This window comes from Rattus norvegicus, chromosome 2 (assembly GCF_036323735.1).
Source record: "Rattus norvegicus strain BN/NHsdMcwi chromosome 2, GRCr8, whole genome shotgun sequence".
NCBI classification, from domain to species: Eukaryota; Metazoa; Chordata; class Mammalia; order Rodentia; family Muridae; genus Rattus; species Rattus norvegicus.
In genome coordinates this window covers 190,909,190-191,053,368 of record NC_086020.1, presented here as the reverse complement: position 1 = coordinate 191,053,368, position 144,179 = coordinate 190,909,190, and the positions used below count along the sequence as shown (strand labels likewise).

Below are 144,179 nucleotides of genomic sequence, written 5' to 3'. Positions count from 1 at the left end.
ATGTCCACTCCGAGCACCGTTTGACAGAGTCCTAGCTTTCAAATTTAAGTCTTTATTTGGAGAATAGAGAGGCTAACCCACATTGGAGGCCGGTTAAGAAATGCCTCTGAAACAGGCTCCTCCTGATATCTTAAAGACTTCCTTCATCCTGTTCTGGGGGCAAACTAGCAAAGCTTCCTCATGGTAACAGGCAGGTAAGTGCTCCTACCAAAGTGAGCCGCTCGTGATGCCTGTGGGCATGGAGGATATAGAACTTCCTGGTGGGAGGACTTTACCAAATGTGTTCTGTGCGTGCCCTTCTGGTGTCCACCTCAGGTGTAGGTCCATTTTGTTCTGTGGTCCTGAGGGTTGAATCTAGGTCGACATGCTACCAAGCACTCTTACTGGGCTGCTTCCCATTTTATTTGTTTGTTTTGGCATTGACAGTTGGGTCCCGGCTTCATGCACACTGGGCAGGCACTACACTGAGCTGTACCCCAGTCTTCACATTCATTTAGTTTGTATGAGTCCTTATTACCCTTGTTTCATATATTTTGAGATAGGATCTCTTTGGCCCAGGCTGATCTCGAACTTGTAGTAACTCTATTGCCTCTGCCATCTCAGTGCTAGGATTAAAGGCACCTGCCACCCTGCGTGGCTCACCAATCAATTTCTTTGTAAATGATGAGTTTGTGCCCCAAATCAATAGGCAGCACCTCACAATGTAGTGAACCGATTGAGGTGCTCTGCTGAGTCCTGCTGATGTCACCAAGCCCTCACAGGACCCTCTACTGCCGGTTTCTTTTCACAGTCACCTGCCTACTTCATGTGAGTCGGCCATGAAGAATCCGAGGCAGTAACCCTTTCTAAATCCTAAGACGACATGTGGGTACTAGTGACAGTGCTGTGGGACGATGCTGGAGGTAGCATACAGAGCACGGGTACAGGTGGCAGCCCCGGCTGAAGAGTTGTCACCAAGGCACATGTTCTCAAACGCCAGGTTTACAAGGGTTTCCTTCATGGAGGCTGAGTTGACTTTTCTCTTGAATGTTGATCAAGTAAGAGCGTGCAATGCCCCATGGCCAGGTGGCATTCTAGGCCCTCTAACTCCGTCCAGGACTCCTTGACATGCCATTGGGAACAGCAGTGGCTGAATGATGCCTTTATGAGATGTGACCCCTTCTCCGTCAATCATGTGGCTTAGGGTTGTTTTGTTGTTGTGGTTTTGTTTAGTTTGACTCAGGGTCTTGCTGTACACCCTGCAGCCCAGGCTGCTGCTGTTTCCTGAGTGCTTGGATTACAGGCACGCTCCTCCAGGAATCTTCCTCTGTGCTTTACCGTGGCTCCTTGTACACCATGTTATTTCCTTGAAGGTTTCTCTTGCTCAGCGACCTGGCTCTCTGCAGGACTCCCACGTGAAGTCAGACTGTCTTACACTAAGGATAATGTGGGGCCCCCAGTACCATGTGGCCTGTTCTCTGAAGTCCTGTTTGGTGCTTAGGAGCTGCGTTTACGGACTGGGATGCTGTACTGCTCTCACACAGCTCCTCGTAGTGGGGTTTCTGGTTTTCAGATAGAACCTGGACAAAAACAACTTGGAGAGAGAGTTTATCTTGGATAACAGCTCCCAGGTCATACTCTATCACTGGGGGAGGTCAGGACAAGAACTGAATCAGAGGCTGTGGAGGAGTGCTGTTTCCTGTCTTGATCTCCATGACTGCTGAACCTGCTTTCTTATACAGCCCAGGACCAGCAGCCCACGTGGCACTGCCTGCATAGATCATTAATCAAGAAAAGTTCCCACAGGCCAGTCTGATGGAGGCCATTTCCCAGATGACCCCAATTCCTGTCAAGTTGACCTTCTAACCAGCACACAGCACCAAGCCCTTGAAAAATAGAGGAAGAAAAAGTGTATGTGCAAGCACAAAGAGATAGAATAGAAACTTGGACTCCTCGGGCATATAATCTATATTAGAATGTTTTCATCAATAAACATGAAATTAGGGCTAATTAGGTACACTGTGCTACAGGAGCCTCTAACTGAGGGATGGAGAGGAAGTGTAAACAGGCTGTTGGAGGGAGGGAACAGGTAACAGCCATGGGCTGTGCCTACTATCTTCAGTGCTCTCTACCCAGCTCCCACAGCTACTTCTTAGTGTAGGTGGATGTCCAAGAAAGGAGGGGTGAGGAGCATTTCTGTTGCTCAGCGCCTGTACATTAAGTGAAATATATATCTCAAGCACCTACTGTGTGCAAGGCCCTACTAAGTACTTCGATTCGAAGGGGAAGCAAAGTCAGCATACGCCTACCTTCCTGAGGCTTAGCACTGAGCATTAAGACACCTGTCACTTGCTGGCGAGAGCTGTGGAGGACCTGTGTAGCTGAAGGGTTCATCACATAAACTGACCTATGAGAGCTTTGGGGAAGTGATGAGGAATGCCTTGTCAATATGTAGGAACTGACAGAACACAGTGGCATGCCTCCTCCTCTGTTCTGCTTCCAATGGCTTTGTCTTATCCAGCCACACCTGACTGCGCCTCCTCTGGAGTAATGGTGAGCAGTGATTGCAGAGGGAGGAGGACGGGTGGGCTGGCCAAGACTGCCAAGGTGTTTATCCTAACACCCCAGAGGACTGAGACTCTAATTGTAGCTTTTTTCCCTCAGCTGTAATACCAGCCACATCACTTACATCATAAAGCTGTGCCTTCAGCTCAAAGTTCTGAAGCACATTTGAAAAACCTCCATTTCTTTCCTCCTTGCTGTAGAGTTTGGGGTTTTTCAGATCACTCTGACTTTCCCATAGATTTTTTTTTTCAGCTGCCAGAGCATCGGGACTAAATCAGGGTAAGACCTCACTATTGTACAAACTAAGGAAGAGCCCAGGCACCCCTACCATCCCCCACAGGGACTTTAAACATTAACAGAGCTGTTACCAGCCAAGGGGTGTGCTTATGATCTTTAGTCCTTCCTCCCTGCTTAAAAACATTAGCTGGAACCTGGATGCCCCACTGAAATCTAAGTTTTCCTCTAGAGACACAGCTTCATCTATAGAAGGCTGTCTGACCAGTTGTTGCAGCCTCTCCAAGGGAGACCTGCGTGCTCTGCTGTACTGACTCAGAGACACCTGGGGAAGGATGATGTAATCTCAGAGACTTCGTGACAGAAGGCTCCCTAGATATCTGAGGTAATTGGAAAATCCAAGCCTGGTCCCTTGGGTGTTTACAGTTTATCCAACAAGTTTGATAGAAGGTGAAGACATTTTCCCAAGTGGTGTTTGGTTAAATGAGACGTACTTGGGTTGGGGAAAATGGAAGTCATGAAAATATACTAAGTAAAGCCAAATAAAATTCTACCAACTTTGATTTTTATTCATTCAACAGACTATTTGACTGGACTATGAGTCAAAACCTGACCTGCATGGGGATAATACAGTTTACTAAATGTCAACTCCCTGCCCTCACGGAGCTCAAAGTCCAGTACAGCAGATATAAGACAGTATGTGGCAGCTGGTGGTGAAGCTGGGGCAGGGGGATGCCTTCTCCTGGGTGTGATACTTCTGTTTTATTCAGCATGGTAGGAAGCTCACTAACAGGACGGTAGTTGACACTAGAGCAGAAAGTTGAAATCAAGGGGTGTGCATCTTGGAGGAGGACATGTCAGATGGAAGGCGTTATTACAAAGGCTCCAAGATGAGGCTGCTGAGCGTGAGGAACAGCGGCAGGGCCACTGCCTGGACAGAACATGGATGAGACCATGTCAGTGACACATGGTAACAGGAAGCCTGTGTGCCGACTTTGTTCTGTAAGATGAGGGGACACTGGAGGGACTCAGCAGAACGACCTGATGTGGAAGCGGGCTGGTTAGCAGACAGACAAAGCCTTCTGGTGGGAAGGCTTGGCTTTTCATCCAGGATGGTAGCCGTGGGTGCAGAGAGCAGGAGTCAGATGTGCTGTGGAAGGCAGGCTGACAGGAGTTACCAGTGGTTTGGATATGGTGTGTGACACTTAAGGAGTTTCCAGAGCTGCCCCACCTGAGGACAGACAAGTGTGAGGGGCACTCCAGAAGCCGTTTGGTGCTGGCAGGCAGGAGCAAGTGAGAACTGGACCCTGGAAGTCACTTGAATTTGAATGAGGTGCTTACTGGACACACACGGGGAGATGAGATGTAAGCCATTGGACATCATCATCATCTAGAGACTGGACCTGGAGGGGACTTGGAAGTCACCATGTGTAGGTGGTATTTAGGTCAGAAGGGGGTCTTGTGAACAGAGGTGAGAAATGGAAGGACTGCTCTTCAACCCCACTGAGAGGACAGAGAGCAGCACAGTGCAAGGCTGAGCAGAGGAGCCTGGGAGGGAACGGTCGAGCAGAACACAGGAGTGACCCTCATCAGACGGAGGATGGCATTGCAGGGGGTCAGAACATGCTCCATTTGCTGCAGAAAACTATCCTGCAGTTTAATAAACTGACCTGTGGTCCTACTCAGTGCTGCTAGAACCCATATCTCCAAGATTCTGCCAGACATGCCTCAGGGAGGTGGGGTGGGGCAAACCCACCCTGGCTGAGAACCAGTGACCTCAAAGCAGCGACAGCAGGCTCAAGAGGCACGGACTCTGACTCTGTGTGTGTGTGTGTGTGTGTGTGTGTGTGTGTGTGTGTGTGTGTGTGTGTGTGTGTGGCGGGGCACAGACAGTGAGGAGCAAACAACCAGCTGGAGGGTGGTGAGCAGTGGTGTCTTCTGGGAACATCAGATTTTGCTTACAGAAAGGAGCTCGAGGGGAATGTTCCCAGAAAAGGAAGAAAGTATTTTAATGTCTAAAGCTAAAAGAAGGAAATGTAACCTGTGGGGACCTGACAGCGGTCATCTAAGTGCTTCACTTCCTTTGTTTTACCCAAGCCACCACTCCAATGAGTCACCACTCCCTAAGAGATCTTATAATGCAAATTTCAGTAATTCACTTTAATGTGTTCTGAGTTTCCTGCCATGTAAGAATCCAGGAATCCCAGAACGCACAAAATGTCTACAGGGAAGACCTTGGCAGGCTGAGGGAGTGCTGTCTTCTTCCTAAAATCCTGTAGCCGCTAGGGGGTGCCCTGCAGCGTCCGCGCTTTCAGTTGTTGCAGGGCAGAGACACAGCAAAGACCATCTATTAAGTCGGAGCTGTGTGGATGGAGGCCTCCGTGATCTGGTGTAAGAACAGATGGCTGCGCTCTCGCCACAGCGTTCCTCCGTATTAACTGTCCACTTGTGTGCCCTACACATGAGCATCACACAGGCGCTCACCTAAGCAGCAAAAACACTATAATCATCATAAACCGTGCACTAGGAAAAACTCTGAAAGTATACCAACGAAAAAATGACGGGACAAAGGGTTTTCCTTCTCCAGGAAAAGTACTTACTCTAGCTCAGGGATAAACCCCAGGTTGTAATATAATGGAAAGGAAGGGTCCACGATCTCCACAGACACCTCGATGCTTCCCTGCCGTGAAGAGTGGTGGGGGGATGGCCTGCACCCCGCCATGGTACAGGTGAGACGCTCACACATAGAAAAGCACTTGAAGTCTGACGTTAGAAAGCACTTTGTCTTTAATTCTGTCAGTCTCTTTGGAACTACTCAAGCTCTGGGTTCTCTGTACATCCGAAGTCATGCTAACTTCAGGTTTACCTGGCCCAACTTGTCCCCAGGAAGCCATCAGAGTGCCACGGTCCTAAGCAGACTCCTCGGTGCGCTCTGCCCAGTTGAGTACGAACACTCTGACTTCTCAATAAACTTCCCACAGCAAGACCAGTGTGGACGCCCCGGGTGGCCTTTGTGTCCATGGCCACAGCCAAGGTACCCACCTGCAGAATACAAGGGGAGGGGCACAAAGGAAAGTAGAGTCCAGCTGTACAAAGCTAAACCTGGCAGCATTCAGACTTAAGCAGTCAAGATCTCCACAAAGGAACTGCCTATTTCAGTCCGCTGTAATCAGAACTCTCTGGACACCAGGCCCGGCCAGGCTCTCAGAACTGTCCAAACTGCAACCTCCAGGTGAACTAGTTTGCACTTCAGCTGTTAAATAAACTGGGTTGGATCTAAACTATATGCAGTGAGTGACATGAAAATAAAAGGGTAGATTAATGGAAAAGGAGACATCCTGAATTGGTTACATGGAGGGGTACTAAAGCTCACTTTGTGGGCCACTAGTAAAGTAAAAACATGATGAAGTAATTTTTTTTATTCTATGTATATGTATTGAGCATTTGGTCTGCGTGTATGTCTATGTACCATGTGTGAGGCTGGTATCAGAAAGGAGCCGTCAAATCCCTTTAACTGGAGTAATCAACAGTTGTGAGCCCCAAGTGGTGGGAACTGAACTTGGGTCTTCTGGAACAGCAGCCAGTGCTCTCATGATTGGATCTCCCCCAGCCCCATGATAGAACGACAACCACAACTACTACAACAGAGGACTCTTTCCGGAGGTCCAAAGGACACTGCTCAGTCATCTACTCCCCTGGTCCCCACGGTTTTTATATGGATCTCTATTTCTCAGTACTCAGAATGGGTATAGACTGAATCTGAGAACCCCAGATTCTGGTCAGAAGGCCCATGGACTGGTGAACCTTGAAGCCTGTCATTTTAATTCAGAACAAGAGACTTGCTGTACAGGGTATCTGTCCTGCCTCTACACGAGAGGCTCGGATTCTATAAGAAAAGCCTCAGTCTGAACCCCCTGACCTAGCGCTGTGAGGCAGTGAAGGGAAGGCCCCTTGCTTGCTGCTGCTTGGGCCAGCGGGCTTGAGGACACCGGCCATGCTTACCTGGCATGGTGCCTCCGCAGGCACAGCGTGCAGTCTTCTGGCCTCCACTGGAACAGAAGGTGCAGCAGTGAAACACGCCTGGATGCGGCCGATGCTTCCTCCTCACGGTCACATTGAACGGTGAGCCCTGAGGGGTTCAGGCCAAAGAATAGCGCCTCAGACATCAACGGGATGTGCTGAGCCATCAGTGCATGATAAGCAGGTTCTAAGTCACAGGGCGGACAAGGACTCGGGGCAGGAGTATACCTGGGTTGGGACTTAGCTCGATAGGGGCAAATAAAGTGAGTTAAACTGGGCTTGGATGTGTGCAGTCCTCCTGCTAAGTGCCAGAGCCGCATTTCACCAGGTCACTGTGCATGTAGCTACTGAACTTCTGGGCACTGAAGACAGTTCATAGGTCAGCTCCATTTTCAGTGACGTGAACTAGCTCAGACGTGGTTCAAACTCTTCATGGATTCTGCCTCCCTTACAGCTTTGCATGAAGTGGGAGTGGAACCCACATTAGTCACTGACTCAGGCCTCTGTGTGACTGACTGCAGTCTCTAGGAGTCCTAGTCTCAATTCTTCAGGAGCTATGGGGTAGTCACTAGGCTGCCACAACCACAAGAAAGGACACGTGTGGTGCTTCTCGGCTAGCACCTTTCCCGCTACCCCTGGACACAAACCCAATCGCCCAGCCTGTTAGTGCAGGGTGTGGAGATACATGGAAGAGAGAAGCCTTAATACATGTGGCTAATGAGTCTAAGTCGTAACTCTATCCACTTTTCTTCAAGGATAACTTCTGTATTTTAATTTCTCTTCCTATGATAAATACAAATGTTTATTAAGTATTGGAATTTTCCTGTCTTCGTGTAAGAAGCACATCGTCTGAGAAAAGCCCGTGTGGAAGCCTGGTGTCTTGGAAGTTCCCAGGGTCAGAGGCTCCCTCCTTTGGAGGGAAGGCAGGAACTGAGCCTTGAAGTGAGCAGCCAGTACAAACCTTTCTTTCTTTCAAGTTCACAGCTCAGGTGTTTTGTCACAGTAAGAGAGGGCTGGCAAACAGACATTTTCTAAAATATAACCCGGATGCAAACATGACTGGTGCATCCTGTGATTCCCACACTTAGGAGGTCAGAACAAGAGGATGGAGAGTTCAAGGCCAGCCTGGCTACACAGTGAACTGAGGTCCAGCCTGTGGATTATTCTGTCCCTACCTCATACAACAACAAAATGAAACAAAACCACCCAATGATAAAGTAACAGGCTCAGATTCCAAGGTTGGCTGGTTACAGATGTACTGTCAGAGCTATCTGAGCAGGCGTTGAAGAAAATGCCAGGGAAGTATACAAGGACATCTGACCCATCCCTGACACGCTGTGATTAGACATCCATATCCTATGGGCTGACGGTTAGGCAGATAAATGACTGGTCACATGATAGGAGGAGTGTAACCCTGACAACGGTGGCCCACGGTGTGGAAAGGTGGAACTGTTAAATGTGTGAGCTTGTCTATTAGCAGACTCAACTGTGGTCAAGCCATCTTCCCCAGATTGAGAATGTGGATAAACTAACCAGGAGGATAAAATGTAAATGCCAGGGGTGAAACAGGCAGCGTTCTTAGGGCCATGAGCACACCAGTAAGAACACAAGTTGCAGGATCTGGGCCGTGTCCACCATGAAGAAGAAAGGACACCTGACTCCAAGCCTTATGCAGCCGGCCCGATAAGACCCGAGAGCTCTGGAGCTGAAGGTGGGTGCCGGGCCTTTCCTCACCTGCACTTGCTGCTCTCTGATGCCAACCCACACAGTGTAGACGCCAGGTTCCTTGGGGGTGTAGGAAACACGGTAGGATCCATCCTTGTTGTCCTGGACCACTGTTCTGATCGGACTGAATACAGAAAGGGTTAAGAAGGTGGTCCTGTGAAGGCCTGGTGCCCCAGGGTAGGGGGATGCCAGGGTGTTGAGGTGGGAGGGGGTGGGTGGGAGGGGGAGCATCCTCATAGAAGCAGGGCGAGGGAGGATGGAAGAGGGGACTGGGAAAGGGGATAACATTTGAAATGTAAATACTAAATATCCAATTAAAAAATAAAATACTAATAAAAAAAGGCCAACCCCTCTCACAAGCCTGCTCTAGCTGCCCCATTTGAGACTGGGGCTCTGCAGCATTCACACTCAGTGCCTCTAATGTGAATCATAAACGTTCCTGAGACTGAAGGCTAACAGCGTCAGTCCACGTTAACATCCTGAGAGCCAGGACACGGTCTACTCCCTGCTCTGTGGGCCCTTGATCCAACTGCAGTATATACACACATATATGCATACCTACATACATACACACACATATATATACATATATAAAAACATGTATGTATGTATGTATGTATGTATGTATGTATGTATGTATGTATATAAACAAACATGATCCTGAAACAATGTATTAGGAAAACAGGCTAGGTTTCAGAAAAAGGGTCTGATTCTGTACTCATTAAAAACACAACAAAACCGTCCACTTCAGAGTTTAGAACAAGGACAATCTGGGGCAGGGGAGACTACACTGAGAGAGGGCTGAAGCCAGCCATAAATCCTACAGAAGGAAACGAGTTTGGTTGATGGCGTGGAATCATTTTCTCCTGGCATCATGGCACCATGAGATGAGAGCCCAGTTCTGTCTCCTGTAACTCAACGACCCTCGTTGTTCCCTCACTGCCTACCGAACATGATACATTGAACACACACACCTGTCCTTCTTATTTTTGGGGACAACTTCCACACGGACGTTGTCTCCTCCCCTGCTCATGCTCTCTCCCGTGGCATCCTTACAGACCAAGGTAAAAGAGGCTGTCTGTTTCTCTCGAGCTCTATGGAGATCTGCAAAAGACAAACACACTGTAAGCACTCACCTCCCAGGAGAAGCCATCTCCCCGAGTCAGACCAAAGAAAGCTGTTCTAAGGACCACCATGTTCCCTTCCTGTTCTCCCCATGTGGTATAGGCACCCACCCTTCCCTCATCCCCTCCCCCAGGCCTGGGCTAAATGGTTCACTAGCAGCTGCTCTGGGATCGCACAGGATTCTGCATCTTAACTCCGGCCCCCAGGAAACTGCAAAAATCAGGATTCTTCTAGGTAGCCAAAGGCACCCTTTAGGCTTGCAAGAGACTGGTATCCCCAAAACTGTCTTCTATAGGCCCTGGGTCCTCCTAGAATAGGTAGAGGATACTAAAGTCTAGCTTGCAACTTCCCTGTTGTGAGAGCCTGTGCAACTCAGAAGCTAATTCCATGGTGCTACAGCTTGTAGGCCAGCATGAAGACAAAGCTGGGTTTCTCATGTCCAGTTTGTGAACTACCAGGTATTATACAGAGGCCCATGGGGGCATTGGGGGGGAATCGTGTTAGGAAACTCCCAAAACTCCATGCCCGATTTAGTGGGTACTTCTGGGAAAAAGTCTCAGAGTGATCCTTGACTCCCAAAGAGTCAGGAGTTCCTCCCTAAAATGAAGGCAGCTCAAAGACAAACTTCCCCATCAGGAGGGATCTGTGAAATATGTCTGAATAACATGCTTCCCCTAAGAACAGAACACTGGTATAAAGAGACCATTTTGAGATGGGCCTGGTGCTGCACACCTTTAAAGCCAGCATTCAGAAGCTAGTTGGTTTCTATAAGTTTGAGGCCAGTCTGTTCCACATAGTTCCAGGTCAGCCAGGGCTACATAATGAGACCTGTTCTCAAAAGCCAAAGCAAATGAAACACCCCCAAACAAACCCTGCCAACCTACCAAATCTTGAACTACCAATGACAGAGTTTGTGTGAATCCAAATGGTAGGGAAGGAAGGCGTGACCGTGTCTTCCTCACTGCTCTGTAACCCTCCACACAGCATCTAAGCACCAGGACGTGTTGGGTATGCCTCTGAGCAGGGAGTCTGCCTTGCTCCAGTCAGTACTGCTATCTCCTGTGGGCATGGCCAGGCTCTATCCCCAAAGCAAAGCCTGATCCTTGAGGTTCTTGAGAGCATCTACTTTTCTGAAGTGCAAAAGGTTCAAGCCTACCCCCAGGATTAGTAACTCTAGCCTGCCCAGAGCATGAGAAAAAAAAGGGCAAGGCAAGGGGCCACTGCCTTTAAAACCAGGATGCCTTGCTGATCAAGCCTCATTTATCTTATCTTTTTGACACATGGTCTTGTATAGTCCAGCCTGCTAGCAAACTTGCTGGGCATCCAAAGATGTCCTCAAACTTCTAAGCCACCTGCCGAGTACTAGAATTAAAAGCGTATGTGGCCATGTGTTTGTGTGGTGCTAGTGATCAGAACCAGGCTTCCTGCAAACTAGGCAAGCACTCTACCCATGGCACTATACCCCCAGACAGCAAAACACAATTCTTTAAATGTCAGGTCCCTAGGCACTGCTCTCTCAATCCCATTGAGAAATGCTTCCCTACCTTCTCCCTGAAGGACACATTGAGCTGGATCAACTTCCTGCGTGTTAATGGCCCCATATACTTCATAGCCTTGGCACCTTGCCTTCTCCTGAGGGGAGAAGCAGATCTTATGGTTCACTCCTGGGCGGGCACTGTATTCAACCTTATTCAGCTTCCTGAGCCGCTCTACGACCACTCCCTTGGTGACCAGGATCTCCAAGTCTGAGCCGCTGGTCAGCAGGTGCTCAGTGAACTCCACTCCAGTCCGCATATCAGCCAGCAGCTGTTCCAGCTGTGCTTTCTGCAGCTGTAAAGAGTTTTCCTTCTGGACCCGTATGTCATCCAGCTGTCGTAGCAGCTTGTCCCGATGCTCCTCGATGGCTCTGATGTAGCCCTCAGAAAACGTTCGGACGTCAGCTGCCACCGCCTCCACGCGCTCTTGGAGGGCGTTGTTCGAACTTTTGATCTGAGCCAGGGCGTCTTCCAGGGCCTCCACGTGGGGCTGGGTGTCTCGAAGCAGCTCCCGCACGGAATCTCCATGCTTGTGGATGACGTTGCTGGTGAAGTCGTAGGGGTGCTCTCGGTGCTCCCCAACTACACAGTCCCGACACACCGGCCGGTCACAGAGCTCACAGAACAGCCTCAGCTCCTCGGCAGGGTGGGAAGGACATAGGATAGGCTTTCCAACCCGACTGTAGCCTTTTAGGTCTTTCAGGTCCACCATGGTGTGATCCGTTGTCTTCTTCTGCCGCCTGGAAGGAAGCAGTCGGGAACAGGAAGACAGGGAATAACTCTAGAGGGAAGACAGTCTGGCAAAGAGGTTCTAGGGGTGAAGTAGATTTGAGTCACATTCCTCAGAACATACACAAAGCTACGGGATCCTCTTTGCTTCGTTTTTCTCCACACGGGGAAGCACATGCCTATCTGTGCTGTTGTTCAGGACACAGCTCATAAATACTCCAATTTGGCATGGGGTACATCTTCAACGCTGCAGTGCTGAGGCTATATTCCGAGAGACTGTCACCCGAGTTAATTTGGTAAGTTTAGACAAGAGTCTCAGCCCACTTCCTAAAGCAGGGTGGAAGGCTAACACCAAGTGATAAACCATGCCAGATGGATCTATGTTGCAGCGAAAGCAGCCAGTTGGCTCTGGCAAACTCATCTCATGTTTAATTAACATTTTAGTAAAGCAATTCCTTTGGCCAGCACATACACTGGCAGGCCCGAATTCCCCTCAAGAGTCATCAGCATTAGTAGAAAGCGAAATCAATGGGTACTAAAAGCTCTCTCCTTCTTTCCTATAGATTTCTAGAAGGCTCCGGGCAATCTCTAAGGAAATGCAGTGACTGCTCGAAGAGTTCCCTGGCAACACCCCCCTCATCTTGAAGTGTGTGTGCCTATTCTGGTACAAGTGTGGCTACAGGGAAAATGGGTCAGCTGTTGAGCTGGCAACAAGACAGTCATAGGGATAATGACACAAGTTAAAAATAGGGAGCAAAGACAACTGCTCTGCTGGGAAGGCCAGAAAACAAAGGGAGGTCAGAACTCAAAGAAAGAAAGAAAGAACTTGTTTAGTTTTGTTTTGAGTTCTGATGCACTAGAGTGGGAAGGAAGAGAAAAGGAGACAAAGACTAACTCATCTAACAAACTATTCCTTGACTGTGATAAAAGACAAAACACCCCTATTCCCAGCCTGCTCTCCGGGTCAGATGTCTGACATAAGGCACAGCCTACTGACAGCTACACCGAGGTGACGCGTGTTTCATAAAAAGAGCCTAGAAGAACGAGGTCTGAATTGAGGATTCAGTTCAGTTACATGCTCACCAGCTGTGGGACTTTGGCGAAACACAAAATTCTGCTGAGCTTCCGCCTCCTCATTTAGTCAATGGGGGTGAAGTAGCACCCACCTTTCGGTATGAATTACGTCAGATCAAGCAGTGCTTTTGTTACTGCAGCTATCGGGTTACCTGTGCTGTCATCCCTTCTAAAGCTTGCGATGTGCTTGCACAGTGTACTGTTCTTTGCATTTTGGTAGTGCGTGAGAACGCCTTCCTTCTGACACCAAAGGGACTTGTGTCTTGCTATCCTTGCACCCCACTCTTGGCCACAGTAAGTGGGGTGTTCCCTCTTTACCTGTGAGCCTGGCAGCAGAAGTGGCAGAGATTGGCCTTGCAGGTCTGACACCTCTTCTCTACTTCTCTGTCGCTACACAGGTCACACACCAGGCCCTGGCCTTCCCCGTGCAGACTCTCCAGCATGACGTCATTCATGGCCAGGTGGTCTACCGTTAAAGCCTTCACTCCACCCAAGGGCAGGTCCACTTGAGCATCACATACTGGACAGAGGATGCCGATCTGTGGCTTCAGGCTGCATGACTTGGGTTCCTGGAATATTGACCCCTCAGAGCTTGTGTCTGAGTCACCCCCTCGGATGTCCACTACTGAGAATGGATCCAGCCTTTCCAGACATGAGGTGCACACCGTGTGCAAGCAAGGCAAGAGCCTGGGGACTTTGAAAAGCCTCAGACATGAAGGACAGTGAGTCTTGCCTGAGCTCCCAGATGCGCTCGCATCTTGGAGTTTGTTTACAAAACCTGGAAGCGGTTTCCTGTTTTCTGACATCTTCCCCACCGATGTGCCCAGTATCAGAACAGGCCCTGGGCAGTGCTATAATGCAGGTTAAGTTCACCCAAAGACAGAGTTCCAAGAACTTGAACACAGACCATGAGGACTCTCGTGTTGCCAAATAAAAGGACAACCAGAAAGAGAACGCCTCTGAGGAACCATTCACAGATCTACTCCGGATTCGTGGTTTGGCCCTTCCTTTCCACTGCATCCCACACCAGTCACGTCCACACCTTCCTGGATCACCCAAGTCCTCCTCGCAAGCGCTTCTAGATCTAGTCCCCAGCTAGTTCTGTCACCATCACCCTGACCCCAGCAATTCTTTTCCTCCAAGGCCACCCTCCCTCCCGCCCCACTGGTCCCGCCCCCACCACGCCACAAGCGCACCCTCCCCTCCAGGCGATGAGGTGTCCTTAGGCTCTCCCAGAGTGTGAGAGTGCAGCCTTCTGTCTGGGTTGCCCAGAAGGCCCTAAAGCTGTCGCCCCGCCTCACACCAATCCCAGCCCAGGTAGGCTCCGAAGAATCCAATCACCGTCCGAAAGGAGAGGGCCTCGTCGCTCTCCTCCTGAGTGACATCACTGTCATCCAATAAGCTCAGCAAGTTCCACATCCTCTCTGGCCACTCGCGCGGCGAAAGAAGAGGGACCAAGGGAGGGTCTCGTGCATGATTGGGAGGAGGAGTCTGGGAGTGAGCGGCATAAAGTGGTAGGCGTGACGAAGGTGAGCTGCCACCAGAGAGGCCTCTGGGTCGTTGAAAAGGCCGCGCTGAGTGCCGCAGGACGGACTCCACCCCAAACTCAGATAGGGTTCTCCCATTGGTGCGTGGTACTGTCAGTTGGCCGAGGTGTAGCCCGAAGCATGCTGGAAATTGTAGGCAGGCTCTCAGCTGCAGAGACCTTAGCAAGTCAGTGGTCACCTGGCCAGTTTCCTTTGAGTCTCTTGAGTATTTTTCTGCCTTGGAATCTCTTACGTATAGCGTGCTACGTACCAGAACCGTCTCAGCTGGTTAACTTCTGCCATTTTCCAGGGAAAGGGCACCCCCGGCTCTGGTTCCGGAAATTTAACTGAAAAGTTTAGAACTGCTGCTCTGCGGAGCTCCACTGAGCTTCCGGGATGCAAGCTGCTTTTAAATCAATCACTCTAGGCGGGAGGGCACATGAGCTAAGGTAGACAATTCTCACCCAGAATTCTAACAGTAACGGAAGTTTGGGGATCCAACAGAGCAAGCATGGCATTTGTATTTACAATCAAGAGGAGCTCTTGACTGGTCACAATGGGGCAGTGGGAGATGTCACTGGGACCAGTCCCTTGAAGGTCCAGCAACGAGTTAAAAAGTTGGGCACACCCGGCACCCCAAGCATTATCATTTCTTTGTCTCCTTGAAGAATTTGCCAAGAGTCTCAGATTCATTCATTTAGAGTCCGCTTCCTACGCACAGGGTCTGAGGCACTGATCGCTGATCCTTAGCTGTCACCTGTTCCCATTCCTCAGATGCTCAAACCTCTGTCTGTCTCACTATTTTCCTTCCTTTACAGCCTTCCATGCTTGATTTCGACCCGTGAACCACTGTTTCAGGGACCTCTTTATTAGAGATTTCATACTATAGGCATAGCAGTCAAAGCCAATGCTTTCATTAAGTATGGACCCTGGGTAGAAAGGGCCCCAAACTGTGGAAAGATGAAATTTAAAAAAAATTATCTAGCTATTTGTAAAATACATTGAAGTAGAGATGCAGCTCATTGATCGAGTGTTTGCTTAGTGTGTGTGAGGCTCTAGGTTCTGTCTCTGGCACATATGTGTGAGTGGGTACACACACACACACACACACACACACACACACACACACACACACACAAAACCCCAAAATAGTCTGATTTGGTCTTTATTGTGAGGGTCTTGAGATCTGGTTTTAACTTTAGCATAAGTAAAATATTTTTCTGCTAGTGGCTCAAAAACCTTTCTTTTATATAAAAATCACGTGACTTCCTAATATAAGATGCCTACAAAGGTCTTAAAAATGAAAATGGTCCTTACCTAGATTTCTCCAGCCTTTTGTCTTCGGCACTGCCCTGACAGAATCCCCTTGCTTTGCTCCCATATGCTGAAGCAAATTACAAAGCCCGTGCGGACTTGGCCCTGCTATATATTGTTGCTCTGAACTTGCCCTCCTTGATGCTTAGCCATGCCTTGCCTTCTTATCTCTTATCCATGCCATATTATATTTCCTGTAGGGTGTATCTAACTTCTCTTGTTGGAGGGATGCTGTGTAATTTATAGGCATTATCTCATTTAATCTTCCAACTGCTTATGATAGAAGAGTCTGGAAGGGGTCTAGAGGTCAACCTGAGCTAGCATCTGGGACAGAAACAACAGTCTTACGATGTCATGTCTAAGATTTTGCTCTAGTCCCCTCTGTCCTTCCCTTTCTCAGCTTTGTACACATCAATCCCTATCTGCCTTCAGTGGAAGGAGAAGACGCAGCTATCTGAAGAACGTCTTCTCCTTTTACTTTAAAGTCTATCATCTTCTCTCCTTTCTCATGCCACTGATTGCTGGGTTTTATCCCAACCTCTTCTGCCTCTCATTTTTCTGAGACTTTTCAATAAGTCTTACACATTCTTTCTATCGAGGACTGTGATCAAATCCCAAAGGAAAACTAACTCTCCCTTGATCCAGTTCCCCTCAACTTAGTTATCGTCAGTGGCTATCACCACTACATTTCTTTTTTTTTCTTCTTTTCTTTTATTGGATATTTTCTTTATTTACATTTCTAATGTTATCCCTTTCCCAGTTTCCCCTCTGGAAACCCTCCCAATCTTATCCCTCCTCCCCCTGCTTCTATGAGGGTGCTCCCACACACACCCACCTACTCCCTCCCAAAGTGTAACCTCATCACCAACAATTTATTCTTTCTCTTTCCCGTGTAGATCATGAGTGACAATGTTGCTGGACTTCTCTCAATAATCAGTCATATTATTATTTGCCATTGCTGTTGACCAGGGCTGGTTTCATATCCCCTTTGTTAGCACCTACTGTATGTCCTCTTACAGGGTTGGGTCCCAGACCTATAATTCCAGTTCCAACTGACCTCTCTCCTGAGTTTTTGTCGTAAATGTCTATTATAATTCTGCTCCAGAATGTTCCCTTCACCTAACCCATCTTAAGTGACTCAGGCTTTGCTCTTCACTAAATTCTGTGCTTTTAGTCTTCCCAATTCATTCTCCCGAGGGGAAGCTCACTCTCCAGCTTGAAATCTTATAGTCCTTCTGGCTTCCTTTCTCGTTTTCCACATCCAGGCAAGCATCAGTTTCTTTCCATCCACTCTGCCAATACCTTACTTACCGAATAGAGTTTTTAAGACCTTATCTCTCTCTCCTCGGGCACTGCAATAGTCTCAGGATTATGGTTGACTTCCTTTTTTAGTTAATTTGATCTTCCAGGTTAATTGTAAAAACCACATTAAACCTTCATTCTACTCATTCTAAAACACTTCCCTTATAAGTGCGTAATCCTGGACTTTAGGTAGTCCCTGAAGCTCGACAAGCACCTTTCTTGCTTTGTCAATTTGTCCACACCGTCGTCCTGTTTTGAGAACTTCTCCTTCGTTCTGTGTCAGGTGAACTTTCTATCACTGGCCCAGAATCTTCCTGTTATCTCTGAATTCCAGCTTGTATTCTAATGGCTTCTTTGTGAGTTTGGAGAGTTAACGCAGTAATACGGTTTGATACCCAGCACCCCTCAAAAGAATCTGAAGGAAATCAGTTCTTTGCCCTACTGTTTATATTGCAGTATTTTCTACCTTAATGTTGTTTTATTATGTTGTGTGCATATTTTTATATGTATAGATTTTTACATGTAATTTTGATATGAAATGTGGATAGATTATGTATATTGTGTATAGAAATAGCATACATATGTGTGTGTTTTCTGTCTATCAAGATAAACCACTGGCAACCAACCCAGTGCCTTCATAGTAGGCATTTGATAAAGACCTGTTAATAGCGAGGTACAAATTGGTTATCTCAAATAATGAGAAAACTAACAAGACCACGCTCAAGAATTCTGTGGATAAGTGACATGGGTTGAGACCACATGGTTAAGATTTATTAACAGTGTTCCTTTGTCAGAACTGGTTCATCTCTTGCTCTATGATTACACATTGCTTCTCCTAATGGGGACTCCAGACAGCAAGTAGTCACAGGGAAGTAAAAAAGCCACAGGGGCAGAAGAATAGGACTTCTGGAAGTACCCAGGTCCGTACAGTGTCTAAGGATTCCAGCTCACTCCTAATGCCCACGACAGGAGCAGTACGAGGGCAGGGAAGCCAGGAAGGAAGATGATCTATCAGGAGGTCAGGAAGGCTGGCTCTGACACTTTCTATCCAGCAGATAGAAAGGTTCTGGCGGACTTACCTTTCACCGCTACATCTGTCCCTATCAGTCACTATCCCTTTCTGCCTTGATTGCTCCTGGTACCTCTAGTCCCAAACCCCACTTCTGTCACATGCCCTCCTTACTTGGATCTTTCCGTGGGCTCACACTCATGCTTCATTTTCACCTTCAGTTCTGAGTTCCTCGGCCTCCTTTTTTCTCTTCTTTTTAGCTAAGGGTCTGGAGAAGACCAGTGTGGCGTGAATGGAGTGTGTGCCACAGCTCCTGTGTCTGACCTCTCAGTCCTAGTTGGTTGTGTTGTGTGGGGAGCATTGGCAACTTTTCACTGGTAGAGACTGGCTGGAGGAAATGGCCCACTGTGGCAGTGGCTTTGAGATTTTCTAGCTGGTCTAATAATGCCACTGTGTTCCTGATTTGCCCAGATGTGATCAAGCTGCCTCCTACCCCTGCCAGTGCTGACAGCCATACCTAACTCACTACGATGGACTGGGTCTCAAACCTCCCCATGTGCTGGCCACCATGAGGGTGCCAGATCCTCTGAAACTGGAGTTATAGGCAGTCGTGAGCTGCCATGTGGGTACTGGGAATTGGGCTTGGGTCCTCTGGAAGAGCAGCAGTCAGTGCTTTTAACCACTGAGCCGTATCTCCAGCCCCCAAAGTTGGTTTTTATTCATGTTTTATCCCAGCAACAGAAAGCCAAACTAGAACACTACGCATCTCAATTTTCTTTCTTTTTCTTTCCTTTTACTATGTAGCCTGGGCTGGCTTGCAACTTGACATGTAGGGTGACCTTGACTTCACAGGAATCTGCCTCCCTCACTGCTGGGATTAACGGTGTGCACACCTGACCACCCTGATGCTGCCTTCCCCCATTACAATGCCCCTTCACTTTTAAAGAAAAAATTATCTTAAAGTTATGTGGGAATGTGCACATGAGTACAGATACCTTACAAGGACAGAGGCATCAGATCCTGTCCAGTCTGAGTTACTAGTGCTTGTAAGCCGCCCAGTAGGTGCTGGGAACTGAACTCAGACCCTCTGGACATGAGTTGTTAATCAAACCACATGAGCTCCCATCTCACTGCTGCATTGCTAACACGGGGCACGGTGCCTGAAACACATCGTGTTCTATAATAAGTAAGTGGTCGAGACTTGTGGTTCATATCTAGACACTCATAATATCAGGGCAAATCATCAGGAAAATGCATTGCTCTCTCAGATAGCTCGTTGTTTCTGATTCCTAACATGTGACTCTTTAGTGCCATCTAGTGGAAGTAGCTTGTATCAAAATAGAAGCACCAATACGCTTGGCTCGTGTTCGCTTAGTTCTTCATAATAAAACAGTTAAAATTGAACTGAGATGGAGAAGGGAAGGATTGATCAGGCTCCAGGACACAGCAAGTTCTAGATGCTTTGGCTTATTTAAAAATTCACTGCCGAGCCAGGGGTAGCGCTCGCCAATAATCCACACTGGGAAGGTGGGCGCTGGTATACCAGGCTCAAGGCAGTTAAAGAAAGGAAGGAAAGAGAGAAGAAACGAAGGCAGGAATAGATTATGAGGTGACGTAATTATGAGAGACAACAGGCATTAAATAGTTCCCTGATCCTTGGTGATAAATGGGCAGCTTTCTTTCAACCTTGAGAAGATGTCAGTGAGACAGTTGGAATGATGTCAGTTTCCAAGCCCTCCACAGAGGAGAAGGCTGGACTTAAATGACACAAGGCAGCAGTTCCACTGTAACTTGTCCACCTGTCCTATAGGAAAAGTCTTCACCGTCTTATTTATGCCATTTTACCCATTGGACTTGACTCCTGTTGACTGACAAGTGTCTGTCATGGCCCCAAATACACTTTCTTGTACACGTGCCCATGTCTTCCTGTGAACTCCTTTACATGGTCCTCACACACGAGCTCACTAGTCCCCTTTCTCGGGAATAAATATCTTGTAAAAGGTATCTGGAAATTATATATTTTTCTTTTAACGACATGGGTAAATGTGTTTTGATTATGTTAGTTGCACACACATTTATCTTCCACGTAAAATATATATAATTGGCTAAAATGAGTATATAAAGAAAACGACAAATGCATTTGGAAGTCGGATTTCATACTGTGTGTGGTGTTAATGCTTGTCATTAAATTGGAGCTTTGGCTGTGGAGTGCTCACACTGATGTGCTGAAGAATTGGTCACAAAGCATGCTGGTCCTAGTCAACACTACCTTTTAGCTTACCGCATTGTTTCCCCTTTCAGGCTTCCTTTAGCACTTGACTTTAATAAACAGGACAACTTCTGAGCTTGGTTTTGAAAGTGCTGGTTTACATTGGACCTTTGGTGTGGTACACTTTTACCCTGGTTAGTTTTTTGGCTTGCTCCTTGCCAGGACGGCAGGTCAATGGGCAAAGAGTGAGAGACATCCCATGCTCATAGGTTGGCAGAACTGATATTGTTAAGATGGCTGCCTTACCAAAAGCAATATAGTTAATGCAACGCTCATAAAAACTCCAATGACATCCTTCACATAGATAGAACATTTAGTCCTAAAATGTATGTGGAAGGACAAGATCCAAACAGGCAAGGCAAGTAACAAAGGCAGCGCTGTACGGCAGCAGATGTGTACCGCGTAGGCACACGCCCACATGGCCACACCCATCTGGCTCTTGACAAAGGTGCCGAAACATTCACTGGAGAAAAAGGGCAGTCAGTGATCTGCAGCAGTGATGCGAAGGAAGTTATCGATCCAAACTAGATCCTTATCTCTCCCCCTGTGTGGAAACCCACTCAAATCCGCCGAGGGCCTTGATGTAAGACCTGAAACTTTGGAACGTCTTCCAGATCTAGGTGTAAGCAATGGCTTTTGGCATAGGACTCTAGTAGTCCAGGAAGAACCAACAAAGATGTATTGGATTAAAAGGCTTCTTTACAGCCAAAGAACAATGGAGTAAAGAGACAGCCCACGGAAGAAGAGGAAAATCTTTGCTGAGTATGTATCTAATGGGAATAACGGCTATCATATATAAAGAACTAAAAAGGGGGACAAAAGACAATGAGTTCATCAATAAATGAGCAGTGGAAAGGAACACACTTTTAAGTGAGGATATCCACGTAAACGTGCACATTCATACATGTTACATGCAAATACACGAACAAATTCAACACCCTTAGCTACCAGAGAACTGCAGACCAACTACACGGAGGTTCTCTCTCACCTCAGTCAGAATGGCGAATCATTAAAAAGACAAGCTGGGCAGTGGCAGTGCACACTATATATCCAGAGAGACGGCAGGTCTCTGTGAGTTCGAGGCCAGCCTCATCTACAGAGTGAGTTCCTGGACTGCAAGGGCTACACAGAGAAACCCTGCCTCAAACAAACAAATAAAACTAAGAACAAACCAAACAAAAGGTGAAAGAAAAGAAAGCAAACAAGAGGAACTCTTGTTCACTGCTAGTGGAAGTGTAAATTAGATTAGTTAAGCCACTGTGGAAATCAGGATGGAGGCTCCTCGAAAATTTGAATACGAAAGTTTCGTATAATCCAACCATAGTACTTCTGGGAATGTATCTCAAAAAGAAAAAAAAAACCCTAACATGAATTAAAAACAAATATTGTATGCTTTCCCTCGTATGTAGAAGATAGAAAAGACATATGAAAGTGCTAGAGATGCGGAGAAGAAATGAGGGAGGAGTGGGAGGCAGGATAAAGAGTTACTAGAAGAGGGGAGTATGATCAAATGATGTATGCATGGGGATGACCCAGAGGAAACCTATGCTCTGCAGTCGGTATAATCCCTCAGGGGCTGGGGCGACAGCCCAATGGTTAGGACCCTTGCTGCTCTTCCAGAGGACCTGGGTTTGGTTCCCAGCACCCACATGGCAGCTCACAACCCTCTGTGACAACAGTTTCAGGGGATCTGTCACTCTCTTGCTTCCAGGTACACATGTAGTGAGCATATATATATGCAGGCAAAACATCAATATAAATACAATTAAAAATTAAATATATATTAATCTGTGCTAAACATAGATAGCTGTTTCTTACTTTCCAATACAACACGACAAGTACGTAGCAGTTACTTAGTATATGTGGTGTTATAAGTAATTTAGAAACCACTAAAACTGCACAGGAGAGTGCATGGATGTGATGTGCAAATACTGTAGACTCTAGGCAAGGGACTTGGGTCATATGTAGCTCTTGGTATTTACAGAAATAGTTCTTCACAATACCAAGGGATGAGTGTGTGTGTGCATGTGTGTGTGTGTGTATGTGTGTTTGTGCGTGTGTGCATGTATATATGCCTGTGTGCATGTGTGAAAGTGTATATGTACATGTATGTATACATATGTAGAGTATACATTTTTATTGGGAAAATGTGTTTGCTAAACAGGCCAATGACTTAGAAGAATATGTATGAGTAACATCATGTATGCCAAGTCTGAAATCTGACAAATAGTTAATTTTTTGTTAAAAATATTCATACACTAGCCAGGCTGTGATGGTGCACACCTTTAATACCAGCACAAGGGAGGCAGAGGCAAGAAGATCTCTGAGTTTGAGGCCAGCCTGGTCTACAGAGTGAGTTCCAGAACAGCCAGGGCCACACAGAGAAAGCCTATCTTGAAAAAAAAAATAAAACAAAATCCATATGTTCTGAAACTTACGGGGCCTGATTTCTAAACTCTCACAGGAAAAGGCATAGTGAGCTTGTGCATTACCAGTCCAGCACAGACTCACTAGAACCGAACCTCTGACGTGCCGGTCTTGCTTAGCATACATCCCCAAGTTTTAGTTTTTCTTCTTTGCTAAAAAATCTTAAAGCAGACCAAAGATATGTCATTTTATTAAGTTATATTAATATTATATTAAGACATCTATTCGTAAAGATTAGACAGGATATATCTTAGATTTTTCATGAAGACCTTTTTACTTAAATGTACCATATATCTCACATTTTGTTAATATTTTTCAATGTCCTTCATTTGAAAGAGGGTCCAGGTGAGGGCTGGGCATCTAATAATGATGTCGTGACTTTAAATATAATGTATGTGCATGCTCCCCACACATAAGTGCATGCCCATACACATACACAAGTGCATGCCCCCCATACGAGTCCGTGCTCCTCACACACAAGTGCTCGTCCTCCCCCACAAGTGCATGTCCACACACACATCAATGCCCTTACACACACACACACACATACACACACACAAGTGCAAGTGCATGCTTATACACACACACACACACACATGTGCATGCCGCACGTGCTGTTCTGTTCACACTGTTCTGCCTTCTCTGCAGGATTTGTGGGGCCGCACAGCTTTTGCTGTTACACTCAAACCCCCTTCTGACTTTTTCTTCCCCTTTCTTTGGCAGAGCTTTTAACAAACTCGTCTTCCCCCCTCATTTCTCTGAGTGGTAAAATCCGAGAATGACTATAAAAGGACAGGCTGTGATTGAATGCAGCGTCTCTTCTAATTCACACGACAGCTGACTTTTGTGAGCACGGGACGCCCACAGCTTAGTAAGAGCATTTACAGCATGAGTAGATTGTGATACATCACAGTGTATAGAGACGTTTAGACATTAGTTCCAGAGGTGCGGGTGAGAAATATAAATAATGTTCCCAGCTGCAAGAACATATAAATCCCCTCACCTACTGAGGCACAGCCTAGTTATGTATTCTAGATTGACAGCAGCTATTTTTCCTTAAGTACCTATTTCCTAAGAAGCATTTAAATCAGCACTCATTTTAATAAAATGTTCATTTATTTGCGCAGTGTGTAGAACCTGGAAGAACTTTCTATCGTTTGTACGGAGGCAAATGTCTCTTATTTTATTCTCTTATTTAGTGAGTAATACATGTAATTTTCCAGAATTTCTGATGCACCAAAGTCCTTCTGTCCTTCAACGTCCTGTGTTGCTCTGTTAAGAAAGTGGTCAGCATGGACTGTGGTATCTCTGAACTGGGAGGAAGGGGGATGCAGAGTGAGATTGCCAAATATTTGTATGAGAGGGGCTGAGAGACAGTGATCTTGGTGGAAAAGCTTAGAGCAGTGGTTCTCAACCTGTGGGTAGAGACCCCTTTGTGGGTACTGAATGTCCCTTTCACATGGGTCGCCTACGACCATTGGAAAACACAGATATTTACATTATGATCCATAACAGAAGCACGTTTGCAGTTATGAAGCAGTAACAAAATAAATTTGATGACTGGGATCACCACAATACGAGGAACTGTATTGAAGGGTCACCGTGTTAGGAAGGCTGAGAGCCATTGGCTTAGAGACTGGCTTGGAAGCTGCATTTCTTGAGCAAACAGCACTTTGCCCTCATTTTGTGCATGGCTTGGAGCAATGCTACCAGAGTTGAAGAGCTAGGGAGAGTGGGGTTAGGGGGGAGACGGGGTCCTTGAAGATCATCTCCACACAGCCACTCCCCGGTTCCCTGCTTTGCTATGTGGGGATATGTGGGAGTCAGTTGCCTCGTGCAGCCAGCTGTTAATCACTTGAAATATGGTTAGTCCAAATTCAGATTTGCTGTATAAATACGTGCTGACTTTCAAAGATTTATAGTGGAAAAAAGGATGCAAAATATATCGTTGATTGTTCGTTGAGATGACACCTTTACGTTTATTCTTCATCATTTTAAAGTATAAACTTGTCTGCCCTGCCTGATCACGTGTTTGGACAAGTGTTGCGGGTGCACCCATGTTCTCACTCTCCATCTTACCATCAGGGGCAACGTCTCTCACTTGAATCCAGAGCTCACCCATTCAGCTAATCGAGACAGCTATGTAGGCGGCCACATCCACCTAACATTTATGTAGGTGCTGGGGATCTAAACTATGGGCCTCACGTTGACACGGCTAGCGGTTCACCCACCGAACCATCTCCCAGTTGTAGCATAAACAAACATTTTAAAAGAACAGTTTTCGCTTCACAGCAAAACTGGGCAGGTAATGTTTCTCCCCCACATAAGAACAAGCCTCCCCCTCCCCCGCCACCGTCAACATCCTGCACCACCGCCATGACTCAGGGTGTGAACTGAAGTCACTGTGTAGTCACTTGAACATCACGGTTTGCGTCAGGGTTCACACTGGCGTCCTTTGCTCTGTAGGGTGTGACAAATACACAGCATGATTCAGAGGCCACAGAGTCCGTCTCCGAAGTCCCCTGTGCTGCATCTCCTCCGTTGGTCCTTTCAGTCTCCTGGCAACCACTGGTGTCCTGAGCTATCGCCACTCCTTTGCCTTTTCCCCAGAGTGTTATGCAGATGGACTCCAGTAGTCAGCAATGCTAGCACTGATCGCACTGATCATCTCCGCTGCCCCTCCAACCCACGGTTCCTTCATGTCGCTTCACAGCTTAGTAATTTCACTGTTTGATGGCTACCTCCTCCTTTTCCTCCTCCTTTTCCTTCTCCCTTTCTCTCCCCAAACCTCTGTTCCTCTTTCCTTCCTTTTCTTTCTCCGTTTCTTTGTTTCTTTCTTTCCATCTGTCTGTCTTTTAAAATTTTTTTGAGAAAGGATTTTACTTTGTAGACCAGGCTGACCTTGAACTCATTATATAGACCAGGCTAGCCTGGAAGAGACTTACCTGCCTCTGACTCTCTCTCAAGTGCTGGAACTAAAGATGTCCACCACCACACCTGGCCCTTTCTTTTCTTTTCTTTTTTTTTCTTATTCAAAAGAATATTTCACTGTGTGGGTGCCTTGCAGTTTATTTATCCTAAAGCAGTAATATTTTAATAAAATTCTAAATAAAGTCAAATTTTAAATCATTTTTATTTGTTCTGCTACACCTTTAAGCTGGCTACTAAAACAGAATCACAATCAATTACAATAAATTCCTTTGGGGCAGCTGTGCCGTAAGCCTTGGCAAATCCATGTAATCAGTAGAGTTAGCTTTAAAACACCCTTCTATCTTAACACCCGCCTGGACTCCGTCCTGGACTCTAAGGGCTTACCTGGCAGGCTCTGTGCCTCCTGACTGACTGGTGTCCTTCTCCATCCTCCAGCTCCCACCTCCCAAGTGACGCAGCTGTTTCCTGGGGAGAGGTGGTCCCTGACTGGTCCCATCTCTTCCTTTGCACTGGGTCCCTGTGGACACAGAAATGTTTAGCAGAGCGCCATTAGAAGAGATGACAGTGTTTGGGATATAAAGATGTGCCTGTTAGAATTTACTTCATGTCATTTATATTGATATGGTTTCTAAAAATGACCTGGAATAGTTCATTCCCTTGTACTCTGGTTCCTGCTTCTTTTGCCTCCAATTTGTTTATCTCAGCTGGAGCAACATTGTTTCCAGAGGAGCAAAAGATGCTCCTTTGCAGATGGCGGGGAAGGGAGGGGCGGGCAGTCTTATTCTCTCAATGTATAAAGCGTATATATCTCTGTACGCAGTGCACATGCAGATACAATGTATCTTGGATACGTTTCCTGAGGTGAGGTAAGTGTTCCTCAGCGGTTTGATCACGACATGCTGATAAGTCCTGCTACCTGTGCTTCAGACAGACATTCCTACAGTGTGCACAGAACAGCCGCACTCTGTAATTTAGACCAGCTAATACCCAAAGTTTCCCTAGGAGAGTAAGAAGTATAAAATAGAGAAAATATATTGAAATATTTACAGCGGTATGGCACCCTGTGGCTCCCCTCTCTGCACTGCAGTTGGCCTTTTTTTTTTTTTTTTTTTTTTTTTTTGGTTCTTTTTTTCGGAGCTGGGGACCGAACCCAGGGCCTTGCGCTTCCTAGGTAAGCGCTCTACCACTGAGCTAAATCCCCAGCCCCTGCAGTTGGCCTTTGAGTCCCTGTTGGAGACACCCTAGGGAAGACCCAGCAGCTAGTTCATTATAGATCCCACCAAACAATGTTGCCACTTCCCCGAGTCCTTTGTATTCTCCTCTCTGTCTCTCTGTCTCTCTGTGTCTACTGAGGTACCTTGGTGAAGGGCACATAGGTTTTTATCACTCCACTTTCCCAATGTTTTATTTGTTTACTTTGAAACAGGGTTACACTGTGTAAATATAGGCTGGCTTCAGACTCACCATCCTACCTCAGCTTCCTGAGTGCTGGGTGTGCACTGTAGAGAGCGGCGCGGCGAAACAAAGATGGCGCCGACATCCAGCCTTGTCTGGATATAAACGACTTACTGCGCATGTGCAGGCTTGTCCCCTTGCTAGGGCTCCCCCTAGTGGTGAACAGCGGTACTGCACATGTGCGGTTTATGCACCAGGTGTTAGTTGACCGTTAATATGCTAATGAGGTGATTCATTCTCCGCCAATCCCTGGAGGACAAGTAGTGGGGTGATCCAAGCCCCACCAATCCCTGAGAGATAATTAGCATACTGTTGTCTATATAAGCCGAGCGATTTTGCTGCTCGGGGTCCCTGTTCAAGAGAGCTGTAACACTAAGAGAGCTGTAACACTAAGAAGAGCTGTAACACAGTAAAGGCTTGCTCGCAGAAGAATCCTGTTGCCGCGCGTCGTTCTTGCTGGCGGGACATTGGGCGCGCGACAAGTGGTGCCGAAACCCAGGAACCAACATCGCCGGTGCCTAGGGGACCCTTCAGTGTGCTGAAGAGGATTCAGAACTGCGAGAAGGTAAATTAAAAGGCAAGCTCCGAGAGGCATGCCCCTTTTTGGATTTAGTCTTGCCATGGAGGGATTGTTGCTCGTTTTTATAGTGACTGTTGTCTTCTTACTAGTTGTGTTAAAATGTGAGGACATAGTCAAGGCAGGACAGAACATTCAAGAGAGCATGTCAGAAACGGAGCAGAGTGAGAAATTAGGAGCATGCAAAAAGAAAAAGGTTACTAAAACAAAAGTGAAAGAGATACAAAAGGCGGAAGAAATGCCGCTGGAGGAAAAAATAGGCGTACCCCGGAGGATGAAGTACAAGTCATCCGGAGAGGATACTTTGTATCCATTAAAAGAATTAGAAGCCTTAGAACTGGCTGGCAGTGACTCTGAGCAAGAGTTGTCAGAGTCGGAGGAGGAGGAATTAGAGGAAGAGGCAGCCATATATGAGGAAGAAAGATATGGGCCTAGGTGGAGAGCCACTGTGAAGAAACCTAAAGTTATGGATCCTTTGTGGGCAAGGCTGGTAATTTTGTTTCTTTTTTTCTTTGTGTGGGATAGAGAAGCCACAGACAGCAAGCTTAAGCCCGGACCAAAACCTCTTTGGCAAATGGTCCCTGCCTGCTTAGAGGATAAACGATGTGAGGAAGCTGTTAGGACAGGTCAGAGGGTCCTTGCAGAGCAACAAGAAAGTATGTCAGAGGGAGAAAAGGTCTCGAAAGAAAAAAAGAAAAGAAAAGGAGATAAAAGGAACAGAGAGAAGGCAAAGATAAAAAATGGGGTCAGTGCAGCTTTTGTTGTGGCTCAAGTTGAGGTTATTGCTAGGTATGTGATTAGGCTCTGGAAACCTCACAGAGTCATACTGATCAGATTTGATAGAGGTAGACCGCCTGAAAATTTATTCAGGAGAATCAAACAAAAAGATAAATTTGAGTGTGCCTACTTGGATTCCTGGTCTCAAGGAGATTTAGCAAGTGACAAGGTGCTTCTCTTAAAAAAGCAGTTTCAATCAGCCCTTGGAGCCTTGCACCTGTAGCTAAGATATGTGTAGCCACTTCAATTTTGTTTTCTGACTGGTTTTAAATGTATAAATATTCTCTACATGCCTTAGTTATGGACTATTGGCTTTTAAGTTATTGGATATGGTTTAAAAAAATGTAACATTGATAACAGAAAGTTGACATAAAACTGGTAAAATTTAAAATATGCTCATGTTTCTGTTGATACCTGTTCCGGTATTATACACGCTACTCTGATGACTGGTGAAAAGGCTTGTAATGCCATTAGCCATTGCTTAGAGGCATGGGCAGCCTGGGGAAAGCCTGATAGTCTCAAGACAGACAATGGGCCTGTCTACACTGCAAAGTTCTTTCAGGCATTTTGCCAGACAATGCAGGTCGGTCATACTACAGGCTTACCATACAATCCCCAAGGACAAGGAATTGTGGAAAGGGTACATCGTACCTTAAAAGAGCTTATAAAAAAAAAAACAAAACAAAAAGAGGGAATTGCCAGCAGCCGAACACCAAAAGAACAACTTTCTTTAGCTCTATTTACTCTAAATTTCTTAATTTTGGATGCGCATGGCCGCTCTGCTGCGGATCGCCATGCTGCTACTACACCTATAACTAATGCAGAAGTAAAGTGGAAGGATGTCTTAACTGATGAATGGCATGGCCCAGATCCTGTGATTTCGAGATCTAGGGGAGCGATTTGTGTTTTTCCGCAGAATCAAGAAAATCCAATTTGGGTACCTGAGCGTTTGACATGAAAATTGCCTTCTGCTCTTCCTGAAGATGAGACTATGAACCCTACTATTATTACTGGGAATGGTAATACAGGTTAATTCGCTCACCCTGTGGGCTATTGCCAGATCCTGGCCAGTACCCATGCCAGTTCATAGCAATTCTGTTTTGAGAATAAGACTGGCAAGCATAATCTCTGGCCTTGGTTTCAATGGGTGCTGTCCAATGAGCAAGGGTCATATACATCCCTGACCCCCTTTGCTAGGTTGATGGGAGAGAACTTCGTGCTGTATAATGTTTCAGCTACCAGAAAAAGGTGATACCAAGTTGATCGATATTCAATATAATAACCTCTTGGTAAATAATACTGCCACTAGTACTTCAGTATGTGCTATATCACCTTTTTTCTGATAAGCACTAATGTAAGCAGTGGTGCTTTAAATTGTAATAGCTCTGATGTAGTCTGCTATTTAGCTGAATGCTGGGATGGCACTAATGACACCGCAGTGATGGTTAAGATTCCCTCCTTTTGTGCCAATCCCAGTGGAGGCAAACCCAGATAGCTTTCCTATTCTTAATTTGCTGAGAGCCAAAAGAGATTTTGGAATTACGGCAGCCATAATTTCAGCCATTGTGCTGTCTGCTGCCACAGCTACCACAGCTGAAATCGCTATGACCAATCAAATACAGACGGCTGAGACTGTCAATCAGATTGTAGAAAGAACTGCAGTGGTGCTAGAGATACAAGAAGAATTTAATACCCATTTGGCATCTGGCCTTCTATTAGCCAATCAAAGGATAGATTTAGTTCAAGAACAAATTGAAGCACTGTATCATATGACACAGCTGTCTTGTGTTTCCTCCCTTAGAGGTTTATGCATTATTCCTTTGTGAGCTAACTTTTCTCAGAATTTTCAACAGAGCAAAGAAATCTCGAATTATCTGAAAGGAAACTGGTCCATGAAAGCAGAGCAACTATCAAGACAATTGCTGATGCAGATTGCTGTCCTCAACAGCACTAGGCTGGACCCCATCACAGTTGAAGACTTTACCTCATGGATTACCAATGCTTTCTCCCTTTTCAAGGAGTGGGCGGGCATGTTTGTCCCGGGGAGCTATTGTCCTCCTGGGATGCGGAGTAGGTCTCTGGCTTATTGGCTGTTTAAAAAGAGAACATGCCAGACACAAAATGGTTGTTTACCAGGCTATGACCACCATTAAAAAGGGTGCTTCTCCCAACATATGGCTGGCCTCTTTGAAAGATCAAGAGTTCGCCCTAGATCATTTTTGTCACAGTCATGTGGAGTCATTGTATCCAGGGACGGGCAACTTTCCTCGAACTCGGACCAACCTAAGACACGGGGCCCGGTGGCGATAGGGTAACTCTATGACGGGTAAGGCCAAGTTTGGATGAGAACGACCTAAGACAGGAGCAATGACAAAATTGACGTGACACCCAGATCTAGACCAGTCATTTTATTAAACAAAAAAGGGGGAGATGTAGAGAGCGGCGCGGCGAAACAAAGATGGCGCCGACATCCAGCCTTGTCTGGATATAAACGACTTACTGCGCATGTGCAGGCTTGTCCCCTTGCTAGGGCTCCCCCTAGTGGTGAACAGCGGTACTGCACATGTGCGGTTTATGCACCAGGTGTTAGTTGACCGTTAATATGCTAATGAGGTGATTCATTCTCCGCCAATCCCTGGAGGACAAGTAGTGGGGTGATCCAAGCCCCACCAATCCCTGAGAGATAATTAGCATACTGTTGTCTATATAAGCCGAGCGATTTTGCTGCTCGGGGTCCCTGTTCAAGAGAGCTGTAACACTAAGAGAGCTGTAACACTAAGAAGAGCTGTAACACAGTAAAGGCTTGCTCGCAGAAGAATCCTGTTGCCGCGCGTCGTTCTTGCTGGCGGGACATTGGGCGCGCGACAGTGCACCACCACCCTACCCACCCTCAGGTAGCTTCTGAAAGAGAGCTGAGGTAGCGTGGTGTCACATGCGTGCCACCTCTGCACGGGTCTATTCTGGTGCCCTGTGGGACACAACTTGTCCCATGCCTAGCGCCATGCTTATTTATGTGGACCCCCTCGCCTGGCCCCTGTCTATAGTTCACACAGCCTTTGCCTGGATATTTCCCAGAAGCCTCTTAGTCCCCTTTCCTCCAAGAAGTCTTCCGTGACCACCCAACCCTACTCAGGTAGATTAAGCTCCCAAATACATTTGAATGCCTGTAATTATCTTCACATGTCATCATACTTACTAAGTTTCTCTATCTTTGCTGTACCATGGCTGTTTTAAAGGCAAAAGTTATAGGGTTTTTTTCTTTCTTTCTTTTTTTAATCTCTGGCTTAGCAGCTTACTACAGGGCTTCATAACAATATTTATTTTAAAATCTTTTCTCGTGAAATGCGCAGTTGTTTCATATGATTCCATTCCAAAGGACAAAAGGAAAAAAAACCCAATGTTTTGTTTGCTTTGTAAAGCTTTACTGCTGATAACAGTATTTTAGATTAGACTTTTATAAAATATTAAATGCAGCTTCCAGTTCTCCACTATTATCCTTGTGAAAGTCTCTGTGAAATGTCCCTGACAAGGCCTTGAAAACCTGGGTGTTTCAGCTCTAGCAAGGCTCTGCTCAGGCCTCTGTAGTACAGCCACTCTGCAGGACCTGCGAGGGAGGCAGCAGTCATGGGGATGGGTGGGGACCAGGGCACAGTGTGGAGGCTGCAAGGACAGGACATTAGGGACTAGGGAGGGCAATGAAAGAGACACATACATGAAACCAATGAAGACATATAACTATGGAGGTACAGCTATCTCTACAGCTGTCTATCCATCATCTATCCATCATCTATCTCCCTATCATCTATCTATCTATCTGTCTATCTATCTATCTATCTATCTATCTATCTATCTATCTATCTATCTATCTGTCTATCATCTATCAATCTATCAACTATCATCTACCTACCTATCTTTCTATCTGTCTATCATCTATCTTTTGTCAACGAGGGTGCAGAGGGTATCTGGAAGAGAATGGGGGACAAGAGACACAAAGAAGGATGCCAAGATAAGAGTTTGATCAAGGAGACAATTTTATTTTTTTCCCAAGGCTGAATTTATACCATAACAGGGGTAACAGAGGGAGGTGGGAAGTGTGAAACATTTACACAGTATTTGTGTGGTCAGCTGATGTCAACAGGATGTCAGAAAGGTCACAGGTTTGTCATATCTGTTAGTCAGCAGGATGTTGGTTTTTCAGAAAGGTTACAGGTCATCACATTGGGCATCTTGACGTCAGATGTATTTCTCAGCAAGGTCACAGCTTTATCATATCATTATTCATCCTGACCACCGGATTTGTATTAGTCTTCTGCGGCTGGCTGGAGATTTTCCATGAACCCAGTCATACTTAACTCTAACAATAATATTAACATCAATAATGGAGGGTTTCAAGGGCTTTGCTCCCAACAATCTATCATATGCATCCATACTTATGTATATATGTATATTCATAGGCACTGAAAGGTAGGTGTTATTAATCTCACACATTAGGTTTCCACCCTTGTAACAATAGATCCAAGATAATCAAGAAAGGATGACTCTTTTGATTCTCTGTTTAGAAGTTTTGGTGTGTGGTCCCTGGCCTGTTGGTGGTGCTCGTGCTGGACTGTGTCTTTTTACCTGGTGACAATTGGGAGGCAGGGTGAGGAACAGGGAGCAGTTAAAGAGCCAGCATCCATAGAGCCTCCAGCCACCATTTCTGCTATGCCTCAGCCCACAGAGGTTCCATTGCCTTACAGCTGGCCACCAGGCCCATGTGGGCCTTGGGGGGGGGGGGGAGTTTACAATCCAAGTCACAACAGCCTGTTGTCAAAACAATGTAAAGACAAACCAGAACGCATTGCTCGAGTACGAGTCAGTTTGTTGTGTTCTCTAGAGGTGTAGACACGTCGTTCTATCAAGGGCCAACAAGCATTTTTCTACAGCTCCTTCCCAGACACCACACCCTGTATAAAATGGCACCCCGTATAAAATGGCAGCCCATATAAAATGACATAGGTAGAACTCAACTCGGACTGCAGTTTCATTTTCCATCAGCAGGATTCCAGACTGATCATTCCTCAGATGAAATGAGTGGGATGAGGTTGTCAGAGACTTAAGTCTACTATACTTTAGGTATAAACTATACACATATATAGTATAATATACATACATATGTGTGTGTGTGTGTGTGTGTGTGTGTGTGTGTGTAAGAAAGGGGCTCTGATTGACACTGTGTAAACCAGGAGTGTGAATGGATGAGGAGCAGAGCACACACAAAGTAGCTATAGTTTCTTTACATATTAATTAGGAAAGTTGGAAGCTCACCTGTCTTGACTCCTAATAGATTTCTTGCCATCCCTGACCCCTGCCAGTAGAGTTCTCTTTCCTGGTTGCAGTCAAAAAGATCTCTCTTCTACTGTTTTTCTGTTGCTGTGATAAAACACTCTGACCAAGAGCAGCTTAGGGACAGAGAGGGTTTAAAAAGGCTTGTACTGTCAGGTCATAATCCAGGGAAGTCAGGACAGGAGTTCAAGCAAAGACCAGGGAGGAATGATGCATTTTGGCTCGTGTTCAGCCTGCCTTTGTAGACAGTTCAGGCCCGGTTATTATTCAGTTGCTGCTATAGTACAATGTTTGTGTCTTTGTAGAATTTATTTATGTGTCTAATGTTGGTATTCCTTTGTTCCTTGGTCACAAGACACCACAATGGCCGTGTACAAGCTAACTTTCCTAAGAAAGGGAGATCTTGATACCTCAGACCCTGAGTAGGGCAGATAACACCATCCAGTTTAACTTTGTTGTATCTTTTCCTTGAGGGGTGTACCATAGGCAGCTCCCAATCTTATATATGAAGAGGCACTTCATAGGAATGGTGGCTCCCACAGTGGACTGAGCCCTCCCATATTAATAATCAATTAAGACAACCTCTCATAGACATGGCCATAGGCCAACCTGAAGAGGGTCACTCTTCTGTTGAGGTTCCTTCTTCCCAAGTGACTTTAGGGTGTATCAAGTCGACAATAGAAACTACCTAGGGCAATCCTCTTCTAGTTTCTCTTCAAGGGCATGCAGAGGTCCTGACGGAATTACTCGATCAAGCTAAGTACTGCACATACTGAGAAAGACTTCTCAGTCTCTGCTTCTTCATTCCTCTATTCTGATCTAAGTCTAGTGAATACTGGAGGCCAGCTCCAGTGATGGCCAAGTCCTGCAGAGGAGATAAGGGGTCTGGGAGGGAGGAGTGAGTCAGGCACAGAGGTCGGGGGAATCTTGCAGCCTGACGGACTGGCGGTCCAGGTGCTTCCTTGTTTATACAGAGCTCAGAAGACAGGAATAGATTCATGTTGTTCCAAGGCATGGATCCTATCACTTTTGTCCCTGGACACAGGTTTTAACTTCCTCTCGGCCGTAAGTTTAGTCATCGTTGATAAACCGTAACAGAACAGTTATCGTTCTCAATCGTTTTCCCTTATCAACCCCTAACCCAACTGTTAAGAATCTAGAGGCATGTTTTGCCAAAGCACGACAGCTCATTCTCAGGCTGGTAGCTCTTGCAGTTTCAAGGGCACGAGACAGAAAGAAAATTTCCTAGTCTGCCTGGGTAGATTGCTGTGTCTGGAGCAGTGTATTATCAACTTTTAATAGTCAGAGTACTAATTGTCATTAGCCTCAGGAAAAATCTTTAGGCCAAAGCGGCTGCAATTATTTTATTATTACTATTACTATTATTATTATTATTTAATCTTTTTTTATAGTCCAAACTTTATACCCCTTCTGGTCTGCCCCCTGACCGTTCCTCATCCCATACACCCCTCCTCCCGTTCCCATCCCACCAGACCTCCCCACTCCCTATGGCTTCAAGTTTCTTGAGGGTTAGGTACATCTTCTCTCACTGAATCCAGAAGGCCGTCCTCTGCTGTATTTGTGTCAGGGCCCTCATCTCAGTTGGTGTATGCTGCCTGGTTGGTGATCCAGTGTCTGCGAGATCCAGGGGGTCCAGGTTAGTTGAGACTGCTGGTTTCCTTATAGGATCGCCCTCCTCTTCAGCTTCTTTCAGCTTTTCCCTAGTTCAACCACAGGGGTCACCAGCTCTGTCCATTGGTTGGGTGTAAATATCTGCATCTGACTCTTTCAGCTGCTTCTTGGGCCTGTCAGAGGGCAGCTGTGCTAGGCTCCTGTCTGCAAGCACACCACATCATCAGTAATAGTGTCAGGCCTTGGGGCCTCCCCTTGAGATGGATCCCACTTGGGCCTGTCACTGGACCTCCTTTCCCTCAGGTTCTTCTCCATTTTTTCCCTGCAGTTCTTTTAGACAGGAACAATTCTGGGTAGAGTTTTTGACTGTGGGATGGCAACCCCATCCCTCCACTTGATGCCCTGTCTTTCTACTGGTGGTGGACTCTACAAGTTCCCTCTCCCTATTGTAGGGCATTTCACCCTCAGGCCAAAGCTGCTTCAATTCTTATTGAATTGCTGCATTGCCACAATGCAATGTTTATATCTTTGTATAATTATTTATATGTCTAATGCTGGTATCCCTTTGTTCCTTGGCCCTGTACTTGCTAACTTTTCTAAGAAAGGGAGGTCTTGATACCTCAGCCCCTGTGTAGGGCAGAGGTAACTGCATCCAGTCTAATTTTGTTGCTGTTTTTGTTGCTACCTTCTCCTCGAGGGGCATACCATGTGTGGCTCCCAGTCTTATATGCCACATAAATGCCTGAGCACACAGTAGCACGAGGCTTTAATCAGATCTGCTGCCAGCTGCTCTAGCCTACAGAATCTTGTTTACCTTTCTAAGTTTACTTTGTTCTGATTATCCCGTCCCTGTGTAAGTACAGGAGCAGATGGTCAAGACATCTTAGAACATCTTGGAGTCAGAGTCTCATAAGGAGATCTCTGGCGTCTTCATTTAAGTCACAACTTCAGGGAATAAGGAGACTTTCAAGTAGGGCCAGAGAAGGATATCACTCTAAAAGCTGGAGGAGTAAAATGTTCAGGAGTTTTTCTTAGAAGCAGTACTCCTGGAAAAAGGTACACAAAAAATTAGTACACACACACACACACACACACACACACACACACACACACACGACAAACTTTTTCCTCCAAATTTATGTGCTGAATTCTTAGCTCCAAGTATACCTCAGTATGTGACCGTGTTGGCTTAGAGCCTTTAAACGGCTTCAGTAGTTCTCCACCTGTGGGTGGTGACCCCTTGTGGGCGGTGCATATCAGATACCCTGTATATCAGATATTTACATTATGACTTAAAATTACAGTTTATGAAGTAACTATTATGAATGACAACTATGAAGTAATGATGCAAAATTACAGTAAGGAAGTAGCAACAAAATAATTTTATGGTTGAGGGCCATCACAACGTGAGGAACTGTCTTAGCATTAGAAAGGTTAAGAACCATTGGGTTAAATGGTGTCATGTATGTAGGTCCTAATCCAGAGTGTCTGTCATTCTTATAAAAAGAGTGAGAGCCAGGTAGGGCAGCACAAGCCTACAATTTCCACGCTGGGGAGGCTGGAGCAGTAGAGTCTTGAGTTCAAAGCCAACCTGGGCTACATTGTGAGATATAGTCTTAAAGGGGGGTGGATAGAGAGTGGTACACCTAGCCAGAGAAAAGCCATCTGATGACACCAAGAGAAAGAGAGACCTTCCTGATACCCTCATCTTGAACTAGCCTCTGAAACTGGGGAAAATTCACTTCTGTTGTTTAAGTTCCCTAGCTTATCCTTATTTATTTGGCAAATTCAGCAAAACAATTTAATGAGGCTGTGGAATCTTGATGCAGAACACGCCTATCTGTGCACTTCCTTACCCATTACAGCGAGGGGCATGTGGTAGACCTTAGAGTCAGGAGAGACTTGCAGGTTCACCGAGAACTCTTTTGTGACCTAAGAGCACACAGGGCATGTATCAGGAAGTAGTCTAGCCTCCTTCAGGAAAATGAGGTCTCTTTTCTTTTTCTCAATTAAAAAAAAATTAATGGTCAAGTGATAGGGTCTCCTGTCTTTAATCCCAGCACTCAGAAGACAGAGGCAGGCTTATCTCTATGAATTTGAGGCCAGTCTGGTCTACTGAGTGAGGTCTAGTACAGCCAGTGCTACACCATAAAAGCAGGTCTCAAAAACCAAACAAACTAATGAACAAAAATTAACATATACAGTTTTAACTTTTGTTATGGCTTCTTCCAAACAGAATCTGTTTGGGGCCCTGGAGAAATGGCTCTGGAGTTAAGAGCACAGGCTGTCCTTGCAGAAGACCAGGCTTTTAGTACCCACCACATCAGGCTTACAATTGCCTGTAACTCCAGTTCCAGGAAATCTGACACCCTTTTCTGTCCTCCTCAGACTCTTGCAAGTACTCAGTCACACACATGTAGACACACTTTTAAATAAATAAAAATAATGACCCAACATCTGTTTTTGTTCTCCACATCCTGCACCTACACACCCTCATGCCTACCCCCCATGGCCTCTTCTACTCTAATGTTACCTGTGAGCTTCTGTCCTTCTTATGTTTCTCTACGGTTCTCCTCACGGTCTCTAATTCAGTCTCACAGCTCTTCTCACTCTCACTCACACTCCTTATCTACAGATATACAAACATTAAAGGTTAGCATCCACACATGAGTAAGAACAACAATGTTTGCCTTTGTGAGTCTGGGTCACGCCACTTAATGAGTTTTTAGACCCATCAGTTTTCTAGCACTCTTCATTTGTCTTCGCTGCTGAATAATATTCCACTGTGTGTACACGTCACTTTTCACTGTCCTTCCATCAGCTGGTGAGCATCTCAGCTGGCTCGATTTTCTTACACTGTGAATAGAGCAGCCCTAACCTGATGTGAAAGAATCACCGTGGTAGGATGTGGAGTCCTTTGACAAACCTTTGGCAGACAGCTACAGATCTTGAGAACAAAACTCAGAACTTCCTATGACTTCCCACACTTAATGTCAAATAAGAGAAAATGGGAGCCAGTGTTGATATAACATTCTAAGCTTTATCTGGCCCACTGTACATGCTTGCCCTTGCTCAGAAATAGCTTGTGATGACAGGTGGGGTTGAAGTCTGGCTATCCTATTGACTGTAGGACTGTGGTGTTATTTAAGCTCAGAACTTTTTCTCAGTATAATGGTGGTGGTGGTGATGGTGGTGGAGGTAATAGGACCAAATGGTAAAGACGGAATGGAAGAAATACCTAGTATGTTGTTGATATATAGCAGGTCGCCACTTTCCTTTCTTTCTGTAAAGATGGTTATTGGTGTCTGGTTTCCATGACAACTCCATGTTTATGCAGGCGACTAGCGTCTTGGAGTGTGTCCCATGTTACGCAGTAATTCTGTGGCGCTCAGAAGCACAGTTGGAAGCATGCCACACGTCCTTGCTGAGAATCATCATGATGTCCCCAGCGTCTCTGACGAGTTGAAAGCTTTGTGAGGTTCATCCCTCATTCTTATCTCTCGATCTCAATGAAGAGAAACCGATGTCAGAGAGCGTAGTGCCCTAAGCTACTGAAAACAGCGTTCAGCTGACTTCCCATGTGTATCTGGGGATCAAGGAGTGCCCTTTGGGATTCTGGGTAAGGGGATGATGGAGAAAACATTGGAAATACAGAGTCAGCAGGTAGAGGACAGTGGGTTGGGACAATTTTAGAAGGGAATGTGGGAGAAACTGAGCACAGTTGCTTCTCAGAGAGCCTCCGTTAGCAGGATTTAAGTGGATCCCTGGGAAGGCGTGCTGCCTCTCACCAGAGACGGCTGTTTTTATGCTCCAAGCCTCATACATGTTCAGCCTCACCTATCCAAAGGTCCTTGGGTGCTCCCACTGGAGTCATATCTGGCCATCTGAACTATCTCATTGGTCATAGTAAATACCACAAAGTTCTAGAAATGTCTCTGTCAGCAATAAAGTAGTTTTCTCCCTACTCCAATATGTAGACAGTTACAAAGGAAGTTGGATGACTGCCACTAAAGAAGACCAGAGAGAAAGACCATCATGGTCTTGGCATGCCGTGATTAGATTTAGACTCTATTCACTGAGTAGTGTATTTTTCTTGCTCGGAAGAAACTGTTCGGGATCAAAGTTTCCATGCAATGGTCATGTGTAAAGTTCTGAGTAAAAGACATTGTAACCGCAAATGCCTAGAGCAATGCAATGAGGCAATCAGATTTGAATGAAGAGAACAGATCAAGCTGAAAGTCAAAATCAAGGCTTAAATTGGAGTATTATATTTTTATTTTATCAATTTGTATATGTGTGTTTATAAATGTGTGTATGTATATATGTGTGTGTATGTATGTGTGTATATATATGTGTGTGCATATATACATATATGTGTAATATATGTGTGTATATATGTATATGTGTGTATGTACATATGTGTATATATACATATATATGTATATATGTGTGTATATACATATATGTATATGTGTGTACACGTGTGTGTGTACACACTTGCATGTGTGCTGCACATTGTGTTCATGCAGGCAAAGGCTCAAAGAGGGTGTCAGATCCTTGGAGCTGGACTTACAGGCAGCTGGAATCAAACTCTGGTCCTCTGCAAGAGCAACGAATGCTCTGAACCTCAGGGCCATCTCTCCAGGCCCCCAAAATTACGATTTTGAAATAGACAAAGTAGGAGCTGATGAGATGGCACAGTGGGTAAAAGTACATGCCCCCGAGCCTGATGACTAAGTCTGATCCCTGGAACCCACATAGTAGAAGGGGAAACCTCATTTCTACAAGTTGTCCTCTGACCTCCATGCATACTGTGGTGTGTATGCTTTCCCCACTCCCACTGAATAGATCAATGTAAATAGCTTTTAAAAAAAAAAGAAGAAAGAAACAATCAGGCACTCGAATCATGTGGGACAGTGATGTCTTCTAATAGGCAGGACTCTTGGAGTAATAGCTACAGACCTCCCTTTCCAGGCTGGGACCCATCTGCTGTGTTTCAGTGTCTAAAAGTTAACAACCCAACCCAGGGAGTGCTTGCCTGTCTCTTGTCTCTGCTACAAGCTCTTCAAAGACTGTCTGGGTCCTTGTGCTGATTTAATCATCATAGTCAAGGAACTTTAAGTGCATAAGGATGAAAGGAATAGATGCTATTTTTATGCTAAATTACACAGACGAACTAAAGAAGGAGTAAGATGACAGTGTGTTGCACTGCTCCAAATCATGAGGGAACAGTTTTTGCTGGTCCTTGAGGGTAGATGAAATTTAAAGATGGGAGAAAAAAATAGCCTATTTATTTTTACTGATGACTTCCACATTGAAACTTCTGGGGATGATTCAGCAAAATCAGTCCGGGCACAAAGTAAGATGGCTTGAATTAGCACAGCCAGTGCTTGACGTGTGTGGGGGAAGGGAAGGGCAGGAATTGCAGGTATCATCAGTAAAACCCAAGCAAAGGCTGTACTATGTAATGATGACCTGCACGCATTTCTCACCCCCACTCATGCACAGATTTAAGTCCTTATTCACTTAAAATAAGTCTTGCAACCCGAGAATAGTCGGTAGTTCATGTTAGTCAGCCTTTTGACACTGTAACAAAATACTTGATATAAAAAGAAGGAGGAGGAAGAGAAGAAGGAAGAAGGAAAAGGAGAAGGCGAAGGATTTATTTTGGCTCATAGTTTCAGAGAATTCAGTTTATGGTCACTTAATCCCATTGTTTTAAAATTTAATTAATAATTAATTTGTTTATATGTGTTTGGGTTACCTGTGCATGTTCCAAGGTATGTGTCCGGAGGTCAAAAGGAAACTTGCAAGCTGTTCTTTTACCACATCAGTGCAAGGGATTGAACTCAGAGTCTTGGACTTGCTACAAAGTCCCTTTACCATTGAGCTTGGCTGACCCAAGATCAGTGATTTTTTTAAAAAGTTCATTATTTATTATGGACCTTTTACTACATGGTTATCTATGTACTGCCTGTGTGCTTGGTGCACACAGAGACTAGAAGACGCCATCAGACCCTCTGGGACTGAGTCACCAGTGGTTGTAAGCTGCCATGTGGGTGCTGGGAATTAAATCCAAGTTCTCTGGAAGAGCTGTCCGTGCTTGTAACTGCTGATCCGTCTCTCCAGTCCCAGGCCTTATTGCTTTGAGTTGAAGAAGGGTCTGACATTACAGTTGATCCCACAGCAGAATGTAGGAAGGGCAAGGTGGGAAGGGACTAGGGATAAGGCATACCCTTTGAGGCAAACTCCCAGGGGTCCACTTTCTCCAGCTAGGCCCAGCTCCTAATGTCCCATTGGTGCTAACTCACAATAGATGGATAATGATGTAGTTAGCCTCTCCATGGTCTGACCACATGAATGCCATGAGCTGGGACCACACCTTCCACACTCCAGCCTCTGAGGCCATCTGAGTTCCAACCCATAACACTTAATGCTTCACTTTAAAGGTCGAATAGTTTGTTCCCTTAGATATATTTTAGCTCTAGGGCATTTAGGTTAGAACAGTTACAGGTGTTTGTGGTCCACACCATGTTCTAGTTTGTGTTGTACATATCTGCTGTCTACTGCATTGCTGTGTGTGCACATCGACGAGACAGGAGTGTTTATATGTTCATAGCTTGAGTCACTTTTGGTCACTGATTCTGAAATACAACCAAAGATCCATGTGTTAAATAAAGGCTTAGTCTCCAGCCTTTGGAGCCAGTAGAGGTGGCTTCAGAGGTAGCACCAAGGGAGAGGAATTTAGGCCTTTGGAAGTATGACTTGGAGGGTCACTGCTCATGTCTCCTGCTTTAGTCATTATGATGAGAGTGGCTTTGCTTTACTCCCTGCAATAAACTTGCATCACCACAGAACCAAAGCAGTGGCACCAACCTACCATGTCCCAAGACCCCAAGATCAAACAGCATCCTTCCTCCTCTGTCACATCTCAGCTCTTTTGTTATGTGACAGAAAGCCTACAGTTCTTTTCTGCATAAGCTATATTGGGACCCAATGGGAATGTAAGAAGGGAGCAGGTCTAAGGTTCCTTGGGAATTCTCCCTCTGTAGAATTCCTCAGCTGTAAGAGATTTCTTGCTGGGAGTAGTGATGCCTTTAATCCCAGCTCTCGGGAAGGGGAGGTAGGTGGATGTCTGTGAATTTGAGGCCAACTTGGTCTACAGAGAGTTTCAGAATAGCCAGGGCTACATAGACACTCCTTCTACACACACACACACACACACACACACACACACACACACACACACACACAAACAGAGTTGTCTTTTGTGACACTAGTACATGCAACCAGGTATGTTCCCCTGAATTATCTACCACAAATCGAGAGCCATAAGTGTTTTTCCTGATAGAAACAGGCAAGGCTGGTATAAGCATGAAGTGATTTTCTTGAGTGCCTAGACTTGGACACTCAGCCCCTACAGACCCACTCGTTCCCACTTATGCAGCTAACCCTTGTGGAAGGCCCGTTCTCTGTGGGAGGTGTTCCTCTTTAGAACATTTCCTCTCTTTTTAACCCATCTCTCTGTTGTCACCTTTGGTGACAGACCAGGCAGATAGCAGCTCAGGGGATGTGTATTTAATAATTCTCTTGAATGGTCTCAAGCCTTCTGTAGCAAAATGTAGTACAGAAACGGTGGTCTGAAGTCCAGGGAGGCAGTGCCTGACATATGAGTGTGAGGAGGGAGCTGGTGAAAAGTGTTCTTTGCCGTCCAAGCCTCATCCCTCAAGGCTTCATTTCAAAGAGTATGGCCCTATTTTCTCTTAGAAGATCTGTGTGTGGTGTAACTCATCGGCAGAGCACTTACTTAGCATATGAGAGTCCAAGTTTGATCTCTAGCACCTGAAAACAAACAGAACCCTCAAAGCCCACGAGTCTCTGCGTATTTCAAGGGGGATTTGCTTTTGTTGCCTTAGCTAATGTTTCACCCATGGTCTTGAGATCTAAAATCCAGAGGAAGAGAACTTGAAATGGCACTCAGGCAGCGTTCAAGCCAAACTTGCTGTGTGGCACAGAATGTAGGGAGAGGAATTCAGAGGTACAGTGAGCTGAAGACAATCCCATGGAGAATTCCCCACATGGGTTCACTGAAGCATGTCGCACAATGCAGAGACCTGGGTCTCTGAACAGTAGCCAGAGACATAAGTAGGTGCCCACCATCAGGAAGCAAATGTGCTGTTCACTCACTTTCTGGATCTTTCTTATCCCAATTCAGGATTTCCAGACCTTGATGTGGTTGGCAATTGAAGTTGGATAAATTCTTCACCAGTGGGACATGTTGAATATAATCTCTGAGCTCTTTCCTCTAGACACCAGAGACCCTGTTGTCCCTCTTCCTTTAGTTGTGATAATCAGTCTCTACATTGCCAACAGTCACATGGGGAACAAGAAGGGGGACATCATCCTGGTTTACTCCCAGTGCTATGGGGATAGAAGCTGAGATTACAGCTCTCCGTGCAGGATAGAAAGTGGAAACTTCAAACCTTATGATGACATAAGGCCATGTAGCAGGATGAGGAGAGCACTTTACCCTGGGCCAATTCACAAATCAGCATCATCTGAGAAATAACAGGGCATTTGTTTGCCTAATGGAGAAGTGACTTGAACTATTTGGAAAAAAATCAGCATCACTCAACTATTTTGTTAGCCCTAAAATTATGATCGCCCTCCCTATGTGTTTGGCATTTGTCAGGTGGGAGGAGATGCCCCAGCACTTTTGAAAGCATCCTAATGAAAAGTGAATCACTGGGCCTGTCAGTCAGACGCTGCCACATCCAAGTTGAGAAGTGGCGGCTGATTAGCAGCTTTTCTCGGCGTGCACTCTGGTTTAATGTGCTGAATATAGAAGGAGGATATGGCAGTGGAAGCCATTCAGGAACTTTCAGAGTGACATCATAACAGCCCATCCTCACTCAGGGGCTGGTGGGGAAGGAGAGGTCCCTGAGACATGGGAAAACACCCACCCTGACACACATTTTAACGGCACGATTACTACACTCTAGTCCAGTTGAATTATTTTCTAGGTCCGTCTTGTTCCTATCGAAGGCGTCTGGGGGTTGCTTTTGTTTTTCCTTTTACATCTTGTTCCTGTCTGTTCACTCCAGACTTTCAGACATGAGTTCATTTTCTTCTAGAAATATAAAACTAGGTCATGTCTTGTGGAAAATATTTCTGTAGATTCCTGGGATTCTGAAAGAACACAATAAGACGTCATGATAGGCACTTGGCTGATGCTTACCGAGACCCCAGAGTCTTCCTTCCCTAGCCTTTGTGTGATCATATCTCCTGCTTCGAAATGGGCTTATTTTTCTGTGTTCTGCTGTTCTACCGTGGCCTGTGGCCCACGGTCCATGATCTGTAGTCTGCTCTGGGAAGGTGACGGCTTACATTTTATACTAAAAGAAGAGCCTGCCGTTCCAGTCTCAGGGGAGAAATGGGTTCTCAGAGCAATAGACACGGGCAGGTTTCTGGGGTGAGGTCGGCAGACACCATCTGCCTCTACTCCTAACAGGAGGATGTGACACCTAACGTGCCATGGCCAATAATAGTGTGTGTCTGAAATAACAGCCTCTCCCTTTACTTTAGAAATCTTAGCGAAGAACAAAAACAAAACAACAACAAAAAGCCTGAACCAAAAACCAAACCAAACCAAAAACCTCCTCGAAGAAAGATCTATTTGGTTTAAAGTGATTCTTCTATAGAGAACGTTACTTTCTACAGACAACAAAGTGGCAGCTGAGAGTGTATACTACTGTGTGTGTGCCGTGTGTGAACATTGCCTTTTACACGCATGACACGACTTCTTACAAAGCTGAAGGGTGCTGCTCCAAGGGAATATGAAAAAATGATAAATAAACTATACTCCACAGGCCATATTATCTAGTCACTGCTTATTAAAAAGACTCATTTATAGTGTACACAGGAACCAAGGGAGGAAATAGAGCTCCTCTTTCTACCCATGAAATTCCTAAGGAGCAGTCCCTTGGGGGACAAGGGGTCAGAAACGATGGCAGCTGCAGGTTCTCTTACATAGAATCCACTTCTCACACCACACTGTCTCAGGAGCTTAGAAACCAAGAGAAGGGATGAGGAGAAACAAATGCACAGGCCTTGCCCACCTCTGAATCTTAGCGATATGGGCAAGGAACACATGAGCCTCAGGGTGGGCAAGATGTACCTAACCTCACATCAGGTGAATGCAGGCTTCAGGGGCCCTCGGGGAAGGGGTCTTAGGCTGAAAAGCATTTCCCTTAAAGAAGGATAAAGGAACGCATGGATATAAATTACTGTAGAATAAATTTCCCAAAAGGGGCCAGAAGGGAGAGAGCAATGTCAGAAGAGGTGTGTGTGTGTGTGTGTGTGTGTGTGTGTGTGTGTGTGTGTGTGTGTTAGAACTAGAGTGGATTAAAGAGATCACTTAGTGGTTAAGAGCCCTGGGTGCTCTTCCAGAGGATTCAGGTTTCGTTCCCATTACTCACATGGTGCCTCAAACTGCCTACACCTCCTGTTCCAGAGAATCTGATACTCAGTTCTGGTCTACGTGAACACCAAACACACATGTAGAACATGAACATACATATGGCAAAAACACCCACATATATACGATAATAAAATACAAAATTTTAACTTAGTATTGGCTTGGATATAACATGATACAAATGGATCAGTCTGAGAGAATGCTGTAGGGTCCATGACAACAGCTGACAGAGGACTGGACCTGTGAGCCTCAGGAAGCCTCAGAGCTCATGTGGGAGCTGACCAGAACTTCACAGCTCGGCTCCGTGCAAACTTTACACACAGTAGAATAGTTAGATGGAAATGTCGCATCAGTAGGAAATGTCGGTCAGTAATTGGAGCCAGGGAACACATCTCAGCAGGAGGGTGAGTCACCAGGGCCCAAGGTGCCCCAGACTAGGGTGCCCTGGGGAAAAGGTCGTTTGCACAGGGATTACATGCCTCTCATTGTGAATAACAATGACGTCCAGGGTAATTAGTCAGGGCTAAACCGTTCTTACTCTTTGAAAAAGCAATTTTGAATCCATTAATGACTCAGCAAATAAATAGGCGTTTGAAATTACATAAATAGTCGGATTGTATGGAGTTGGTTTTCGTATCTGCCGATCAGGTCTCTGCTGTTGGTTAGTGCTGGACACTAAAAGCCTTTCGCATCTCTAGGACAGTGTCCCTGACCTTACATCAGTGCATTTTCCTCCTGTGGCTGCTGTTGAAGGCTTTTTGACTGTTTCATAACAATTAGCCTAGTGCAGGAGAAATGGCTGGGCTGCTAAGAACGACCCCAGCTATGACCCACCCAGCATGCTCTCTGTGCTTTACCTCACCTGTTGTACCAGTAACTTTGCATGCTTTTGTGTGGCCAAGGCCCCTCATCTTAGCATCAGGCAACAGGAGAGAGATAGGAGTGCCCAGCCAGCGGCAGAGACAGAAGAAACACACGGAGAAGGCCCAGAGTTCAGCAGCTCCAGCTGACTACGCCTTTTGACCTCTGAATCTGTGAAAAGACAGAAAAGAAGTTCAGAGTCACAGAGAAGCTGATGTCTGCTCCAGTGACTAGGATAGAGCATCTGAAAAATGGAGCAATTTGTTCCCCAAAAGGGCAGGGTTGTTCCTCTGCTCCTTCTGCCCTTCTAGAACTGACTCAGAGACTTCCTGGTCTATGGAGCAAAGTTCATTCTATGGCCATCTCAGTGAGGATGCAGCCAATAGGAAAGCTTCACCATGTTCCTACGGTTACTATGAAAATGAAACTAAGCAACGGGCCCGAAACAGTTCCTTGATTTTGGACTTATGAGTTCCCTAGGCAGTGGTGTTTACAGGCTTGTGCTATCAGATTTCATTGGGCCTCTATAAAATGTACAGAATGATCAATTTCAGCTTCTCCTCTTTTTCCCCAGACAATCCAATTTCATGTCACTATTTCAGCTCTGTCACTCATTAGATGTGTGACTTCAGTAAGTAACTCAATACACATTTGCTCCATTCTTTTTCCTCTACAAAAAAAAAAATAGCTAAGACAAGAATGGTGTCCCTCACAGGGTTCTTATGAGAACTCATGAGTGATGTAGAACAGTGCCTGGCATACAGTCACTCAATATGTGTTAGCTGCAAATAGCAGATATAGTAGACCCACCCAAGCCCAACAGGAAAATGAACACTGAAAGGTTATACACCCAGGGATCCCATCTCATAGAATGAAATATATGGAATAGGGTCGCAGCTTCCCAGGCCTACATGTGATGGGTAATGTGTCAAGCAGTGGGCATTTGAAGAGCAACATCTCTAAAGCACCATCTTCCGCTCTCTTCTGTTGCTTCTGTGTCCCTGTCTTGTTGGTACAGGTACCAGGTTCCTAGGCATCCTGGGTAGTGGGTGACATCCAACCCAGGTTCCTAGGCATCCTGGGTAGTGACATTGAACCCAGGTTCCTAGGCATCCTGGGTAGTGGGTGACATCCAACCCAGGTTCCTAGGCATCCTGGGTAGTGACATTGAACCCAGGTTCCTAGGCATCCTGGGTAGTGACATTGAACCCAGGTTCCTAGGCATCCTGGGTAGTGACATTGAACCCAGGTTCCTAGGCATCCTGGGTAGTGACATTGAACCCAGGTTCCTAGGCATCCTGGGTAGTGACATTGAACCCAGGTTCCTAGGCATCCTGGGTAGTGACATTGAACGCAGGTTCCTAGGCATCCTGGGTAGTGACATTGAACCCAGATTCCTAGGCATCCTGGGTAGTGACATTGAACCTAGGTTCCTAGGCATCCTGGGTAGTGACATTAAACCCATTTTGATTGTTATTTTTCTTAACGTTCATATTTGCTGTATCAAGATCCATAAATTTTTTTTGTTTGCTTGTTTTTATTCAAGCAACTTTTGATTTTTTTCTCTTTCCTTTTTCATATGCTCACCAATCCTCCCTAGGACCACTGCCGCAGGCTCCTGACTCTAAGGCTTCTTAATCTCTCATTGTCTCCATCTTTATAACTTAACTCGAATTCTTCTTCCCTACTCGTCTACTCTAGTCACAATTAACTCTCACTTAGAGGTCCCATATTAACACTAGGATTAATTTTTAAAATGATATTTGTACCATTTAAGTATCTCATGGGCTTTAAAGTACTATCAATATACGAGACACAAAATATATACCTGTTGAGCAAGCATTCAGGATGATTAGTGCTCTGCTGTGTGCTGTAAAAGTTAGGTCCTGGTTCTACCTCCCAGTCCCAATCTTCAAAAAAAATGACGTTGACTCAAAATATATTTACAAATACCTTGGCCATCTAGCTGGACTCTTCTCTGACTAGAATCATAACTTAAGAGAACCCATTTATTTTAATCCACATTCTGCCCCATGGCTGTCTACCTGTTTTCAGATGCCATGCATCCGTCTCCTCACGTCTTCCTGGGTGGATCTCCTGCCTTACTCTATCCCAGAATTCTCTCTCCTCCCTGATGTCCCACCTCCTATTTCCTGTCTAAGCCATAGGCCACCTGATTTATTATTGACAGGTACCACATCCACACAGACATAAGACGTTCTCTCTATAGTGAGCATTTACTATATTTAATCCATGTTGTCCATTTGTTATTTATGTCATCATGGACACTTCAGGCTCTATTTTCTTGACTATTATAAATAGTGTTAAGCATTCAAATATTTATCTAAAGTATACCTAAAAGTATAATTGTCAGATCGTGTAGCTGGTGTATTTTTAGAGCGTGCCATTTTCGGTTGATTGCATCAGTGTCTGTCCTACTAACGGTGCACAAATGGTCCAGTTTCTCTATCTCCTTGCCAACTTTTGCTTTTTTGGGGGCAGGGGTGTTGTGGTTGGTGAGCATTTCAATGGGCCTGGGGTCTGAGGTGACAGTTTCTTGCTGTTTTACTTAGCTTTATACTCATGATTCATGTTGTGAAGCACATTTGGTGGACTCTTTGGTCATTTGAATAAGAATTGCCCTTTCTCACATGCCCATTTTCAAATTCAGTGTTGGACAGATGGATCAGTGGTTACATCTGATTGTCATGCGAGCATGAGGAGAGGACTTCAGATCCCCAGAAGCCTGCGTCAATGTGGTGTGGACAGGACAGCACACCATCACTCCAGCCTCAATGAGTGGAAACTGGAGATCAATCCCCAGAGCAGGCTGGCTGGAGAGACCAGCTCTGGGTTGGATGGAGAGGCCTGCCGCAGTGAGTAAAGGGAGGAGCAATGGAGAATGATTCCCGACGTCCATATGTAGGCATACACATGTATGTGTGTACAAGCACACGAAGGACATGTATGCCATATACCCATCAAAATGAAAAGGCACACATATGGAAAACGGAGAAAGGCAACAAGAATTCAACTATCTATGGCTGGAGATGTGATCCTGTGGTAGACCTGCTTGCCTAGCATGCGCAGGCCCTGGGTCTGACTGTCTAGCCCCCAAAACTGAAACCTTTAAATTTCAGCTATTTAATTTTTTGTTAAGTTATAAGATTTCTGTATATATCTTGAGTATTAACACCTTATTAGATAATTCTGCCATTCCATAGATTAACTTTCATAAATATAATTTTAATAAAAATGTAAGATGTTATAAGTATGATTTATTCAGTTAAACTCAGCCATCCTCTGTCAGGAACTGAAAATGTACAAATGTATAAGATACACACACACACACACACACACACACACACACACACACACACACACACTTGCATTGCTCTAGACTTGATATTGACAGGAACTCTCTTGGCAAACTTCACCCTCTGAGGAGAGGATTCAATAAAACATAAGGGGCCACAGCCCTGGAAGTCCCAGCTGAGTCTGGCTCTTCTTGGAACTGGCTTCCTCCTAGGTTCGCCATGCACTAAAGCACTTCATACAGGTGAACGGGGGCTAAGACAGGCTGCATAGAGGCTACTTCAGTCTAAGCTTTTTGGATTTTCCTCGATAGTGGTCAGTCTTAGTCAACATTGGTGGTCAGCATCTAGTCCCACGATTCTGAGTAAGACCAAGTCATAGGGCAGATCTTTGATCTTCGGATTCAAATTCAGATTCAAAACCTTCTCAAGAGCAAGTTGGGATCTAGTGATGTTGGAAGAACCTAGGATGTAGTGTATCAGTTTAAGTATGTCCCACTTGTCAAATAATCACCACATCTCTACACTACACCAAAGTATTCCCACTGAGTCAGGAAGAAAGAGCCTTTGAATCCTAAAGCTCTCCAAAAACAAAACAAAACAAAACAAAACAAAACAAAAAACAAAAAACAAAACACAAAAAACAAAACCAAACCAAGGAGAGGCATGTGAGATTAAGTCAGTCAATTCCTTTTTGGAGGAAGTTGAGATAGGGTCTCACTGGGTAGCTCTGGCTAACCTGGAACTCACTTTGTAGATCAGGCTAGCCTCAAACTCATGGAGATCCACTTGCCTTCCCAGGTCTGGGATTAATGATGTGCATCACCATGCTAGGCTCAGTCACCATTTTTAGCCAACATTATTTAGCACAACAAATATTGTGCAGTGTTAGGCTTTGATTAAAAAAATCAGTGCCAACTAGAAGTATGATCAAAATCTTAGTACAGTAGTGTGTTAACATTCTGGGCTGGAGAGATGGCTCAGCCGTTAAAGGCTAGGCTCACAACCAAAAATATTAGAGTGTGTTAACATTCTAATACTGTAATCCTTTAATATAATTCCTCATGTTGTAGTGACTCCTGACCATAACATTATTTTGTTGCTACTTTGTCTGCTATGAGTCATATCAAATCTGATATATAGGATATCTGATATATATCCCCTGTGAAATGATTGTTTGATTCCTCCAAAGGGTCGTGACCACAAAGGGTTGAGAACCACTGCCCTAGAGGATCTAGAAGACTAGAAATTCTTATAACCTGTGTGTATTAGATAAACTCAGTTTTAATTGACATATTATTTTCTTTCCATTGGTACATGTGGAAAACACGGAGAGATATGCAGGTGTGTTTAGGAATAGAGAAGTTGACTAGTATCCCCCAGATCTTGGGTTTCATCTCCAGCAGCATGAGAAGCCTCAGAAGACCCACCTGTCACTTTGATGTCCCCTGTGGCTTTGGCAATATCGTTTTCGATCATACAGGAGTATGTGTTGTTGATTGTGACATTGTAGAGCACAGATACGACCTTCATGGTCACATTCTCAGAGTTCAACTCGAAGCTAGTGTTGGAGACTTCTGAGAAGTTGGCTCCTTGGTCAACTTGAGATGCCCAGGCCACTGTGGGCTGGGGGAACCACCGAGGAGCCTCACAGCGTAGACTCTCCGAACTGGCATTATAGTCCACATTAATCTCTGGCATACTGAAGGCTGCAGGGTCAAAGGTCAAAAGAGACAAATGTCAGGGAGAGAGAAATTAAACAAAAAAGCCATGAAGTGCTAGGTATTTTTTTTTTTTTTTGGTTCTTTTTTTTCGGAGCTGGGGACTGAACCCAGGGCCTTGCGCTTCCTAGGTAAGTGCTCTACCACTGAGCTAAATCCCCAGCCCCGGTATTTTTTGTTTGGTTGTTTTGATTTTTTTTTTTTTTTTGAGACAGGGTTTCTCTGTGTAGCTCTGATTGTCCTGGAACCCACTCTGTAGACCATGCTAGCCTCGAACTCACAGATATCTGCTTGCCTCTGCCTCCCAAGTCCTGGGATTAAAGGCGTGCATCACTACCACCCAGCTAAAGTGCTAGGTCTTAAAAACGTGGATCAATCACTTCAATCACTGAAGTGATCCAGCACATTCCCCACAGTAATGTTTTGGACAGAAATAATTTTCTCAGAGCCTCACTATGCATTATAACCCCTGGCCAGTACCACAAACTCCAGGGGCCTGAGTTTCATGTATTAACATTACAATAATCTATCTTCTCCATGTAAAAGGAGCTCAGTGATCATGGGAGGAGGAGGAGGAGGAGGAGGAGGAGGAGGAGGAAGAAGAGGAGGAGGAGGAGGGAGAGGGGGAGAGGAGGGGGAGGAGGAAGAGGAAATGAAGGGGGAGAGGAGAGGGAGGAGGAGGAACAAAAGAAGAAGGAGTCTCTTTCCTTAGGACAACAGGGCCTTGGAAGGATTCCGGATCTCATGTTTGGAGGTAAAGAGGGAAGAGTAAGAGGAAAGAACAAACAACATCCACCTTGCACCACAGAAGATTCATTCACAGGCCTTGGCACTGTGGGGATTCGGAGTAGAGATTTTAGCTCTGATATCCACGCGTAGAATGGTAGGTATTTGTTGTATTCTAAGACATGCTACTTATTAAAGTAAGGCCTGGGAATGAAGATCTCTTCTCTCCTCTATCTAGGCAGAGTGTCACTTGCAAAAGGGTGTTAGGGCTCTGGGCGTGTTATTATGGCAGAAAGGCAGTCCACAATTAATGTTTTAAAATATTGTTGTGGTGATGGTGATGATGATGATGGTGGTGGTGACAGTGATGATGGTGATGACAGAGATGATGGTGATCTTGAAGGTACATGTGCCACAGCATACCTGTGAAGCTTGGAGGGTAGTTTTTGAGAGCTGGTTCTCCCCTTCCACCTTTACGTGATGTGGTCATTTGAATGGGAATGGCCTCCATTGCTCATATGTTTGAATACTTGGTGGAACTGTTTGGGAAGGACTAGAATGTGGGACTTTGTTGGAGGAGATGTGTCACTGGGGGTGAGGTTGAAGTTTCAAATGCTCGCACCATTTCAAGCTCTCTTCTGTCTCCCTTCCTTCCTCTCCCTCCATTCATCCCTCCCACCTCTCTCTCTCTCTCTCTCTCTCTCTCTCTCTCTCTCTCTCTCTCTCTCTCTGCCTCATGCCTGTGAATCAGCTGTAAACTCTCAGCTACTGCTCGAGCTCCATGCCTGCTTGCTTGCTGCCATATTCCCTACCACGATGGTCATAGACTCGCCCTCTGAAACCACATGCTTAGGATACAGACACATGCCACCACATCCTGCTCTTTACCGCACTCCCAGCAAGCCTGTTACACAGCAGCAGAGAGGAGATGCACATGCTTGGAGCTGGGAGGGAACAGGTTCTTAGGAGATGATACAGAAAACGAGTCTTGAACCTGTACCTTGTGCTAGAAGTGTAAGCCAGGTATTAAAATCATTTGGTGCTCCCAATAATCCAATGGCTATCTGTGATTATATCTATGCTACAACTTTAAAATTTTAGAATTATTTTATTGGACTAAATTCTTTAAAGAGGTGTGTTTATTTTTATTTTATGTATTTGAGTTTTCGCCTGCATGTGTGTATGTGCACCGCATGCATGGCATGCTTGTAGAGGCCGGAATCCCCTGGAGCTGGCATTACAAATGGCTGTGAGCTGCTTGTACATGCTGGGCTGGAAGAAGAGCCAGTGCTCTTAATCACTGAGCCATCTTCCCTGGCTCTCGGATGTTACGAATCTTTTAAAAAGTTAACGTACAAAGAGATTTCATTACGTGAACAACTTTAGATTTACATAAAAGTTCCAAAGACAGAGTTCTGCAAGAGAGGATTCCTGTAGACTTTCCGGTCTGTTTCCTCTAATGTGGCATGTTAAATGGTCACTGTATCTCAAAACCGAGAAACCAGCTTTTCTGTTAACTAAACTCCAGACTTTATTTGTATTTTACCCATTGACATTGTTTTTCCTGTTGCTGTTTCAGAATGTGGTCTCCATGTTTTCAGTAATTGTGTCGCCTCGGGGTCTTATGGACTGTGAGATTTTCTCAATCTTTCCATGCTCTTTATGGCTCTCACAGTTTTGAGTACCTGGTTAGGTATCGTGTAGGGTGCCTTTCTACTGGGATTTACATGTTCTCATGGTTAGCGTTGCAGAGGAAGACAGTAGTCGGGAAAAGCTTCCCCATCAACATGACATGCTAGGAGGTGCATGCTCTCCACACACAATTGCTGATGAGGGGAGGGAGTATTTGTTAGGTGTCTTTGAAAGGTGACTTCACTATTCCAACATACCCTGACAAGGCAGAGTAGGAGTGCTAAGTGTCACCTCCACCTCCTGGAGAAGGGAAGAGAGAAGTAAGTTGCTTGGGATTTCTGTCTGAATAGAATTTGTTTCATCCCCCTCCTTGTGAGCATGTGAATGTGTAGTTTAATCCCCGAGCCATACGTTAGTACTGTATTCTCTGTGCCAATGTTTTAACCTTTTCACTGATGCTTGCTTTGTTGGTCTGACCATCTCACGTTTCCCCACTAATCTCCATCTCAAGATGAAGAAGATGTGGCTCAGAGAGTGTTCTGACTCTCCGGCTATGCTGTGTAGAATTACAGATACCCAGGAGGTGTTTGAGGAAGCTGTACAAAGACTAGTTTAGATCAGGGTGGCACAGGCTAGTTTTTGCCATCCTTCAACCTTCTCCACGAGGGCTTCTTGCCCCTTCTCTCATGTGCATTGGGGTGTGTTCTTTCTCTTCCTGGAACCCCTCAACTGTTTTATCTCTACTTCCCTTATTCTTTGTTATGCTTAGTAATTGGTACCCTTGCACAGACCTTTGACTCTGCAAGCACTGTACCAGAAGCACTGTGAAGGAGGGGCAATCACTTTTGTTTATTAACCGTCTTCATATGCTTCCTTGCATCTACCTGAATCCCTCATATATACTTTCAGAAAACATCTATTAGACACAAAGTGTTGACACAAAGGTGTGGGCTTCACTGGGGCCATATTACTGAGTTTCTACGACAGCATTAGTTTGGTTGGTTCTTTTTGTATCTCTTCTAAAATGCTGTCCTTGTCAGGAGTCTCTGGAGGGACTCATTTCAGATGCAGGCTTAGGCCTAATTAGTATAGAAATATTCTGGGACAGATTGTGGGCTTTCCCTATTTAGCAATGGTAGGGCCTACTTTAGAAAGACCACATTCATTAGCTAGGGGTGGTGCTCTGTGCCTTTCATCCCAGTGGTTGGGAGGCAGAGGTAGGCAGGTCTTTGTGAGTTTGACAGCTAACCTGGTCTACATAGTGAGTTGCAGGCCAACTAGGGCTGCAGAGAGAGGATCCTCTATACCCTAGAGGAGGGAGCGATGGAGGGAGGGAGGGAAGGAGAGACAGAGACAGAGACAGAGAGACAGACAGAGATAGAGAGCCACTGAGAGAGAGACAGAGAGAGACCCAGTGAGAGAGAGACAGAGAGACAGACAGAGAGACAGACAGAGAAATATAGAGATCCAGTGAGAGAGAGACAGAGACAGAGACAGACAGAGAGACAGAGAGACAGACAGAGAGAGATCCAGTGAGAGAGAGACAGACAGTGACAGAGACAGACAGAGAGACAGAGAGACATAGAGACAGACAGAGATATCCAGTGAGAGAGAGACAGAGACAGACAGAGACAGAGAGACATAGAGACAGACAGAGATATCCAGTGAGAGAGAGACAGAGATAAACAGAGAGACAGACAGAGATATTCAGTGAGAGAGAGGGATAGAGAGAGAGACAGAGACAGAGACACAAAAAGAGACTGTGTCTTTAAGAATACACCAGGAAATTCAAAGATCGTAAGAGACTATTGCAGGTACCTACGGTATGGTCTTGAGTAACAATAAGACGACCACTAACAGAACTGATAGTTTTGGTCTGATACTGGTCATTTATGAGCACACCATAATATTTTTATCAATAACTCATGCCCTCAGATATTCTCAGATATCTTTGAGCTTCCCCCCACACCCGGATGCAACTCACCTCCAGTCTTATACTCAAGGTTAGCATTCCCTTTGCCTTTTGAGGTGTGGATATAACATGTGTAGGTGCCAGCATCAGTGAGCTGCACATTTTTCAGTCTCAGGGAAGCATTGCCAACCACCACTTGATCTGCAAACACTGCTGTCCGGCCTCGAAACATCTCGTGCTGCTGTGAGAGGTCGTCTTTGCCCTCTTTGAACTCATGGACCAAACCTTTGATGCCTTCCTTCAGCCACTGGATGACGATGCCGTTGAGTTTGATGTCAGGTTCAAACGTGCAGCTCAGGGTCCCGTCCTCTCCAATATTTCCAGCTGAGGTGAAGGTTGTGACCGTGATGAAGTGCTTGCCTGCAATTCAGGAAGGACCCATGCCAGTGAGGCCCTGATACTTGGACAGCCATGTTCTCCGTTAATACATGCTGGACAGAGATGTCCAGGTCAGTTAGACAAGTAGAGAAGGACACAAAAAGACATGACTAGAAAGAGCAGGAAGAAATGTTGGTATCTACAGCAGATCTGTGCACAATGGCTTTGGTGAGAACAATGCACCCAAGCCCTCAGAGGCAGCGAGAGGAAAGCACATCAGAGTTGAGGAACTCTGGAACATGAGGATTCACATTCTGGCTTTGTTCCTTAACAACCAGAAGTAGGTCATGTGACTATTCTAGCTCTCAGGGGAATGGAGGGAACGGTATCTGTCTTGTCTACTTTGAGAGGTTATTGTAAGGAACAAATCAAATGGGTGTAAACTTGATTTGTTGAACGGCATGTACTCAGGTAAGGTATCATAGCGAATCAGAGGTGACACAAAGTGAAACTTCATGTTAACTACTATGACTAGTAGTTCCAAAGAAAGTTCAGTTCTAACATGCAGGAACTTTGTCTTTCTTGGGATGATGAAGAAACTCAGGCATGGAGAAGGGAAGAGCTGTGGCTGAAGTTATAGTATTATCTACACCATATCGAAGAGTGGTACTTAGTGATGTTTTGGTCCAAGATAGAAGCTAACTTCCTCACCCCTTTGATCCTGCCAACTGGAGGAACATTGACTACTGTGGTATCTCCATTCTACTGCCTACCCAGCCCGGGGCCCCTTGTGCCAGTTGTTCTGACTGATGAGACTTTAGGGTAATTCAATTAATTGAATATCTTTAGTGGTTTCCATGACACAGATGTGAAGCTAAGGAAATGGCCGAGGAGTCCAAGAGGATCATAGAACAGTTACAAGGATCGATGGGGAAGAGACCATGAGGAGTCTCATCCTAAGAGTCATGTTGACTGCTGAGGACAGTGGCAGAAGGTGCTCTCCCAACCTCTGCATACTCTTCAGATAGACACCTGATTTAATCATTTAAGATGGTCCACACAGGCCTTTCTGATACCCACAGATGTCACCGAGATGGCTCTTGGACACCTCTCAACAGTGTCAGCTACCTTACTGGTTTTCCTACCGTGCATATCTTCCTCCTTCCAACACATTTAAATGCATTGCTCTTACAGGCAGCTTCCTTAAAAGTACGAGCCAAATACATCTGTCACCCAGGCACTAATTTGCCATGGTTACTCCAGGCTCGGGAATGAGTTGCAGATTTCCCAGCCTGGCCTTCAATGCCAGGCACTGCCTGGCACGCAGTGAATGCCTCTTGTTTCTGCCTGGCAGTTTCCTCTCCCACTGTCCCCCTTCTTTGTCTGTGTGCAATAGTTTGTTGATTTTCTTTCTTCAATTTAAAGATTCACAAACAATTAGTACATGTTCCTTTTCAAATACAGAACCAAACATTCTAGACATAAGGGAGTCCTTGGCACTTCTAGCTCATTAAGGCTCGGGATTGTCTAATTGACTCCAAGACCTTTGTAACAGAGATGAGTGTAGTACATGGGAAATAGACCCGAAGACACTGAGCTAGACAGCTTTGCATTAGAAGAAAAGAACAGAGGGCCAGGGACGGAAGAATAAGTATAGCTTTAAAAACGGAGAGAGGGGAGGAAATGGGCATGCATAGGTGGGGCTGGAAGATGCTTTGGAGGTTTGGCAGTATGGAAGAAAAGGGATTTGGGGAGCAGCTGCCATGTGTGGCCTTTAGTGAGAGAGATTTGGAAAACTAACTAGGAGAGGTGGCAAAGAAGACCATGAGGAGAACGCGGCACCTGTCTCCTGCCAGGCTTTTTCTTGAACTCTGCTTTGACGATGCAGGCTTATTTTCAGTTATCCCTGTTTATTCAAAGGCCCAGGCTGAAATGGGCTTCATGGTCACACTCTACACCTTCACCACCCTGCTTGTCCTTCTCCTATCGGGAGTCCAGCTCGCTGTGCCCGCTTACCCACTGTCTACTCGGACTTGAGCCAGCTGGGATGGCAGTTCTTCTGGGAAACCCTTTCCAGCCTTCCAAGGTAGAATAGGCAGATACACCTGCCCCCATAACTCTTTTTTCTCTTTACCATGGCAACCACCTTCCTCCTCCTTGACGCACGTCTGGACTTCGTACAAGCTTTGCCCAAGGGGAAACTGTTTCAGTACTAACTACAGGTCTGAGAGCGTTTACTGCTCTGTTCTACAGAGAAATAATGTTTTATGAGTTTATGAGTAAATGGGCACAAATCAAAGCATTGCTTATATAATCTATCCTGTGGCCAGAGTAAAAAGCTCATGCCAAGGTCACTGCATTAAAAATTGGGAAAAACATTAGCCTTTAAGACAATAAAAATGCATATGGGTTCTCAATGAAACCGCAGAAAAACTAGGACTCAGTCAGAGCTAGAGAGAAGGTGACTGTACTTTATAAAGTGTCATAGAAGTTAATCTGAAAAATTACTTTTCAGGAAAAAAAAACCTCCACATTATTAGCACAATTACAGAGGAAATGAAATGATAACCACATATCTCAGTTTGGTAATTGTGTTACGGAATTCATCATTTTTATGTATGGGCCTTGAGCCCATAGGTAGGGAATCCACTGACTCATCTCCTAGAGAACTTGGTAATTAAACAAAGGCAGCCCCAGCCTGCCTGGGGACCTGCTGCAGCTTCGGGTCATTTGAGGTCGAGTTCATGATGTGGTATGAATTCACTGATCTATTCCTCACCCATAGGAAATACAGAGGAGACTAAAACCAGTGAGAACCTCAAACATCACCAAGAGGTAGGCTTGCTTTGCATCCAGTCAGAGTCAACAAATGCTTGTTACATGAATTGAACAGAACTTAATGTGCAAAAGCAGAGTTTGTGCTCAGACGTGCAAACACATCCTGGCTCAAAGAACATTACGAAGCCTGTCCTGGTGCAAATCTCCAGGCATTCTGACCACCTGAGGCTCCTAGGTGACTGCTATAAAATGGATGAGAGTCCCTTGGAGATGGGTTAGAAGCTACCGTCTGTTGATAAAGAATTTTTGTGACTGACACAGATTTAATTGGTCTCATTTGCCCCCAAACTCCTCAGAAATTGTAAAACAGGGGAATTTGATGAAAATAAATAAATAGCTCAAGAGGGTGCCCTAGCTTGGTTTTGGTTGCTGTGATAAAACATTGTCCAGAAGTGAGTTGGAGGAGGGAGGGGATAATGGGCTTTGCTTCCACATCACTGTTGAGGGAGGCCAGAGCAAGAGCTCAAGGCAGGAACCTGGAGGCAGGAACTGAAGCAGAGACCATAGATCAGTGGCTCTCAACCTTCTTAATGCTACAACCCTTTAACACAGTTCTTCATGTGGTTGTGACCCCCAACCATAAAATTATTTTCATTGTTATTTCATAACTGTAATTTTTCTAGGGTTATGAATCATAATATATAAACATCTGTGTTTTCCTATGGTCTTGGTGACCTTGTGAAAGGGTCACTTTATCGGCTTAGGGGTTATGATCCACAAGGTGAGAACCACTGCTTCCTGGCTCACTTGTTCTGTTTGCTCAGCCACTTCTTACTCTTTTCTAATTAAAACATGTATGTATTTATTTTTATTGGATGTGAGTGCTTGCCTATGTGTGCTATATTTATGTCTGATGCTCCAGGAGGCCAGAAGAAGGTGTCAGATCTCCTAGAGCTGGAGCTGTGGGTGGTCGTGATATACTACATAGACTCTAGCAGCTAAAGTTGGATTCTCTGCAAGAGCAGCCAGTGCTCTCAATTGTGGAGCCACATCCCTAGCTCCTCAGCTACCTTTGTTACGTAGCCTAGGCCCGCCTGCCCTTGGGTGGTACCACTCACAGTGGGCTGAGCCCTCTTACATCAAATAACAATTAGGGAAATGCCTCACAGATATGGTCTCAGGCCAACTGGACCTGGGCAATTCTTTAGTTGAATTTCTCTCTTGGTAGGTGACTGGGATTGAGTCAAGTTGACAGCTAACACTATGGTAATGGAGCAATTCCTACCACCGCTCTGGTCACATGAAGAAAGGAATAGGAGACATCACGGGTAAGCAAGCCGTGGTTTCGACATAATCACACAGGTGAGAAATGTTCAATTGCTTCTCTCCTGTAGGAGCACGGATATTGGGGCGGGTATAGATACATTTCAATGGTGTAAAACATACCAGAAGCCCTTATCAGAGGGTCCTGTAGCATCGGCTGGAGCGCTGTTGTGAAGAATGCACCATAGCTTATGACTTAGTGCTAGAAACATACATCCTACTTTGGGCTGGGATGATACCTATGGGTAGGTACCATGCTGGCCACAGAGGAAAATGGGTGTGTAGCAGTTGCTTATATGAAGAAACTAGGAAAGATACTAGATCAGGAGAGGGAAAGGGAAGAAGTAGAGATGTGGCAGAGTGTGGGCATCTGGGAAGAGGGTGACTATATTACTCTGGGTTCTAGCTCTGTCACTTTCTGGTTATGTGACACTGGGCAAGACCTTTATTCATGCTTTTATGTGTAAAATGAGGGTGTACCTTCATGGGGTCTCTAACCGGACTAAATGATACAATGCAAGTAAGGGCCTAATGGTGTCTCTGACTTGTCATACCAAACCTTAAACCACAGATATGGAAAACATTAACTATTTAGGACAGCAGGTCAAGGCCTCCGGAGGTAAGAAAGGAATGTCTCACTGAATGCTTTGCTCTTAGTGGCCCATTTTAAGCCACAGAGGTAAGAATGCTCATCAGACGCATTCTGTGCATGAGTATAAAGGAGCTCTGAGGTTAGCGATTTACTTAGTACCCTGTGTCTAGCAAGTACGGGAGTCAGGATCAAACCAGTCTCTTCTGGCACTTACCCTAGCTCCTTCTACCATATTTTGCTGATAACTAAGGGCAGATTGAAATATGACAAGAGTCAACCCATTATAAAGATATCACGACTTTAAGAACAAAAGAAATAGGACTGGATGTAATTCAGTGACAAAGTACTTGCCGGGCATGTGTAAGAACCTAGGCTTGATCCCTAACACCACAGTATATAAATGTAAAATTTTTAAAATAAAACAACCAATGATCATAAATCTAAGAATGTGAAGAGCTATTTTTGCAAATGTCTGTAATGTTTGGAAATATCAAATATTTTCTAACCAATTTGAATAATGTTTCTGATAAGTGCATAGAGGTATATCCAGTGTCCAAAGGTAGAGCATTATTAGATGATATCTCATGGCTGCCTGTCTTGACCACCTATCTTCAAAAGAGGTCTACCTTGGGGTGGTCAGGAAATTGTGCAGTTCCCAAGAGGTGCTAAATGAATATGTTGGTAACAGGAAATGTGTATTAATAGCATTTGTGTTGTCAAATCCTGGCAGCCATTTGTCACGTGAACACGTCAAGAAGTTAAGAAGTAGTTTCTAGGTTCTCACACATTGATCTTGAATATTTTAACAGTAAGAAAACTGATTCTGGAAAGTTCCCTTCCAAAGGGCATGGCGTTCCCTTCCAAAGGGCATGGCGTTGTCTAACTTGAGAGTCATCTGTCTCTGATCCTTTCTCCCACCGTGTGGAACCATTGGAGAGGCCAGTGAGTGACTGATAATGCAAAGCCAGAGGTGCCTACTGCACCCAGAGACCTTCCTGCCACATCTCCTTCCTCCCTAAGACCCTTTAACTGGGGGTTGACAAGAGTCCCTCAACCTCTCTTCAAGCAATTCACTGTAAGTGGAGTTTGTGTTGTATGGGGCTCACATTTACAAAGCTCATCTATTTATTTGCTTGCTTGCTTTTGCAGTGTTGGGTAGACCCCAGACTTTTGTACATTGGGTAAGAGATCCATCCTCGGCCCTTGATTTTGTTTTTTCCCTTTTATTCATTAGTATATATTAATTAGTGATATATGATAATAAGTTTCCTTATTTTCATGCATGTGTGTAATAATTTTGATCATATTCACCGGATTATTACCTTCTGGTCTCTCTGTCATTCCTGTGGACGCCCTTCTCCTAAGACTCCTTTCTACTTCGTCTATTTCTTCTTGTGACCCAATAGGTTTAATTAGGCTTTCTCAGATGAGCAAGTGGGTGGAAGATTATCTACAGGAGCATAGGTGACTCAGCGGTGGCTAGTCACAGAGCAAAGAGTCTCCCCTCCTCCAGCAACTATCAACTACCAATAGCTCCTTGGGAGGCTCATGAGCCTCTCACCCCTATGCAATGTTAACTGCATAGGAGTCCTCATGGAGGGAGAAGAGAAGAGGAGAAGACCTAAGATTTAGAGACAGTACAAGAGGTGAAATAAGGCAAATCAAAAGAAGGTAATTAAAAGGGAAGATGGATGGTCTCCCAGTTAGGATGGTTCAGTTTGTGATTATGAGACTTCATGATGGTGCAAAAATGATACGCATTCAGCAAAAAATATACTCCAAATTTTGACCTTTTATGTGTTCCTGTGCTGGTGATGCATGGTGGGATACATGGTGGGATACTAGTGGTGATGCCAGAACATTGGGCTACATGTTCACAGAGCCAATGGCCACACCCTGCAGGGTGTTGCGTGTCAAGTATGCTGTTTGACAGGTTGGGTATATTAAATGCACTGAACTTGCAATGTTTCCACATACAATTGGGACACTGGGATACGGCACTGCTATAAATCAAGGACCATCTGTATTAGAATGAAATGGACCAGCACGTTCAGAAATATATCAGCACACACATGGAAGGCTGTTTTATAATGATGAATGCATTAGAGGGAGAATATGTTTTCAATTAATGGCACTGGGTCTACTGGATAGCCACATGGAAATATTGAATCTTGACCGGTATGTAGTAAAAGCCACTCTAGATGGTTTGTAAACATACTAGTCAGAGGTAAAGCAACGAAGCTTTTAGAAATTTAGAAGATTTTCATGACCTCAAGGAAGGGAAAAAAGTTTTAAATTGATTAAAGTTCAGCATATGAAGGAAAAGTGGTGAATTTGGCTATGTTAAAATGAAGAAATCTATTAAGGGAGTGAAAAGGCAAGCAAGCCATGGGTCAGGAGAGATCTGGTAATACCCATTGCCATTTTCCAGCTAGGACTACAAGTGAGAAAGAAGAACAAGTGGCTGGTGACTTGGCTCCCTGGTTAAGAGTGCCTAGCGCTCTTTCACAGGTCCTGAGTTTAGCTCCCCAATTACACTGAGCAGCTCACAACCACCTGGAATCCAGTTCTCTGGGGTCTGATGCCCTCTTCTGGCCTCTGTGGGCACTGTACTCAAGTGCACAAACCTATCCTTAGACATATAGCCACATAATTAAAAGTAAAAGTAGAATCTTAAAAAACAAAAAAATAGAAAAATTCAATTTTAAAGTAAGTAGAATATATTTTTGATGATAAGGAAAGTGGGTAAGAATGCTGATGCCTTGTCTTAACACACACACACACACACACACACACACACACATACACACACACACACACACACACACACACACACACACACACACACACACACACACACAGAGCAAGTCTTGTTTAGTTCAGGCCTTGTGGTCCCTATTTAATAGCCAGATATTGGGAGATAGAGTCATGTAGGAAAAAGGCAGCTGAAAATATAAAGGCTAAAAATCATGAAGTTACAGCTTGGTCACAGATCAAGTTAAAATATATATGTTAGCCCTAGTCAGGTGGATTATGGGAAACAGCAAACAACCAGCCTTAGAGAAGACAGCTGCTGGTCTAATTGCATCATAGTTAACAGCAATACATGCTCTAGAGAACTGGCCAATCAGAAGAGGGATGGGAGGGCTTCCTGCGACATGAGCCTTGAAGAGCGGCTATTGTGGCATGTGTTTCCTACATGGTGTGGAAGTCGTGGCCAGTTCTCCCTTTACCTAAGGCTCCTGTCTAGAAGAGGCTAACATCTAAGGAGTTAAATGTGTAAGGCAAAGAGGACCCAGTATGGAGAGCAAGTGTCTGCTCTAAAATATTCTGGGGAGAAGAAATCCTGTCCTTCTCATGCCCCAGTGAGGGAGAAGAGGTTTAACAGAGATGGACACAGTATAGACTGTGTGGGTCAGGACATACCTGAAATACCAAAGCCAATGATGAGTACGATGGCTCCAGCCAGGATGATGATGACGTTAATAATACTGTGGACAGAGACAGAGAAACAGCAAGTCACCTCTCTGTTGTATCTGACACAGTGCTTTCCAGTTGCCCCATATAATATATGCTACCTAAGGCATTCTCAAGCTTTTCTCTCACATAAGTTCTTCCTAGAAATAGGTACCTTAGAAAGAGGTCTCAGAGATGCCACCCCCATCTCACTGGAGACCAAACACAGGTGAAGAAACTTCCTTTTTATCTGACAGTGTCATCTCCCTTCCCTATTTCCAGATCAGAGAAGACCACTCTTGGAGTAGACTGATGGTAATCTTTCCATATTGCCCAATGGCACATGAGGGAGACTTGTGTCCCACTCAGCTTTACCCTTATCAACTCTGCTCACCTTCTTGATCTATTGTTTTCTTTTCCTGATTCTTTCTGGAGATGTTCACCTCCTCCTGGGCATGTCTTTCTGACTTTGTATCTATTCATAGCTGGTCTACCATGCCTGTAAATCCTCAGTGGCTGTCTTCTGGCCTTTATTTTAAAGGAGTGGGCTGGAGATTTATGACTTAGCAGTCATAAATCATAAAGCACAAGCTTAGAACTGCACATCTAGGTGCAAACTCAGACTCCCCCAGCCCTTTAGTTTGTCCCTCCAAACTTACCTACTCTTCATCCTTCCACAGGTTGCCTATAGGAGCCCCACCTTCTACCCTACCTCCATTCTTTGAGGACTCCACCTCTTGGTGCAGACCCAGGTTCCCCTTAGCTCTTTCCCACAGACCCTTTCCTCCTTCCCTTCCAGGCCATCTCCATTCCTTTGTGTCAATTGCTGATCTGCAGAAACACTTCCTACCAAAGAAATCACAACAGTAGGAACTCACCATCCTTCTCGTCCCCTGTTCCCCACCACTCTAGACTTACTCTTAACCTGCCTTCAGGAACTCTCCCCCCAAACCCACTTCCTACAGACTCTGCCTATTGGCAGGGAAGAGCAGGATTTCTTCCCAGGGCCCTGTCTCCTTAGATATTTCCTTCTGCCCCCTTTAACTTTCTTTTTAGCCCATCTCCATTTCTTTGTGTTACCTGCCCCCTGACAGAAGCAGTATTTGAGACCCCTCAGCCACCATACTTTCCTAGGATCTAACCTGGGCAAAAGGAAACAAAGAACAGAACTACCCACTCAAAAAAGACCAGATATCTATGCCGAAAAATACCCCAAACATTATAACTCCAGATGTCTGGATCCTTGTGCACAAACAAACATGAATAGCTAAGACAGCATGCCTCCTCTAAGAGCTAGTAAAGCTACTTCAATTAACCCTGAGAAGTGCAGGTTAGCTGGAGCATAAGACAGGGAATTTGGAGTAGCAATTATGAATATGTTTGAAGACATTGAAGAGGATATGGACCAATTCCCTAATGAAGACTGAGAAAGCACGAACAGTTAAATGAAATATTGAGAACATTTTAAGACTGCAAGGCATGAAAGTAGAAATAGAATGACCAAAGAAAACTCAAGCTAAAATAAAACTGGAAATGAAAATGAAAAACTTAAGAAGTCGAACAAAGCCACAGAGATAAGCTTCTCTGATAGATTATAAGACATGGGAGAGAGAATTTCAGGTCTTGAAGACAAGGTAGAAGAACGGACACCTTAGTCAAAGAAAATGTCAAATCTAAAAAAGTCTAGGCACAAATCATCCAGGAAACCTGGTACATAATGAAAAGACCAAACTAATGAACAATAGAAAAAGAGGAAGGAGAAGCAAAGATTAAATATTTTTGATAAAATTATAAAAGAACCTTTCCCCAATTAATAAAAAAAGAGTTGACTATCAAGGTCCAAGATGCACACAGAATACTAAATGATAAGACCAGAAAAGAAATTCCCCATGAAACAATCAAAACATTGAATGTACAGGACAAAGAAAGGATATTAAAAAGCTGCAAGTGAAAACAAAGCAAAACAAAACAAAACAAATAACATATAAAGGCAGACCCATTAGAATAACACTGGATTTTTCACTGGGAACTCAGAAAGACAGAAAGGTCTAGAGAGAGATGTTCTACAAATTCTGAGAGGCCATAGATTACTATACCCTGCAAAACTGTCAGTTACAACACATGGAGAAAGAAAAACATTTCATGATGGAAACACATTTAAACAGTATCTAACTGTAAGTCCAGTTCTACAGAAGGCATTACATCAGAAAACTTACATCAGAAGAGGCTTACTACCTCCAAGAAAATACAAGGAATAAATACAAGGGAGTGCTAGGGGAGGGGGCACACTACCACAACAAAATAATAGAAATCAATAAACATACCTCATTGATAACTCTCAATATTAGTAAACTGATAACTCATAATATTAGTAAAATGACAAAGATTGAATTAGAAAACAGGATTCACTTTTCTGCTGTATCCAAGAAATATAGTATATCATCAAGGATAGATATCACCTCAGGGTAAAATGATGGGAAAAGCCATTCCAAGCAAATTGTCCCAACAAGCAAGGTGAAGAAGATATTTAATAACTGACAAAAATCGATTTCAAACCAAAAACAATCAGAAGAGATAGGAAAAGATAGGATGTATGAATTAAAGAAAAATCAAGAGGATATTGCAATTCTAAATGTTTATATACCAAACAGAAGGTCACTGTGATGGTTTGAATGACAACCGCTCCCCATAGGAGCATGTATTTGAATATATATGAGGTCATCAGGGAGTAGCACTATTTGAGAAAGAATAGAAGGTGTGGTCTTGATGGAGAAAGTATGTCAGTCGGGGTGGGCTTTGGGGTTTCAAAGTCCAAGCCAGGCCCAGTGTCTTTCTCTTTCTGTTTTCTCTTTTTCATAGCTGCCTTGGTCATGGTGTCTCTTCACAGCAACAGAACAGTGACTAAGAAAGAAGTTGATACCAGGGAACAAGTATTGTTGTGGCAGGCCTGACTGTATTGCTTTCTGGAAGAATATGGACTTTGGGATTTTGGATTAGGAAAGCAGTTGAATGCTTTATGTAGGGTCTTATTGGGCCACACAAGTAAGAGTGTGGAAGACAGTGGAGCTGAGGATGACTTGAATGGTGGAGGCCCTGCTAAAGAGGTTTCAGAGGGGAAGAATAGTAACAGACTATTATGATATTTTGGAGAATAATGTGGCTGCTTTCTGCCCTTTTCCAAAAAAATTTGCCTGAGGCTAAATTGAAGACTTTTGAATTAATGGTGTTTGTAGAAGAAATTTCAAAACAGTCTAGTATTAACTATGTCATGTGGTTATTAGTGGTCACACTTATTCAGATCTATAATTAAAAGGATTAAACTGAGCAAAGAAAAAATACAAAATGTACAGTTTGAGGAAAAAGGGAGCACCAAGAAGTGTAATGAAGCTAAGGCCAGTGCTCAAGGAGATGAAAAGCTCATTAGCTGTTAAATGGAATAAAGGGAGTGCTGAGCTCTGGGCAAGACCCCTCCCAGATAAGCTTCCAATCTGTGAGAAGGAATTAAGGAAAAGCTTAAGCAGCGATGTTCATAAGGAAACACTATTGCAGCCAACCTCACACACTGACCTCACACAGTTAGAGTGCGTGCATGACTTCAGTACCCCACTTCTGTGTGATGCCACAGTTTTTATGTTTGTTATATTATCCCCATTTCATCTCTAATTTTTGTTCATTTGGATCTTCTCTCTGTGTGCTTTGGTTGATTTGGCTAAGAGTTTCTCACTCTTTTTGGTTTTCTCAAAGAATTGACTCTTAGTTTCTGTGATTCTTTGTATTGTTTTTTGTTGTTGGGTTTTTTTTTGTTGTTTTTTTTTGTTTTTTTTTGTTTTTGTTTTTGTTTTTGCTTGTTTCAGCCCTGGGTTTGATTCTTTCTTGCTCTCTAGCCTTTTGGGGTGTTGGGGTGTTATTTATTTTCTGTTGTTCTAGAGCCTTCAAGTATGTCACTACATTATTAGATGAACCTAGCAGACATCTGCAGAAAACTTCACACAAACGCTCGTGGATTTACTTCTTTCTCAGCAGCTCATGGACCTTTCTCCAAAATTGACCACACACTAGGATACAAAGCCAGTCTCAAGAGACATAAGAAAATTGAAATCACTCCCTGCATCCTATCTGACCACCATGGACTAAAGTTGGATATCAACAACAGAAACAGTAGAAAATATAAAAACTCTGACAACTGAACAACTTGCTAATGAATATAAAATGTGTCCATGTAGAAACGAAGGAAGTTAAAATCTTTTTAGGACTGAATGAACATGTAACCACCCAAACCCACGGGACACAATGGAAGGAAACACACAGCAAAACATGGGACACAGTGGAAGGAAGTACACAGCAAAAAGAACACAGAGAATCAAAGAAACTAAGAGTTAGTTGGTTGAAAAACCAAGAAGATTGAGGGACTCTTAGCCAAATTAACCAAAAGACACAGAGAGAAGATCCAAATGAATCAAAATTAGAGATGAAAAGGGGACAATACGACAAACATACAAGAACTGAACAGGTTCAAGGCAGATGATTTCCAGCACTGAGTGGAGAAAGTGGACATGCCAATCCCCCCTCCCCAACACTCCCACTCCCATCCATCCCACTCCCCCACTCCACCCCCCACCTCCCGGCACTAAGACGCCATCTGCAATTGCTATCTGACCTCAAGGAAAGATCAGTTTTCTCGAATGGAGTCTCACTGGGTGTACAAACCACACAGAAGGGCAGGTCCCATGCCCTGCAGTAGGTGAACTCAGTATTTCTGTGGACTTTCTGGTGTTCATTTTGCTTTGTTTTGGCAGTTTTTGTTATTAGTCTTTTGGTTGTTCTCATTTTTGGTTTTGTGGGGTTTTGTTTGTTTTAAGAGAGGGAGAAAGGAACATAAAGTTGCTTTAAGAGAGGGAAGATCTAGGGAGAATTGGAGGAGGAGAAAACAGGATCAAAATATATTTATGAAAAAATGTTTTCCAGTTGAAGAAACACATGTTTAGTATGTTCACTAGAGAAGATTCTACCGAAACACTACAATTAAAATATATATATTTACTAAACAAAGTTTAAAGTCTTAATCAACCAACAAATAGAACAATAAAATTATCCACAATTCCATCATCCAGACACAAACACTGTTGGATTTTGACATGAATCCTGACAGCTGTTAATTAACAGATTAACATATGACACTTGAGAAAGAAAATGCTAGATAAGAGAGTGTTGTTTATACTCACTGTCTGCTTGGATTGTGACAGACATGTTGTCCCACACAGCACTCACAGCTTATATCATCTCCCCATCCAATAACTTCACGTGTGTCACTTTATGAGTGGCATGGACATTATGCATCTCTCCTAACGTCACTTAGCAAGTGGCACAGCCACGGTTAGACTCTGTCTCTCAGATCTATACTCAGTTACTTCGTCTAGTGCTCCTCAGAGTGGAGGCTGGTGGCAGTGTGTGTGTGGGAAAAGCAGTGGTTGTCCACCTGTGGGTTGAGACGCCTTTTGGGTTGGGGTCCACTTACCCTTTCTTGGGGGTTCCCTAAGACCATTAGAAAGCACAGGTATTTGCATTATAATTCACAACAGTCTCAATATTACAGTTACGAGTGTAGGATGTCATACAGCTGAGGATGGGTACAGGATAGAACAAAGCCTGTCATTGGATGAGAAGGAAGGATGGGCGGGAGAAAAGTTTAAGGGAGGAGGAAGAGACTGAAATGGAAAGGATGGGAGACTGGCAGAGAAGCAGCCGAGAGAACATGGAGGCTGACGTTAAGATTCCACTCTGTGTGTTTACAGGTTGTTATGAATGTTCTTAAGGGATGGATGTGTATAGGGCTTTGTATGTTTAGGTGGGCAATTATATCTTATCAATTGGATCAAAGGTTATTGGGCTGTGTGTTCTTTCTTGTGGAGAATTGGGTTGGGAGAGTGTGTGGTGGCAGTCACTGGGCCGACACAGAGTTGGGATGTGTGCTTCTGGTTAGATATCTAGCAGATAGATATCTTGGGGCACTACAGTGCCAGACCTAGCAGGGTAAAAGAAAACCATTGTTTTTTTTACAATTTTACAACAATGAAGTAGCAACATAAATAATTTTATGGTTGGGGGGGGTCACCACGACAGGAAGAACTGTATTAAAAGGCCATAGCATTGGGAAGGTTGAGAACTACTGGCTTAGGCTAACCCATGCTTCAGGAGGACATTGGGTTTGACTCAGGCAGAACAGAAGGCCCAGGTCAAGAGGTGCATTGGCAAAGCCATTTCTGAGAAGCTCGCCCTCTCCTGCCTGTCCTGTCATGGACAGCACCAGGAGTGGGCGTTCAGCCCCTGGTGACTCACATCCTCCTCACACCTACTCTGCAGTTATTCAATGGGCAAGACAAAAGAGAGCACAGGGAAGTAAAGAATGGTGCTATAGACTGAGACGGGATGCACACAGCATGTTCTCTGTACTGAATGAGCTCACTGTACCGGCCTCCTTTCGGCTCAGGATGGGCCCATCACAGAGAGCTGACTTGTGAGGAAACACTTGAGTCAACAGTTGCCTTGGAGTGCAAGCCCTGCTGAGGTTCAGCCATGGGGCAGTAAGAGGTACTCTTAAAAAACAGGGCATCGGCTAACCATAAGACCTCAGTGACCACTTCCCCTCTCTGAACCTTACTCGCCAGGCCTGAGAATAGAGCTCATCAAACTGAAAGCAAGAAGGACCTTGTGGCTCACCCTGACTGCAGCCACTTGCATTCGTGAAGGCATTTCACTTTCTTTGACTCTCTGATAACCTCCTGAGACTCATTTCTTTATAAAACGGGACAGGAGCAATCCCTGCTTTATTTACTAGAAACATGTCATAGTTTGCATATATTGACCCATCCCCAAGTCCATAGGCTCCTACCACAGAATGCGAATCTCTTACAAGTGGGGCCATTGCAGATATAAGGAATTCAAATGAGATAAAACTGGAGTGGGTGTCTTTGGTGGAGTGGGAGAAATTGAGCTGGCAGCATTGTGTGTGCCTGTTATCCCAACTAGGTCAGAGGCGAAGCAAGGAGGGCCTCTTTTTGTTCAGGGACTCAAAACCAGTGTAGGCAACATGGTGAGACAGTTTCAAAGACTAAATTAAGTTAAAAGTAAAAAAAAAATTGCACACACACACACACACACACACACACACACACACAGAGAGAGAGAGAGAGAGAGAGAGAGAGAGAGAGAGAGAGAGAGAGAACTCCAGGTGAAGGTGAAGGCAGATAGGAATTCTAGGCTGGCAGTCTCCAAGGCCCAGGGCAGACGGGGGAATACATCCCCTCTCCTCGCTCTCAGAAGTAGCTAGCCTAGCGGTCTGGACTGAGATAGCACACTCACTGTTGTATAAACCATCCATGTTATGTTACTTGCCTACGTCTTGCCTAACAAACTAACAAAAGCATTGTTCTGGGACCGAACAGCTGACAGTTCATAATATCCAAAGGACTCTCCATACATTACTTCTTGCCGTAAATAGTTTCTATTTGTACCTATTTGCTGTAAGTCCGTTCTTTTAGATTGTGTTATTATTTTATTCTTTATTAGTATTAAGTTATATGTGTGCACACATACAGATGTGTATGTATATGTATATGTGAGTACACCCAGTGCTTGAGTTGGTGAGAAGAGTGTTTTAGAACCTCCTAGAATTGGAGCTATAGGCAGCTGTGGGCGTTGGGAGCTAAACTTGGGCCTTCCGCAAGAGCAGTACACACACTTACCTTCTGAGCTCTCTCTCCAGTCCTATTGTTTCATGTTTAAGATTTTAGTTTTTCCATTCTGAAAAGTTTAGGAGCAGCTGGGCAGCAGCCAGTGAGTTGAGTCCTGCACACTCACTCACAGTTAGCTCTTACTGTTAGCTTCACACCGCCTGGAGTCATCTGAGAAAGGCGCCTCAACTGAGGAACTCAGATCAGACTGGCCTGTAGGCTTGTTTGTGAGGGATTGCATTGGTTAATGGACGTAGGAGGGCCCTCTGTGGGCAGTATCATTCCCCAGGCTATACAAGTAAGCTAGCTAAACATGAACCCAAGTGAATCCGATAGCAAGCCGCATTTTCCCATGGTTTCTACTTCAGGTTCTTGCTTGAGTTTTGACCCTGCCATCCCTCAATGATGGACTGTAACCAGGAAGGTGAAACAAACCCTTTTCTCCCCTAAGTTGCTGTCGATCGGTGGGTTTTATCCCAGCAACAGAATGAGACTGAAATACTCAACGAGAGCAGGGAGTAGAGGTGGGGGCTGGAGGGTGGTGGGTGGTGATGGAGGTTGTATATTTCAGTTAAAGGAGCTGAGCCCATCCCTATCACCCCAGGCCTACACGTGTCCCGGAACATCATCACCACTGGACCTTGCCATCTGTCTGTTAGAAAGTGCTCTGTCTGTCAGCAAGTACTCTAAGGAGCCACCTGCAGTTTTGCTTTTGTTTTCTTTTTCTAAACTTGTAGTCTTTTGGGAAGTGGGTCAGCCTCCTGAGGCTTGGAGAGAGAAGCTGGAACTGTCAGCCCAGCCAAGCTAAATCTCTTGCTTATTAATTAAAAAAATACGTTTCTCCTTAGCCCATTGTACTGGCTTGTTTTGTGTGTCAAATTGATACAAACTAGAGTCATCAGAAAGAAAAAAGCCTCAGCTGAGGAAATGCCTCCATGAGATCCAGCTGTAAGGTATTTCCTCAATTAGCAATCAATGCAGGAGAGCCCAGCCCATTGTGGGTGGGGGCAACCTTGGGCTGGCGGTCCTGGGTTCCATAGGGAAGCAAGCTGAGCAAGCCAGGGGAAGCAAGCCAGTAACTAACATCCCTCCATGTCCTCTACATCAGCTCCTAATTCCAGATTCCTGCCCTGCTTCATTCAGTCCCTGTCTTGACTTCCTTCAGTGATGAGCTGCGATGTGAAAGCGTACGCAGAATAAACCTTTTCTTTCCCAACTTGCTTCTTGGTCCCTGTGCTTTCATCGCAGCATTAGAAACCCTAAGGCAGCCACCCGTTTTGTAACGAATAAAGTCTGCTGCCTTAGAATCCTTTAATCTCTCCAGTCGCTCGCCAGGTAAATCTGTGTATCCTATAATACACATTGATGCACGTAAGCTTTTTCAAAGCGCTGCACACACTCACCCCATTCACTCCGCTTAGTTAAACCAGTGACGAGAGCAGAAGACTGGAGTCTCACAAGTGTGCTACTGGTGGAGAAAGGTGTTGGGTCCAAAGAGAACCCCTCACTCCCCTCAAAAGGCACTGATGTCCCCAAATGACTCTCTGGGTTCAGCTTTGGCTGAACATAGGAGGATTGCTGGCAGAGCATTTCTGGGAAATCTGTGAAATGGGTTTCTATCTGTCAGAGAGAGCCACTTTTCTTATCTCCCTTTGCCTCTGGTGAATGGGCATCTGGTTCTCCACTGGTGTATACCAGTATGCCTGTATACTGTAAATATAGCTGCCATGCATATCAAAGCCCTGCTAGTCTCCAGTCTCCACATTATTCTAATTCAGTAGGATTTTATTAGTGGTCTTACCTAACTGTTTTGGGGACCCTTTCTGGGCAGAGTGTTCTTAGTTTGTGGAATAAGAAGCAAGTGGCCCTGGCTTAGCACCGTGGGGGTGGGGGTGGGGGTGGGGTGGGGTGGGGAGGACAAAAACGTTCTCTGTGAGATGTTCTACCCTTGTTTTCTACTTTTTACTTTGCCAGAATAGTTTCCAGGAACAACCCTGGGAAATGTTAATGTAAGTCTCTATGTTCTAGAGGCTGGACAGATGGCTCAGTGGTTAAGAGCAGTCAGAGATCCTCATTCTGTTTCCAGCACCCACGTGGCTCGCCACCATCCAGAATTCCAGTTCCCCAGGATCCAAGTTCCTCTTCTGGCTTCGGAGGACACAGCATGCACGTGGTGCACAGCCATATGTGCAGGCAAAACACTCACACACATTAAATAAAAATAAAAAATAAAACCTACAGTATTGTCTTCTAACCCACGTGTGAGAATTAACAGTACATTTTTGTTAGAGACTCTTTCAAAAGGGGCCCAAAATGAAAATCAATATTTTTGGGTTTGTTGCTAATTTATTACATTTTTTCCCTTGTGGTGTCTCAAATTAGCACTGGCTGTCCTTGGAACTTGCTGTGTAGACCGGGCTAGCCTGGAACTCACAGAGATTCGCCTGCCTCCTGACTGCTGGGGTCAAAGGTGTGTGCTGACACCACCTAACTCAATTTATTAAGTATTTATTACATATATTCACTATGTGAAAGTTGTAGTGTTAGGAAAGATGCATAAAAGACAGAACTGAGGTAAACAGAGTTCCTGTCTTCATGGAGAGGTCATGGTTAAAGTAAATGTAGACAAAGGCCAAAGGGAAAAAAGCCTAAAGTCTCACTTTAACAACTAGGGCAGGTTATTCGGCCTGACCTTGATGGTTTCTGGTGTCTTATACAGAGCCTGGAGCCTGACTCCTGATGACCCGGAGCCTCCTCAGGTGGCCAGTCTCATGAAACAGTGCACACTATGAAACTTAGCACCTAACAAAATACTGAGAAGCCAGCCTGGCTAGCGACCTGGCATGAATGTCACAGAAGATTAAGGCCAAATAGTGTCCCCACCTCCCAGCCTGGAGTCCCCTCTCCCTGGGAGCTTGCCTCCTGTCCCCTTGCAGTGTATTTCAATACATTCTCCCTCTGACTTTTCATGTGCTGGGTAAATTCTTTACCTCCTTCTTACGCCCTTTGCCTGACACCGAATTCTAACACACACACACACACACACACACACACACACACACACACGACACACCCTTGTACGCACAGGCGTACAGGAAGACACATCATTTTAATAAGATGCCAAATGTGATGAAGGCCTTGGTTAAAAGAAAAAAACATTAAATTTCCACAGGAACTTCATGGAGGTAGGAACTATTTAAGCCAGGGAAAACACGGACAATCAAAAGGACTTTATAAGCACATTTCCAGAAACTGAAGAGAAAGATTTCGCTCAGAAATATATTCACCCATGTTACTACACAGAGTCTGTCCGAGGTAGAAACGAGAAGATGCCATTTTGACCTCACGGGTGGGGTTAGGACCTTGTCTCCTCACTTTGGTGCCTGGCTGGGAGGTGCTTTCAGAAGTGCAGAACTGAAGCCTTCCCGGGGAAGGGCCAGCTTTGGGTCATCTGCCCTGCCCTGGGACCCATGTTTGGCTGCTTTATGCGTCTTTGATCCTGTGGTTGCTGCCTTCCATAGGACTTAAAAGAAATTGGGCATTTGTTCAAATATCTTGCATGAGTTCCTGAAAAAATTTCACATTCTGCAATAAAGGTAATGAGGCTTACGGAGGAAAAGTAGGGCAAAGGACAGACCACTCAGAACCCAGGCAACTTTGTAATTGGTCCATCATCAGAAACAGTAACCCAAGTCTGAGTCAGTGAGCTGGAAGCCAAAATAGGCAGCCCATTAGGACCAGCCGGTGCTTCCAACGGTATTAAATATGCACAGAATAATAGAGCAGGTAGCCTGGCTTTCAGCACGGTGAGCTGGTGGAAGTTTTGAGAAGCAAAGTACACAAGAAGAAGTGAGCCATCCACATGTGAGGCTGCGGTCGTCAGCAGGGTGCACGTCTCCAGGGAGGAGGTTTCAATCGCAGGCATTCATTCAAAATTAAAGAGAAAATGAAATGGAAAGCCACACAGAGCCTTGCCCACTGAGGTTGTTATTTTTCTATTTCAGCTTTTCTTGCATTGGGAATAAGTCTGAGTGAAGCAGCAAGGCTTCCACACAATACTGTCACCAGCTCCCTGCTTTCTAATTACAAAAGGACTTATTCGTGTTCCAGGAAACATTTTACAGCAGACCATATTGCTGCAAATATTAAGATATAAACTAGGAGAGAGACCCCTATCTCTGAAGGATAAAAGTTTCATTACATCAGAGCTCTCGTTCTTAAAATTAGTTTCTAAATTAGCACAAAAATAAATGGGTTTCATTATATCATGGCCATACTATTCTAGTTAATCTCCACTGTCAACTCGATGAGATCTAGAATTGCCCGGGAGGTGGCCTCTGGGCATGCTAGTGAAGGATTATCATGATTAGGATAACTGGAGTGGGAAGGCCTGCCCACAGTGGGTGGCTCCATTCCCTAGGCTGGAATCCTAGCGTGAATTAAAAAGGAGAAAGTGAGCTGAGGAGCAGTGCACATTCATCACCCTGTGCTTCCTGATGCTGAAAGTGATACACGGAGCTGATTCCGTTTTAGTCACTTTTCCTTCCCCGTGTGATGTGCAGCCTTGAACCGTGAGCTAAAACAAGCCTGTTCTCTTTCAAGTTGTCTTTGCCAGGGTATTTTATCATAGCAACAGGAAAAGAAGCTAAGCCATATACACCATTGTTTTTGTCCTCTTCCCTTATCACTCCCTTCCCTAGTCCTTTGCCTCTCTTTGACCAGTGCGTTCTCTCCCTGCCTGCCTTTCTGCTTTCCTGTCACATATATTCTATTATGCCCTCCCCAAACCTTTATACGTCCCTCCCCACAAAGGACCTCTTTCTAGTTTTCCCTCCATCCATACCTATACATATATACACACCCACGTAAAGTGTAACATCTAGAGAAGCATGACGTAATTGTCTCTCCGATTCTGGGATGCCGTGCTTAACATAGTCACTCCCATCCACTTCCCTTCAAATGTCACGATTTCACGTTCCTTTACGGCTGAACAAAATTCATTGCGTATGTAAACCGTATTTCCTTCAAACGCCTGTTGATAGACATCTAAGCTGGGTCCAGGCCTTAGCTGCTGTGAACAGTTTTAACACACGGGATGTGTGTGCGTCTCCACAGTAGATCTGAAAGTCATTTGGGTGTATCCCCAGTAGTGGTACAGCTGGGCCATATGCAGTTCTGTTTCTAGTCTTTTTGCTTAGCCTCCATGCTGGTTCCCATGGTGACTGCATTAGTTTATGCTGCCACCAGCAGTGAAGAGGGGACCCCCTGTGCCCTCATCCCCACCTTTGCTGTCAAAAGGCCTTAGCTCTTTGTTGTGTTCTGTATTCAATGTTCTGTGCACAGGTTGATGCTCAACCCTACTAATAATCCTATTGTTGCAAGCAGCGCTCCCACCACCCTTTCTTTTTCTGTGGGGAAGCTGAGTCTTGAGTTAAGTAACAGATCGCAAATTCACAGCTGTGGCTATGTTGGGTTTTAGGCCTGGCGATTCTGGCTTATAACCCCGTGCCCTTGGCTCTTTGCTGTGAGATTAGAAAACGACCCATATGGAAGGTGGCCATAGCTGGGCAGACTCCCTTGCTGCCACCTCTGCACACCTCCATTAGCTGCTGCATCTGGTATTGAGACCTTGACTTGTTCTTTGTTTTATTCCAGTATGAATGGTCCCTGTTTCCTTCCCAAGCCCACAGACACTGCATTCCTCACAGGCTTAACTCCACTTGCATAACTGAAAGTGTTTCGAACCCTGAAGGCTATGTTAGGTTAGCAAATGTAACCCATCTGAACAACTCTCCTTTAAGACAATATATGAAGGAGACTGAGTAGATCAAGTTGATGACATTACGTAGATTTTTCTCATTAGCAGGAAGAAGGAATAGCAATTGTCCTTCCATAACCATGACTTGGGAAGCTCTGCACTGAACTACCTGAGCGTCAGCACACTCAGGAACATGTCTGCACTGAAAAGCAGAATATAGCATCTGCTTAAAGGGCAGTCACATTGTATTAGGCAGTACACATAGTCTAGAAATTTGTCTCAAGTGTCTGAAAGGATGGCTATGCAATACACAAACCCTGTGCCATTTTCTGTGAGGAACCTGACCTCTGCAGTTTCCTGTATTTGTATAGGGAGCAGCTATTCTAAAACCAATCCTTCTAGAATTCCAAAGGACAATGTTTTAAAAACACCATGCAGAACAAAGCATTGAGTTTCAATGGGGTGGGGATGGGGGGAGTCAGCCATATTCTAGGTGTTGATGCAGACCAGTTTGAAGCTTCTGAGTCCTGGTGGCAGTCTATCTAAGCTTCCTCCCCGGCACTGAAGAATCCACGGTGTACAGTGTTTGCTGATCTCTATTTTTCCCCATTGTAAGGCTTCCTAATGGTGAAGACAGGATCAAGCTTTGAATCAGGAAACTGAAAATAGGACTGAGAACAGCAAGTGAAAGGTCATGAACTTGGAAGAGGAGGCGCTGTAACACGGGGCTTGGGGAGTCTTCCTGGAAGATGAAAGACATCCCATGTAGCCTGTCCACGTTGCTTTAATGGTGGTGGCTGGCCAGGCTTTGTGTTTAGGAAGGTGATTTTAGGAAACAGCATGCATGAGACTTGACTGCTGCTCGTTTATGGGCTCTCTGTTCTTTCTATCTTCCCTCAAGAATCAGCACAGTATGGCGTGGTGCTCCGACGCACAGGTACCATGATTACATCGTGACTTGTCTCCCAACATCACAAATCCAGGGAGGGAGACGTGGCCAGAAAATGGATTTCACTTTGCATGCCAACAAATTGAATGATGGGTAGTGGTGGCCCAGAATATTGTGCTGGAAAGGACTTCAGTAGCCTCAGGGCGCCTTGGGGAGGGTGCCAGCCATGATAAAATGTGAGCATGCAGGCCCTATGGGTGTCGGCTGTGGGTCAGCAACAAGATTAAACAGTGCTTTAACTAGCTGTAACTAAAAACTGCCAGAATCTTAGGCTAGTTTAAAATAAATGTAGCAGTGCTCGCTGACACTCTCTGCACATTTTTGGCACACACTTAAGAACTCTGATTGGCACATGTAGTTAGAGTAGGGTTTCCCAACCTTAGCTCTATGATTTACTTGGGCTGGGTAAGGTTTTGTTGCTGGGGAAGGGAACGGGGGGGGGGGGGCGGGGAGGCTACCATCCTGGGCATTGTGGGGGTGTTTGTAGCCAGCTTCCCTGGTGTCACTCTTTTAGTCCCTAACCTTTATCCTCCCGGCAGCCAGAAATCTCTCACCTACACGGTCCCATTAGAAGACATGTTTTTTGAGGAAGGAAGAGAACTGAATTAATTTAAAGGAAAGTAAATGCAAGCTGTGATCATTTTAGTCTTTGAAAGATGCCATGTGGGCTCACTCTCCCAGACCCTGGAAGAAATAAAGCCCTTGGGGGACAGTTCTGGGGGACAGATTAAGACTCACACGGAGAGCTCCTTGGCAGTGGCCTGCGATGCCAGCCCCTCATCACTTGCAAAGGTAGTTTTGAAATATCAGAAAAAAAGGCAGAAACATTTGAATGTCCATTTATATCGTTCTGTGATTCTGTGATCTGACAGTCCCCGGAATTTGTTCTGACCTTGTCTTTGTCACAGTCCTGTATTCTGTTCACGCCTCACACTCCTGTTCCTATTACAACAGTGACAACTGATACCCCATTCAGGCCCCACAATTGTGTGAGCAGGAAGCAGGCAGAAGCCTGATGTGCAATAAGTCCCTGAGGTGACTGTATTTTAATTTGCCTAAATTTTAAAGGTAGAATTTTTTAAATAATTGAGCAAATTTGAACTGCAATGCTTTTAGATATTTTTAATACTGTCAGTTTGTGATTAATAGCAAGGTACATATGAAGAAAGTCAGTAACAGAAGATGACCTTGTCAGACATCAATAGGAGGAGAGGCCCTTGGTCCTGGGAAAGTTCAATGCCCCAGTGTAGTGGAATGCTGGGGTGGCATGAGTGGGTGGGTGGGTAAATGAGCACCCTCATTGAAGCAGGGGAAGGGAGGATGGGATGGGGGCTTCCAGAGGGGAAACCTGGAAAGGAGATAACATTTGAAATGTAAATAAATAAAATATTCAATAAAAAAGAAAGCGAGTAACTATTGGAAATAAATTCCTTAGAACTCAAGGCACCAAAGATTTGTTTATAAAATAATTAAGAAATGAATGAGAGATTGTTTAGATTTCAAATGTTGGTCATTAAAAGTCAACACAAAAAGAAAAAAAAAATAAGTCCCTGAGGACTCTTCTTTGGGAAATCAGTGCAAGATCAGACCTTGGTTGAAGGCACCATCATCTTTAGCTTTAGCTGTTGTATGTAAGTCAAGTGTTTACTTGCCAGACATGTGCCCTGCACAGTTATAACCACTGGAAGGACACACAGTTATACACAGATTGAGAACAACATTCACCTTTTTTGGCAGGTGTCTTTTGTCTGGGACGGTGAAAGGAATGCTGAAAGGGGAGTAGCAGATGGAAAATTCCAGAATTGTAATAAGCAGATACTTATCCCTAGACAATATTTGAGTTGGCAGGGAACCTGTCCTTTTCATTGGTAGGCCAGTTCTATTTGCAGCAGCCCCTTGATTGCCGAGAAGCACACATGTCATTGTCCTGGTAGTTTCTACCACACAACCAGAGACAGACAAAAGGCAGTGCAAGTCCTAGTCCTTCCTGTATTTCCTGTTCTCAATGCAGGGGGAGGTGGGGGGGGGGAATTCCAGAAGATTCCTTCAGCAGTATAACTGACTCCATTGTGCTTAAAAACAAACAGTTCAAATATTTTGTGATCCTCCTTTGAAGAAGGACCTGTACTGTTAGGAAGGCCCGCTAGCCCATAAGCGATGTATGCCGTCAGAACCAAACAGCTCCTAACTGTAGGTTCTCCAAACGGGGAGAGGTGCTCACACTACACCCCCAACCAGTGACCCTTCTGACTGAGAGGTCATCACAGTCCCTCCACAGGTCACTTGGCCCTCCTCATCTTATTTATTCCTTTGGCTCAGCCATGAATGTGGGCAGGAGCATGGCTTGGCTGGCTTATCATGGCTGGAACTGAAGAAACGGAGAGGTTGCTGCTATGCCTCTCCTCTGTCAAGTCTGCAAGAGAGCTAGCTTTCTTCCTAACTGAGGTTCCCAGGAGCCCGAGACGTAGTGTTGAACCACACCATCACCCTACATCCAACACCTCCTCCACAGGGTTATCAAGAACAGCCAAATAAACAGCTTAAGCCTACTAGTGTTTAAATATGAGCTGTTATCGCCAAACTGTAAAATTACTGTTTATTTTTTTATCTCTTCCACTATCTCCAAGTTCAAACCAAGGCTAGAGTTTAAGTTCATCTTAAAATGTTCAAGCTATTTCCCTCACCTTTCTCTCCTGGAACCAGACATCTCACCAAACTGGTTTGTTCTATGTCTCCTTTTGTTCTTTCTCTGCTTAGAATAGCCTCCATGAACCTCCATGTGGATTTTCAAAAGCCATCCAAAGTTTATCTCAGCCTCAAGCGCCTGCTGGGGTAGCCAGCCCCTAGCTGCCCTCCATTCTCATTCCTTCATGAATTCAGGTTGGGGAGGGGGTTGACCTCAGAAACCTAGACCTGTGAGAGAGCAGACAGACAGGGAGGCACTAGGGCTCCTCTATGTGCACAAGGGTGGAGACAGGAGATGGGAAGGAGAGGGCTGGCTCTTCTAAAGAGAGCGTAGCTCCATTTAGCCCACCTCATGGAGGTTAAGTCCCTGTGGTCCGGGTCTCAGGCTGATGTACGGCCAGTGATCTGTAATTGTATAATTGAGGTTACCTTTGCAACACCCTAAAGACACAGTGGCTCTTTTGACTTCCCATTCCTCTTGCCTCCTGGGAACCCAGGCCTGTCACTGCAAAAGACACAGAAGCACTTGGGCAGGTCGCCTCTCAGAGAACCTTGCCCCAGGAGTCAGTTCATTGTTTGCTCATTTATAAAGCTGGGAACAAAGCTCAACTGTGTCCCCTGGAGCTTTTCTCTGCCATGTCACACATCCCCAAAACCCTCACCCCCAGTCTTAGTGGTCTGGTCTTCTAAGCTGTGAAACAAAGCACAGTAGTGTCAGGTTTTGTCCGTGATGAGGCTTCTGCAGTTCTGTCAGGCATACCAGAATGTCTGCCATGATGACACTTACGTGCTGGAACCCAACAGGAAGTGAAGATTTAAGATTTATTTATTTTTGTGGGCATTGATGTTTTTACCCTCATGAATATTTGTGTATGGGTGCCAGATCCCCTGGAACTGGAGTTACAGATAGTTATAAGTTGCCATGTGGATGCTGGGAATTGAACCTGGGTCCTAAGGAATAGTAGCTGGTGCTCTTAACCACTGAGCCATCTGTTCAGCCCAAGCAGGGGATATATTATTCAGTCTTCCAAAAGGAGTCTTCTTAGTGCTCACCCTTAGTTGCTGGGACCTATATTCCCATATTTGAGAGTTGGGCACGGTCCTGCAGATATGGCCTTATGAAGCTTGTAAGAATCCAGGTGTAAAATCACACTGCCAGACCCATCCTGTGAAGGCCTGGCCTTCTGGAGCCACAGCCACCATAGGCAGACCAGCCCCCAGGAGTACCCTGTGTCCTTGGATTGCCCCCTTTGTACTCTGGGAGTTCCCTAATGACTCTTGCTTGATCATACCAAGAACTGTCCTGAGACCCAAGGATCAACAGCTAACCTTAAGTTGATCTCTTTGGTGGGTCTGGCCATCTGGGAGAAACACATAGAAATATCCCTGAGCTTCTGGCATAGGATCTTGTCTCTCCCTCTTCCCCAGGGCCAGGTTAACCCAGAGTTCGCCTCATGACCTTAGATTTCCTCATTTTGCCATTTTCTGTTTGTCCAGGCTAACTCCTGGGATTTAGCTTTCTCCTACAAATCCCTCCTGGTAGGAACTCCAAGCCTGACATTGTATGGCAGGAGGCCCTATATCTACCTATCATATTCCCACAGATAGCCCCAAATTACACTTCTAAATTTTGGGGCAACCTTGGTCTGCTACAGCCAACGTCTGGGCATAGACCCAGGCATAGGGCTATAGGACTATCATGAAATTTAAGCTTCTATTTTTGTTTAAAATGTCTGCACATCCAAATAACTTGACTTTATCTTTAAAAAGGATTTGACTTAAATATAAAAGTATTGATTAGACCATAGAAAATAGAGTATGATACCAGTCCTAAATGTTTAAAAAGTTCACACATGTAAATTCGAAAGTTTACATGGATTTGGCCTTCCCCTCTCTATGCTCCAGCCATATGAATTACTTTGCGCCCCTCAATATACACAGCTGTTTCTTGCCGCTGTGCCCATGTTCATGCTGCTATTCAGGTTCTCAGAGCACAGCATTTAATAATTTAAGTGAGATTTTATAATGCTTGTTAAATAAAGGTTCTGCCTTGCAGACGGTTTCCTTCAGAGTGTCTAACACATGGTTTCCTAAGCACATTGGATTAATAAATATTCATACTGTGCTACTATGGGAAACGAAACCATTCTGAATTTTTGGAGCCATTTATGGTAGAAATTATCACTCATCTTTCTCTATAAAGGAATGCAGTAGTTTTTAAGATTGTGAAGTGAAATCTTGCCGATGCTTTGAATTATAACAAAATGTTCTGGAACGTTGGAGTAAGAGAAGATCAGTTGGTTCTGATCAAGAATGCAGCCCGGAGAAGGAGCTGGTAATAGTGACAGGTGATTACGTGTTAAAACCGAATCTTCTTGAACATTTTCTTCCAGAAATGAGGCACAAACTAAAGTTCTCCCTCTAGAGAAAGGGAACTTTGGAAGAGATGTAAGCTAAGTTTACAACATTAAGGAAAACTAAATATTCTTTTAAAAAAATCAACCATCTAACTAAAAACGTATTCAAAATCCTGAATTGATAAAAACAAACTAGGGGCTGGACAAATGGTTCAGAGGTTATCAGCACTGTCTGCCCGTCCAGAGGACCTGGGTTCAAGTCCAGAACCCACCTGGCAGCTCACAACTGTCTATAACTCCAGTTCCGAGGGACCTTGATACCCTCACACAGGCATGCAGGCAAAAACAGCAATGCACATTAAATAAATACATGAAAAACCAAACTAAACCACACATACATAAATTTGAGTACTGGGTTTGCTGGAAAGAGAAAAGGACGGGGCTAAGAGTAAGCAAAACCACGAATTCAGACCAACAGGAGGGTGTCAACTGCTGCAGCTGTCCCTGTGGCCCTGCATGTTGGAAACATCAGAGTCAAACATGACGGTCAAAGAAGTCCAGGAACCAGACTGGAGACGCACACAAGGGAGAACCCTTCACCAAATGCAACCACTTCATTTGAGACACGTGTCTATGGAGCCAGAGTCGCAAAGACTCCTAAACCAGCAGTTAGCGCTAAAGGGCCCGGCTGCCAATGCTCCAGTGCATGCCAGCAGCAAAAGCAAACGTTCTCTGAAGAAACCCACCTTTTAGCCCAGACCTTTGAAGAATTTCAGCTGATAAAATTCTCACAAGTAGACGACCATAATAACGTGAGTCAGAAAACACAGGAAAACACTATCGTGCGTAGGAACGGATAGAAACAAGGGCTGGATTTTAAATCAAGACTTTGGATCCAGAAATCACTAGATGGAAAATATAAAATAAGCCTATGCAACACGTTAAAAGAACAAACCAAACAAGTAAAAAACTAACACCAACTGACCAGATACATTAGGGGGAAAAATCTTAACGGAGATTTAACAAACAAGTCGAAACCCAAAGCACAAGCAAACAACAACAACAACAACAACAACAAAACAAGTAATAAGCTTTGTGATGGTGGCGCACACCTTTAATCCCAGCACTCAGGAGGCAGAGGCAGGAGGATCTCTGAGTTCGAGGCCAGCTGGGTCTACAGAGTGAGTTCGAGGACAGCCAGGTCTACACAGAGAAACCTTGTCACGAAACAAACAAACAAAAACAGAACCAAAACCAAAACAGAAAACGCAAAATAAAATGAAACAAGTAATCAAACTTAAACTCAGCAGTCAGGCTAAGAAGCAGGACAGACACATCAAGAAAAGAGGATTAGCTAAGCAAGAGAAATTTCACACAATATGATACAAAGAACCCAAGAGAGCAAAATTAGGAAGAGATGCTAAGATGCATAACGATCAAAATCGGAATTTCTAAGTAATGTCCTGTGCAGGGCAGAAGGCAGAAGGAGAGGATTCGGCAAGATCGATCTCTTTCCGCATTTATGGGAGATCGCAAGTCTTCTGGTACACGAAGCTCAGTTACTCTCCAGTGGCGGGCGGGGCGTGGGAGGGGCTAGCAAGAGACTTTCACAGTGAAAATTGAAAAAAAAGAGGAAGACCTAAAGTTTATGCACAGTAAGAGAACTGACAGGAAGGAACTGACTGAAGGAAGCCGGGAAGCTGATCGAGTGCCCTCAAAGCACCGAGAGAAAGGGGTGTGCGGCATGACGTGAGCCTGTGACGTGCCGCGCGTATTCTGGACACTATTACGTTACAGAAAGAGTGTAGTACCCATCAGCAAGGCTTTGTGTCCATCAGAGAGACTCCGACAAGCAGCCATACGAGGTTAAAAGTACCATTCATACCCCTACCCAAGGTAGAAACGGCCTCAGTGGCCACCCCGAGTCTTCCTCAGACATAATGAGTGGGTGGGAGGGGCACGTTGCAGGTGAAGCGTCGCTGTCTGGGGACCCCAGCTAGCAACACTTGGAGGAATTCACTGAGGGAAGCTCTCTCAGTAAAATGTAAGCAGAAGCCATCTGAGTGTGCTCCCCTAGCCTCAAAAAATCAGGGCAATGTCCTCAAGCGACACAAACAAGGGACTGGACGCAAAAGGAAAAAGGAAATGAACTTATTTAGAAAATTGAGATCATGAAAACTAGAAGCTAAAAGAAATTAACTACATACATAATAGACGCATATTAATATCTATACTTACATAATAGATATACATGCATATATAATATACCTATCACATAAATATATACATATTGCTATATAATACATACATGTGCACATATTCATCTATTCTATGAAATTACACACACACATATAATTTGTTTTTAGTTTGATTTTTAAAAATTGTTTTATTTACATTCCAAATGTTGTCCCACTTCCTGGTCCTCCTCCAAGAGTTCTTCACCTCGTCCCCCTATTCATTTGCCTCCAAAAAAGTACCCCCCCACCCATCCACCCACTCTCCTCACCCAGCCACCCCTAGTTTGAACTTCTTTAGACTTTGGATTGCCTAATTGACATTGGTGGCCACCATTATCATATTTTAAAAATAACCGTTTATTTTTACCATTACCACCCTTTAACGGTTCAGGCATTGCGTCTGAGTTTAAGAGAGCAAGGGGAATCTGAGGTCCACAAGGAGCTGTCTTGGCTTGGCATCTTTCCCCTGATAGATTACATTACTGTGCATGTCGCAGACACAGTCAGAATGTTAGTTCCCTTTATGTGCTAGTTAGTTTTGTGTCAACTTGAGACATCTGAAAGGAGGGAAACTCAGTTGAGAAAATGCCCCCGTAAGATCCAGCAATAGGGCATTTTCTTAATTAGTGGTTGATGGGGGAGGGCTCAGCCTACTGTAGATGGTAGCACTGTTGGGTGGGTTGTCCAGGGTTCTATAGGAAAGCAGGCTGAGCAAGCCATGGGGAGCAAGCCAGCAAGCAGTGCCCCTCCATGGCCTCTGCATCAGCACCTAATTTCAAGTTCCCGCCTTGTTTGAGCTCCTGTTCTGACTTTGGTGATGTGGAAGTGTAAGCTGAATAAACCCTTTCCTCCCCAGGTTGTTTGGTCATGGTGTTTCCTCTCAGCCATAGTAACCCCGACTAAGACACTGTATGTCTGACAAGAGACAAGAACCAGGGCTGTAGATGTGAAGAGCGCATGCTTCAAGGCATAGGCAGAGAGGGGAAGCCTAGTGGAGGAAAGGCTTACCCAGAGACACCTAGAAGCAGATTCTACCAGGCCTGAGAACTGGCTAGGCCTGAAAACATGGCTTCTGCAGACTTCCTAGTTTAGAAAGCTATGAGCTTTGCCTCTCACCAACCCAGACATAGAATAGCAATGAATTAGCTCCACAGGTTTACATTCACAGTGCTTCTTAGTCTTGTGCACTCGTTAGGCATGTCTTATTTGAAACATGGACAAAAAGATCCTCTCATCTTTTAATAAAATACATCACTTCTGGCATACACTGGGCCTGAGGCACTCAGGAAAGCTCAGTGCCTGTAGCAGACAGACCAGGGCTTCAGAAGAGAAGAGATTGGGGTGACTGGACTGCTGATCCTTTTTCTAGCCAGGCAACCCTCCAAGTAGCTCATGAAAGTCAGTCACAGCCTTCTGGCAGCGTTTTCTCAGACTTCTATCAAAATTGAAATCTAGTTGGGTTAGGAATGTTCCTACCAGGGCTCAAAGTGTCGTTCCTTCTGGGGAATTCACTGCTCTGGACAGAGGTCCTCGGTTCAAGGTACTAATTTTCCCCAAAAATATAGAGAAGAGTAGGACTTTGAGGCATAAGCCATCAAGAAAAGGCATAGCCTGGACTCATTCCTGGCTTGATTTCTGGGCTGTGCTGTTGTCTTGAAGGGACAAAAGGCTGAAGCAGCCTATGTGAGAATAAGTTGTAAAATGTGAAATGCATAGCTGCACAGCCTGAACCCTCAGTGTGGAGGTGGACAGACAGTGGAACAGCTCCAGGACCCAGGGACTCAGCAGCAATGCCAACTGACACCTTAACTTCAGGTCACTGCTCCCTGCTCCCTTCTCCTCCAGTTCATTGTTATTGGGAAGCAAACTTGCTCTCAAGCTCTCTCAGTATCTCCTTCTATGAGCTGCATTTTATGTGGGATTGGAGGCTAAGGATAGGAAATGGATTCCTTATTCTAAATCATGCACAGGGAGTGGAGATTGGCTAGAAAACAGTGTGGGAAATGAAGGGAGAGACATCATGCTTAGGGCCTTCCTTCATTACAGATGTCCCCTATATGTTCACCAAGTCGAGAGCAGCATAGTGGGGCATGTCTGAGCTATCCAGACCCCAGATGAGCCCTGATTTAGGATTCCTTAGGGCAGACTCAGGGATGTTTACTGTTTTACTGCTAGGATTTCTAGATGACTTCCCAAACTCTTAAAAAGGAGCTTTGGGAGTGAAGAGATGGCTCAGTGGTTAAAGTGTGTGCTGCTCTTCCAGACAACCCAAGTTTGGTTCCCATCATTCTATGCTGGGCAGCTCACAGCCTCCTGTAATTCCAGTATGTGAGGGGTGTGTGTGTGTGTGTGTGTGTGTGTGTGTGTGTGTGTGTATGTGTGTGTATGTGTATGTGTGTATGTGTATATGTGTGTATGTGTGTATGTATGTGTGTATGTGTGTATGTGTATATGTGTGTATGTATGTGTGTATGTGTATATGTGTGTATGTATGTGTGTATGTGTGTATGTGTATATGTGTGTATGTATGTGTGTATGTGTTTGTGTGTATGTGTGTGTATATGTGTGTGTATGTGTGTGTATATGTGTGTATGTGTGTATGTGTATATGTGTGTATGTATGTGTGTATGTGTATATGTGTGTATGTATGTGTGTGTATGTATGTGTGTGTATGTGTGTGTATGTGTGTGTATGTGTGTGTATGTGTGTGTATGTGTATGTGTGTGTGTGTGTGTATGTGTGTGGTGTGGGACTTCGTGCATGTGGTATGCTGATGCTCTCTTCTGGACTCCCTTCTGGGGGAAGCCAATGGTAGCATCTCTGGGTCCTTACTGTGCCCAGTACAGTTCTCCAGTTGGACATCATCACATTGTGAGAAAGTGATGTGTTTCTACATCTCAGTCTCCTCTAATCTCAGGATTTTTTTTTAGGAGCAAGAACTGTATCTTTTTACTTTTGTGCAGTAAGGTGTTAAATTTAAATTTTTCAATTGGAGTTCCAATTTACAATAGATGCTGCGTGGTGTGGAAGAGGCTCTGCCTCATTACATAGAGCTTAAAAGGGAGTCTTTGCCACATCACTCAAAGGATATAAAAAGGGCTTATGGTCGGAAGAGAAGATTAGTGAACATATTTCTTTGGAGAATCTTTTTTCCCCCTGTGCTGTGAGAACATTCTTCTTTCTTTCCTCAACATACAGATATGTGCTTTAAGAGCTTGTTAAGCCCTTCCTCATGAGGCGAGCTGGGGGGAAACATGAATCAGAACCTAAATCATACTTGATAAAGTTAATGTGGTCTAGAACAAGTAAGAGAGGAGAGAGTAGGAGACAGAGAGAGACAGAGACAGACAGAGAAACAGAGAGAGACGTGGGGGTGCGGGAAGCAGGTGTCCGGAATAGAGATCTCTGCCTGGGAAGTCAATGCTGTCTTACACAACAAGGCATGTGGGTTTCCCAGCAGGCTGGACATCCCAGAAGGGTACAGCCAGCTCACCAATAGGGCACCTGGGAAAGGGGGCTGGTGCAATGACTCATGCTGAAGTGAATGATCAGGGACTCAGGGACGGGGAAGTGAAGAAGACAAATTTTCATAAGTGGTCTGACTCACCCAGACATCTGAAAATGCTGAACCGAGCTGTCATTAGCTAAACTCAATGACACACACCACCATTTCAGGTAATGTTGCCTTAAATAAATAAATAAATAAATATATAAATTCATAAATTTATAAATATACAAATATTTTATAGGAAGGAAGAAAGGAAGAAAGAAAGAAAACAAACAAATGAATGAAAGAAAGAACCTTGGATAGGATTGATTTGAACAGCTTAAATATACATCCACATTTAAGGTCCAGTTTTATGCTGGAATGTAGCTTAAAGTCAGATGCTTGCCTGGCATGTGTGTAAGCCCCATTTAAATGCTGTCCTTTATAAGAGTTGCCTTGGTCCTGGTATCTCTTCACAGCAATGAAAACCCTAAGACAACAGCAAACCTTCCTTTAAAAAATTCCACTTTCTCAACCTCTAGCTCTGTAAGATTTTTTTCCATGAAGCAGCCCTCTGCCCAACTCTCTGAATACTCTTTCTCTTCTCTTTCCTTCTTTGAAACCCCTGCTGTCTGTTTTCTGTCTTGTCCCTCACAGTCCATTCAGACATCTCTGTGTGGCTTTCTCCTTTGGACTCATCGCTGTGAGTTTGGAGCATGGGGAGACAGCAGAAAGAAATGGCTGTAGGTATCTGGTTTCTATTGTCTCCTCAGACTTGGCTGAGATCAGCATCAGGTGTCAGGGGAGCTGATGACCCTGAGGCCCTGCAAGTCTTTTGCCACCTTGCAGCATTTTTTATTCTTTGGATGACAATAAAGAAACTAGAAGAAATAGATGTCCTTGGTTTCATTCCCAGTTGAAGTATTTACCATGGCATTTTTTCTCATTAGCCTCTGATACTCAGGTGAGTGAGGAAAACCTTGTTAAGAGTGGAGTGGTGAATTAGAGAGAGAGGAGGCTGAGGAATCACCATCAGTAAAGTGGTGAAATGGGACGGTCCCTCATGTTCTCCAAAATGCTAATTGTGTAGCCATTGTGGACAATAGAGCCCCTACAGGAGTTTTGGCTTATGTGGGAGAATGCAAGGCTGTAACTATCAGGATTAGGGTTGGTAGTGATAGAATCTGGAAACACTCTCCGCATACATGCAAAATGAACTTGAAGCATTTACATCTTAATGCAAGACCTAAAAACCTGAAACAACTTGAAGGTAATATAGAGGAAAAAACCCAGATGTTTTAGTGATGGTTGTTAACAACATATGATGCTAAAACAAAAAACAAAAAACAACAAAAAAAAATGAGACTACCTCAAGCTAAATAGTTTCTATATCACCAAGGAAATAATCAATAAAATAAAAGGAAAACACAGCATATTAAGGAAGGAAGAAGTATTTGCTAATTATGTATCTGATAAGTGTTAATGTCCAAAACACATAAGGAATGCATACAAGCCAATAGCACCCTCAAATAATCTACTTTTGATAGTATGAAACGGAGTCTAACATCACTAATCCCATCCCCCACCTTTTGAGACAAGATGTGGTAGTTTGAATATGCTTGGCTCAGGGAGTGGCACTATAAGGAGGTTTGACCTTGTTGGAGGAAGTGTGTCACTGTAGGGGTGGGCTTTGAGACCCTCCTCTGCCTGGGAGACAGTCTGTCCTAGCGCAATCAGATCAAGATACAGAACTCTCAGCTCCTTCTCCAGCACCATGTCTGCCCAGACACTGTGATGCTTATGATAATGGACTGAACCTCTGACCTGTAAGCCAGTCCCAATTAAATGTTGTAGAGTTGCCTTGGTCATGGTGTCTCTTCACAGCAATGGAAACCCTAGCTAAGCTAGAAGTCCTAACTATCTTGTAGCATATGCTGGCCTTGATCTCAAAATCCTCTTGCCTCAGCCTCCTGAATGCTGAAATTATAGGTATGAGGCACCATACTTGGCAGAAATACAGCTATCTCAATGACATAGTTCTTCCACTTCTTAGGAAAGCCCTTATCAGACAGGCAAGTGGCAAGAAGCACTAATAGGAATGAAGGAAAAGGGACCTCTATCCGTTGATGATGAGGATGAGTTTGCTGCTCCACCATTGTGGGAAACTACATGGAAAGTCCCCCAAATTTTCCATTGCAGATACCCTCTAATCCAGCAACCACACACCTGAGCATGAATCCAAAGGAAATGACAGTTCCTCGAGGAGGTGCCTGTATACCCACACTGGCTGGTTGAGATGCTGTTTCAAAGAGCTCCCACCCAGAAACACCCCGAGTGCTCGTCAGCAGTTAAATGCAGGAAGACCCTTGAGACAAATACACCACAGGGTATTATTCAGTCTTAAGAAGAAGGAAACCCTACCCTTTGTGACAACATGAATTAACCTGGAGGACATTATCCTAGGTGAAATAATGTGGACACAAGACAAATAGTATGAGCTCACATGTGAAGTCTTAGAAGTAGAGAGGTGTTGGAGGCCACCAGGGGCTGGTGGTGGGTGAATGGGAAGATACTGGTTTTAGGGTATCAGCTTTTACATACGAGGCAAACAAGCTATAGGGACCTAGTGTGCAATTATGGTTAACGATATTAGAGCCTCAAAAGCTGATGAGAGAGTACATTGTGTTTGTACTGCATACATAGCACACACATATATACATGCACACACACAAACACTTACACACATACACACACATTCACATGTCTACATAGACACACACATGTGCAAAAATGCTAACTGGAGTGAAAGATGTGCTCATTAACTCAACAGGATGTCATTCCACAGTGTAGATCAAATGGTCACGTATGTGGTAAATACAGGCTCTGTATGTATCATTTACACTTCAACAGAACTACACCGTGGTGGGGAGAAGAGAGAAGGCAGTCAAGCAGCAAGCAGGAAAATCTCTAATACTGTAAAATGTGGGAACAGCAGACGTAACATGTGTTTCACTTTTTAAAATGCTGGCCTCCCTCTCCTACATACCTCCCCCTTAAGTTACTTGAGGTTTGACACCTCAGACTAGATAACAGGTGTCACCTCTTAAGCTCAAGCTTCCCTGGGACTCTTAAAACAGATGGCTGGGCCAGCAGTTTGCGCTCAGTAGAAATTTTACAAGAGCCCATACCCGAGCAAATGTGTGCTATAAATTACAAGCACAGTATTTTTCCTCACTTAAGTGAGCACATGTGTTCTCCCTAACTCAGAGTGCTGTTACTGGCTGTCCCAGACTGTGATTAGACATCAACCCTTGTCCTGAGGCCCAGGTATGCAGCACCAGGTGCCTGGAATGGCAGATAAGCTGAGCACTTCCCGGTGTGACACCTTTGGGGAGCCCATGTTCTTCCAAAGTGTATTTTCCTTGAGGGTAGAAAACCGTGAAGCTAGTGGATAGACAGGCCACATATATTAAATGTTGGTCTCATGCTTTCTGCCTTAGACAATCAATGTCTGCTATCAGACAAAGGGTTTAGTAAGTGGGGCCTGAGGTGCAGCTCAGGAGAAGGACACTTGGCTTGCTTAGCTAGGTGTGGGCATAAGGAAGAAGAGTAAGCGACATTTATTGATATCAGGTAATAATGTGTTTGTTAAAGCTGTGAAAGTGGAATGTTTCGTTGATCTCTTCACTCATAAATACAAGGAAGCATAGTGTGTTTTGTTTGTTTTGCTTTTGGTTAAAGTTTTAGGTCGTATCTTGCGTTTTAGGGGAATTTTCCCAGAGGAAGCTGCACAATCTTGCCAACTTTAACTAGCAGAGCATCCTTTCTCCTACTGACTACACTCTGCCAACGCTGGAGCGCTTCCCTCCTCAAGAGCTTTACAGAAAGGCAGCGGAATGAGGCATCATCTGGGGTTTGGACTCCACGGGGTTGCTGGCAAGTTACTTGTTACCTACCTCATGAACTTGACTGAGGTGATTGCCTCCTGAGAGGCTGACTTCCCCAGCGTCCTGAACAATCTTGCTGACAATAAAACCACACTGTGATTTCTAAATAAGAAAAGAACACAGGTTTTGGAGGCAAATCGACCTGGGTTCTGCTGCATTTCCCTTGTGTGTGCTGTATTAAGCAGCAGTGATCATGGCTAATATGAAACTGCTGATTGCTGGGAGAAAATGGGCAGGAAAGAAACTGTGAGCCCAACGGAGGCCTGCCATGGCTTCTAACTGCTTCCCTTTGCTCATTAGCAAATTATTCTAAAAGTGATTTGATTTCATGTCGTCTAATCGCTCTTCCAAGGGTCCTCCTTCCCTCTCCCCTGTCACTTTAATAAGCCTTAACTCACACAGGTGAAAAAATGAGAAGGGTAGAACCTGCAGTTCCTTGTTGAGAGCATCAGACATGGCTTGGGGTGACCTCTCTGACTGATCACATACGACTTGGGGTGACCTCTCTGACTGATCACACCTGACTGGGGCTGATCTCTCTGACTGACGTTCCTGGTACACACGCACTGACTTCTTCCTCCCCCCATCCTTACGACACTTCACTCTTTTCCCTCTGTCCGGATCTTTTTCCCATGTCTCCTTGCTTGGCTAATCCACACTCAAAATTAAACTGCCTCCTCTAAAAAAAAAGTCTCTCTAACCACACTGTTCCACCATCACAAGCAAGAAGACCAAGGCACTCTGAGACCAGCCTGAGGCGGTGACTGGCACAGTGTACAGTAACTGTGTGCTTGTTTATCTGTCTCCTTTTCCTAGTCTGTTCCTAATTATTGAGGCTTCACAGTTCATTCAGGATCACCTCCTTAGAAAGTGTGGTGCTAGGTACAATAATATATGTTCAATTTAAATAAAATAAATAAATGAATAAACAAACAAATATAATATATGTAAAACTCCTAGAAGCTGCTCAACAAACATTGGTTAAATCAATAATGCATGTGGTACTCCAGGACAAAGGCTGGCTAGCACACAGAAGGATCTCCATATTAGAAGCCGTGATTGTGAGATGACAGGATAGTGAGTCCACCTCATCAAAACGCCACCTCCAGAGGTGACAAGATTCTGCAAGATTCAGAATGTCAGGCTGCATCTTTGATATGACTCTGAAAACTGAATCCTTTGCTGTTCAAACTTCTACTTTTAAAGTTCAAGGTAGAGGAATCTTGGTGCCTTTTCTGTGTTCTTTTTTTCCCAAAGAACAACATATAGACCCAGTCATGAAAGAGTGCTACGTGCAGCCGTCAACATCATTACCAAGGCCATCTTTTGTACTTCCCACATCCTGCGCTCACTGTCCTATATGCCTCCAAGTATGACATCTCTCTCAGATAGCACACAAGCCATCAGCTCCCACAAAGCCGTCAGAACAGAGGCCTGGGTCAGTGCTCTGCACTCTGTAGGGCTCTCACAAGGACACACAGTGAGGACACTTACTGTCTTTTTGACAGATGAAAACATGAAACCTGGAGACACAGACTACCACAGGATTACAGTTTACACTTGGAAGGAGATGTCCGAAGAGAAGGAGCAGTGTCATGACTCCCTCTCCCACGAATGTCGTGGCCCCCTCCCCTTGCCCTCAGAGCACTGCACGCATATGGTTAAGATAATTTGACTTCAATATTTACAGGGAAAAAAGAGACCTGGGGGTCTGAAATCTAACATGGCAGGGTCAAGATGCACCACACTGCTTGCTTTTGAAGGGAGCCTAAGTCAAAAGCTTTATTTCCACCTCATGAGAAATCAAAGGTTTCTTTGTGAATTTTTTAAATCATAGGCACACCCTCTCTGGGTAGTGCCTTCTGCTGTGAGAACACAAAATTTCCAGGGCCCTATTTCATATCATTTAACCTCACCAAGCTATAGTCAATTACTATCATTAAATTAATTACGTGTTCTCATAGGAGAAATACCTTTCATCTTCTACTTCCCCGGAGCACCGCTATTATTCCTAGAGGTGTCTGACAAACACTGTCAAATGCTGAGTCACTGTTGCATGCCTCACACTGATGCCCACTGGGAAGGACTAGAACCAGACATCGACATTAAAAGCTCTCTTGGGGGAAAGAATTCCAGAGAATGGGGTAGCAAAAGGAAGGAGAATGGGGAGAGTGGGAAGGAAGGGACTGTCTTCAGCAGTACTGATTTGGTTTTGGCCAACTGTGGTCACCATGCCCATGTCTTGGACATTTTGCTATAGTGACTGTCAAACAAACAAACAAAAAACACACTCAAGTTCTGGCTACGTGAGTGTTCAGTGTTCAGTGTCCACCCAAACGTCAGTAGCCAGTGCTGGTGTATTTAGGGCTTCCTGCATCTAGATTAATTCAACTTGGGGTTTCAGGCAGATCAGATAAACACCCATACACTGAGGTGATAGCCACTTCCCGAAAAAGAAGAACTAATTAGCAATTATAACAATGAGAGGGCAGTCAGAATAATACCCATGTTTAGCTAGTAAATTATTTGAGGTGAGCCTTTGATGCCACCCAAGGAGCCTCCTTCTGGTTTTAATGAGGAAAGAAAGCCACAGGTTAGGCATATGCAAACACAGGGCTAACAAAACAGGGCTAACAAAAAAGACTTGCTAGAGAAGGGGAAGTCGGAAAAAAGAGTGATGGCTTTGGGTATGAAATGTGTGGGATTCCTGGGTAGGAAACTCCAGTCTTCATGGACTCCTGGGCACTCGCTCAGCCATGTTGTTTGAATGTCAGGCCAGGCTCCTGATGCTGTCATGGGATGATTTACTCAATAATGTGATTTCTATTTTGTTACTTATATGATTTATATATATGTATATGTATATATATGTATGTGTACATATATATGTATATATATTCTACTTATTTTTTAAGTAGAATTTTTTAAATAGTATTTTACTTATTTTTAAGTTGCAGACTGTCTGGCTGCTCCTTTTTCTTTTCTAGAAACCAAGCCACACCCTTCTATAGCTGTCTCCAGAGAGTTGATAAGCAACGGGTCATGTGATCCTGCAGTTCTCGAGGAACTGGGTCCTACCCTCCTCCCCCTTGGCTGCTACATGCAAAGCCTGCCTACCTCCATACTTCTCAGACCCAAGATGGACTGGAGTTAGAACTAGAATTTTGTTGTTCTTATTTTTGAGACAGAGCCTTTCTATGTAGTCCTGGTTATCTTGGAGTTCACTATATAAATCAGGATGGCCTGGAACTCATGGAGATCTTCTTGCTTCTGCCTCCCAAGTGCTGAGATTTAAGGTTTGTATCACCAAGTCCATCAGTAGCCAGACTTTTAATAATCCCTTCTTGATTTCTCATATGTAGACTGGGTCACACGGTATAAGCTCAGCCTTGAAAACCTAGCAAGCAAACCTCTTGATTCTCTGGAAATGAAGGGTCCGATTCTCCCTCCCAGGGAGTGGCTCAAAGCTCTCATTCTTCTAATCCTTGAGAAATGAGGAGAAACTGAGGGGCATTGAAAGCGCTTTCCCTTCAGAACTCCATCGGGCTACCCAGGATGCCTACCTCAGCTAAAGAAGCTCTTCCTGGGACCTGAAGAACTGTTCTCCCTCCCAGTGTGGGCCAGGATGCTGAAACTGCCAATAAAACTCATATGGAGGATACATGTATCTCAGCTTCCCTTCTATATCAGCAAGTCCTGTATATGTAACAATGGTGGCTATTCTTTCCTGGCCCTAGTAACTCTAAGGTGTTACTAGTATCCCAATGGATACTAATAAATATAAAATTTGAAGATTGCGTTTTTGATAACACCAGCCTCGTCATAATGGTTCCTTTACTTCCACAGAACTCATTAAGCCTTTAGCACTGATATGCATGATGAATGTCTCAGAGGTATTCATGCTAGATTAAACCTTCTGAAATTATGACTATATTGGTCAAAAACAATTGAAAAACGTATGGTGGCATATACCTACAATGCCAGCTGGTGAAGGACGAATTTCAAGTTCAAGGATGGGCTGAGCTACATAGCAAGGCCGTGGTTATTTCTAATTATGTCACCTAGTTATTTCTTAATACACATAGCTTTGATTCTTTTCATAAATCTCATTTCCAAGGACCTTTTCTGGTGTATTGCTGGCAGGACAGCAGCCAACAAGATAAGGAGTCAGCAAGGGTACGGAGTGAGTCAGGCACGATGGTCCAGGGAGTCTTGAAGCTCTGACTGACTAGCAAACAAAACAACAACAGAAACTCAAACTAACACTCCTGGCCCTCAGCAATTTCGCAGTCCAAACATGGTATCATTCAGCACCTCCAAATTTGCTTGACTCTGTACAGAACTCTTCTGGAGAAAACTTTGATTGGTGCCACTTGGGGAAACAGTGTCTTAGGTATTAGGTATGAACACTACTGAGTGCTCAAGTCATGCATGGTGGTACTTGGACCCAGATGATGCTCACATCTAATTAGACACTGGGTTGAGTACAATTAAAACACTCCTTTAAAAAAAACCGAAAAGACAGAAGTGGGAAATCTCACCAAGTCTCAAGTTTCCAGGAAGAGTGGTATCCTTATGGTTTGTCTCTAAAAATGTTCACCATGGGATCCTGTGTTTGAATAGGTGATCCACAGTTGGTGTTACTGTTTGGGGAGGCTATGAGACCGGCTGGTGGATCAATGAGGGGAGGTCTTTGAAAGTTCTCTTTTATTTTCCTTCAAGATGTGAACAAGCTACACTCTTAAATTCCCACTGCCACGGACCAAGCTGAGACAGCCATCATGCCTTGCAAGTTGAGATGGAAACCATGACCCAACATAAATTGCTTGCATCAAGAGCTGTGTGTTGGTGTCAAAAGTAACTGGTACAAGTGGTCCAGCATGTCACTTTCTAACTGGATAGGATTGCAAAACCAGATTACTATATGGGGTTATGACTGCTGTAGCAGTAAGCAAAACATTCTTTAATTGTATAACTGTTTTCAAATTTACTTTAAATAACATGAATGCTCAATAGGAAAAGCAGACTATAAAAGGGTTCCCCAGTATCAAGAACTATTTAAAATGATTTGTAGTTTGACTTTAAAAGGAAAGAAACAGAAAAGAAAGTAGTCCCAATGATTAATCCATGGATGACTTGAAGAAATTGTAGCATTTCCTTAAATGTTACAATTGTATTTCACGGTGAAACAAAATCACACATTACACTGGATAGTAAAATGCAGGTGCTATGAAGGTGAAAATAGAAAAATGGGGGCACTTTAAATTGGGAGGAGGAGGGAGAATTATACAAAGGGAGAGGGAGGTAAGAGAGAGACATAACACTAAGGGTATTTTTAAAGCCATAGAAAAACATTGTATTTTATAAGCTTACATAAACACATGCACATAGGCATGCACACACACACACACACACACACACACACACACACACACACACACACACACACACACACACAGGAGATATACCACTTAGGATGATAATATTCCAACATCCATACTAACAAAACCCTTAGCACCAGGCATGGGAAACCTCCCTTTGATTCTTGGTTATGGAAATCCAAGGGACTCCAGAAAGTCTAGGCAGTTTCCATTGCCCTTGATGCCGTCCAGAGAAGAATGTGAGAGCCTGTAGCTGGAAGTATACACTTTGGAGACAGGGCTTGGAAGTGTCAAGCTGGAACTAAATCTGGAGGCCTCCTCTCTGAGGACTAGCTCATAGCATCAGATGCAAGCTACCAAGAGAGAAAAGCAGTCAATGGTCTAATAGCTCTAAAGCTGTGAGCTATAACCATGACCCAATCAGCAAGATCTCTCCAATGGTGCAATTGTGACATTTTATCTTGGGGGTAGCCAACAGCATTCTAAATGGACTTAAGGTCTGCTTATGCATGACACCATAAATCTAGCCAACATAGATCCTAGAGAAGAACTTATTACTTACATTTCCCTAAACCATTCAATATAATGTCTAACTATTCTAAATACTTATCCTTACGCCCACACAGAAATTTGCTCTCACCCCTCATCAGAGAAGCATCTTTTTGCAACAGATGGAGACTACTAAAAAGAGCCACAACCAATGAAGATGCAGGGGACAAATTATTCATTCAGTCCCTACCAGACTATCCTCTGAGAAAATCCCAATGCTTCCAGATGACAGAGTAATTCCAAAGACCACCAGACTCTAAGACCATGTTAAGACTTCCTAGCCTCCTTACTGATCTTGGCAGAATTGAAGGTCTGTGGTGGTTAATTTGCCAACTTGATTGGATTAAGAACACCAAAGGTACTAATGAACACCTTTGGAAGTATCTATGAGGGTGTTTCCAGAGAGGATTAACTGAATGGGGGGGTATGTCCAGCTTTTGAATGTGGATGGCTGCATCCCCTGGACTGTTGTCTTAGACTGAATTAAAAAGGAGAAAGGCAGCCGAGTACCCACATTCTTCTCTCCCCCGTCACTGGTGCACTGAGAAGTGAGCAAGCCCTGCCGTTCCTGTAGTCATGGAGATACCTGCCGTCTTGCCTTCCTGATCACATTGACTAACCTAACCAACCACCCATAGCTGAAGACATCATCAACTCTAGAGAAGAACCTTCCATTTTCCTAAAGCATTAAATGTGATTTCTAACTGTATTCTAACTGTATTCCTATCCTTATACCCACGGGTAAGCACAGCCCTCACTACCGTGGACTCTATTCCCTTGAACCACGAGCCAGAATAAATCCTTCCTCCCTTAATTGTTTCTTATCAAATATCAGGTCACAAAGACGGGACGAGTCATCAGTAGGTGATCTTTTAAAGACCTATAGTATAACCCTTTGAGCAGCCCACCTCTCTCCTCACCCAGAAGAAGCCCACACACATAGATTCCAAACCTACAGACACTCCCAGCACACAATGCTACTGTGTGTGCATTTAAGGTATGTGTGTACGTGCTCACGTGTGTGCACATATTTGTGTAGGAGAGTGCACACACGTTTATGTTAATATGCAAGGCTCAAATCAGTGTCCTCTATTGTCCCTCCCCTTGTGTTTTGAGGCAGAGTCAGACTCACAGAACCTAAAGTTCACAGATTGGGTAAGAGCATCTATAGGGATCTCCCTTTGTCCACGTCCTCAGTGTGAGGGTTGCAGACATGCACAGCCTTGCTTGGTTTTTTTATGTGGGTATTGGGAATCTGAGCTAGGTTCTGTGCTGGTACAGAGAGCACTACAACAACTGAGTTATCTTCTCAGTCCTGAATAGCTCCTTTCTTAAAGGCTGTGAGGTTTTTCTTTGACATATCACAGTCTTTACATATGATGATTCACGTCAGCAAGACGTCAAACACTGAATCTCAATGTTTCAAAATACTGTACATGTGTACGGCCAGATGAAAACAGAAAGCGTTAATAACATAAATGCACTATGAGAGCTAGTACTCAGGACAGTTTTGTGAGTTCATTTGGGCACCTGGCTGCCATTCGTAAAGAAGTTGCCATGGAAAGGGTCTTCTTGGTTTTACTCAGGACATTGCTGCTGCTGCAGTTGTAGGACATTAGTGGAGGATGAACTTATTCATGTACAGAGTTCCTTTAACCATGCCACAGCCTGACCTGTGGGACACTCTCAATACAGTAGCACCACAGGGTTGCTAGAAAGGCCCAGTTAACTGACCTAAGTGGGGGAATTTCTCTGCATAAAGAATGTTCTGGAGGTCTGATCTCCCTCTCTCGACCCTGTCCCACTCCCAAACACAGCCTAGTTCATAAGCTTTGGGCCAGCAGTGATTGGCAAGCTCATCCCCCATATCCCTGTGCGGGGGGGGGGGGGGAACCATCCCTGTAAGGGAGCTGACTTAGTAAACACCAGGTAGAGCGCCTCTGCAGGGAGCCCCACAGATCTGGCCCCAAGGTGAAGGTGTTTGCAGCAGCAAGGCAGAGCTTGGCTGCCTTTTGTTAAACCCCACAAGCTTACATTAAAGGTATTAGATGATGGTCACCTGGCCTAAAACCAATAGGAGGACAGCTCAGCTTTCCCACTGATTGGCTTCTCCTTAACTGCAGAGACAGACACCAGGACATGTCCTGTCTTCAACGAAAAGAAGGAGCAGATGGGAGAAGTGTTCTGTGGACAGGTAGAAGTGAAAATCAGAGACCAGCTTCTTGCTTGGTGGGATTCCTCACCTAGCGCTCCCTTCACAGGGCTTTCCGTCAAGACCTACCTAGAAATGTCCTAGGCTTGAAGGCATTGACTAAGGCTGTTCTGGAGGCTATAAGCTGTTCCTTCCTATACCGCATACTGCTTGCTTACATTTATTTTTTTAAATTTCTTTCATGTTTTTTGAGATAGGGTCCTCAACTCGTGGTAGAGACCCTGCGCTGGCCTCTCGAGTTCTGTGACCACAGGTGTGGGCCGCCATGCCTAGCTGTTCTTACTATGTACTTGACTCACTGTCCCACGCCTTATAGCACTTTATGAATGCTACACCAGCCACTGTAAAGAGGGATGGCCCCTGTGCTGTTATGTCTTGCTCCCAGAGCCTGGAGTCTTTTAGCATATGAAAAAAATCCATCATCAAACACAGCACAAGAATAATGTGCTGGGTCTTTGTGCCAGAGGCAAGTTCCTGCTACAGAAGGTTAACTGCTACCACGGGTGTAGAGAAGCAGAGGCTGGCTGTAAGAGCTGGAGTCTCAAGTCGTGGTGAAGAAGGAAAGGATAAGAAAGAAGGAGATGAAAGTCATGGAAACTGAAGAAGGGGCGTTTCCAGGAGGTCATAGGGCATCTGCATTGAGCTGTTATAAGGGTAAGCAAGAGAAGCAGTGAGAACTGGACATGGCAATGAGGCACTGACAGCTGTAACATCTTGGCTTAGTGAGGATGAAAAATTCAAGTGGGGGAAAATCACAGCTGCACAGGTAGCTGGCAATGAGGGTTCGCTATGTGCTTTATCAAATTCAACTTGCATAATTGCCACAGGGTTTCATGGTATTGGCTCAGAGATGGCTCCCAGATCCAGAGCCCAGACACAAAGAGGATAATGAGCAACTTACCCAAGGCCAACCAGCTAGGAAGGCATTTAGCCAGGATTGGACAGGCAGGTTAGCTCTACTGCGCTCAGAACCACCAGGATACCAGTCAGCTCAGTCCCTGTACACCAGTCTTGCAGTAAGTCTGCTGACAGGGACGGGGAGGGGGAAGCAGGACATGACAAGGTGGGGTGGACAGACAGCAGTTAGGCTGAGAGGCAGTATTTCTTTTTAAGATGGCAAACCCTGACAGCTGGGCTGTGTGCTAATTGGGACAATGAGGGTACAGGGCAGATGGATGCTGACAGCCAGAGTGCATGAGCTGGGAGATGAGAGATGGGGAACGTGTGGAACTGACCTTTGACAGTGCCAGGTAAATCTGCACCCAGACCTCTAGCTTGAGGCCAGACGAAAGGGCATCCCTGAATGTGGCAGCTGGGAAACGAAGAGGTGAAGGAGTACGTGTCTGCTGGTTTCCATTTCCTCGGTGAAGGAGGAAGCCACACGATTTTCTGAGACCAAGGAGGGGAGAAGGATGGGTTTTGTAAGAGAAGTGAAGAGAGATGGGGTGCGTGGAACGGCCATTCTGAGAGCGGGAGGAGGGAAGAAGCACAGCAAGGCATCAGGATAGGTAGATAAAGGGTGCCCTTTGATGAGCCTACATTACTGATGCTGCCTCTCAAGCTTTCCTCTTGGCTTTTATTCCGTGAGATTTATCATTTTAAATCTATAGAAAAAGAAAGAGAGGTTCCTGTTAGTGTCATGCTGGGACTGGCAGAAATGCACTGGGAATGGTGTCATCGTAAATCGTGACATACTGTAGGCTTGAATCTAAAACTGAAGATGAAATAACCAGAACTGGAGTTTCCTACCCGAGGAGACTCGGGGTTTCCTTACCTGAGGAGACTCGGGGTTTTCTACCTGAGGAGACTCAGGGTTTCCTTTCCCGAGGAGACTTGTGCGTTTGCCTCCATCTCTATCAACATTGATCATTGCTCTTTTAAATATATCTTTAAAAGAAATGAGGCATGATAAGTGATCTTAGGTGGAGTTAATGTCCTCCTGGATTAAACCTCTGCCCTTTTTACTGCGACATCAAAGGCTTGAGTGGAACCACTTTACAGGGCACTGTGAGCCCCAGTGGGTATGAGGCACCCAGGGGGACTACTGAGTGCAGATCACTGGGCCCACTCCAGTTCAGTAGACCTGGAGGGAGTTGAGTTTGTGCTCTTCCAACAGTTCCCAGGGTGCTACTGCTGCTGCTGTGTAATGTTGGGGTGACTGCAGCAAGGTGTGTTTCAAGTCCACCCTGTTCAATGTCTCCAGAAGCGGAGAATTTTTATGTCTCACAGAGCAAGAACTAAAAATAAGACATCTTACTGTGCCAAGAACTTTCTAGATACAAAGGTTCTTGGAACAGTCCTGACTCTACCTCCCTCCAAGTCACTGTTTTTTGTTTTTTGTTTTGTTTTGTTTTTTGTTTTGTTGTGTTTTCCTTCTGTAAAACCATAGAAAGGGAGGGAAACATTCAGCAGGAGCAGGCAGGACCTATCTAGTGCCAACACTACAAGATGACAAGGTCTGTCATTTATCAACCCATTTAGCTTTCATATCAACCCTGAAGGCTAACAAACAATTAACATCCAGTGTACTGATGAGGAGTAGAGATTAGGGTTGAAGCTTATTTAGGTCCCACAGCAAGGGCATGGAGAGTTCGACCAGTCAGGCTAACTCCTGTATTTTTCCTCCCCCCCCCCCCAATGTCGAACAAACATAAATAAGATTTTGGACACTCTGGTCTGAAGATCCCTGACGCTTGGGTAAAACAGTCTTCTTGGGGGGGGGGGACAGCTTTTTTCTAAGGTCACTAGCATTGTGGGACCTTGAAAACATCCCTTTCTCTGAGCCTTTAGCAGCATGGCATCTGAGAAGCTACCCACTTTGTTTTGGTTGTCTGAGGAGTAAACAGATGCAATCTCCATGCTGTGTTTACCATCTAGGGCAGTGACTCTCAACCTTCCTAACGCTGTGACCCTTTAGTACACTTCCTCCTGTTGTGGTGACCCCCAACCACAAAATTATTTTCATTGCTACTCCATTAACTGTCATTTTGCTACTGTTATGAATCATAATGTAAATATCTGTGTTTTCTGATGGTCTTAAGTGACCCTGTGAAAGGGTCATTGGACCCCCAAAAGGGCTGCGACCCACAGGCTAAGGGCTTCTGGTGTAGAGCAATTTCACAGGCTCTGGCTTCAGCTGAGCATCCTCATTAGCCAGTCATGGGGTCCTCTACAGTGGTAGTCACTGGGGAAGCAAGCTATTGCCAGTACTGAGTCAGGTTTTGCTTTAGTGGCAGGAGATGAAGCAAGCTGGTTGAAAGGAGAATTATCTTTGTAACTCGGTATAGGGCGTGAGCTAGGTATGTGTGCATTCCCGGCATTGGCTGGTGGAGAGACAATAACCTCGCCTCAGTGTCTACAGCTCTGAAACGGAGAGAATTAGAAGTGTGAGGCAGTTTGGCTAAGGAACCATTATTGCACACTTGACCCTTAGCTCTAACTGCATTCTGGTGGGTGTTGCTTTTGTTGTGGGAGCCTGGGCAAGACAGCTGTGAACTTATTGTAAACTATGGATGGACAGAGTACAAAATGTTCTTCCCACAAGGCAGCCTTCTTTACACAAACTGTGATAAGTAAATGCACTTAAAAACAAGGACCTTTTAAAAATGCCCCGACACGTCTACATTACCTCTGTAGAAACAACAAAAGCCTGGGACAAATATTTTTGGCTCTTTTTCACATGACCAAAGATAGATAATAAGATATATAAAACTGGGTGTATTCCCCCAATGCATTTGTCTTTGCTTCATCTAACTGTAATTGCCACCTCATGGTTTGTTTGCCTTAATAATAAAAATAGACAACACTGTCTGCACTACTCTTGAGCTCAAACACCTTGAGCCCCTTGATTATCCCAATGTCACATCTTTGGAATATCCTTCGGCCCTTGGGGACTTAGCCTCTCTGGCTGCAGGGCAGGTCAACATTTGTTCTCAACACTGTATCATCAGAAGATACAGATGCTGAGCAGGGCACACAGTAGGGCTTCCCAAACTTACCAAGAAGCCTCTTGCTACAACGTCCAGATCTTCAATCCTGTAGTCAGGATTAATCTCACTCCCAAATCTTCAGATTTTAAAAATGACTGTCTTAGATTCATAAACAGATATGAACTGATGACAGACTCGACTCCCACCCTCCCAAAGAAACCTCTGTAAATAGAATGATGTTAAAATAGACTCTCTTGGGGAGTAGGGAGATGACTCAGTGGATAAGAGTACTTGGTATGAAAACAAGAGGACCCAAGTTCAAACGCCTAGCACCCATGTAAAAGTAAGGCATTGCCAAGTGTGACTGGGATCCAGGAATTGGGAGACAGAGATGGGCTGATGCTCTAGCAGCTTGCTGGCCAGCCAGTCAAGCAGAAACCACTAAGCCTTAGGCTCTGTAAGGGACTGTCCTCGTCTGTGTTCTATTGCCGTGATAAACACATGGCCAAAAGCAACTCGGCAGGGCTAAGGGGGAATTACATCCTACAACTTCCCGTCTACCTCAAAGGGAAGTCAGGGCACAAACTCAGGCAGGAACCTGGAGGCAAGAACTGATGCAGGGCCACAGGAGAACACTGCTTAGTGGCCTGCTCCTCTTGGCTCACTCACTTCACTTTCTTACAGAACCTAGGACCATGTGCCCAGGAGTGGCACCACCCAGAGTAGGCCGGGACTTCCCACATAATTATTAATCGAGAAAATGTCCCAAAGACTTGCCTAGAGGCAAGATGATTAAGGCAATCCCATAACTGAGATTCTCTCTTGCTGGATGACCTTAGCTTGTGTCGAGTTGACAAACAAACAAATACCCCACCTCTAATCATTGACATCATTTCTCAGCCTTTTGGAGAAGATCAAATGTAGAAACTAAGATCAAAAGTAATAAAGGAAAACACCCAATGTCCTTTAGTCTCTGCATGCTCATATGTGTATATGCGCACGCGTGTGCACACACGCACACACACACACACACACACACATACATACACACCACACACACACACACACACACACACACACACACACACACACACACACACACACACTCGGCTCTTTAAAGATCCTCAAAACCTTCAGTACAACATCTGTTTCAAGGATAGAAAAGCCAATGGCCATAGCGTTGGAGACAGGTTTTTATGGCCATGTAATGGACATTACAGAGGAACTTGCACACAATGTGGATAGTAGCGGTTGGCGTCTGTATTCCATTATGATGGATCAGGCACAGAATTACCACGTGTCATTCACACGACCCCAGCAGTTACGTACTGCCACCACCCCAGTTACAGTTAGGGAAGCTGACGCTGATCCAGGGTAAGCATTGACAATTGACCAGGGTATTGATCCACGCGGTCTGAAGCCAGAGCTCATATAGGCATCTACAGTGATAATGTTTTCCTTCTTCCTGACAAAAAAAGAGATCTAGATGAATTCTGATCCTCGGTGAGGAAAGCAGATGAGCTTTAGGAACAATGTTCATAAAGAGTCTGACTGGGAACATAAAGGGGGCAGTTAAGGTACCTAGAAAAATCCAAAAGGGACTTCAAAGCTGAGGTGGCACCAGAGCTGGCTGTTGAAAGACGTGAGAGTCACAGCAGCAGGCAGAGGTGAGGAAGAACGTGTACTCAGGTGACAAAGAAGGATTCATGGGGTCCCTAAACCTTCTGTTTAATAAACTCCAAGCGATACAGGCTGAGCTCATCTTTTATTGTCTCTGTGGGATTTGCGGTGTTAATCTGATCAAGGCTGAGCTCTGCCAGGTAAGATTCTCTCACGAGGCAAGCTGGCACGGGGCCGCCAAGCATTCTGCCTGATTGGCTTGAAATGGGAGACAAGGACTCTAGGGCAAAGTTCCAGGGGTCTCCTTGGTTCAAGCCTCCATCATTCATTTTAGCTACCTTCATGTGACCAAGAGACACCCATTCTCTCCCTTCCTTGCAGTGGTCTCCTTCCTTGGATGTCTTCATCAGTCCTGTGGTCTTCTATAGCTTCAAATAGGCTAGAGCGGTTTCAAGACTCCCCAGGCTTTGATGGCTCGTGGAAGTCTACTCTGCAGACATTCGTGATTTCTCGGTTATGATCTCTCTGCCCCTCGGGATATTCAGCCTTTCTCCATTTGCTTTCTCTTCTTTCCCCTAAAAAATCAGGGTTCTTCACTCCCTGTCACTGGCCCCTCTGCCTGCTTACAGGCTGTCCTCGGGAGACACCCCATGTAACCAACCATTCCTTGCCTGACCCCTCCTAGTTTCTTCACCATGTTTTCTGGGCTTTTCTTATCATCAGCTGATGGTCGCTCCCAGGGGAACCTTAGACTCAATGTGGACCTAATGTAAGGAGCTCCCCTACTGCATCCCTCTCCTTGAACTCACTCTGCCCCATCCAGAACAGGGAACTCCTTCCAGGACCTGCCCCTCACCCCACCTTCCACTGTTCCGTGCCCTTCTCTCCCTCCTGTTTCTCGGATTCACTTCCCTGTTCTACTCTCTTTCCATTATTCCACTTTATTTGGACAGCAACCGCCTTCCAGCTGCTCTCATTACCCCCCAGACTCCTGCTTCTCCAAGTTGGAAACTCAGGGTCCTCTGCTCGAGAGTCTCTGAGCACCAGTTATCACCAACACCCAACCCCTAGCTCAGTCTGGTAAATAAGACCTCGTGTAACCTGGTGTCACCTCAGAAGTCATCTTGACAAAGCAGCAAACAGCTTTCCGGGCTGCTTGTGAGTTTTAGTTATTCCATTCCTTCTACGTAGAGTCGCTTTCTCACTTCTAAAAACTTGGTCCCCACTAATTCACTCTTAAAGAAGCAGCCCAGATATTTGGCTCAGGAAAACTTCCCCAATGCACCGGGCAAGGAAGGGCTCCCATGGCATCCTGAACCTATCGTCCTGTAACAAAGGAATGAGATCACCGAGACTCTTTCTCTGTTGTCAGACAATTGTCAGCGTCTTGGTCATCTTTGCCCCAGTGCCTAATGCAACACCCAACAGGGAACAGACACCTTGTTATGCTGTTCACCAGAACATCACATCCTCAGATAAGTGAGCCTGACCTCCATCTTTGGACTCCAAGCAGCACTTGACAAATGGTCCATTAGTGACCGCTGATGCCATGGACAGCCATGCTGATAGGAGAATCTGGATCACACGGCTCCCCGTGTACCAGGGCATTCTTTCCCCGGGAAGCACACGTATTCTGAGAGAGGTTGAAAGGATCCAACTCTAGTAAGAGAAGTTCTGCTGGGTCTGCAGGAGATGGCAGGCCCTCCTGTGAGCTATACCACCAACAGTGAGTGAGAGGAGCTATTATGAATAAAGGGGATTATGGTAAAGAAAGGGGATTAGTTGCCACTGAGAGAGGTTACTGGCTGGGTTCTGGTTGTATCTAGAGGAGAGCTTTCTGATCCCACTGTCCATTGAGATGATGAGGGTCCCTCTTCCATGTCTGTCACCCTTGTGCTTTGTCCCTGTTTTTGCAACTTCAACATTTAAATGGTAAGCAAGGCAGTCAGGGTCAATAAGAGGAGCCTCTGTTGATCCTAATGAGCCTCTAACCCTTGGAGGGTGGGGGACCCATATTTACACCCACCTCTGGCTGATCCTCCAGCAAAACCAGTCAGGCTGGTTACAATGTATTATTAGAAAACCCACATGCCTGTCCTTGGAACAGCAGGGACACTTGGGAGGTGGGGGAGGAAGGCCATGGTGGGAGCAGGAACACGCACCTCATAGGGTTTTCAGAGAGTGGGTTTAAAGCTGCCCCACCCCTTATATAGCTCCAGGGACATGGAGAACCTTTACAAAGGGCAATGAGATTCAAGAGGCCAACAAAGCACCTAGTATACAGCAGGAGGGGGTACTTTTGAAATGCTAGCTCCTGACACAGGAGGAGAGGTGCTAGCACCTTCTGAATGACATTCACACAGGCTGAGACGGCTGGACAGAGATGATTGACACCTGTTGCTCCCCAGGGAGTTGGCCCAGCACAGTGAGGGAGGGGTGTTGCCCAGAGACCCCCTCTGCTGATCCTGCAGAGCCTCTGCCCCACCTCTTGCTGAACGTGAGTGTGAGGGAGGTGAGGTTCAGTTTCAAGGGAGGAATATTCTAGGCTGTGTGGGAAGTGATGTTCTTTACAGACTTCATTGTTAATCACTCTCCTTTCTCCCACCTCACCCTCCTTTTCTTTTCTTAACTGGAAAAGACATCAAAATTGGAAGATTGGATCTTCAAACAACCCCTAAAACCAACATGTATGTCTTCCTAAAAACCGTAATGAGTTGAGACCGACATTGAAATCTCCACCTATTTCATGGTGGGGTTAGGGTAGAGGAGGGACCACCACCACCACCACCACCACCACCACCATCACCACCACCAACACCACCACCAACAACAACAACAACAACAACCAAACCCTTTCCTTTTCCGGCTCTGTTCAGTCAGAGGGTAAATGGGGGAAAGCATGGGGGAACACAGCTGAGGTGCAGAAGGTGGCAGGTGGACTTGCATCTTTTTACTGTGATTTGTTTTAATTTGTCAGGGGTCTCCTCTCTGGGCTCTCCTGGGGAAACAAGGGACCCCCAGGGGGTTGGGACTGGCGCTGGGTGTGAGAGTGCTGAGAGACTATGCCTACAGGCAAGCATCGAAACACATCCTCCTGTTCACCACCAGCCCCTGCTCTCCAGCTCATCTCTGCAGCTCCAGAAACTGGGTTTCGTGTGGCTGAGCATCTCAGTCGAGCCTCAGTGTGGCACACACAGTTTTCAGTCCACAGCTGCCTTAGGAGGGATGAGCCTTTCAGGCCAAATCACCTCAGAACCTTCCCTGTCCTGGCAGTTGCTCAGGGCTGTTAAATTTGTTTATTAACCTCTTCCTGCCCCAATGCTGGACCCGATATGGGTGCAAGTGTGACCCTGTGACACAGTCCACAAATTCTTAGCACCTCCAAGACCCCATCCCTATTCTCAATCTGGAGAGAGAGAGAGAGAGAGAGAGAGAGAGAGAGAGAGAGAGAGAGAGAGAGAGAGCGCACACGCATTACCTCCAAAAGATGATCTGCCCCAAGGAAGCCATGGTGAGGGAGTTTCTTCACACAGTCCTGCTGTGTGTGAGGCTAGATTCTGGAGAGTGGTGCTGCCTGCCTGCTGCTGCCCCGCTGCCCTCCTGGGTGTTGTGACTCACACTGGATTCCTGTATGCTGTTTTTAAATAGTGCAGGCTGGGAGGGGTGTATGTAGCTGTGGACGGCTCAGGTATGAGGAAACAGCTCGGTGAAGCCAAGGCCCAGGGATGCCTTTCTAGGTCCTGACCAGTGAGACAGTGAGGAGAAGTTTCCCACTCTTCACCTCAGGGCTTGAATTCACACAGGTCAGTTGCACAAGGCACAAGAAAGAGTTAGCTAGCTAAGGGGATCTAAGCTCACTGAGGAATTCCAGGAGGCTGCAGAGTTGGTGGAAGTGCTGATCCCTGCTGGTGCTGACCTCAGACATTGGCTGGGTCACCCCTGATAGAGTCTGTCCCTCATGCATCTGATCCCTGCTGGTGCTGACCTGAGACAGCAGACTGGGTTCTCCACCACAGTCATTCTCATACATATGATTTCTACTGGTACACCATAGAGAGGCCATGAACTGAAGTGACAAGAACCCTGGGGTGCCACTGAAGACCTCTGACAAAACTAGATGACTGAATCTCTTCTGGCTTCTTTCAGTGAGAGGGTGAGGACACCTGTCCCCTACCCCATTTCTCATTGCTGTTTTGAGATTCCAGAGATGTTGAGGATATATTGCCCAGAAAATTGTTCAAGGTGAGTGGATAGCATTCCTATTTCTCTCCCTCCCCCTCTCCCTCTCCCTCTCCCTTTCTCTCTCTCCCTCCCTCTCCCCCTCTCTCTCTTTCTCTCTCTCCCCCTCTCTCTCTTTCTCTCTGTCCCTTTCTCTCTCTCCCTCTCTCTTTCTCTCTCTCCCCATCTTCCTCTCTTCCTCTCTTCCTCCCTCCCTCCCTCCCTCTCTTTCTCTCTCTCTCTCTCTCTCTCTCTCTCTCTCTCTCTCTCTCTCTCTCTCTCCTCCCCCACCCCCTCTCTCTCCTTTTGAGATGGGTCTCACACTGATCCCTGGCTGGCTGGCTGGCTTGAAACCCACTATGCTGACTATGTAGCCCAGGCTACCTCATACTTCCTATCAATCCTCCTGCTTTCAAAGGAATAAAACTTGTTTCCTTCATACTACCCTCTACCCTTGGAAGGGGAGTGTCCTCGATGGCTAGATGACTTTCCCAGGCCTTCTGTGGCCATTCCAGGATGGGACTTTGGGACTCTCCCCCAGAGAATAGAGCTGAGAAGGCCTGAGTGACGAGAGGAGACGACTTCAGAAGAAAGGACTGAGCTTGACAGGCACAAGGAGGTTGATTTCCTGGGTGGTTTCAAGAATGCTTTGCCTTTCTCTAAAGCAGTAGTTCTCAACCTTCCTGATGTGATGACCCTTTAATACAGTTCCTCATGTTGTGCTGACCTCCAACCATAACATTATTTTCATTGCTACTTCATAACTGTAATTTTGCTACTGTTATGAATCCTAGTGTAAACACCTGCTATGCAGGCTGTCTGATACATGACCCCTATAGGGGTTATGACAGCAGGTTGAGAGCCACTGTTCTAATCTCTTAGGATGTTAGTGGGATTAGGAAAGGCTGCCTGTGCTTTCCCTTCTCCTAAAGTAAACACAGAGCAATGCCCTGGAACCTATGAAGTGTCCATGGAGATGGGTCCTTCCTGGGTTCGGGAAGCTGAACTCACTGGAGGCAGTGGTTTCTTTAGATCTATACATTCTGAGCAAGGGCACAGAGGTCCAACTACTCACTGAGCCCTAAAAAGAGTGGCCCCACCTCCAATACTCCTTCAGCTACCCACTACATATCATCACTAAGATCTGAGGAAGATCCTGGAAGAAACCAAGGTTGCCCCGTAGATAGCCCTCTAAGGGAGAAGATATCAGGGGTAGGTGCACACCACCCTGTAAGAAAGGTAAGGAAGCTGGCTAAAGCAGTCCACAGGCCACACAGTGGGCATTACCACAACGGACCGGGTTGTACAGCTGAAGAGCATTCTGACGTTTCTGGAGGAGCAAACTGACATCACTCCAGTTCTGGCTGGCAAAGGCCAGTGTGTGTGTGTGTGTGTGTGTGTGTGTGTGTGTGTGTGTGTGTGTGTGTGTGTGTAGACAGAGAGAAAGACAGATGGACAGACAGAAAGCCAGAAGCTTTGATCCCTCTCCAGCACTTGAGGGACATGCACTGTTCTCTATGACTCTGCTAATGTCCCCACCCTGCCCAGGCTTCTCTGTGATTGTGTCCTCTGACCACTCTTCACACAGCGCCATGTCCCTAGAGTGCTCTCAACCACTGCTGCTTCAGCTGCCCTGGATCTGGACTCTTGAACACCTGTGCCCTTTCAGCTCTGGCTCTACACAGCCTGCTGCGGACTGAGCCTCTCCACTAGGCTCTCCCCTGGAGAGCCCTCCACTAGACAACATCATCTGCACCTGCAGCCCCACCCATCTTCCTCATTACAGCTCTCAGAACACAGCGACCTGGCAGGCTGTTGAAGAGGCAAAGGGAAACGTGCCCTCCGTCCTCTGAAAGATCAAGGGAATAAGCCTGCAATGGAAGATTAAAAAGAAAAGATATAAAATTGGTTAACATCCAAAAGGAGAAAGACTCGCACAGGGAGACTCGCAGGGGTGATTAGTCACTCACTTAACGTTATTAAAAACCATCATGCTCTGTTTGCTATAAGGACAGTTCAGGGGTTCATAGTGCTTATCAGAGGACTGTGAGGTTTCCAAGTAGTCTCATTGGAATTTAAATGTGCAGAAGGGAAAGATAATATCTTCTCATTCTTACTGACCTCAACGGGGCTTCTCGGTAGGGTGGGGCAGCTCACTCTTAAAAGAGATGGGGAATTCCAGCGTTTCCATCCAGCCTTGGGTGGGCAGAAGCAAGCTTTTCCTTTAGGTCACATGCTTCATGTGTCTGCACACACCATAGCAGCCGTCTCTGGACTCTCCCTCCTTGATGACTTTGCTACAGTGGTCAGAACAAAGTGACACAGGCCGGGCGGCCCAAACAATGGGCTTTATCCCTTTTTGATTCTGAAGGCTTTAAGTCTGCAGATGATGTACTGGCGGCTTCACGTCTCCTGAGGTCCATCACAGACAGCAGCCTGCGGTCTTTCCAGAGTGTTTCTCTGCAGAGCAACTTCCTCATCTCATCCTCCTGTCAGGACATCAGCCATCTTTAAGTAAGGCCCGCCCTAAAGGCCTCAATCGAACTTCACAGCTTCTTTACTGGTGCTGTCTCCAGTGTGCTGACATTCTGAGGTTCTTTAAGGGTTAAGCTTAAGGAGGGAGAAAATTCAAACGACAGCCTTCTTTTATGCGTCCAAACCTACTCTCCAATATGACTAGGCTCCCACTAGTTTCCAATTGACATAAATTATTAAATTTGTTAAAATAATTTAGTGGCTTGGGGAGATGGCTCAGTGGGTAAGAGCTCTTTCACTGTGCAAGAGCAAGATCCTGAATTTGAACCCCCAAAGTCCAGGTGAAGCCAGACATAGTAATTTGTATCTGCGTTCTCAGTAATGCAGTGAGGTGGGGGAGCTGCAGAATCTCTGGAAACGTAAAGCCAGCAGCAACGACAAAGTGACCATCACACACATATACACACACACCTGCACACACGTGTGCACACACACATGCACACACACATGTACACACACACACCTCCACACACACATGCACATACACACATACACATGCACACACATGTATACACACATACACACATGCACACACATGTACACACACACCTGCACACACACACACACACACACACACACACACACACACACACACACGAAGTGAAATCAAAAGAAATCCTTTGTTTTTGGGTGAGTGGGTAGAGCTGGGCAGACGGCTCAGCAGTTAAAAGCATCTTACAGAGGACCCAGGTCCTGTGTACTTCAGTTCCAATGCCGCCTTCTGATGTCTGAGGGTTCATGTGCACACATGGTGAATATACACACACCCAGGTACACATACGCCCATAAAATAAATGAATTAAACAAATTTCATTGTTTTACAAGTGTCATTGTTCCTGGACGCAGCCCCTAGGGGGCATTTGACACACTTGTGTAATGCAGAATTCCTAAACACAAGCTGTCTCCCTCCCTGCGCTGTGTGGAGTAGACATTTCCTGCTGCTTTCTCTAAAGTGCCATGCTCGCCCAGGCCTGACTCTATGCTGCTCTCCACCTGGAGTCCATCCCTACCTTTTCCTTGTGTTACACAGATCTGTGGTCTCCCTGCTCCCACGTGAACCTCTGAGACTGTGATTGCCACTGTTGACTTGTCTGTCACCTTTACTAATCCCACCATAAAAATAGGAAGGGCGTCTTAACCTCCTTTGTCTTTCACACTAACAGGAGGCATGCAAGAACAAGCGGTCACTAAATATTTGTTGAATAAACACATCTGTTCTTTTCACAGCGCACAGCCATGGCCCTGTTTCCTGTTTCTACATCTGTCTCCTTACAGGTATACAAGCTCCTGGAGGATAAAAACCATATTTTTCTTTGTCACCAGGTCCTAGCACCAACCCAGACATAAAGGGACTCGGTAGCACTTGATGGATGGGAAGAGGGATGGGCTTGGATTGTGACCCATCAATCAAGCATTTCCTGGAGCTGTCTGGAGAGCTGGATCGACACTGTTAACAGCAGAAGTGAGCATGCTGCCTTGGGAAAGAAGGAACCATTTAGGCTTGGGTGCAAAAGGAAAAGGGGAGGCAGAGATAATTTGTTTTTTGAAATAAAATCCGTTTCCTTTTTATTGATCTTGAGAGAGAAAGTGACAGAGACAAATTGAACGCACGTGGACTCAAAAAGCCCTCTCGTGAACTTTTTAGGCGGTTCACACAGCTGAAACTGAGCTGCAAACTTCTCACCGAGTATCGTACATTTCCCTGTGCACCAGGCTTTATGTCTCTGGGGACAGCAGCTCCTGGTCAGGCCAGGAAGAGCATCCATACCTGTGTGAGGCTTCTCCAGTTTTCACACAAGACCCCTCACACGACCCTTACCACAAATAACCCTGGGATGGAGTGTTACAACTGGGGGAGTCTAGGCCTCAGGGATGGGCGAGCTGTCCAAAGCCAACCAATCTGTGTTTCCCCCAGTTTATATATGAAATCATATTAACAGAAATATCACAAATTTCAAAGGGTTTTTTCAGTAATTTATTTTATGTATATATATCTTAGGGTTTTACTGCTGTGACAGACAGCATGACCATGGCAAGTCTTCTATGGGACAACATTTAATTGGGGCTGGCTTACAGGTTCAGAGGTTCAGGACCATTACCATCTGGATGGTGGCATCCAGACAGGCATGGTACAGGAGGAGCTGGGAGCTCTACATCTTCATCTGAAGGCTGCTAGCAGAATACTGGCTTCCAGGCAGCTAGGACTAGGGTCTTAGAGCCCACACCCACAGTGACACACCTACTCCAACAAGGCCACACCTCCTAATAGTGCCACTCCCTGGACCGAGAGCATATACAAACCGTCACCGTATATAAGTGCTCTGTCTGCACACGCACCAGAAGAGGTCATCAGACCCCACTACAGATGGTTGTGAGCCACCATATGACAGCTGGAAAATGAACGAGGGACCTCTGGAAGAGCAGCCAGTGCTTTTAAACACTGAGCCATTTCTTCAGCCTCCAGATTTCAAAGTTCTTGAACCTGCAATTCAGAGACCAAACTTGTAGCTTGTCTACAAATGTTATCTCTCATAGTCTCCGGACATTTGCCTGGAGTTTCTCAGAAGGGCTGCTGGGATCATGCACTCCTGTATTGGTGCCTTGGAGCAATCCATGCCCCAACACTTGGCCTTTGTAACGTTAGCAGTCGTGGTACAGGTAGGCTACTTAAGCCTCTGGAATATCTGATGTGGCCACTAAGCCCTCTTCTGCCGCCTGTGAAGGGTGATGAGTGGAGAGCCCTGGAACACCAGCCCCTAGCTGACTGCCAGCTGATTTCAGCCACACACAACTTCAGGTGAGAGGAACCCTCCTGCTTAGAATTACACAATGGAGAACAAAGAGAGCAGCTGTTATCTTAGTATTACATTAAGAGTGGGTTGTTACCCAAGTGACAGATAACTGGCACTCTAGTCTCTCACTTTACTCCTCTCCACTTTTCTCTCTCATGTTCTCTGCTTCCGAAGCTACTTCTTGTGTCATTTCACTATTGCCAGCACACATTAAGTCAACTCTGATCTCTCTAGCAAAAATGGTACCTTGTTTCTAAATTGGAACAGCACTAAGACATGTTATATACGCACACACGTATATAACCATATGTATGCGTGCCTTGGAGTTTTAAGAAAGAAAAACATTGTTATTGGATCTGAATGCAGGAAAGCAATACCTAGGGGCCATGTTAGTTAGGTTTGTCTTTGTGACAAATACTTGGGGGAGTAAAATAGGCAAGATTTATTTTGGCTCACTTCTGCAGGGTTCCAGTCCAAGGTCAGCTGTCTCCTCCAGTTTCACCCTCAGGCAAGGTGCAACATCATGGCTTTCAGCTGTGGTAGCACCAAGAAGCTCACCTCGGGGTAGCCAGAAAGGAGAAAAGAGAATAAGACAGGAATGCCAAGGCATGACAGACTCTTCATAGACACGCCTACTAGCCTACTTCCTCCAACCAGGCTGTTCCTCCTCATAGTCCCCCTTCGGAGCCCATCTGTGGACTAAGCATCAATGATTAAGTTGGAGCCATCAAGAAGCCTTTAACACATAAAACTTCAGGAGGGCTCTTAATAGGCAAACCACAATAGGGACCCTCAGCTTTCTAAAGCAAGAGACAAACGGTTTAAGACATATTTCAGGTACCCTTTTATATCCTAGTATAGTTCAAGGCCAGCTCTAAAAACAATACCTTGTGGTTATCGAGGTGTGGTGGTTTGCATGAGAAACGTCCCCACAGGCTCCGGTATTTGAACAGTAAGTTCTCAGTTTGTTTGGGAGGGCTTAGGCAGGGCAGCCTTGAGAGGAAGAACATCCCTGGGGACCGGCCGTGAGATTATATGGACACACCCTTATTCCAGTTTGTGCTCTCTGCTTTGCTGCCTGCATTTAAAGTCGGAAGCTCTCAGCCTGCTGTTCCTGCCACCATGCCTGCTGCTTGCTCTCACAGTTTCCCATGGTGATGGATTCTTACGCCGCTGGGACTGGATACGACTAACTCTCTGTTCTTGGTCATGGCGTTTCATCAGAGCAACAGAAGAGTGACTAGCACACAAAGCTTTGGAATTTTAAGACGGTTTGCTAAAGGAGATCTCTGAAATGCGTTTTTATTTGTAGTTGGCACATAGCACTTAGATGTAACTATTTTTATGGAGGGCAGGGTGACATTTAATACATGTGTGCAGTTTTAACCGATCAGATCAGGGTCACTGGAATATCTGTCATCTCAGCCCTATGTCCTTGCTTTGTGTTGAAGAAAATTCAAGATTATTTCTTGTAGCTATTTTGAGACTACCACTGATTATTGTCGAGTGTATTTAGGAGAAAGGTCTTAGATTCAGCAGAGCCAGCAAGAACAGACCTTGCAATCTTATTGTAGAAAGCCCCAAATGGTTCAGTGCGGGTTGGTTCCTGTTACTTAGTCAATATTAAGGAGTTAGACTAGAAATATAGTCCATTGATAGATTGAGCGGTTGCCTAGCAAGCACAAGGCCCTGGCTTCAAGCCACAGTCCTGAAAAATTAAGGAGTTATATTTCATCTGAGGGGAGCAGTGTCTGAGGCAGACGCCATGCCTTTTCTCTAGCTTCCCGCTTCCCTTTCAATCCCACACCCCAGACACAGACTCCTGGGAGCCCACCCACAGGCTTACCAGTGTGTAATTTTATGTTTGCCATTCTCACTAAGGCAGAATACACTGGAGCACAGATGAAATCTCTGGTCAGCTGACTCCAAGTTCAGGGCTACCCCATTAGGGTAACTGACCACAGCTCTCTTTCCTATCAGAGTGGGGATACTGCTCTGGAAAACAGCAGCCAGGCAACTCTGACCAAGTCGTTGGAGGTGGTCGTTGTGGCACATGACGTGGTCAGCCAAGCTGTCACAGAGAGCTGGCAGACACAGCTGGCGTGTGTGGGTGCACAGTCTGAGGCGTGAGGGGACTAGCAGGCTTGTTCCTTCTGAGGACTGTAGGAAAAGGATCTGCCCCATGGGCAAGTGCTTCTCTCCTTACCCTGGAGGAGGTCTCCCCTTCCTGTTTACACACTGTCCTCTTTGCTCACAGGTCAGGATGTTTCTCCTTGTTGTAAAGTGTACCTGCCATATTTGCTTATTACCCATGCTGAAGACCTCACTGAAACATCCTTACTTCTGCAGCGAGTTTTTCTCCAAGGAAGGGTATGTTCTGAGTTCCTGAGGAGGGAGGTGTTGTCAAGACTTCAATACGTCATTTTGGGGCTGGAGAGATGGCTCAGTGGTTAAGAGCACTGACTGCTCTTCCAGAGGTCCTGAGTTCAATTCCCAGCAACCACATGGCGGCTCACAACCATCTGTAGTGGGGATCCACTGCCCTCTTCCGGTGTGTCTGAAGACAGCAACAGTGTATCAAATACATGAAATAAATAAATAAATCTTTTTAAAAAAAGTCATCTTGGAGGGTACCGAAATGGTTTTGTTCCTTCTTAAGTTGTATGTTGAAATGAAATAATTTTTGCTTGAACACTTTCTCAGAGTTGAAGGTTGAACCCACAGCCTTGTATGCACTAGAAAAGTGCTCTAACCACTGAGCACACCCATGAGACCCCATATGCTGAAATCTGAACCCTCGGGGTAATGGGAGGTGTTGGGGGGTGATTTAGGATCAGATCAATGCCTTGATAGAAGGAGCCCTGGAGACCACTCTCACCGCCTCCTCTCTCTGCCACATGAAGAAACTACAAAAGGTCAGCAGTTCCTATCCCAGAATAGTCTCCCATCAGACCTCCATCACAATGGCACCTCAGTCTTGAACTTCCAGCCCAAGACTGGAACTCTGGGAAACGAACGTTGTTTAAGCTGCCTGGGATGTGGTTATGGCAGCCTAATGGGACAACTCCATTGCCTCAGTCTCTCGGGACACCCTCTTTCCTCAGCAGCATCTAAGGGCTATGGCCAGAGGCTGGATAGGCTATGGGTATTCATAACCATGGCTTTGGAGAGCTGCTCACCTGCAGGAGGGACAGCCAGAGCAGTGAACAGTGACCTGTTGCTGTCACTCAAAGGAGAACTAGTGTTACCTGACCTATTGACAAGATCGGCCCTGGGTCTTCCTAGTCAATGGAAGATGGGTAGGCACCACATGTGCTTCTCATAGGACCTGGTCTCCCCAGTGATGCCACCCGTGGTTATGAAAAACACCTTTCGTGCCGAAGCCACTGAGATTTAAGAGTTGTTTGTTCTTGGCCTTGATGCACTCTTGAGTGTCACAACCTTCTCAAATAGAAAAAAAAAAATGCTTTAACTAATAAGCGTAGTTCTGTGGCTGTCCCTCTGAGGTAAAACCTCAGCTAGGAGGCTGTGCTGCAAGAAAAAGAATATACATGTGTGAGTGTGTAGCGGACACAAGGGTAAATGACACGTGACTCAAAGTATAATATATGGCTCTATGACAGGACTAGACAAGCAAAATAATTACCTTTGCAATCTTAGAACAGGGAAGGGCTAAACACAGTTCAAAATCCAGAATCCAAGACCACAGGGCAGTGGTTCTCAACCTGTGGGTTGATATTCTGCATATCAGATATTTACATTACGATTCATCACAGTAGCAAAATTACGGTTATGAAGAAGCTACAAAATAATTTTATGGTTGGGGTCACCACAACAGGAGGAACTGTATTACAGGGGTCTCAGCATCAGGAAGGTTGAGAGTGCTGTAGACAGTGATGCATTGCGTAAAAACAGAAAGTAGCCCAGGAGAATTAGCAAGTAAAAGACCTTAGGCTGGGGTATAGCTGGAGGGCTGAATGACCTAAAGTCTCTTTACTTTACCACCTTGTACTGACCTCTTATGCTGCCTCCAGCCTCAGCTCTCTTATATCCTGCTCCTGATGGGTCTGGTCTAACCTCAGCCCTCTTATTTGCTACTGCCATTGTGTCAGCAGCAGACACAACTCAGAAACTCCAAACACGTGGGCACTGGTACTGACTCACTTGCTGGTATTTTGTTGTTTTTAATTTTTTTAAACCGTCTTGTGACCACCCTAAGAAGGCATTTGGCCTACCAGGTGGCTGGTTACTTCCATCCCGTTTACTGACAGCGAAGCACAAGGCACTGGTGGAACACAGACGACCCATCTCAGCCGAGTCCGTCTTGAGCATAAAGTGGCCATTGTTTCAAGTTAATACTTTCAGTGGTGACTTGTTGTAGATTTATAACTGGCACCGGTTGTAGGTTAGTGCGGTCCTGCGTCTGTCTACCTCAGGGCTCGGGCTGCCCAGGGAGGCTGGATGTGGGAGGTTTGACCACGCTTACCCCACACTGCCGCTGTGTCCGACTGTGGGAAGCCCCAGGATGTCACTCCGGGGAGTAGGAAGTGCTGTCTGTGTCACAGGACACAGCCTGAGCTGGCTCAGGGGTCCCCAGACCTGCAAGGAGGCCGGGGCCATTGGGTTCTCAGGCTCTTGGGCATCCAGGCACCACTGGGATGCCACAAAAGAGCTGAGAACGGAATGGGGGCCTGCAGGGCTGGATCTAGCCCTAGGCTGAGGGGAAAGAGGGGGAGCTACTGCTGGTACTGCAGGGAGAGTCTTTGGCTGGTTGGCGGTAAGCTGCAGGCTTGGTGGCTGCCACTGGGAGAACAGGGAGGCTTTCCTTGAGAGATTTAATGACAGCTCTGTAGAAGGTCTTCTCTGTGGCTCCCCATGGTGGATCTTGACAAACAGAGACAGCCCATGTTTTTAAGGCATTTATTGTTATAGCAGAAAGTGGATAAGTAAAACCATACCTCACTTCTCAAGAGTGGGACTGAGATTAAATACCTTTTGCAGGGAGGAGTGTCTGGGAAGGAAAGCTTATTGGCTAAGCCTCCAGGCCTTTAGGTACCTCATTACAATAGAAATCTGTCTTGAGCCTGCGTGATCTGTGGTCTGTCCTCTACCTGTGGAGGGGCTTGGGGCGTTGCCCTTACATAACTAATGAACACAAATCTATAGAGGGTTGCGAACTAGTGACCAGCCTGGTTTCCTGGGAGTCAGGTGGAAACACCGTCCCTTCAGGGTCTCTGGGGTTCAAGTCTCCTCAACCAGGAACCAGGGTACCTTTCACTGTCCCACAGCTTGTGACACAGGAAAAGAAAATATCATTGATGCATTCAACAAAAAAGAGAACCAAAGACAAAATGGCAGGTGGAGGAAGCTCTCATAGCTCATTCCCTGAGGGGGAGGGGCTGGTTCTCATGTAGAAGCTTCCTGTAGTTCCAGAGAAGACTGGCTGAAGAATACAAGTTTACTGTGTTACAAAGAAATCACAAATGCATTCAAAATGTATGAAAACACAATCTCAGCCATAAGATTAATGCAAGTAAAGCTACAGGGATTTGAATGTCACAGACTGACCAGACTGGCTAGCTAGCAATGTTACTGGGGGACAGGCATTTTCATACACTGACGCTGGAGTGTAGCCAACAGAACAATTTGGTAATACCAGTGACAATGACAAACACATGGGTAGTTTACTCTAGTCTCATTCTAAAAGTGTATCCTTCAAACAGACCAAGAAACCAAAGGCCCAAAGGGTTTCCCTTCCACACTTCCAATACCAAGAATCTGACGGCAACTTAAACCTTGCGAAGGAGAGAGAGGTGAGCAAGTCATCTGGACTATAGAATGCTATGCAAATATGAAAACAGATAAGGAAGCTGCCATGTACAAGATGAAAAGCTAGTCAAGATATTAGTGAATGAGGCCAATTGCAGAGGGACACACACTTGTGTCTGTCCCACACTTCCTTCAAGGCACTGGTGAGATTTAGGTTTGCTCGTGCAATGCTCACAGTACATGGCCTGCTTTTCTTCTCTCTCATACTCCTATCTTTCCCATCCTTCCGACTCCATACGAAGCCCATTCATGACCATTCATGCTGTTAACCTTTTCTGAATTCTCCTTGCTCTTCCCATGCACATCCTGACTCCTACCTGTCATGTCCTTGGAATAAATCACCATCCCTTATAACATTCCCTTATGTCCCTTATGGACAAGAATCGGCTTGATTCGTCTTTGTAAATGAGGTAAACAGTGTAGTAGCAGGCAAGCTCAGAGCTTGGTGCCTAGAAAACTCTCAGCAGGAGAAAACAAAAATGGCACCAGACCACAGGCTCTTGCCACAGAGCTCCGAGGAGTCTGAGACAGGTGGAGGCTTTGAAGGGGGACATCACAGTGGAAAAGGAGTCCACAGAACCTGCAATAGCTCCTGAACAACCATGACGACGACAACAACAACAGCAACAACAACAGCAACAAGGCAAGTCTTAGAAGTGGACTCATGAAGTTGGAAGGAAAGATGGCAGAATAGAGTCGCACATGGCAGAGAATATCAATTCTATACCCTTCACTGCTGTGTCTCAGCCAGCAGCTGCAAGCACAAAGGTCATGCCCAATGAGCTGTGGAGCTATGGACACCCATGTCAGGGAGATGTGCAGCACCCTGAGCTCCCAAAGAACACGTTATTACTGAGTAGAACCAGTATGCTGACCTGTCAGCACATGGGTCATGCATAGTGGCCTGCACCAAGGACAGGTGTGTAGCAGCCTGGATCCCCAGCAGAAACGTCATTACTGAGTAGGGCCGGTCCTAGGCCCACTGGGGCAACCTTAACATGGAATCGCCTGCATGTTTACAGCCTGTGCTGCTTTCTGTTCTGGGAGTCAGAGAGTGCAGTGCTGTTTGTTCACAGACTATAAGCACAAAGGTCCACCCTGGCGAGGATTGGGATGGTAGACATCAAGATCAAGGAAGTGTGAGGCAGCCAGAAGCTCACACAGAACCTTTGCCCAGAACCCTAGCCTAGCTGCAAATCCCCGTGACTCTGGGCAACAGCAGGATGTCTGTTGAGTCTCCGCAATTGTCTAGTATTTATGGTGCTTTAGAAACCAGAAACCTTGAACAACTCATTGCAATAAATATTTGCATATAAGCCCATCAGGGCCAAAGAACATACACATTGCAGTTTGCAATGCCACCACTACAAACGAATATGCAACAGATTTCTGGGAAGGATGGAGGGAGTGTGTGGTGGAGCATGGAGAGAGGTGGAGCTAGAGAAGCCACAATGGTGAGGGGCGTGACAGAGGCCGCAGAGGACCAAGGAACATGTTGATGCTGGGTAGGACCAATAGGGTGACATATACCAGCCTAAAGCTTGCAGAAATGATGACTGCAGACTCACAGTGGAGAAAGAGGGACAACCCCTACCCACCTGTCCCCAAAGTAATGGCCTAGACAGAAAGCCTAGGCAGAAATTGAAGAGAGTTCTTAAATATTATGCTAAGGATGCTGAAGTGCTGAAGTGAAGCTCTCCATGAATGATTGCTTCTGCAGGACTCAGTTTTCTTTAAGGGCCTGGCCGCTGGGAATTTGACCATGCTCCAGTAAGTATATGGGCAACACAAATTGAACTTCCTTCCTCCCTCCCTCCCTTCCTCCCTTCCTTCGTTCCTCCCTTCCTTCCTTCCTCCCTCCCTCCCTCCTTCTGTTCCTTCCTTTCTTCTTCTCTTCTTTCTCCTCCTCCTCTTCCTCCTCTTCCTTTTCTATTTTGTGGGGAAGGATGCAAAGGTTGGGGGGTGAGCCTGGGTAGACTGGAAAGTTGTTGTGATCAGGGTTCATGATGTGAAATTCACAAATAAAAATATTATGGAAAATGTCTTGGGGTTTTACTGTTGTGAAGAGACACCATGACCGCGGCAACTCTTATAATGGAAAACATTTAACTGGGTCTGGCTTACGGTTCAGAAGTTTAGTTCATTATCATCACAGTGGTGTGCAGGCAGACGTGGTGCTGGAGAAGAAGCTGAGAGTTCTACATCTTGGTCCACAGGCAGCTAAAGGCAGGCTTGAGCTTATGAGATCTCAAAGCCTACCCACTGGTCACCATTTCAGCCAACAAAGCCACACCTCCTAATAGTACTACTTCCTGTGGGCTACAAGGGCCATTTTCTTTCAAACCATCACAAGAAGGAGGAGGAGGAAGAGGAGGAGGAGGAGGAGGAGGAGGAGGAGGAGGAGGAGAAGGAAAGAAAGGAAGGAAGGATGGATGGAAGAAAGTACAGAAAAGAAAGAAAGAAAGAAAACAGAAAAGAAAAACTTTCAGCACATGGTAAATCTTTAGGTCTTCTCACAGTCTAACTCAATGTCCTGTCTGCTATCTGAGAATCAATGCTGGTTTATTGAAAATGTTGGTGCCTTGAAGGAATATGGGACATAGAGTAGGCAGGGAAATGACTTGCATCCGGAGATGAAAGTTAGATGGATTCAGAAGTATCAGCCCAATGCAATCACAGCATGTGTCCTAATGACAAAAGAAGTGTCCTACTCTATGACAGCCTCCCATGATTAGCAGTATACCCACTTGTCAGTGCACAGTCTTACAGATGGGTGACAAAGGACATAGCTACCCACTCTAAGTAGATAATGACAAGTGTAACTCAATGGTTGTGGAAAGACCCTTGTGAGTTGAGATCCACAAACATCTTGACTGAGGGAGTCCTACTATGTGTCATAGATTTCCCACATACTTATCCCACTTAACATTCCCAACAAGCCTTGGGGTTGGGAAGATCACCCACCTTACAAACATGAAATTTGAGCATAGACTGATCATTAATCAGTGGATCACTGGGGTGCCAAGCACCTCTGGATGTTGCTGAATTTCCCTAGTTGCTGCTGTCAGAGGCTTCATTGAAATGAAGAAATAGCTTAAACACAGAGTCCTAAGTCAGCTAGACTGAAGGATAAAAGCTGTCCAACTAGGAGACAGAGGGAAGCAAAGGGGAGAGGGAAGAATGGAGGGGAGGAAGGGAGGTTATCATGGCAGCTTGCAAGCTTTCTACAGGATCAGAAATGTAGGACAGAGCCACAAGCTCTCTCATTCTCCCCTGTATGGATGTTGTCATAAGAATCTTGGGTATACATAAACACTCTTGACTTTGTCTCCTCTCTTCTCTTTCCTGATGGCTGTCACAGCTGATTCTGAACCCCTGTTTGTTTCTCTCCTGTCTCTTCCCTATCATGCAACTTAGCTAATGGCCTGAGTCAGGTGAACATGGAAGCTTACAGGGCGAAGCAAGTCAATCTGTGTCTGCTGTAGACTCACACATCACCATGTTGATCAGGACACATCTTAGTTGTTTCTTCTACAGTATTGGGGATCGAATCCAGGGCCTTATACATGCAACATGAGCCCTCTTTCATTGAGCTAATCCTTGCCCAACATATTCTAGTTAAATCTTAATTTTGTGTGTCAGGGGACAGACAAGACGTCATGTTGCCCATTCTTTTTATGAACTCACAATGTTTTGAGGTTGGCCTTGAACTCCTGTTACCATTTCCTGAGTGCTAAGATTACAGGCATGTCCATCTTGGTTAAATCTGAATTTTAAGAAATAATTAAATTGAGCATGTTTCTAGCCGTTTGGAGAATGAAAGGAGTTGGTTTTTTTTTTTTTTTTAAAAAAAAAAAGGTTCCTGACCTGATTAACCTTTGGACCCTTTGGCAATTTGGCAAAAGTTGGACCTAAAAAGCGAAAGAATAGAACATAAGAGACTTAGGAAATGACATTCTTTCTGGGATGGCTTACGTTCTCCATGACAAGTTCTTCTACTTTATTGCTGCCTCTGCTGATTCCTTAGTTAACACTGAAACCAGTGTTTTGGGGTTTCTAACATGAACTGACTGTTAGAAGCTCCCCAGGAGCCATCCAGGCTTTCCACAGCACAGGGAGACTGGTGAGGCACCAGTTTCATGGTCTGAGTGCTGTGAGGTTCTCAGTTTCTCCTGTGTGAGACAACCACTGTTCTATCTGGTGTTAAGAGTAAGTCCTTTAATACATATTTATCACATTTGTCAGCCCCTCTAGTGAGCCCTGACTAATACAAATTGTCCTAACTTTTTAGTAAATCAACATTTTTTAAATGAATTATCTAATGTTACAGTTTGGAGTTCTTTTAAATTTGTCATCACCACCACCACATCATCATCATTGTGTGTGTGTGTGTGTGTGTGTGTGTGTGTGTGTGTGTGTGTGTGTTCATAAAGGAGAAAAAAGTGTCAAATTCCTGGGAGCTGAGCTGCCAGATGTGGTGGTTGGAAACTAAACTTGGGTCCTCTAAAAAAGTAGCAAGTTAAGATGGCTCTTAACCACTTGGATTTTAAATTTGCATCTAAACTCTTATGTTAACGTCTTTGCTCTCCAAGTATTCAGAAGTGGAGCTTAGGGGAAGTGATTGAGTTGTGCAGGGTCTGACCTCATTACTCCATTTGTAGATTTATAAATATGTATGGGTTATGGATAGGTAGTGTAAACTTTAGATGATGGGCCTAGTTGAAGGTAGGAGGTTTTTGACTCCCTCTCTCTGTCCTCTCCCACTCCACCTCCATTCCCAGCCACTACAAGGTCAGCAGTGTGGTCCCACCATGCTTCTTGCCATAACTATCTGCCTCTCCCTCAGCCCAGGAATAACAGAGCCAGTGACCACACACTGGAGCCCATGAGTCCAAGCCCATCTTTCCTCCTTTAAGTAGTTTATCTCAGGTATCTAGTCACAGTGGTGGAAAGCTGGCTTATTAATACATCCGATCACAGTAAGCTACAACTTACTACTGCATGACAAAATAGTTGTGTAACTAACTCTTTGTTTTTGTTTTTTTCTGGTCCAACACTTGTTAGCTATAACTATAAGTAATGATATCTGAATGCAATTCTATAAAGTTCTATTCCGCCTAAGTCTCATTTCAAAACTGGCACTATGGAGGACTTTCACAGACAGACGAACAGGTATCAACAAAGCCTCTGCATGTGCTTGGCTCCTGCTAGAACTAGGAAACTCATTCAAGCTCGAAACACTTGAATTCCCATAGGCATAGATGAAAGATTTGTGCGGTAACACATGGTTCTATTCTTAGAACTCAGGAGGCTGAGGCAGGAGGATGAAGAGTTTGAGGGCAGCCTTGACTGCATAGCAAAACACTATCTTAAAACAAACAAGAAGAGAGAAAAGCTCTCATGAGAGAAAAGCTAAGTCTTTCTTCCCTTCTTAGTAAGAAGTCATCATATTGGGGACAACTAATAAACATTAACCTGTTTTCAAGTTTCTGGGTCTGAGGAGACACTTTCTATTGTTTCATTCCAGGTTGGTCACACACTGTAACCACTGTCATTGGCATACAGTCTGCATCTTTCTTCCTTCTGGTCACAAGGTACCCCACACACCCTGAGTTAAAACGAGGTCCCCACTGAACAATCAAAGAGATCGAGGTCCCTAAGAAATGGCGGAGTCATTTGTAGTAGGGGGCTGGGGTGACTGTTTTAGAAGCCTGTCAGGAAGTAGGTGCCCAGGCTGATTAAGCTAAGCAAACAAACTAATGAACTGGTGGGAAAACACAAGGCTGAAACCACGGTTTCAGGTGACTACGGTATTTGTCACTCTCTGGAATTACAGGCTTTGAGCAATTTCTTGTTTTCCCTCACAGCTATGGCTGATGACCTCTGCCAGGCCCTTGTAAATCATTCTCTTACCCCAACAATAAAGCTCATAGATTATTTCTCGCTTTGCCATTCATGAACTCCAGGAAAACAGACTGCAAAACCAATTCAACCACTGTCATCTCCCTGTGCAGTGGCCACACTTAGCTGAGAGTGGCCATTTGACCCAGAGAGAGTATTGCCCTGGAGCTCCTGTTGCTAGGAATTAAAGAAAGAGGCTAATAGGCTTGACAAGGGAGCCCCAGCCAAAGATTTAGGAGGTCATTGGCAGGACACAGAGGCTGCGTGATGATTGGTAGGTTTCACCTCTGACACTAGTGTGGTTTTGTTGACCTTGAAGATGCCCTTTCAGTCTCCTCTGCTTCAGTTTCTTCATTTGCAAGGTTGCTCTAGTGAAGAGCTTTGTACTTACTTATTTGATTCTAAGGATTTTTTTTAGTTGACCTGTGTATACACATGTGCATGTGTGTGTGTACTCTTTTGTGATAAATAGATAGATAAATAGATAGATAATAGATAGATAGATAGATAATAGATAGATAGGTAGGTAGATAGACAGACAGACAGACAGACAGACAGACAGACAGATAGATTGAACCTGGAGCTCACACTTGCAATAGACTGGCTTGCAAGTAAGCCCAAGGAATCTTCTGTTTCTGCCCTGCCCTCCAGCAGTAGGGTTACAGGTTTGTATCACTGTGCTCATCTGGATGGGGCTGGGGATCCAAGTCAGGTCCTCATGCACACCCACTCTAGCCAGTGCTACTTTTCTGTATAACCCCCACTCTGCTTCCTAATACAATGGCCTGTTTTATAGTTTGGAAGGCGGGGTTTACTGGCTGATTAGAGCTTTCAAAGCAGAAGTCATATACAATTGTGTGACTCACCCTCTGAGGTTGAAGAGTCAGCCGGCTGTCAGGCAACACTTTCATTTTCTAGAGTTTGATTTGAACACCCAGGTCCTACAGCAGTTAAGGGATCTACAGCTGAGTCTTCAAGCTCAGAGCCCTGGGAAGGTTTGGACCCATGGCTCAGGATTTCCTTTATCTGAGCCTTTGCTGCCTCTGTGCTTGGAGCTGTCTTTCCCACTTCTTTCCTCAACACTAACCCTTGTTCAGGCCACAGAAGCTACAATGGTTTTCTCAATCCCGCTCCCTCATGCCCCTAGCTGGGGTAGGGTTAGCAACCTCTTCTCCTTCCATAAACACCCACTTAGGACACATGCTGAGTTGTAAGACATTGTTTTGTAGTGTGGCCTGTGCCTAAGTGTCTCTCTTTCTTGCGGCCTGACATTGTCTCTGACATTCTGTCCTTCAGTGCAATCATGAACACTCACCATATCTGTTCTTCTTGGGTGTTCAATAGGTTTGTGGTGGCACTGTGACAAATTGTTCTGATCCCTTTCCAGAAATGAAGGAGTTCACTTAACAGCTTCTATTGCAAGAGCAAGACTCTGGCTGTCAGCCTATTACACAATTTCCTTAAAGACCGTCCCTTGACCAAGGTCATGTTCCCTTCCTTGGGCAACCTAAGATCTTTGTTGGCTGATAAAAATCCAGACAAGTCTCTTCAACTTGATTCCCCTCTACAGGCCACCTCAGCTCCAGGGGTTTCTGGGAAATTGGCTAGGGCCTTCATCAAGGCTGTATTGTGTCTGTGGATCCTAAGAGCAACCCCATAAGCTGTACATGCTATGTGCCATACTCAACACAGAACACTCAACACAGAACAGAGCCAAGATCATTTTCACACCAAGTCCCCCCCCACCCAGGGAATTCACTGGGAAATGTGTTCAGATGGACAGCGGGACTTAGGACTAGTGGACACTGGGGGTTAAGACTGTGATGAAGGTGATACGACTGAATGCCGGTCAGCTGCTTGAGGTCTTGTTAAATGTCCACTCGTGAGGCTCTGTTGTGCAACAGAGCAGCATCTGGAGAACACACATTAACTGAAAATTAGATCAAGGAGAAGTGTTGGTGGGTAAAGTGCTTGCTGTAGAAGCATGAGGACCTAAGCTAAGACCCCTAGCACCCACACAAAAGCAAGGCAAGGTGCCCCGTACCCATAATCCCAGCACCAGGGAGATAGACACAGGAAGACATGGCTAGCCTGTCCAACTGAAACTGTGAACACCAGGTTCTGTGAGAGATTCTGTCTCGAAACAACTCGGAGTGATTGAGAAAGACACCCGAAGTCGACCTCTGCCCTCTACATGCATTTACATTGGTAAACATGTTCTCGCACACACATGCACAGGTAGGCATACCACACTTACATACACAAGCAAAACAAGTACAAATTCGAAATATCTATAGCAAACTCAAGAGAGCACAGATGTATCCATCTACTTATTTTTTTTAAAGAAGGAGTTTTCTTCCTTTTAAAAAAAGATTTTATTTTATTCATTTATTTCATGTGAGTACACTGTCACTCTCTTCAGACACACCAGTAGAGGGCATCAGATCCCATTACAGATGGCTGTGAGCCACCATGTGGTTGTTGGGAGTTGAACTCAGGACCTCTGGAAGAGCAGTCAGTGCTCTTAACCGCTGAGCCATCGCTCAGCCCTCATCCATTTATTTTCTGGTACTGGGGGTGGAACCCAGGAGCCCAGGCTCACTGGATAAGTGCTTTATTCCTGAGCAGCACAACTGGCCTGCAGGTTTGCTACTGTACCAGCATCTCACCTTCTAAAGTAGCTTCATTGCTGCTGTGGTAGCCTGAGCTTTCTGCTCTTAGCTGAACTGTTTCAATATCCTTGGCTTATTTCTCTTATTGTTATGTTCTCCCTGTAAGGTAGTCCAGAGAACCTAGCTAGATTGCTTTCCTGTAAACATAACCACCAAAGTATTACTCTTCCTTCAGGACAAAGTCAAAAAAATTTTTTTTCTCGGCCCTCTTCTCCATCTAATCCTCAATTTACCCATGCCATTCTTTGAAGATAAGACATAGTCTTTTCCACTATGTGTATGTACATGCGTCTGTGTGCACGTGACTTCAGGTACCCAGGATGACTTCAGGTACCCAGGATGGGGAATTGAGCTCAGGTGCTCTGCAGGGTGAGCGTTCTTAATGGCAGAGCCATCTCTAGCCTCAGCTGTGTTATTCCTGAATGCACGTAATTTCCTTGCTGCACACTCCCGCTCCACTGAGACTTGTGTACTTATTGGACTTTCATTGTTGCGTCAGCTTGATGAGAACCACGCATTTCACCTGGAACCCTAACCTGTCTGTGCATCCTAATGTAATTACCCTTACTTCCTGGACCAGCTCTGGAAGCACCTTCGGTCCCACCAAGCCTTGCAGTGAGCACTCTGATGGCCTTCACACTAACACTCCACCCTACTCAAGCCTCTAAGTGTTTATATTTAGGTCTCTTACATTCAACTGAAATTTATAGGCAAGTTAAACGCATCCGCTTCTCACCTCTACTTCTAGATTATGAGTTCTCAGCGGGCAAAGAAAGTCCAATCTGTCTCTGTCTGACCCTGAACGATTTTGCACTTGAAAAGTCAACTCTTTGTTTCTTTTCCAGCATTTGATTTTTGTATGCTGACTCAGAGACAAAGGATTTCATCAGGGAGCCTTCAGCTGACACCTCCGGTTGGTGATTCCAATTATAGAAAGCCCGGAGAAGACACCCCTATTTGTTTTCACCCCATTAGGAAATTCTTTGTGTTAATTCAACATTTTGTCCTACGACTCATTAAGTCAAGCTATGTTGAAAGCAATTTAATTAAAACTCTTGTGATTTTGCAAGATTGCCAAAAATTCTGGTCTCTCTAGGCAGATCCATGGGTTCTAAAATGCAGCATTTCCAGACATCAGTGTAGTCGCCAGCAATCTGACAGTTCAGGCTTGCTCAGCAATGAGATTCTGAGATGTTGGATGTGTCCAGTCCCTCGCCCCTGCCCCCGCCCCCGCCCCCGCCCCCGCCCCCGCCTCCATGTTGGTTTCGGTGTCTTAGTTAATAGATTTGACAAGTACAGCTTGTAACCTTCAAACTACAGGCCCCCTACCCCACTTCCCCAATAAAATAAAAGGAAGCAAAGCTTAAATGTAAATAAGGTTTAAAAGGTAAGTAAAAAAACATATTAGCTAGGTTACTCATTTTTCTTATCTTGAGGAATTTTCTTTTGTAGCAGAATCGTTGGACGGTTTGTGTACTATTATGTACTATTTAGGCTGGGGCTGAAAGAAGAGGGCTAATGTGGTCTAATTCAACGATGTGAACATTATGGCTCTAAGGAAGTGTTGGAGCAGCAATAAAGACCCATTGTGGGAAAGTCCTGGTTAAGAGACTAAACTCTCTGGCCTGGTGAGGATCTGGTATCCCAGCTGGGTGAGCCAGTCACCAGGCCAAGGGACTAACTATCCCTGGGGAAGAAGGGCTGCCTCTAGGAAAGTAGGGTCAACCTTAGCCACATGAAAGGAAAAGGTGCCACAATCACTCCTTAAGTGAGAAACTGTCTTTTCCTGCTCACCATTAGCACGGTTTCCTCAGACTGCCTGGAGGTTGTTCACTGGTCTGCCCACCTGCGGGAGGACTCTGACGCTTTTGTTTTTCTATCTCTTTCCCTTGGATGCTGGCCAAAGCTAAGGAAGTTTTTCCTGACACTCTGGGCTTCCGTTTTGTTTGTTTGGTGTTTGTTTTTTCTTTTTATCTAAAGTCCCTCTCCCCTGCCATGTGACTGCCTTCCTGCCACCATGTGACAGACCTCCAAGGCCTGGTCACTCAAACAGTGCGCTGACTTTTCTCTGCTTTCCTGCGTGCTCCTCTCAAGGCTGCCACTGAGACCTACAGTTGTCCTCCCCTGGAGTTTTCCTTTTAAAAACAAATATGTCGCTATGTTTCTGAGTCTGTTCTTAACTTCTTCTGTTAATGAGAATAAGAAGGGACCCCAGTTTCCCCAGCGTCATCAGCAGAATTTGTTGGTTGTTTTTATGATTCTTGACCAAGATTCTTTAGGAAAACAGATATCATCTCTGTAGGCATTGTTGGCTTTATTAACTGTGTTGAAGATTTAAAATAAAAAAAATCAACCAAAGTACAGGTCAATAGGAAAAGCAAATTAGATTCCAGAGTAGAGGGGTCTCCCCTTTTCATGTCACCTTTAATTTTCTATCTTTCCTTTCTTGAGCTCCCACACTGGTCAGTATGTCCTATTGTTTAAATTTTTAGCACAAACTCAAGCAGGTGGCCTTATTTTACAAGACGCTCAGAACCAGCTTGGTGGCCCACCTAGGCAAAGATTAAACAGAATGTTCCAGAATCTCACTCTGGTCTCCCTCAGCTCTCTGACTCCTGTGATCCATTTGAAAGAATTTAGGCAGGACACTGAGTACAGTGTAGAGACCAGGGAGTACATTCCAAGGTGAAACAGGTATTTAGACCCACATTTAGAGAAGGGTTTATACTATTCCTAAAGTTGGTCAGATAGCTTTCTGGGGGAGGAGGCGGGTTCTGTCCAGAAGATTGGCAGACTCAGCCTTCATTATATATCATGCCATATATTATATGATCAGAAATATACCAGAGCAGACTAAAAGGAATTAAAGAGAGAATAGAATGAATTTATAAAAATAGCCATTCTTTACCAGGAGACAGCAGCCCTCCCTTGACGGGCCTCAGCAAAGCCCAGTTGCCATCACCTTCCTCCCTTTTGTGTAAACTATAGCAGTCATTTCATCTATTTTAAATTTTATGAGAATATTATACATGAGTACAATGATTTTTTTGTCTTGTCTGCTTCTTCCTCCCTTCTCCAACTCCTCCATCAATCCACATTCCATCTCAAACCCATGTTCTGTTCTTTCTTTTATAAACACACACACACACATTCACACACACACTCACACACTCACACACTCACACACACTCACACAACACTCATACTCACACTCACACACACTCACACACACACTCACACACTCACACACTCACACACACTCACACAACACTCATACTCACACTCACACACACTCACACACACACTTATACACACTCACACACACATATCCTCACACACACTCACACACTCACACACACACTCACACACACACTCACACACTCACACACACTCACACAACACTCACACTCACACTCTCACACACACACTTATACACACTCACACACACATATCCTCACACACACACTCACACACACAGCTCGCTTGCACACTACTGAGTCTATTTAGTATTGCTGACACAGACATAGATGTAGGGCTGGCCACTTAGGGTAGGGCCATGTAAGGTATAGGCTTATCTCTGGAGAAAACTGTCTCTCTCACTTAGCAGTCGTTGACTGCCCAGGAGCGGGGCTTTGTGACCCACTCCCTATTCTGGCTTTGAAGTTAACTGGGATGGTGCTCTGGTGCGTGGCTTGGGTAGACAGTCATGCTGAGAGTTCGAGAGGGCAGCATGGCTGTTCTGTTCAGCAGACACTAGTTGGCAGCAGTCCTCCAGTCCGCTGGTTCTTACAATCCTGATTTCCCGCCTCTTCCAGGAGGTTCTCTGAGCCTGGGGGTTAGAGGTTATTCTCTGTACTTTGACCAGTGTGATTTTCTGTTGTAGTCTCTGTCCTCAGTAAACAGATAAGGGCTGAGAAAGTACGGTATTTTAAATTCACAAAACGGGTGAGCGTGATGTTCCCTTCCCTTCTCCATCTGCTATTTCAAATCCTAAGGAGAGACAATGGTTACATCTCCCCTCCATTCACCGATCATTATTTCCCCTTGCAAAACGAGTGTGTTGACAGGGGCTGTGAGTGAACTGTGTCAGGAGCATGGATAAATAGGATGTGTTCTCTCGCTCCGTATTAGAACTAATTGACTGACTAGCAGTAAGTTCACAAGCTATATTGGTTTATTGGCTGCAATTTGCCAAATAGTCCTAATTTCCTATATCTGACCAAGGCAAATATCGGTTCTTTTACTCCAATAGTAGCTACTAAATGTAACTCTAAGATGCTGCCAGCCGGTTCCCCTTCTGCCTTTGGGGTATATAGGTGCCATTGTACCACTAGGCCAGAATAAAAGGAATGGAAGGGGTTTGTCCGGGCAGGGTAGGTTTGTAGGAACTCAGTCGGCGTGAATGCTCAGGAGAACCAACCTTGTCCAAGATGGTGTTCAGTGTACAACTCTCCTTATTCCGGGTAATAAGAGTTATATAAACCCAGGAGAATGGGTAGGGGTTTTCGAGATGAGTGTACATCATTGACTGGGGCTGAGGAGCTGGGAATGCTTCATTTGCATGAAGAGAAATTCCAAGTGCTTAAACCTGTAATTTGGCCACTAGGCTAGGTGACTACCTCAAGGGGTGGTGGAGGTGGGGATCGTAAGCTACTTGCACCTTGACATGCAGGCCCAGAAGTGGGAGGAAGCATTCCTTACTCCTGTTGTCTCAGGATGAGATATTTGGGCTTTGGACGTGTCTTGACCTCCCTCTTACTTCACATTCGCCCCCATCCCCTGTCATACCCAGTTACATGTGCCCACACGTTATATACCACATAGTAAATCTCTCTACGTGTCTGTACCTATGTAGGTTAAAGAGGGCGACAAAGGGTTAAATAGGTTAAGTAGGGTGTGGAGTAGTTGGATGGGAGCCCCAGACGCCTCACTGAGACACAGAAGCTGATCCAGATAAAGGAGATCTCCAGGAGATCTGTCATAGAGTCGAGACACAAGGTCACAGTTGAGCCGAGCCTTGAGGAAGTCTAACAGCAGTAGCGAAGGGTGAGATGAGGAAGTCAGACAGGTGAAGCCAGCTCCAGATGGATGAGCGGATGAATGTGTGGACAACCACATCAGTAGTGGACAGAAAACTGTTCCCAGGAGGAACAGTTGAGAGCTCTCTGATGGTTGGTCCCTCGGTGAACAAACTGGATGGCCAGATGACAGGTCAATGGGGACCATAATCACTTCAGTGTTAGGAGCCCTTCTCTTTATAAAGTCCTAGTGAAAATGTCGCACCCTTTCTTGGTCTGGTGTGTGACAAGTTCTCAGGCCTGGCTTTCCTGGTATGATTTTAATAATGCATAGGCTTATATGATTCCATTTTGTTTTGATGAAATTATGGGGTGGCACCCATTTAGCTTTCAGGGATTTAACCGTCAAGGCTGTACTGGGTAGCTGGTGTTACTGACATGCCCACCAAGGCACAGAGTCATTCTGTTTTTGTGCTTACACTCAAAATGCAGTCCAAGGTTGCTTACAAAGTGGAGTCTCTCAGGGCAACCCTGAAGAACACAGTTTTACACAATCAGTGTAATTTAATGAGTAACTTAGAGCAGAGCCCAGTGTGGTCTCAATACAAGGACAAAATCTGATTTTCAAGAAAATACAAAGCAAGCCTCCAGCCTACAGATCTTCAGGTCAAAGAGGTCAAAGGTCACGTGTGGTATAAGGGTCCACGATGTTCTGAAGAATGACACCCTGGACTCAGATACTATGTAAACAAAGAGTGTTTTATTCTGCAGAAATCTGGCATTACCAAGATAGAGGGACCCCAAAGTAAGCTTGCAGGCCAGATTTAAAGCACCTTAGGGGAATCCCAGGGTGGTAGGTTTTGTTTTACTCTATCTCTAGGCATTCCAGAGCCATTACCAGGGTGCGGTGGCTGGACACTGTTGCTGAGGGATCCTGGGGTAAATGGGCTTTGTCTTACCCTATCTCTAAGGACATTCCATTCCCAGGGTGTGGGGGCCAGCTGAAAACTGATGACCTATTTTTTGTCCTTGTTTCAGGAAGGACTTTCTTGGGGGCAGTTTTCTGACTAAGTGCTTGAAGTTTTAGGCCTAATCTTCTGAACTGCTAATTTGAAGCCCATCATGGGGTCAGCCTATCTCATCATGAGGACACATAACTCTGCCAAGTCTGGGGATCTTAACCGAATACCTGTATAGTACCAAATCTTTCCTTTGGAAAACATTCTTTGACATGAATAGTCTAACCCTACTTTCCTGACCCCTGCCTTGAATGAGGCCCTCTCTTCCTCCAATGTCCATCTACTGGTTTGTTTAGAACCGGTACCAAGGAGCTGGTCCTCCAAGGCCCCAAACAAGTAGACCCCTGAAGCTTCAGGCCTATCTTACAAGCTGCTGGTGTTAGAAAGGAATCCATCCTCCCTCACCTTGAGGTTTCTGGTACTTGGCTAGCTACCCAGCAGCTAGATGAATGAACTGCTTCTTCAGAACCCTGCTCTCTTTGAAATATGGATGCTGTTGTTTGACACGGGCGAGCTTTTAGAAACCATTTTTCTCATAAAAATGGTTCAAAGGAGCTCACTTATGTTTAATACACTCCCAGTGCCCTGTTAGTCACATAGCAGCCTCGGGCTCTCTGGAAGCACTTCATATTGCCAATGAACAACATCCCATGGGACCCTAGACCATGCTAAAAGTTTGGCATTGACTGGAATCCCTATATTCCCTTTGATTAAGGGGGTATTTAAATTAGAACCTCCTTCCGTAGGATTATTTTCACTCATTTATTGAACATCTTTAAAGCCAGGCAGACTCGTTGCTGAAGAGGGAGTAGGATGTTCTACATATAAATAAGTTAACAGAAATGCTTGTTGGGCAGACTGTCAAATAAGGCTGCGGGGAGGATGACGAAGGAGCTTGAGCTGCAGAGCAAGACTGCCTCAACAGCTACGACAGCAGAAGACAAAGGAAAAATGTGCTTGTAGTCAAATATATTCAGAGTAGCAACTTTTCAACAACATATAAAAATTACTAATGAAAGATCATGCATGGGACGAATGAAAGAAAGAAGGGAGGAAGAAGCAAATGGATGGCACAGAAATGCTCAAAACCCCCTTGAAATTCATTGATCCAAATGTATCTCCATTAATATAACACACTGTATTCTTAAAAAACATTGTTCTTATGGGTAATTGCCCTCTATATACGTAGAAACACAGAGAGGCATGCATGCATACACACATGTGCATACACACTCTCACATACAGTATGCATAGCGTGCATACACATAGGCATGCATGCACACATACAGACACACACACAAACAAACAAAAACCAAACCACCCAAACCCTAGAATAAAATGGATCAAGCTTCTCCTAGAACGATGGTTCTCAACCTTCCTAATGCCGTGACCCTTTAATACAGTTCTTCATGTAGTAGTGACCCACAACCATAAAATTCTTTTGTTGTTATTTCATAACTACAATTTTGCTTCTCTTATGAATCATAATGTAAGTATCTGAGATGCAGGATATTTAATAGGTGACCACAAAGGGGATTTCAACTCACAGGTTGAGAACCACTGCTCTAGGGTATCGATGCTCCTGTCCCCAACTCCCTGTCATGGTTGTGTTACTGCCCTATGCATAGAGCTCTGTTCCTTTCTTCATTGTGTGAACAAATCCAGACCATGACTCATTCTCCATTGCTGACTCTTCTAGTGCCTGTGTATACTGCCTGTGATCTTCTGGTCCCCAAACACTAGTTTTCACTAGGGCCATCTAGTTAAGAGCAACACCGTCCACCCATCTCCTAACAAACCTGCTCACATCCGCTAGAGACTCTTTCCAATCTGCATCTCCTTGACCTTGTTGAAGCAATGAGTCTTCCAATAATCCATTCAAGAAGTCTTTGTGGCCAGGTATAGCACTACATCCCTGTGTAACTGAACATAAGCACTTTGCATCCTGACAACCACAAAGTAAAACAAGAAAACATGAAAGAGTGGAGAGAGATTTGTTTCCTGCAGTAGGAAGTGATGCACTAAAGCTGTTTTCGAATCAAGGCCTTCTGCAAACAAAGGCCATTGGATTTCCCTATGGGAAACTGTTCATCACTACAAAGGGAGGCCTGAGCATGCTCAGTTAAACGGCTCATGCCACCCCTGCACCACAGAGTTTTAGCTGAAAATAAATGCAAAGTCACTTTGATGGGCCATTAATCTGCAAATCTACCCTAAGGTACCTGAATCATTCGGTCGCTCTCATCAGTACTTCTAGCTCCTCAGTAGGTTGAGGGGGATGGGTCCCCTGAAGCCAGGAGTTGGAGACCAGCAAGAGTACAGTTAAATTGGACATGCAGGGCTTCCCAAGCACAGTAGGGAGAGCTATCAGGAACACTAAGACTGTGAAGTCTTCTGCTTCCGCCCAGCTCCCATCCCATCCCATAGCTCACCTTAGATGTTCAACTGTTTCTTTCTCCAAACAATAATCTGGGAGCCTCTCTCATGGTCACCAGCCATCTGTGTCATTTCTTCTTTCCAGAGGTGTCCCCATGCTACTCACTCTGGACTGGTTTACTAGCCTACCGATTGGCCTCCCTTCCCCTTAGGGCCTCTACGTAATGCCCAGGGACCCTTTCATGAGTTTCCTGACACATCAAGGATGAGTTTCTCAATGCACCGGGACCCTTACTTGGCCTTCAGCACCACGATGAAGAAGGTGTTCTTCACCATCCAGTCCTGCCTGCTTCTCTGACCTCTTCACCATTACTCTCACCTTAATTACACTCCAGGCCTGGACCTGTAGCCTTTCTTCACCCAGAAACTATGCACACAGAATCCCCTGGGGAACTCTCCTTCCAGATCTTTCTAGAAACACTCTCCCTGTTCCTGTTTGAACTCAAATGTCCTATTCTGAGAGATCTTTTCTTCTTTTTTTTTTAATTAAAATTTGTATTGATTCTTTGTGAATTTCATATCATGTACTCCAATCCCACTCATTTCCCTATCCCTTCCTATCCACCCTCTGCCCTTGGAACCTTCTCCACAAAACAAAACAAAAAACCCATCTCACCATGGAAGCCACAGTGTGTCACACAGTACATCTTTTTGCCTATACAGCTTTACTTGTAAATGTTCATTGCAATGAGTCAATGATCTGATTCTAGGCCTCTGGCTTCTGCTAAACTATCAATACTGGCTCCTCACCAAGACTCCTCTTAGGCATCTTATTGTTGCCTTATGCCATGGAGAACAGAAGCTTTGGGTCTGCAGGACTGACCCCTTCATGAACTCTAGCAGTTCATAGATGGGGTAGGTGTTGGAGTGGGGCAACTCATAGCCCTGGATCTGGGCCTGGGTGGAAGCTGGGTTGGTCAGCCCACCCACCAGCTCTCCCATGCTCACACCACCAGAACCAGCTGTCCCATTTTGTCCAGATGGGGGGCAAGGCCAGATCCTCCATGTTTATACTTTTTCCGGCCAGCTCACCCTTGCCCAGGAGTGGCATGGGGGACTGCTCTCCCAAGTGCTGCAGCTGGTAAGGGACAGGACTAGCTCTGGAGAGTATCACAGCTGACCAGGGAGGGGGCCAGCTCTCCGGTCCCCATGCCACCATAGCCAGCTCTCTCATGTTGCCTAGGGGAGAGGAGGGGTCAGCTCAGCACAGTGCTTAGACATCAACACGGCCTCAGGCAGCAGCCCAGGGCAGAAGCATCTACATGGCCTTTGGTGTGCCCCCTCTCCCCGGGTGGCAACACAGGCCACTCACATCTGTGTGTTCCTGATGGCAGCACAGCCCTCAGACATTCACATGTTCTCAGGTGGCAGCCCAGACCACTGACATTATATGGCCTTTGGTGGTAACTCAAGTCACTGACATTGTCAGAGATCTCAGCTACAGCTGGACCACTGTCCAAGACAGTTCTCAGAAGCAGCTGGGGCCAGGACACATTCATAGCCTCAGATGGTTAAGCAAGATCCTCTCACCTGCCTGTTCCTCACCACCATCGTGCCTCTAGTTCTACGACGCTCCACAGTGCACTAACCATTAGGCTTTACTTTCTCTCCCATCTCTCCACTACAAACTTCCTCTTTCTCTTATTGCCATCACACATTCACTCATCATAATGGGGCCAGGTGCTTAAGTATCTCTCATGTGCCACCTGGACTGTAATTGCACAGGATGGGCACTTGGGTCTATTTTTTTTTTAAATTTACAGAATTTCATATTTAATCAATATTTTCACCCCCAACATTCCATACCCCAGTTGTTCTCTAGATTTATCCTGTTTTATTTTCACTTTGGCTTATAAAAATTGACAACACTTATTCATGTGTTTCTTTGTCCATTGTGTACATAATTTTGCACTAGAATGTAGGCTTCAAAAGTCTCTGTTGAAAGAGTAGAGGCTTTCATAGCTCGTAGTAGGAGGTTTGCCTTGGGATTCTCCTCCTCTTCCTGGCCCATGGCTACAGAAGATTCACAAAAGGTCAACCTCAGGCACCGTCTGTTCTCTTTCCACTGTCTTGGTAACCTCTGATTCCACTGCAGTGTTCCTCAAGGCATAACAAATGTCTACCATCAGAGGAAAAGTCCTGTGTCCAGATAACACAGTGACACTAAAACGTATGGAACCCCACGCTCAGCGCTGAGTGTGACCGACACCCTGCACAGTGTAGGCCTAAGTTCTTGGGCTTCTCTTTGGTTTCAAGAATTTCCCATTCTGTGCCTCCACCTCATTTCTACAGATCCCCAAGGTTGGCTGATCCTGCTTCCGGAACAACTTTCAGATCTGAGGCTTTGCATGCGTTTGCAGTCTTATACCTGGCTCGGCTTTCAAACACCACTTAAGCCACGGCAGCAGTTACTGAGCTAAATAAAGCCTGTGCTTTTTCCACCGCACAACAAACCAGAACACAGCGAACCCACGCCACATCTCCGTCCTGAAACCATGCAGGGCTCTCTTCCCCTCGGGAGCGCCTTTTCATGACTTCCTAGAGCTGGACTCTCCACCTCGAGACATAGAACATACACCAACTTCTCTGGAATCTTCTCTTTCTTGGCTGAACTTGTACCCATCCCCATTGAGTCCCGAAGCGTTCTGTCATCTGAGGCTTCCGTTCACTTTGCTTTTATTAGTTATTTATCCATCCGTCTTATTTCCTCACATTTATAGCTTCCCCAAATGCAGGAAATGTGATTTATTCTCCATCATACCCTTCAAAGCACTTAGCCCAATGGCTGATACTCAACAAATGTTTATTGAATAAATGATTGAGTTTGCATTTGGTTCAAAATATACTTTATCATTTTCTGTTTTTTCCTCTTGCTGTAGTTAAAGGGGAAACTCAAAAGTTATTAATTTCATAATTTTAGTTTATTCATTTCTTCCTGAAGAAAAATACTGACAGCCAAGTGCTGACACCCATTTGTGATAATGGTCAATTTAAATATTATAATGAGTTTCAAAAACAAATTTATCATAATCAAGGAACATAAAACCATCTACTAATCACAATGAAGGACAAAACAAATCCTTTGAGTCCTCAATCAGGATCTCAGGACATTTGAAATAAATGTACAGTCAATCTGCTTCCTAGGATAATCAACTCACAGCACATTTGAAACAGGAGTAGGGAGAGCTGGCTTGTAGAACGCCATCTTCCAGAGCATCACGCCTTGTTTTGTGGTTTGATTAAACTTCGCCTTTTTATGTGGATACAAACTTTGGATGAGCTGCGTGTGGTTGCAGCCATCTGATTAGTCATCTCTGACCACAAACTTCACCACAGGAGATCAGCTTCTATTGCTGGGCTGGGCATGACAGATCCTCAACCACAAAGGGAATGTCCTCTTTCAAGACAGTACAAATTAGCCTAAGTGTGTAAAGATAAAAGAAATTTAAATGATTCTTGTATAGTTATGGTTAAACAGACTCTGGGTTTCTAGCCTGATAACCTAACCCCGCATTCCTGATGATTTAAACAAACACATCTTTTAATTCCAGCCCACAGATAAAGCTGAATCAAGAAACTAGTTACTTTTCTTCTGCTATGATAAACACTATGATTTGTGGAGGGTTTGTTTCTTACAGCTCTCAAGTCCACTGAGGGAAGTCAGGGCAGGAACCTGGAGGCAGGAACCTGGAGGCAGGAACCTGGAGGCAGGAACTGAAGCAGAAGCTTTGGTGGGGAACACTGCTTACTGGCTTGTTCTCCATGGCTTCCTCATCCTACTTTCTTAGAAAACCCAGGAATACCTGCCAACAGTAGGCTGGGCTCTCCCACAATAATCCAGAAAATGCTCTTCAGGCCAATCTGACAGAGGCATTTTCTCAGCTGAGGTTTCTTCTTCCCTGATGGTTCTAGCTTGTGTCAAGCTAACAAAACAAATAAACAAACAAGCAAACAAAAACTAAACAATTCAGCGTTCTTCTAGACTTACTTAGCAGCAAGGGAAGGTTTCTGCTTTCCTCATTTGGTCCTGCTGACCACACAGAACAGCTGTCAGTGTAGGTGTTACAGCTCAGAGGAAGGAAAAGTTTTCTCCAATGGAGGAATTGCAGTTCTGAGGGGAAGGTATCCTGGCAGTTGGGAGATAAGTAATACCACAAAGTCACACCATACCACAAACCTCACACAGAGATTCACTGGGAAAGACACAAGAAGGTGGCT

At 45.2% G+C, this 144,179-nt stretch overlaps 2 protein-coding genes and 1 long non-coding RNA gene across 7 annotated transcripts; 1 reads left to right on the top strand and 2 right to left on the bottom strand.

Moving 5' to 3' along the window:
• Nucleotides 1–5,542: 5,542 nt before the first annotated feature.
• Nucleotides 5,543–15,014, bottom strand: Trim45 (tripartite motif-containing 45). Of its 3 annotated transcripts, XM_039102062.2 has the most exons (7): nt 14,328–15,014; nt 13,305–13,555; nt 11,193–11,923; nt 9,498–9,627; nt 8,533–8,647; nt 6,781–6,907; nt 5,543–5,820 (listed from the first exon to the last, which is right to left on the bottom strand). In XM_039102062.2, exons 1-7 carry the CDS (start codon nt 14,403–14,405, stop codon nt 5,672–5,674), a joined length of 1,581 nt encoding a protein of 526 aa, XP_038957990.1. In that variant the 5' UTR covers nt 14,406–15,014; the 3' UTR covers nt 5,543–5,671. The 3 variants fall into 3 exon arrangements, 2 of the variants coding, with proteins under 2 accessions (XP_038957990.1, NP_001099923.1); NM_001106453.1 differs by lacking the exon at nt 14,328–15,014 and having other exon boundaries at nt 5,544–5,820; nt 13,305–14,238; XR_010063591.1 differs by lacking the exons at nt 5,543–5,820; nt 6,781–6,907; nt 14,328–15,014 and having other exon boundaries at nt 8,629–8,647; nt 11,270–11,923; nt 13,305–14,168.
• A 12,245-nt stretch (nt 15,015–27,259) lies between these two features.
• LOC120100897 (uncharacterized) lies at nt 27,260–74,822 on the top strand. 3 transcript variants are annotated; one of them, XR_010064363.1, is made up of 7 exons: nt 27,260–27,784; nt 49,540–49,744; nt 52,616–52,786; nt 59,337–59,386; nt 60,558–60,691; nt 62,054–62,186; nt 74,459–74,822. It is a non-coding gene; the product is annotated as an uncharacterized LOC120100897 (long non-coding RNA). The 3 variants fall into 3 exon arrangements; XR_005501160.2 differs by lacking the exon at nt 74,459–74,822 and having other exon boundaries at nt 62,054–62,556; XR_005501161.2 differs by lacking the exons at nt 59,337–59,386; nt 74,459–74,822 and having other exon boundaries at nt 62,054–62,556.
• Nucleotides 43,089–111,145, bottom strand: Vtcn1 (V-set domain containing T cell activation inhibitor 1). The gene is made up of 6 exons (NM_001024244.1): nt 111,020–111,145; nt 64,671–64,735; nt 56,246–56,593; nt 51,613–51,891; nt 46,870–47,039; nt 43,089–44,719 (listed from the first exon to the last, which is right to left on the bottom strand). The coding sequence occupies exons 1-5, from the start codon at nt 111,049–111,051 to the stop codon at nt 46,915–46,917; spliced, it is 849 nt and encodes a 282-aa protein (NP_001019415.1). The 5' UTR covers nt 111,052–111,145; the 3' UTR covers nt 43,089–44,719; nt 46,870–46,914.
• Between the last annotated feature and the right edge of the window lie 33,034 nt (nt 111,146–144,179).

Coding starts and splice junctions, on each gene's coding strand:
- Trim45 (NM_001106453.1), bottom strand. CDS start 13,792: ATGTCAGAAAACAGGAAACCGCTTCCAGGTTTTGTAAACAAACTCCAA. Junction 11,924..13,304: donor TTCTGCTGCCAGGCTCACAG/GTAAAGAGGGAA, acceptor GCTTCCTTCCAG/GCGGCAGAAGAAGACAACGG. Junction 9,628..11,192: donor ATGTGTCCTTCAGGGAGAAG/GTAGGGAAGCAT, acceptor TGTCTTTTGCAG/ATCTCCATAGAGCTCGAGAG.
- Vtcn1 (NM_001024244.1), bottom strand. CDS start 111,051: ATGGCTTCCTTGGGGCAGATCATCTTTTGGAG. Junction 64,736..111,019: donor GGGCAGATCATCTTTTGGAG/GTAATGCGTGTG, acceptor CTCTGTCCACAG/TATTATTAACGTCATCATCA. Junction 51,892..56,245: donor CCTTGAGTATAAGACTGGAG/GTGAGTTGCATC, acceptor TTGACCCTGCAG/CCTTCAGTATGCCAGAGATT.